At 45.6% G+C, this 144,179-nt stretch overlaps 1 protein-coding gene across 4 annotated transcripts; it reads right to left on the reverse strand.

Annotated features, from left to right (window-relative positions):
- Positions 1-12,683: 12,683 nt before the first annotated feature.
- RNF144A (ring finger protein 144A) lies at positions 12,684-74,522 on the reverse strand. 4 transcript variants are annotated; one of them, XM_044290047.1, is made up of 8 exons: positions 74,433-74,522; positions 51,789-51,934; positions 33,864-33,968; positions 32,699-32,759; positions 29,975-30,182; positions 24,317-24,464; positions 21,867-21,956; positions 12,684-14,383 (listed from the first exon to the last, which is right to left on the reverse strand). In XM_044290047.1, the coding sequence occupies exons 2-8, from the start codon at positions 51,921-51,923 to the stop codon at positions 14,252-14,254; spliced, it is 879 nt and encodes a 292-aa protein (XP_044145982.1). In that variant the 5' UTR covers positions 51,924-51,934; positions 74,433-74,522; the 3' UTR covers positions 12,684-14,251. The 4 variants fall into 4 exon arrangements, with proteins under 4 accessions (XP_044145982.1, XP_044145983.1, XP_044145985.1 ...); XM_044290048.1 differs by lacking the exon at positions 74,433-74,522 and adding an exon at positions 74,158-74,214 and having other exon boundaries at positions 51,789-51,935; XM_044290050.1 differs by lacking the exon at positions 74,433-74,522 and adding an exon at positions 56,261-56,353.
- Between the last annotated feature and the right edge of the window lie 69,657 nt (positions 74,523-144,179).

The following is a 144,179-nucleotide window of genomic DNA, read 5'->3' on the forward strand; positions in this document are numbered from 1 at the left end:
CTGCTGAGCATCCATCTTGATTTTGAAAAGGGGAGAAGAGAAGTCCGTGCCATGCACTTCTGGCAGCTGCTTATCCCTTGGAATAAGAAAGGATCAGCCATGTTGAAATCTAATACAGGGAGTGCAGAATTATTAGGCAAGTTGTATTTTTGAGGATTAATTTTATTATTGAACAACAACCATGTTCTCAATGAACCCCAAAAACTCATTAATATCAAAGCTGAATATTTTTGGAAGTAGTTTTTAGTTTGTTTTTAGTTTTAGCTATTTTAGGGGGATATCTGTGTGTGCAGGTGACTATTACTGTGCATAATTATTAGGCAACTTAACAAAAAACAAATATATACCCATTTCAATTATTTATTTTTACCAGTGAAACCAATATAACATCTCAACATTCACAAATATACATTTCTGACATTCAAAAACAAAACAAAAACAAATCAGTGACCAATATAGCCACCTTTCTTTGCAAGGACACTCAAAAGCCTGCCATCCATGGATTCTGTCAGTGTTTTGATCTGTTCACCATCAACATTGCGTGCAGCAGCAACCACAGCCTCCCAGACACTGTTCAGAGAGGTGTACTGTTTTCCCTCCTTGTAAATCTCACATTTGATGATGGACCACAGGTTCTCAATGGGGTTCAGATCAGGTGAACAAGGAGGCCATGTCATTAGATTTTCTTCTTTTATACCCTTTCTTGCCAGCCACGCTGTGGAGTACTTGGACGCGTGTGATGGAGCATTGTCCTGCATGAAAATCATGTTTTTCTTGAAGGATGCAGACTTCTTCCTGTACCACTACTTGAAGAAGGTGTCTTCCAGAAACTGGCAGTAAAACTGGGAGTTGAGCTTGACTCCATCCTCAACCCGAAAAGGCCTCACAAGCTCATCTTTGATGATACCAGCCCAAACCAGTACTCCACCTCCACCTTGCTGGCGTCTGAGTCGGACTGGAGCTCTCTGCCCTTTACCAATCCAGCCACGGGCCCATCCATCTGGCCCATCAAGACTCACTCTCATTTCATCAGTCCATAAAACTTTAGAAAAATCAGTCTTGAGATATTTCTTGGCCCAGTCTTGACGTTTCAGCTTGTGTGTCTTGTTCAGTGGTGGTCGTCTTTCAGCCTTTCTTACCTTGGCCATGTCTCTGAGTATTGCACACCTTGTGCTTTTGGGCACTCCAGTGATGTTGCAGCTCTGAAATATGGCCAAACTGGTGGCAAGTGGCATCTTGGCAGCTCCACGCTTGACTTTTCTCAGTTCATGGGCAGTTATTTTGCGCCTTGGTTTTTCCACACGCTTCTTGCAACCCTGTTGACTATTTTGAATGAAACGCTTGATTGTTCGATGATCACGCTTCAGAAGCTTTGCAATTTTAAGAGTGCTGCATCCCTCTGCAAGATATCTCACTATTTTTGCCTTTTCTGAGCCTGTCAAGTCCTTCTTTTGACCCATTTTGCCAAAGGAAAAAGTCTCCTAATAATTATGCACACCTGATATAGGGTGTTGATGTCATTAGACCACACCCCTTCTCATTACAGAGATGCACATCACCTAATATGCTTAATTGGTAGTAGGCTTTCGAGCCTATACAGCTTGGAGTAAGACAACATGCATAAAGAGGATGATGTAGTCAAAATACTATTTTGCCTAATAATTCTGCACTCACTGTATACTCAATTCTTCCTGTGATATTGGGTAATAGGTAGCCTGCATAGTTATTAGAGTTAGAAATATGACATTTCCACACCTGTGTATATCACAGTAATACGTAACTGAGCACCGAGCATGGTAACTTACTGGTGTGTCTAATGACAGAGCAGATTCAATACGTCTATCATTCAGGTACAAAGGTTATTACAAAGCATCTGACAACTTTTCTGACATCACATGGTAAGTCCATATAAAACCTGGGACTAGGGCGCAGAACACCACACATGCATCCATGTATAGTATACAACGTACCTTGCTTCTCATGTAGTCATATCCCAGCCTGACAGCTACATTCATCTGTTTGATCTCAAGTAGGAGGAGATGTTGGTTATCTTCTCCCCCTCAGTGATATCACTATTAGGCCTCATGCACATGGTCTGTTTTGCAGTCCACAAATCACAGGATTCACAAAACCCAGATCTCGGCTGTGAGCATCCTGCCTTTTTTTACCACCTAGAGAAAAGTCCTATTCTTGTCCACAAAACAGACTATTCTTTTGCAGGGCTACGGAACGGACTTACAGATGCGGACAGCACACCTATCTTTTCTGGCCCCATAGAGCTGAATGGGTCCACAATTGATCTGCAAAAATGCGGGTCAACCCAAACTAAGGCCGTGTGCATAAGGCCTAAGACCTCTTTATCGGCTAAGGTCTAAGACCTTCCAGAAGTCCCTTTTGCAGAGAATATAACTTTTCTTTAGACAGGGCATGCCCACAGCCGGGATCCACGATTTGTGGACCACAAAACAGTTATGGCCGTGTGCATGATACCTAATAGTGATATCACCGAGGTAGAAGGTAAAGGTGCAGCAGTTCTTACTGTTAATCGGAATGTTACTTGTGTCTAAAAGGTGGTGGTGCCAGCCGTATTAGCCTGAGAGTCTCAGGTAAACCAAATGGAGGGAAGAATACCGCGGCATCACTGTCTTCTTTGAAATGGTTGTATAGGTTTATTCACCAAGAAAGATGCAATGTTTCGACTTCCTACAGTCTTGTTGGCTTGACAAAGACTGTAGGAAGTGGAAACATTGCACCTTTCTTGGAGAATAAACCTATACAACCAATTCAAAGAAGACAGTGAGCGCCGCTGAATTCTTCTCTTCATTTGAGGTAGAAGGTAACCACCGTCTCCTCCTGCTTGAGATTCATAGAGATCAATGTAACTGGCAGCTGGGATATAGCTACATGAGAAGAACAGTAAGGTGTATACTGTACATGGATGGATATGCGGCCTAAGGCTTTCACGCTAGCGCGTTTGCTGGATCCAGCAGGTTTCAGCAAAAACGCTTCCGTTAGGGTACTTTCACACTAGGGTTTTTGTTTTCCGGTATTGAGTTCCATCACATGAGCTCAATACTGGGGAAAAAACTGATCAGTTCAGGATGCATCAGTTCAATCCTTTTACGTTTTTTTGACGGAGAAAATACCACAGCATGCTGCAGTTTTATCTCCGGCCAAAAATACTGAACACTTGCCGGAATCGGCATTAATTTACATTGAAGTGTATTAGTGTATCCGGCATTAAGTGTTCCGGCAAAATGGATCCTGCTTTTCGGTCTGCGCATGTGCAGACCTTTAAAAATGCAAAACAAAAATTCATACCGGATCCATTTTTCCGGATGACACCGGAGAGACAGATCCTGTTTTGCGATGCATTTGTCATACAGATCCGTCTGACAAATGCCATCAGTTTGCGTCCGGATTGCCGGGTGCGGCAGGCAGTTCCGGCGACGGAACTGCCTGCCGGAATCCTCTGCCACAAGTGTGAATGTACTCTTACTGATAGTACAACCGTCTGCATCTGTTATGAACGGATCCGGTTGTATTATCTTTAACGTAGCCAAGACGGATGAACTCCATTAAAAGTCAGTGGGGGATGGATCCGTTTTCTATTGTGTCAGAGTTAAACGGATCCGTCCCCAGTGACTTGCATTGTGGGTCATGACGGGTCAGTCTTGCTCCGAACCCCATGACGGAAAGAAAACCGCAGCTTGCTCCGGTATGGGAACGCAACCAAATAGAACGGAATGCTTTTTGGAGCATTCCATTCCGCTTAGTTCCGTTTTGTCCCCATGGACAATGAATGTCCCAACTTGAAATGCTACGCCAGTCACTAGCTGAGCAGGCATCTCCTGCTATTTCTGGTGTGTCGAGCCGGGACCAGGAAGGGGAGAATAGCAGGGATGCCGTAAGAAAGAGTGCTGGGGGATCAGTGAGGAATAATGCTTATTAGTTTAACCCATTCTGCTATATATATATATATATATATATATAACAGACAACACATAAACTACATTGCCCACCATTCATTGCTTTACAATTTTTTGAAAAGGCACAAGATCAGGTATGCAAAGGTCTGCCATTTTATTGGCTAAGGCAAATAAACATTTGGTCACCAATACCAGATCATGTTTCAGGCTCTTCAGGGAAGCATGTTCATGCACTTTCAGAAGGAAGATTCTCACACTGTGGTGTCCATCAGGGGTATCGAAGATAAAAGAAGGACTTTCTGGGTGGCCAGATGACAGAAAGAACAGCACAACTAATTGATATTCTAGAAACAGGAGACATTTGAAGCACAAGTGTCTGAACTTGCAGGAGGAAGACTGCACATAATGTTTCTGGAGAACAGTCAAACTTAAAATTTTTGGCTGGAGGTATGCTTTAACTCTTCTTGGCTAATCACAGTAGTTTGAGAAGACTCTTGGGAGACCTGGTCACTGGGCCAGATGAAACTACCGCTATGGCTTCTTACCTGCAAAAGCTGAACAACATCTGATGCAAAGTCTTGTGCCAGCGTATGCCAGCTCAGCTCCCATTCACATAAATTAACTGAGCTGCAGTACCCAACATGACCACTACACAGTGCATGGAGCTGTCTGCTTCTGGCTCCGTCAATTGTATTTTTTCTGGCGACTATCCGAAACAGCTGATTGGTGATGGCATTGGTTTTCTGATCCTCACCAATCTGATACTGATAACCTATCCAGAGGATTGGTCATCTTATCTGTGTCCTGGAAAGCCCCTTTAACTGGAGTATTTCTAATGAATAAAGTAATTTAATATACTACTATACTTTACTATGTAGAGTTCATGCACTGATATACTGTTCTATACCAGAGTCTACATCCAATAGTCTGCTGAGAATGCCTTAGGCCCCATTCACACGTCCCCGAAATTTCACTCCGCATTTTGCGGAATGGAATTGCGGGTACATTCATTTCTACTTCCAGGTCGGCATTTCTGTTCCTGAAAAAAGTAGAACATGTCCTATTCTTGTCCGCAATAGTGGTCAAGAATAGGCATATTCTATTAGTGCCGGCGATGGGCGGTCCGCAAAATGCAGAACGCACATTGCCGGTGTCCGTGGATCCGCAAAACAAACACAGACGTGTCAATGGACCCTTAGGCCTTCTGCACACGACTGTATGGCTTTTTCAGTGTTTTGCGGTCCGTTTTTCACAGATCCGTTGTTTCCCTTTCTGTTCCGTCTTTCCGTATGGCATATACAGTATACAGCAATTACATAGAAAATATTGGGCTGGGCATAACATTTTTAATAGATGGTTCTGCAAAAACTGAACGGATACGGAAGACATATGGATACATTTCCGTATATGTTCCGGTTTTTTTGCAGACCCATTGACTTGAATGGAGCCACGGAAAGTGATTTGCGGGCAATAATAGGACATGTTCTATCTTTCAACAAAACAGAAAAAACGGAATGCATATAGAGTACATTCCGTTTTTTTGGTGGAACTATTGAAATTAATGGTTTCGAATACGGACCGTATATGGAACGCAAAAAACAGCCCATAAACAGAAAAAAAAACGGTCGTGTGAAAGAGGCCTTAAGGTAGAACTTACATCCATGTGTCATGTTTCCTGATAGACCAGCAACAGCTTGAAGATCTTCAGCTACTGCATGGTATGGCTTCTTAAGCATTTCTTCTAACCTGCTGGAAGTTACAAAACTTGCCCAAAATCAGAAAAAGGGTCTGCTTTATATGCCAAAAACAGGGCCGCTCTTGTCATAAGCTGTGACCAGGACTGCAGTTCAGCCCAATTGAAGTGAATGGAGCTGAACTGCAATACTAAACAGAGCCAATGAACAAAAGTAGCGCTGCATTGTGAGAAAAACTTTTTACTATTTCCATCTACTTACCCGTCCACGCTCCTGCAGCAAGTCTGGCCTCTCTAATGTGGCACCACCAGCATCATTCCATTACTGTGGCATCCAGTTCAGCTGACAGTGGGGTTGATTGGCCTATTATGGATGCAGGGCCAATTAGGTTCAGCACTGGCACCACGTGCTTCCAGTTGGTGGGGTATTTAAACAAGTAACTGCTGACCATAGTTCTTCCTGTCTCACAAGCTTTGGTGTATGTTCTCTGGATCTCTGATCTGCTGCCTGTCTGTGACCTCGCCTTTATCTTCTGACTTTGCCTCTTAAGTTCTCTCCTTGTGCTGCCCCTATCTGTTACTTGACTCTGTGTTTGTCTCTTGTTTTGGTTCTGATGTGACTCTCTGGTTTTGATTTAGGCTTGTAATTGGTTCTGCCCTTTTGATTACAACTAGGTCTGATCCAGTCTGTCTGACTCCTCCTCCAGGTTAAGGACCATCGCCCAGTTGGGGGCTACCTTTTAGGGCAGATCGTCTATGTAGGTTGGGACAGTGGTGTGGGTGGAATTTAGAGCTGCACTGTTCTCTACGTGACAATGGGGTTTTTCTGGGAGTACAATATTGATGTCCTATCCTCTGGATAGGTCAGCAATATTAGATCAGCGGACGTCTGATTAGCTGTTTGAAGAGGCCACGGTGCTCTATTTAGTCCTACAACCTCTTTTTAGTCCAGTGCCATCACGTTCATCAGTCACATGGCCTGGGCATGGCTCAGTCCCATTCAAGGCTCCAATACCAAGCACAGCCAAGATACAATGAACAGTGCTGTGCTTGGTATGCTATAAAGAGACGGAATTGCTTATCTAAGCGCTGCAGCCCTTTCAAACAGCCGATCGGTGGAGGTGCTGGGAATCGGACCCCCACTGATGACTTATCCTGAGGATAGGCCACGAATTTTGTACTCCTGGAAAACCATTTAAGACACAAGTGGTTGTATTATGTATATCCCAAGAATAGTGTTGAGCGAACTTGTGTTTTAAAGTTTCCAAAGTTCTGGTTATCAAAAGATTCCGCTACCACGGACCATAACGGAATTCGGAATCCATGATGGGATTCTTCGATAACCCGCACCTGAACTTTGGATGCCGAACATAAAACACAAGTTCGCTCAATACTACCCAAGAACGTTCTACTTACTGATCCTGAAAGGTAGGATGCCTGCACATACCAACCTGCACAAGTGTCAAAATCACCATACACATAAAAACATGAAAAAGAAAACATACATATGGTGTACGGGTTTGTAAAAGTAATTCAAGAGAAGAAATAATAAGAAGTCACTTTAATGACACAGAAATGGTAAAGAAGTCCGGGCCTTACATCAGAAAGGAGGACAAAAGAGAATGCAGACTGACATGTCATCGCAGGACTGATATGACTGACTGCTGTAAATTACAATTCAACTCTCAAAATGGCTGCCCCACAATACTTGGGAGCTAGCGTTTTGTTTAGGTAAAATCAAAAGTAACTGTTCGGGCCAAGTTCACACTACAGTTATTCGGTCAGTTGTTTCTATCACTGATTGTCAGCCAAAACCAGGTGCGGGTCAAAAACCCAGAACAGGTGCAGATCTTTCCATTATACCCCATCTCTGTGTAGGTTTCACTACTGGTTTTGGCTCACAATAACTGATGGAAATAGCTGACCAAGTGTGAATGCAGCCTAACAGATAGTACTCCACAGACAGAGAACCAATCAGAATAGAAACGCACAAAAAATGTCTTTGGCAGCTGAACTTGTAAAAGGCCCAGCTGGACCTTCACTGCAAACTGCGGGCAATTCATTCAGAACTTCTAGCAGGAATAATAAAGGAATGACACAACCTAGAGTCATGAGAATAGATGCTCCAGATTTGTTATTACATGAGGAATGCAAGGAATTTCTAAAACAGAAATGTCGGGTGAGGCGACAGGTCCTGTTCTATATAGATATGACACGATACTATAAAATTAGTGGTAACATTGATCGTACCTACCCCCTCAAATGTACAGTGTCCAAATAACCATATCACAGTGTACCTAACTGTAAGCACCATACAATATAGTCTCCCGATAACAGCCAAGCATGGCCCAAATAATCCTTCAATACAGCTGCTTAGATAACAATGCCATACAATATTCATAGTGGTCAGGCCTCAGATGTCAGGCCACTTGGGGTGCAGGGATTGCTGATGTGTCCTGTGTAGGGATGAGCGAACTTCAGGCCAGCATAATGGACGGATCCGTTATGCTGGCCACAGACTTCTATTATTCCGTTATGAATTCCATCAGTGAATTGCGTTACGGTCCGTGGTAACGGAATCCATAACGCAATTCAGCTTATACCCGAACCCGAACTTCAAAAACTGAAGTTTGCTCATCCCTAGTTTAGTGCAACCACAAAGGTTGCATACCCCTAAGGCCAGCCATGTTTCTAAACTATTATGACTTAAAGGGAACCTGTCACTGGGATTTTGTGTATAGAGCTGAGGGTTGCTAGATGGCTGCTAGAACATCCGCAATATCCAGTCCCCATAGCTCTGTGTGCTTTTATTTTGTAAAAAAAAAAACGATTTGATACATATGCAAATTAACATAAACGAGTCATATCTTACTTGTGTGACCAGAGAAGAGTCATATTTTCAAGCTCTAACTCTGCATATGTATCAAATCGTTTTTTATACACAAAAAAAGCACACAGAGCTATGGGGACTGGTTATTGCGGATGTGCTAGCGGCCATCTAGCAACCCATGTCCTCAGCTCTATACACAAAATCCAGGTGACAGGTTCCCTTTAAGATTAGATATATTTAAAGGGGTTGTCCCATGATTAAAAACATGTTTACCAGGCATAATATAACACATGACAATCAAGATCAAGATAGAACCAGCCCTGTACCTCACATGGATCTAGAGCTTCTCCCAATTTATTCTGCTAGATTTATATCAAGCTGGTAGCTCATGGGTCTGTCCATTCCGCTGCAGCTGTCTTCCTCACCCAGCTCAGGGCCATGTCCTTTCTGCTGCAGCTGTCTCCCTCACCCAGCTCAGGGCCATGTCCTTTCTGCTGCAGCTGTCTCCCTCACCCAGCTCAGTGTCCGTGTCCTTTCTCAGGAGGCATGTCCTTTCTGCGTCAGCTCTCTCCATTTAGCTGTCACAGCTTATAACAGTCGATACAGCTGATAGCAGTTGAAATATGAAACTGAGCACGTGTGTCCACCTCAGCGATGTGACTGAGGTGGACAGAGAAAAAAGGAATAGAACAAACAGCAGATGGCGCTATACAGATACATTTTATTGAATAACTCAGTAGCTATACTAAATTAACCGGAAGATGTAAATAATTTTTCATGGGACAACCCCTTTAAGCCCTTTATACAGAATTCAAAGGGTTTACAAACATTTTCTCACAACTGTATACCACTTGTATTTGACAGCTGGTTCCTCGGGGGGGGGATGAGCCTGAGGGCTGTGACACTCTGACAGGCACACAGACTCCCATTTATGCTACCATCTCTATACATGTTAGAAAATACAAAAAAGTGCAACAAAGTACCCTTAAAGAGAAACTCAGAAACGCAAAGTCCCATAAAAGTTCTCTCCTTCCCACCCATCGTTCGACCAAATTAAGCTCATTAATAATCAAAGCTTCCTCTTCTTGGTTGTCAGGACTGGAGGCAATGAAGACATGTATTAGTAGGCTATTGTTTCTGTGGAGGCTTACAGTCCTTATTGGCCTGCAGTGATTGAGCTGATTAGAACACACAGTCCATCCCTATGTTAATGGGTTCTACCATCACTTTCTGATTGAGAGGGTCTCACTGACGATCACAAAGGGACCACAGTCCTCCACATCAGTAAGGCCTCTTGCACACAAACGCTTGTTTTTTCAGTTTGCGTTCCGTTTTTTGCGTTCCGTATACGGAACCTTTTATTTCAATTATTCCGTAAAAAAAAAAAATGGAAGGTACTAAGTATGCCTTCCGTTTCCATATTTCTGTTCCGTTCAAACATAGAACATGTCCTATTATTGTCCGCATAACGGACAAGGATAGTACTGTTCTATTAGGGGCCAGATGTTCCGTTCTGAAAAAAACGGAATGCACACGGATGTCATCCTTATTTATTGCGGATTCGTTTTTTGCGGACCGCAAAATACTGAAAAAGCCATACGGTCGTGTGCAGGAGGCCTAAGGGTCAAATTCCCACTGTACAGAACGTTGCAACATATCGGAGCGATGTGCCCGTGCACTAACAAATTGAGAAGACCCCCCTAACTGATAATTAAAAGGGGAGTCTCTATTTTCTTTTTTTACTTTTAATTTAGTTCTACTTGACTTCTTCTCTTTTTCTTTTGACTTATTTTCTAGAATACAAAATACACCAAAGATCCTAAAATAATATGGTATAATGTAGAAGAGACTTCCGGGCAAATCAGAGAACCAGCAGGAACTTCGTAAAAGGGAACCTGTCACATTGAGAATGCAGGGCAATCTGCAGGCAGCATGTTATAGAGCAGGAGGAGCTGAGCAGATTGATATATAGTTTTATGTGAAAAGATTCTGTATAAATTATAATTTATACAATTAACCCCTTAGTGACCACCCATACGTGTTTTTACAGCGGTCACCAAGGGGCTTAGGCTGGGCAGCGGGGACCCGGCTCTCGCATGAAAGCCGCGGTCATGCTCTAACAAACCCTACCAGCAGTTTTTTTCAATGAAAAAAAAATGGAAAAAAGAATCTCCCCCATATGTTTGGTATCACTCCGTCCGTGACGACCCACCCTACATAAATATTATGTCAATTATCTCCTTACTTTGAACACCGTAAAAAAAAAATATATATAATTTTAATTGCTAATTTATACTTAGTTGCCACTGAAAAAACTTAATAACAAGTGATCAAAAAGCATCATCAAAAAAATCAGGCCTTGTATGTATTTGTTATAGCTGTAATTGTACTGACCCAGAGAATAACATTATTATGCTATTTATACCGAAAAATCAACGCCATAAAATTTATAACATAAAGCTCAGTGGCAGTATTGCTGTTTTTCCTTTCTCCCTCCCAGAGAAAGTTAATAAAAGTTAATCAGAAAGTTATGTGTACCTCAAAATGGCACCAATAAAAACTACAACTTGTCCCGCAAAAAACAAGCCCTCATACAGCTACATAGACGGAAAAATAAAAAAGTTATAGCTCTTGGAACGCGACAATAAAAAAGGGAAGAAAAATGCTTGGTCAGTAAGGCCTAAAACAGGCCACATTTTAAAGCTTTTTAATATATTTGTTAACCAATAAAGTATCTACATTTTTCTTTGTATGGTGTACAGTATAGTTTTTTTCCTTTTCTTTGTTGTGCCATTCCTCTGTCATGCCTCCTGGAAATGTATGGAAAAAAATGACAATTGGGAGTTACTATTCCATTTAGGCCTCTTGCGCATGTTGCCGTTCCGTGCATTGGGGACCAAAAATGCACCACCACTGCACGGGGAACATCACTAAGGGGTTAAACCCCTGCTCTTTCTAATGCTTAAGAGTCCAGTGGGCTGTCCTATTAAGAGCCTTCCCAGTGTAAGCATCCAAAGAGATAGCCGTCAATTAGGACCGCCCACTGGACTCTTAGCGTGGGAGCGCAGGGATGTAAATGAATGAGATACAAGTAATTTTGAAAATGTTTCCACATTAGTATATATCAATCTGCTCAGCTCCTCCTGCTCTATAACATGCTGCCTAAAAACACTATTATAGGGCACCTGTCAGCAGATCTGTGCCTATGACACTGGCTGACCTGTTACATGTGCGCTTGGCAGCTGAAGGCATCTGTGTTGGTCCCGTGATCATATGTGCCCGCATTGATGAGAAATATGAAGTTTTAATATATGCAAATGAGCCTCTAGGAGCAACGGGGGCGTTACCATTACACCTAGAGGATCTACCTTTTGCCTTTTAACAGCACCAGTCAAGATGGCGTTTACACTGCATGACCCTGTCAATCAAAGTGCAGAGCGCGCAGCAGTTGCAGAAAGAACTGAGACTCCAGGTGTAAAGTCAACACCCCCGTTGCTCCTAGAGGCTCATTTGCATATAATAAAACATAATTTTTCTCAGCAATGCGGACACGTATGAACATGGGGCCAACACAGATGTCTTCAGCTGCCAAGCGCACATGTAACAGGTCTGCTGACATATGTCCTATAAATGACAATGCTATAGTAACCTAGTAATAATACAATTGCCAACCCCTAGAGGCATAAACCTGGACAACATGTGCAAAGTAGAAAATACCCACTAAGGAGGGAGTCTAACCTCTCCTTGGTGAGTATTTTTAATTGTTTTCTGAATACTACCGTGCTTTTAGGTATTAATCCACTACTAGTCTTTCTTTATGGGTTTTTAAAGAGGACCTTTTACCTGGAAAAACATTGTGAACTAAGTAGCATGACATATACAGCGGCGCCCGAGGATCTCACTTCACTTACTATTATCCCTGGGCGCCGCTCCGTTCACCCGCTGTGCCCTCCGGTATCTTTGCTCACTTGGTTATAGTGGGAGGAGCCTGCCCTTGTTCTCCTGGGCGTCTCCTTCTCCTAGGCTGTAGCGCTGGCCAATCACAGCGCAGAGCTCACAGCCTGGAAGAAAGAGACGCCCAGGAGAACAAGGGCAGGCTCCTCCCACTATAACCAAGTGAGCAAAGATACCGGAGGGCACAGCGGGTGAACGGAGCGGCGCCCAGGGATAATAGTAAGTAAAGTGAGATCCCCGGGCGCCGCTGTATATGTCATGATACTTAGTTCACAATGTTTTTTCAGGTGAAAGGTCCTCTTTAATGACCGGTATATTTATTGTCTTGGTTTGTTATAAACCATTTTTGGCAATGTGCATTTTTATTGGAGGGGATGTCCTTTTCATTGTATGGATTTTGCCACATTTTAAAGCTTTTTAATATATTTGTTAACCAATAAAGTATCTACATTTTTCTTTGTATGGTGTACAGTATAGTTTTTTTCCTTTTCTTTGTTGTGCCATTCCTCTGTCATGCCTCCTGGAAATGTATGGAAAAAAATGACAATTGGGAGTTACTATTCCATTTAGGCCTCTTGCGCATGTTGCCGTTCCGTGCATTGGGGACCAAAAATGCACCACCACTGCACGGGGAACATCGTGCACTACTTTTTTTGCGTTGTGGAGGTACGTACGGAAACACTCTGTAGTTCTTCTGTGGGGTTCCATGCCTCCAGCCTGCATAAGACCTTCTGGATTACAGACCCATTCAAGTGTATGGGTCCGCATTCATGGTGCGGGGTGCACACGGCCGGTGCCTGTATATTGCAATGGCCGTGTGCATGAGGCCTTAGCGGGTGTTCCTTCTCCGTCTGGTACTGTCTAATCAGTGCTGAGTGTGTATACGGACACATGCTGTTAACAAGGGGAATGGTAACACCCAGTTGTCAGTTTAGTCATACGTTTCCAGGAGGAGTAACAGAGGAATTATACAGAATTCTAATAAAAGAAGCTTCAAAATGGATAAATTGATATTTCACGAGTACTACAAATATTTACTAAAACAGGGGAGCTGAGGGGTCCTCTTTATGGAGCAGAGGCACCCATAGGTGATCCATATAGTTCTATAGGTGAATCCACAGTGCAGCTGCCTGGAATGTTCCAAAGGCAAATCATTATGGGTCACATTGTAAATATGAGGCGGACGGGTTGCAAACATCACTGTGGACGATGAGTATAAAACTGTGCTCTCATGTGAAAGGAGCCATAATTGAATGTTGTTCAAAACAGCAAAACAGCAAAATCAAAGGAAATTGTTTTAACGTTTTTACTTTTTTGTAATTTTTTTTTCTAGATTTTTTTTTTTTTTTAGCAATTCTCACTTTGGTAAATGCAGACTGCAACAACCATGAGGCTCGCTGCACGGTGTACCCTGTGATAGGAAACAAGGGGTTAATCTGCAGCCACGTATTCCCTTTAGAACAATGCACTTTAAGAAATATACAGCATTTTACAAGAATACAAATGAAGGTAAACAATATCAGGAATGACATAGAGGAGGACGCTAAGCCTAAAACAGTTTAGAAACAGATCGACAGGACCAGAACCGATGTCAGACCCAAGAACTGTTATGTGGATGAGGGATGTCATCTGTACATTGTGCCGGCTCGTCCTCCTGCCTCCTTCGGCCACCACGGTCCTGGGATGAAGTCAGGGGCGGTGAGGACACGAGGTCTTAGTAGAATGGCACAGTGTATGTCCTGGAGAGCTGGCTGAGCCCGGGAAGGCTACAACATGTCCCATGTGTGATGTAGCCTCCGGCGGTGTGCTGGGACCCCACAGAAATCAACACCACGCTCCTGAGCATTAGGTGGGCAGCGGGTCATCGTCTCCTTTACTGCATTTACATTTGCAGCACAAAACAAATGGTGTGGCCAGTAAGAGGAACGGAGAGGCTACCAACAGCAAGAGGCCGAAACCTGCAAATATCCCGACCACCTGTAAAGGAAAAATACACATCAATAGAACGCAGAATAGATGTACTGTAAAATCTATCTATCATCTATCTATTATCTATCTATCTATCTCATACCCATCTTTCTATCATCTATCTATTCTAGGAAGGCGCAAGGGTCCGTCGTTGACAGAAGATATGTCACCGATGTTCCTGGCCTCGGTGAAGTAAGAGCTGGTATTTTCAGGTGTCAGCGGCAGCTAATGCTGATTGACACTTTACTATTTTAGTATGGCTGTAATAGCTGATCCTGGACAACTCTTACTGGGAGTAGTCAAAGTGCTGGGCGGGTGACTACTCCCCACGTTCCAGGCCGGGTCTTCACTGGCCTATAAAAAACCCAGCTGGCAGAGTCAGCTAGGAGTAATTACCTCTCTCTAACAGAGGAGCTCTGGCAATCGCTGGTGTGGGAACTGAGCCCTGTGCTGGGCTGAAAAGCTGAGTCCTGTGTGTTGGGACAGCAGGCCACCTAAAGCCTGCATTTGGACTACTAGAGGCAGGACCGCCGACAAGGTGATGTTTTTTGTTATGCATGAACTTTCTACTCGGTGTGAACAAACACCAACCCTGCAAAGAGTGTTTTTGTTTGCCTTATGTGTGAAGAAACACGGACATTTGAATTAAGAACTTGTACTTTGCCTCTGTACTGCACCCACTTATCCCAACTACCAGAGTGAATCCCCCCCAATTGGCGGAAAATGCAGGCATTGCAGTGAGGCTGGCGTGAAGGCCAAAATATTTTAGTTTTTCCGGGCACAGTTGTATGTCTTATATCAACCCAGCGAGATTACAACTATCGTGAAAGCTCTCGTGGGGGCTAACTTGCAACAGCGAGAGGCCAATAAGCAACAGCAGGAAACAAACCAGCTGCTGTTACAATATGTGATGGCTTTACAAGCAGCAGGAGCATCCCAGAGTGTCCACGATGCACGGAAAGCGGTCCGTGCGGCGATCTCCAAGATGACCCCGCAGACGACATTGAAACCTATTTGGTGATCTTCGAGAAGGTAGCCATGAGAGAGAAGCTACCCCGGGAGCAATGGGCTGAGGTCGTCCCTCCGTTCCTGGCGTCTGGACCCCAGCAGGTGTATTTTGACTTACCAGATGATCAAGCGGCTGAATACTCGACGGTAAAGGGTGAGATCCTGGCGAGACTGGGGATGAATGTGTTGGTCCAGGCCCAGCGGGTGCATCAGTGGGAGTTTAGCACGGCTGAGCCCGCGAGGCCGCAGTATTATACCCTATTACACCTGTTGCAAAAATGGCTGCAACCTGACGTGCCGAGTCCCACTGCTATGTTGGACAGTCGGTTGGCTGATGTCTTCTGGAGGTCTTTGCCGTACCCCCTCCATCACTGGATCGGCCCGGTGTCTCCTGGTAATGCCCTTGAGATGGTGGACCTGGTGGAACGCTATGAGGCTACCAGGAATTTAAAAGGGGGTTCGTTTGGGAGGGGGCAGCCAAACCCCAGCAATCTCCATCCCAGACCCAGAGACTTGTGCCAACCAAGCCCACCCGGGCTGTACCCCCATAGACCCGGCTCCGATAGTATGCTGGCGGTGTCAGGAGACTGGGCACGTAAGGGCCGACTGTACCCATCGGGGCGAACCCATGGAGACTAACTATGGATATCGCAACTCGTTGTATGCCAGGAAGCTGTGTGCATCAGGTATCCCAGAGACTATAGACAATAACCACCTGTGCCAGGTAGAAGTGGGAGACACTCTGTCTCTATCCATGGGAGGCGGCAAGTGGACCCACGAGGTGGCCGTTGCCACCACTTTACCTTATGAACTAATAATAGGGAGAGACTTTCTGGGCTTCCCGGCCCTGTGGCTGGCTGTGAGAGTTGTTGATGCCCCTGAGTCAGGGGTAACTTCAGCAGAGTGGCCTGGCTCGGGCGGGAGGCCAGAACCCTGGAAACCCGAGGCCGAAGGGCCAGTGGTAGGGGTGACCGCCACTTTGGTGGAAGAGGGGGAGACAACCCCGCTGAGTGTGTTGGTAGGAGACGTTGAGGACTTGCCGCCGGGTCCTGAATTGGCAGACCTCAAAGTCTCCGGTGAAAACTTCGGAACCGCACAACACCCAACCTTATCCCGGGCCTGGGAGAATTTTGTAATAATTGATGGTGAACCACAAAAACCTGGGGCCGAATCGATGTTTCCCCGATTTGTCATTCACCAGGAAATGCTGTATCAAGTAAACCAACTACGGGGTGAGCATATTGAACAGCTGGTGGTGCCCAAGGTGTATCTCAAGCTCGTATTGGAGCTTGCCCACCAACATGTTCTTGGGGGTCACTTGGGGTGGCAGAAAAAGCAGGACCGGATACTACAGCGGTTTTACTGGCCCAGTGTGTTCAGAGAGGTAGAAGAGTTTTGTAAGTCTTTCCCAACCTGCCAGATAAATAGCCCCCAGCCACATTTCCAGAGTCCTCTGGTGCCCCTCCTACTTATCGAGGTCCCGTTCGAGCGAATCGCTATGGATCTCATAGGCCCAGTACAGAAGTCCGCTAGAGGGCACCAACACATCTTGGTCATCCTCGACTATGCCACTCGGTATCCGGAGGCGGTGCCACTGCGACATACATCAGCCAAACTCATAGCTAAGGAGTTAATGGAGATGTTTTCCCGAGTGAGACTACCTAAAGAGGTTCTGACTGACCAAGGGACCCCTTTTATGTCCAAGGTCATGAGGGAACTCTGTAAGTTACTCCACATAAAACAGCTACGGACGTCCGTGTATCATCCGCAAACAGATGGCCTGGTAGAGAGGTTTAATCAAACATTAAAAAACATGTTAAAAAGAGTGGTGTCTAAGGATGGGAGGGACTGGGACCTTCTTCTGCCCTATCTCATGTTCGCAGTGCGAGAGGTGCCCGTGGCCTCTACTGGGTTCTCACCCTTCAAACTGCTATATGGCAGAAACCCTTGCGGTCTGTTGGACATAGCCAAAGAAGCATGGGAACAACAACCCACACTGCACAAAAGTGTTATTGAGTACGTCACCCAGATGCCAGGACGGATCAAGACAGTGCTGCCTCTAGTCAGGGAGCATATGGAGGCAGCGCATCGAGCCCAGAGTAGGGTCTATAATCGGCAGGCTCGGGTCCGGAACTTTAACCAGGGTGATTGGGTTTTGGTTCTGGTACCAACCGTAGACAGTAAGTTCCTAGCTAGGTGGCAGAGGCCCTACAAGGTACTCGAGAAAGTGGGAGAGGTAAATCACAAGGTACACCAGCCAGGGCGGCGAAAGTTGGAGCAGGTGCATCATGTAAATTTGCTAAAATCATGGAAAGATAGGGAGTCCTCTACTGAAGATAGCCCACAGCCAGGTTTTGTAGGAGAAAAGGTTCAGGCTCCTCGGTCTGATGCAAGAGAAGCAGTTGCCACAGTAAACATTGCTGACAGCCTCTCCTCTAAACAGGCTCAGAAAGCCAGGGAGTTCATTAGTCGGAACACGGATGTGTTCTCGGACCTCCCTGGATGCACTTTCATAATCCGGCAAGCCATACCGGGTACCCGAGGCTCGGCGACAAGCCATCGTGGAGGAAGTGCTGCTAATGCTGCAACTAGACGTCAATGAGGAGTCCAAAAGTGAATGGGCCAGTCCGATAGTCTTAATACCCAAGCCGGACGGGACCTTACGGTTCTGTAACGATTTTCACAAGCTAAACAATATCTCCAAGTTCGATGCGTATCCCATGCCCCAGGTAGATGAGCTTATCGAGAGGTTAGGACAAGCCCGATATTTTTCTGTTTTGGACCTCACGAAGGGCTACTGACAGTTGCCCTTAAAGGAGGCTGCCAAAGAGAAAACTGCCTTTGTCACCCCTGAGGGGCTGTATCAGTATAAAGTGTTAACCTTTGGTCTGCATGGTGACCCCGCCACGTTCCAACAACTCATGGACATTGTACTTCGTCCACATCGTTGGTACGCGTTGGCTTACCTGGACAATATCGTCATCAACAGTACCGACTGAGAAAGTCATCTAACCAAAGTGCAGGCTGTAGTGGACTTCCTTAGGAAGGCTGGACTGACCGCTAACCCAAAGAAATGCGCGATAGGGTTAGAGGAGACTAAGTACCTGGGGTACGTAATTGGATATGGAGTTATCAAACCCCAAGTAAATAAAATAGAGGCGATTTGGAATTGGCCACGACCTGTCACCACGAGGCAAGTAAAGTCGTTCCTGGGAATGGTGGGCTATTATATGAGGTTCGTTCCCCACTTTGCCACTTTAGCGTCTCCGTTGACAGGGCTCTTGAAGGGACGGAAGTCCGTGATGGTCCGCTGTAATGACCAGGCGGAAGAGGCTTTTTTCGCGTTGAAGTCGGTCCTGTGCGGGTCACCTGTTTTGGTGACGCCCAACTTCAAGAGGGAGTTTGTGGTACAGACAGATTCCTCGGAGCCGCAAACTTACCCCAGCCGAGACTAGGTACAGTATAGTGAAGAGAGAGTGCCAGGCCATTAAATGGGCACTCAAGTTTCTCCGCTATTATCTGTTGGGGAGAAATTTCCGTCTGGTTACCGACCACTCCGCTCTCAAGTGGATGAGCCAGGCCAAAGAGAGGAATGTTTGGGTCACCAGATAGTTCTTGTCATTACAGAACTTCAAGTTCTCAGTGGAACACAGGCCGCTTGCAGGGAAACACGGATGCCCTGCTCCGGGTACACTGTCTGGCAAGTGTTCACCCCCTCAGGGTTGAACAAAGGGGGGAGGTATGTAGGAAGGCGCAAGGGTCCGACGTTGACGGAAGATATGTCACAGAGGTTCCTGGCCTCGGTGAAGTAAGAGCCGGTAATTTCAGGTGTCAGCGGCAGCTAGTGCTGATTGAAACTTTGCCATTTTAGTATGGCCGTATAGCTGATCTGGGACGGCTCTTACTGGGAGAAGTCAAAGTGCTGGGTGGGTGACTACTTCCCACGGACATTTGAATTACGAACTTGTACTTTGCCTCTGTACTGCACCCACTTATTCCAACTACCAGAGCGAATCCCCACACTATCTATTATCTATCTATCTCATATCTATCTATCTAATATATTTCTATCTATCTATCTATCTATCTATCCATATGCTGCTAGCTTGATATGGATGTTATTTACTATGCATATATGCAGATTCTATAATGATAGAGACACACAGTGGCTTTAGCCGACACTCAGATGCAATATAGCTGAAAACTGCACCAGTTTTGGGTTTTGCTGAAAATCAATGTGATTGTCGAATTGATTTGTAATGTCTACGTAGATTTGCAAGTAAGAGCTCATGCACACGAAAGTATTTTCTTTAGATGTCCGTTCCCGTTTTTTTGCAGACCGTATACGGACCTATTCATTTCAATGGGTTCGCAAAAAAAACGGAAGTTACTCTGTGTGCATTCTTTTTCCGTATGTCCGTATTTCGGACAAGGATAGGACTGTTCTATTTGGGGCCAGCTGTTTTGTTCCACAAAATATGGAATTCACACAGACGTCATCCATATTTTTGGCGGATCCGTTTTTTGCAGACCACAAAATACATACAGTTGTGTGCATGAGACCTAAAACCAATGTTTTTTCTGTAAAATCACATGTCGGCGCTGTGGCTGCTATTGTGTATCTATGCCCTCAATCTGGAGAAAACAAGATGAGATCATTTCAAATGACCTATTTAGCCAAACAATTATTCGGACTTCAGTTCTTCCCAATTATCGAATAGTGCTACAAAATGATTTGGAAGATAGAAAACATTTGACACTATAACTAAATTTTACATTTTTTCTTTTTGAATTTCAGTTGTTTTTGTGTTAGTTTTAAGTCTCTCTTTGCTTTGTGCGCCTGCACCAAGTTTCTGAACAGGTGCACCTTAATAATATATGTGGCGTGAGCGCAACGTGGTTTAGACCTTTAGGTGTAAAAGTAGACCAGGGGGTTGCCTGGCGTGGGTTGCAACTTTTTTGCGATTTAAATGAGCCATAATCCAGGTCTAATCTCACTTTCACCTTTTAAACACATGCTACTGTGAAAAGTAGCGAGGATCACGAAATGTCACAAAAAATGTCGCAGTTGTTAAGTCTTGCAACTTTTTTTTATTAGATTATCATTATGTAAACTAATGGAAACAAGTGCTGGATTAACAGAATTTCTGGATTATCAAATACCAGATCAAATTCTCTGGTAGAAAAATATATTAGCATGATAAGAAATATTGATGAGTTTAGAATTATATTTGTTTTATATATTCATTTATTATTAACTGTCATCTATCTCATCTTTAACTATCAGCAAGATTAGTGATCATAATTACTGCTGTTTCACCACCAGGGGGCAGTGGTTAGATAGAAAGTGACAGCTAAGCACTTAGCTAGGACATCTAGCAATGCTGTATAATAAAGTAAAAGCTCCTGTAGCAATCATGTGGTTTTCCTTTATTCAAGGTAATATATGCCACAATGGGGACAAGAAGATGAAAACTGCTGTATACAAGGTAAAGTACATCACTGCAGGATGTATCAGTATTGCAGGAGTATAAAATAAACAATTTTCAGGTCTCTTTCCACTGAGGATTATTTGTCTTGTTTTTGGGGAGTATAATGGGATTAAGAATGTAAGAACCTCCAGATTTCGGGAGGGCCTTGACTCTTCTACAAACAAGAAGACCCCTTTTTCTATATTTGGACAACCCAAATGAATGTTTAAAATAGGGATGGCCAACCTGCAGCCCTCCAGCTGCTGCAAAACTACAACTCCCAACATGCCCGGACAGCCTTCAGCTATCAGCCTACAGCGGGGCATGCTGGGAGTTGTAGCTTTACAACAGCTGGAGGGCCGCAGATTGTGCATCCCTGTTTTAAACCAAGCATCCTCCAGCTGTTGCAAAACTACAACTCCCAGCATGCCGGAACACCCTTTAGGTATCAGCCTACAGCAGGGCATTGTGGGAGTTGTAGTTTTACGACAGCTAGAGGGCCGCAGTTTGAGGATGCCTGTTTTAAACAAATTAAGCCTCACAGGAAATAATATACATCTTTATATTATGCAACCTCATATTTCCAAAGAAAGCAAGATATGTTGGGCACGTTGCTTTCTTCCATGCGGACAGCTGAAGATTTACTGTAACAGGGTCTTGCACCTCAAGACAGGACATCCTGCTCAGGAGGCTTCAATGAGCTCCTACAAGTTGCGCTGGATAGTAGGCAGTAGTTTTCTTAGGGTCTGTAGTGAAGGTGCCTGTCCAGGAGAGGGCAGTATGGCACAGTTATTCACACAGCCACTATCTAGGAGTAGAAAAAACACGAGGCATGTTCTACCACATGCCAACCGCCTCTGGGCACACGGCTCTGCCATGTGCATGGGGCCTGTTGCTTTGTATCTAGGCACAGTGCTGATCTCTGCAGACAAGAGCAATTCTGTTCATTTACCAGTGGGATGTAAAAACAGCCTGGGTCACCTATAAGACCTATTTCACCTATTTCAACCTACCTGTGTCCTGTGCCATATGACCGAGGCCCTGGAATGACCGAGCTTGTTCCGACAAGGCCCCTTATCGTAATGTATCAGCAGGAAATCGTCCTGGTAATTCAGAAATGTAAAGACAGAGCAGACAGCAAGGTAAATGTAATATATATATGTAGATAGATCTATACATATTATATAAATATATAAACATATACATAAAAACATATAAATAGAACACAGGGAAAACAAGTGTTTTGCGGTCTGCAAATTGCGGATCCCGCAAAACACGGACACCAGCCATGTGCGCTCCACATTTTGAGGACCGCACATGGCCGACAGTTTAAATAGAAATGACTTTTCTTGCCCATGTCTGCGGACAAGAATAGGACATGTTCTATATTTTTGCGGAACGGAAGTGCGGACACTGTGTGCTGTCTGCATCTTTTCCAGCCCCATTGAAAATGAATAGGTCCAGATCTGTTCCGTAACGTTGCGGAACGAATCCAGACCCGTTTTGCGGACTTGTGAATGGACCCTAACAGATGATTAGTGAGCTTGTGGGACCACCCCTGCAGATCTGATATTGATGACCTATCCTGAGGATAGCCGTCAATTTAAAAATCCTGGGCAACCCCTTTAAGTCAGTTTTCCTCAGACAGTGAGACTGGTGTGCACGGAACCAAGAGTCAAAGCTTCATAAAGATGGTGATTTTTAGTGTGGGTAATGGATTAAAGGGGTTATCCTGGAAAAAATACTGATGACCTATCCTCAGGCTAGGTCATCAATATTAGATCGGCGGAGATCCCACTCCCAGGACCCCCACAGATCAGCCCTGTGATTAGTAAGCTGCTCGGAGTCCGCAGCGCTCACCAGAGCTCAGTTGAGTGCGGACGCTCTCTAAAACAGCTAGTAGGTGGGGATGCCAGGACTCAGATCCCGCCAATGTGATAATGATGACCTATCCTGAGGATAGTTCATTATTATCATTTGCAGGATAACCCCTTTAAATGGGTTTTTCTAGATGTATTATCCTTTGGATAGGTCATCAGTATCTGATCGGTGGGGGTCCGACACCCGGAACCCTCGCCGATCAGCTGTTTGAAAAGGTAGCGGCGCTCGCAGTAGCGCCACGGCCTTCTCTCTGCTCACCAAGCACAGAGCCGTACATAGTATAGTGGCTATGCTTGGTATCGCAGTTCAGCCCCATTCACTTTTCTGGGGCAGAGCTGTACCGAGGCCACGTGACCAATGAATGTGATGTCACTGGCCTAGGGAAAGCTGTGAGAAGGCCGCGGGGCTACTGAAATCACTGCTGCCTTCTCGAGTTGTCTGTGAGTCGGTCTTCACGCTCCTGTAATTCGCCCACTGGCCCCTGGTATTGCCCATACGGCTCAGGTAGGTGAGTGTTAGGACCCGAGCTACTTGAGAAACCTTGGCGCGGTGCTCGGGCTCAGACCTGTCCTCCTGGTATGACATGTTTGCTAATCTCTCAATTTTAACATCAGTTTGAGGGCTTAGGAAGACCGCAGAGTGCACCTGTCCTTGTTGTTATTAGATTGTGATATTGGTTATCACATCCACATAACTGCTATCTTGTGTAGGATGTTTTTTGTGGTACTTGTGGTCCGCTCTGGACATCCTCCACTGTATGCATTTTTGCTGGGGATTGCCATTAGCAACGGGCCACAAGTGCAGGATTTTCTCCCCTGTATATATATATATATATATATATATGCACAACTGCATGTGGGTTTGAGCCCGTCCTGCCTGTTTAAAACCACGCTATTCTTGTTAGTTTGCCTTCTCGAACAGCTGATAGGGGGAGTCCCGGGTGTCGGACCTCACCGATCAGATACTGATGACCTATCCAGAGGACCCCTTTAAGATAAAAGTAGGTGGACTTTCACACAAATACATGAACAAACCATTACATAGACACATATACATACAGAGAGATACATACATACTATACAGAAACATAAAAACATAAGGTCCTCATACATATTAGGATACAGTCGGCAAGAACCACCGTTTGAACGACAGTAGATGTGTATGGGGGGCCTTCAGACTTTCTCTTGCAGTAATAAAAAAAACTGCACCCAAAGGTGCCCATGTCCTTTAAAGTACTTAATATTTAACATACGTGTTAGTATGTTATGCTTAGTTATGCTTTTGTAGTGAAAAGCGTAGTTGGCGACACGTTTAAATACAGTCACATAAAAGGTATAGAAAGGGGCACTCTGATGGCATACCCTATGTCTGTCCAGCAGGACTCTCTCAGCACATTGGACGTTTATGGAAACAGCATAAAAACCTATTTCAAGTGGAATTTCTCATTAGGAATACAGCGCTCTAAAAGCCGGGGTCACAGCATGTGTTCCCTTTAAATGAGTATTTAAAGCTAGGGGGGCAATAAAGTCAAGCAACAGATTTGTGCAGCAAGGTTTATTACTACTTTGTGAATGGTACTCACATCGAGTGACTCTAGGCAGTACCAGCAGAATGCGTGCTTGCAGTTTTTACACATCATTTGCGCGCAGCCTTCATCTCTTTCTATGTAGACTTTACATTTTGGGCACCGCTTGATTGGAACGTCGTCTTCTACTATCTTCAATGCAGAGCTGATAAGATAAAAAGTCTGTTTTGTGATCTCTATAGAGTATACAGTACTGTACAAAAGCCCCTTTAGATTGGCCGAACATCAGGCTGATTATCGCTTACAGGCGTTTGTAGGAACGCTCGCTATAGATGATCTGCTGGTGTAAAGGTACCGCAGATTACAAGCGAAACGTTCATTCATCGGGTAATTGGATCTTGCATGCAGTCTAAACATTATTCTGCTGCCGGCAAGCAATGATTCTGTATGGGGACGAGCGATGGCATTATTGTCGATTGTCGGGAAGAAACGCTTCCTTCCTGCCAATCCTCGGCTCTCTTGGGCAGTGTAAAGGGGCCTTCACAATGTATATGACAGCATCTTTGCATCCCACGAATATTAATCATGTTCTTGTGTCATGGGCCCAGCAGCTGGAGGAAACACTGAGAAAATGCCCAATAAAGTAATGAAGTTTATTCACCCATCGAGTTGAGGGACAGAAAGAAGACATTTGCTGCATACACATTAACCACTTCAGCCCCGCTAGGTGAAACCCCCTTCATGACCAGAGCACTTTTTACACTTCGGCACTACACTCCTTTCACCGTTTATCGCTCGGTCATGCAACTTACCACCCAAATGAATTTTACCTCCTTTTCTTCTCACTAATAGAGCTTTCATTTGGTGGTATTTCATTGCTGCTGACATTTTTACTTTTTTTGTTATTAATCAAAATGTAACGATTTTTTTGCAAAAAAATGACATTTTTCACTTTCAGCTGTAAAATTTTGCAAAAAAAACGACATCCATATATAAATTTTTCGCCAAATTTATTGTTCTACATGTCTTTGATAAAAAAAAAATGTTTGGGCAAAAAAAAAATGGTTTGGGTAAAAGTTATAGCATTTACAAACTATGGTACAAAAATGTGAATTTCCGCTTTTTGAAACAGCTCTGACTTTCTGAGCACCTGTCATGTTTCCTGAGGTTCTACAATGCCCGGACAGAAGAAAACCCCCACAAATGACCCCATTTCGGAAAGTAGACACCCTAAGGTATTCGCTGATGGGCATAGTGAGTTCATAGAACTTTTTATTTTTTGTCACAAGTTAGCGGAAAATGATGATGATTTTATTTTATTTTTCTTACAAAGTCTCATATTCCACTAACTTGCGACAAAAAATAAAAAATTCTAGGAACTCGCCATGCCCCTTACGGAATACCTTGGGGTGTCTTCTTTCCAAAATGGGGTCACTTGTGGCGTAGTTATACTGCCCTGGCAATTTAGGGGCCCAAATGTGTGAGAAGAACTTTGCAATCAAAATGTGTAAAAAATGACCGGTGAAATCCAAAAGGTGCACTTTGGAATATGTGCCCCTTTGCCCACCTTGGCAGCAAAAAAGTGTCACACATCTGGTATCGCCGTACTCAGGAGAAGTTGGGGAATGTGTTTTGGGGTGTCATTTTACATATACCCATGCTGGGTGAGAGAAATATCTTGGTCAAATGCCAACTTTGTATAAAAAAATGGGAAAAGTTGTCTTTTGCCAAGATATTTCTCTCATCCAGCATGGGTATATGTAAAATGACACCCCAAAACACATTCCCCAACTTCTCCTGAGTACGGCGATACCAGATGTGTCACACTTTTTTGCTGCCAAGGTGGGCAAAGGGGCACATATTCCAAAGTGCACCTTTCAGATTTTGCAGGCCATTTTTTACACATTTTGATTGCAAGGTACTTCTCACACATTTGGGCCCCTAAATTGCCAGGGCAGTATAACTACGCCACAAGTGACCCCATTTTGGAAAGAAGACACCCCAAGGTATTCCGTGAGGGGCATGGCGAGTTCCTAGAATTTTTTATTTTTTGTCACAAGTTAGCGGAAAATGATGATTTTTTTTTTTTCTCTTTTTTCCTTACAAAGTCTCATATTCCACTAACTTGCGACAAAAAATAAAAAATTCTAGGAACTCGCCATGCCCCTCACGGAATACCTTGGGGTGTCTTCTTTCCAAAATGGGGTCACTTGTGGCGTAGTTATACTGCCCTGGCAATTTAGGGGCCCAAATGTGTGAGAAGTACCTTGCAATCAAAATGTGTAAAAAATGGCCTGCAAAATCTGAAAGGTGCACTTTGGAATATGCGCCCCTTTGCCCACCTTGGCAGCAAAAAAGTGTGACACATCTGGTATCGCCGTACTCAGGAGAAGTTGGGGAATGTGTTTTAGGGGTGCCATTTTACATATAACCATGCTGGGTGAGAGAAATATCTTGGCAAAAGACAACTTTTCCTATTTTTTTATACAAAGTTGGCATTTGACCAAGATATTTTTCTCACCCAGCATGGGTATATGTAAAATGACACCCCAAAACACATTCCCCAACTTCTCCTGAGTACGGCGATACCAGATGTGTGACACTTTTTTGCAGCCTAGATGCGCAAAGGGGCCCAAATTCCTTTTAGGAGGGCATTTTTAGACATTTGGATCCCAGACTTCTTCTCACACTTTCGGGCCCCTAAAAAGCCAGGGCAGTATAAATACCCCACATGTGACCCCACTTTGGAAAGAAGACACCCCAAGGTATTCAATGAGGGGCCTGGCGAGTTCCTAGAATTTTTTTATTTTTTGCATAAGTTAGCGGAAATTGATTTTTTTGGTTTTTTTCTCACAAAGTCTCACTTTCCGCTAACTTAGGACAAAAATTTCAATCTTTCATGGACTCCATATGCCCCTCAGCGAATACCTTGGGGTGTTTTCTTTCCGAAATGGGGTCACATGTGGGGTATTTATACTGCCCTGGCTTTTTAGGGGCCCTAAAGCGTGAGAAGAAGTCTGGAATATAAATGTCTAAAAATGTTTACGCATTTGGATTCCGTGAGGGGTATAGTGAGTTCATGTGAGATTTTACTTTTTGACACAATTTAGTGGAATATGAGACTTAGTAAGAAAAAACAAAAACAAAAACAAACAAAAAATTTCCGCTAACTTGTGCCAAAAAAAATGTCTGAATGGAGCCTTACAGGGGGGGGGGGGGTGATCAATGACAGGGGGGGTGATCAATGACAGGGGGGTGATCAATGACAGGGGGGTGATCAATGACAGGGGGGTAATCACCCATATAGACTCCCGGATCACCCCCCTGTCACTGATCACCCCCCCTGTAAGGCTCCATTCAGACATCCGCATGATTTTTTACGGATCCATGGATACATGGATCGGATCCACAAAACACATGCGGACGTCTGAATGGAGCCTTACAGGGGGGTTATCAATGACAGGGGGTGATCAGGGTGATCACCCCCCTGTCACTGATCACCCCCCCTGTAAGGCTCCATTCAGACATCCGCATGATTTTTTACGGATCCATGGATACATGGATCGGATCCACAAAACACATGCAGACGTCTGAATGGAGCCTTACAGGGGGGTTATCAATGACAGGGGCTGATCAGGGTGATCACCCCCCTGTCACTGATCACCCCCCCTGTAAGGATCCATTCAGACATCCGCATGATTTTTTACGGATCCATGGATACATGGATTGGATCCACAAAACACATGCGGACGTCTGAATGGAGCCTTACAGGGGGGTTATCAATGACAGGGGGTGATCAATGACAGGGGGTGATCAATGACAGGGGGTGATCAGGGAGTGTATATGGGTGATCACCCGCCTGTCATTGATCACCCCCCTGTAAGGCTCCATTTAGACGTCCGTATGCGTTTTGCGGATCCGATCCATATCGTGATCCGTAAAAATCATACGGACGTCTGAACGGAGCCTGACAGGGGGGTGATCAATGACAGGGCGGTGATCAATGACAGGGGGGTGATCAGGGAGTTTATATGGGGTGATCATGGGTTATCAGGGGTTTATATGGGGTTAATAAGTGACGGGGGGGGGGGGGTGTAGTGTAGTGTAGTGTGGTGTTTGGTGCGACTGTACTGACCTACCTGAGTCCTCTGGTGGTCGATCCTAACAAAAGGGACCACCAGAGGACCAGGTAGGAGGTATATTAGACGCTGTTATGAAAACAGCGTCTAATATACCTGTTAGGGGTTAAAAAATTCGGATCTCCAGCCTGCCAGCGAGCGATCGCCGCTGGCAGGCTGGAGATCCACTCGCTGACCTTCCGTTCCTGTGAGCGCGCGCGCGCCTGTGTGTGCGCGTTCACAGGAAATCTTGCGTCTTGCGAGATGACGCTTATATGCGTGACTTTGCGCAGGGCTGCCACCTCCGGAACGCACATGTGCGTTAGGCGGTCCGGAGGTGGTTAAGAACGGTTATCAGTGACAGCAAGTTTTATTATTAATTTTTGTTAAAGGCTACGTACACCTTTTAGGGCATTTTTCATTATTGCATTGTACTCATTTTGAGCTACAAATCATTTTTTCATTTGGTCTTTATAAAAAATGTTGAGCCCCTTTCTCTGTACAGCCTTGAGATTCTTTAGTTTCCGTCAGGAAGCTCAGCTGAGAGCTCTTCATCTCTGACCTCCTAAACGCTCATTATAGCTCAATTCTTATCTTACTGATAGGAATGTGGCTTCAATAGGTATTTATGACCGTTTAGTAATTTAGAGATCAGGTTTATTAGATGAGGGAACAGGGTGAAAGTGAAAGTACGATTTACACAGCTTGAAAAAAAGTTAACCCTTTGTGACAGAACAGTTGAATATTTTTTATAAAGACCAATTGAAAAAATGATTTTCAGTCCAAAATGAGTAAAATGCAATCATAAAAAGAATTGTTCTCAAACGAGTACATAGCCTTTAAGGATTTATTGTTAGATAAAGTGATGATTTCCCAGAAATAGAGTTGTATCGTTAGCATAATGGGGAGCAAGGTGGCTCAGTGGTTAGTAGGTCCTAGGTTTGAATCCAACCAAGGACAACATCTGCATGGAGTTTGTATGTCTTCCCTGTGTTTGTGTTGGGTTCCTCCGGGTACTCTGGTTTGCTCCTACACTCCAAGCGGAAAATAGATAATAAATAATAATGCTGGAGAAAAAAAGGATAGATAGATAGATATGTGCCATTGCACAGCAACTTCTAATTGTTAATCAGCTTCTTCTATAAATGCTGCTCTGTCATCTCACTCCTTGCCTGAGCTTAGGTTCCTAGTTTACTAGTTTAACCAGTGAAGGTGTGCTAGTCTGCCCATGTACTAAACTTCTGCCTGTTTACCAACTCTGATACTCCGCTGCCTTAGTGTACCGTACTGACACTTTGCTGCCTGCCCTGATCTCTGCCTGTTTACGGACTACAAGCATTGCTTGAGCCCTTGGTGCTTCGCACCGGTGTCTGTTTCCTGTGGATCAGCTGCCAACTATACTGCAGTGAAGGCCAGATCCCTGTATAGGTGGGGTGAAAACCAGGGGACTATCCCAACGTCAAGCCAGTTATTTGGTACACTGGGTCCACACCCAATCCCCATTACATAGATAGATAGTATTGATAAGATTAGTTCATAGGCTGCAGTTAAGACTTTATCTTTGTTACCCTCCCAGACATTATGAGCTATGCTGTACCTTGATTCTCCCGGAAGAAAAGTGATTGGCATATTTTCTTGACAACCCTGTCCAGGGTGCCAGTCAGCCTTGCATGATGAGCAGAACTCCGTATCACAAGATGTGCACTGCACCAGCTGTGGATCCTGGGGCCCTTTCTCCTGTAACTTGCACACAGCTTGGCAGGACGATGAAGGACACCAAGTCCTACATGGATCTAAAAGGACTTCTAAACAAAAAGCATAACAAAATGTTAGACAGTACATGGACTGACAATATATAAACCTGCATAAACTATTCAGATATTTCATGATGCAAGGTTTCTTATGGGGGAGGCCTCCACAAAGGTTTTCTCTCTGAGCCCCAATGGGGGCAGGTACTGTCTGATATGAGGGATGACAATCTCTGGATAGGTCATCAGTATCTGATGCTGGGCGTCCAACACCGAGGACCCCTGCCGATCAGATGTTTGAGAAGACACTGGTGCTCCTGTGAGCGCCGCGGCCTTCAGGCAGCTTACCAAGTACAGCGCCGTACATTGTGTAGTGGCCATGCTTGGTATCGTGCTCAGCCCCATAGAAGTGAAGTGGTTATGGTGCAATCTGTGGGAAAAAGACCTCAAAATGAGGAGACCCGAGGAGGTCCAGTATGAGCCCACAGCAGTGTATGAGTGGTCACATTCTTATGTCCATTCCTTGGACGTCATTTATGGTAAGCAGAGGAGTTCTCACCTAAATGAATTAACCTCTGAAATAATGATGTTTAGATCAAGATTATGTTATCTCCTGGAAGGCTTGGTACTAAATCAATCACTTCTTTTCAACATGAAGATGAAAGGACACTGACAGGCAAGGACAATGTAAGACGCGGCTGGTAATTAAGGAGATAGGTTTAGATGCTTTTGATTTCCTAATCTTTGATCTGAGTCAAGCTGGAAAGACAATAATAGAAAAGCTTCTGTGATGGAGCATGGCTTCAATTATTCATGGCTTCCGCCTTTCAGTAACTATTGAGGAACTGGTTATGCTACAAGGGCAGGGATTCTTCAAATAAAAGGTAAAGAGGCACTATAGGTGCAAGCACGCCGCGTAGTACTCACCACTGCTTCCCCTTTCCTGCGAGGAACCCAGAAGCTTAAAGAGAGCCTGTCCCCTCTCCTGACATGTCTGTCTTAGTGACTACTTGCATTCTCCATGTAACAACAATTCAGGACCACTTATAGTTAGGACTCTGTGTTTTGCCATTCTTTTATTATCCCTCCTGGAAGAAATGAATGAATTGCTAGCAATAAAGGTCCAAATGGGTGTTACCAGAAGTTATGAATGAATTACTAGAACTTTGCAATGCAGGGTCAGCTAGGTGTTACCAGTGTGTGTGTGTGTGGGGAGGGGGGGGGGCATGCACAGTCTGACACTATCCAATCAGTGCTGCCAGACTGTGCAGGGACACACCCCCAACTGGTAACACCCAGATGGACCTTTTTTTGCAGACTGAGTACAACTCATTCATAACTTCTAGAAGGAATAATAGAGGAATAGCACAACATAGAGTCATAAGAATAGATGCTCCAGAACTGTTATTAGTGGTTACCAAAACAGACATGTCAGGAGAGGTGAAAGCTACTCTTCAAAGTAACATGGCAGAAGATTTCTGCCCACGAAACGACATCTAGCACTTGATAGGTTACTTAGAAACGCGCACAAAGACAGTAACTTTGTGGCCGCTGCTTTAGTATGCAGATTCATTAGTAAGTGCCCCTTAGGTGGTTCCAATCCCAGCAAGTGCCCTGTTTCTTGCCGTCTCTGCCCCGCTCTCCCCTTTGCCTTGATTGACAGCACCAGCCTTTTCCCAGCTTGGCAGAAATCTGTCCGTTTGTGCCTGCCATAAGCACAGTACATCTATGGGACTGCTGCCAGTATACCATGCATGTGGTATTTGCGGATACCAGGCTTGACTGGCAATCAAGGCAAACAGGAAAGAGCTCAGCAGAGTTTGCATAAGAGACCCTTGCACTTTCCAGGACTGCGACCACCAAAGGGGCACTTGCCAAATTATTTGCATACCAGAAGTTATTTTTATCTGAAATAAAAGTGATGAAAAGGTGCAGTATGTGTGCACGTTTCCACGTACCCTACCAAGTACTGGTAGACATAAATCTTCTGTCAGCAGTTCTCTTCTTTACTGCAAGACTCTTTCTTGTACAGCGCCTGCGCTGGATAATAAAGCGCGTGAAGTAGCATGCTAATTTAGGAGAAGCCAGGGCCAGGCATGACAATGTTTTCACCGCCTAGCCTTGTCAATCAAAGTGGAGAGGGTGCGGCAGTTGCAGAGAGAGCGGAGCCTCTAGGTGTAATAACAACGCCCCCGTTGCTCCTGGAGGATCATTTGTATAAATTAAAACATAATTTTTCTCAGCAATGCGGGCGCATATCCACATGGGACCAACACAGATGTCTTCAACTGCCAAGTGCACATGTAACAGGTCAGCCAGTGTCATAGGTACAGATCTGCTAACAGATGCCCTTTAATAATAATAATTTAATAGGGCTACAGTTAGTAAATATAGCAGAGAATTATCAGACAGAGAAAACATCTTCAACCAGTTGCTCTCCAGCTTTTGCAGCAGATCCTACTGGAGAGCTGAAGGTTTGAGAAAATTTGAATAAAGCATTGCCCAAGTGTCTGTTCAGCAGGCAAATATTGGGTCGCGTGATCCCGATTTAACTGTTCTGACTCCTGCTTTACCTCTTTCAAACTGCAATTTCTTGTATTTTTGCATTATTTCTGCTGCAACCATGCATTCAATCTGCGAAAAAGAATAAGAGATTTTATAAAGTAAATAAACTGCAATGTGCACCATGGAGACAGTGACTGGGAGCAATCTCTGTATACACCCTTGCACAGATAATGCTATCAATCACTGATAACACCTCCCCGTATACAACTATCAGTGACTGACAGCTATCTCTGTATACATATTTACACAGAGAATGCTATCACTGATAACACCTCCCCATGTACAGCTATCAGTGACTGACAACTATGTCTGTATACACACTTACACAGAGAATACTATCAATCACTGATAACGCCTCCCCGTGTACAGCTATCAGTGACTGACAGCTATGTCTGTGTACACACTTACACAGAGAATACTAGCAATCACTGATAACGCCTGTGTACAGCTATCAGATAATGACAGCTATCTCTGTATACATACTTACACAGAGAATACTATCAATCACTGATAACACCTCCCCCGTGTACAGCTATCAGTGAGTGACAGCTATCTCTGCATACACACTTACACAGAGAATGCTATCAATCATGGATAATACCTCCCTAGTGTACAGTTATCAGTGACTGACAGCTATCTCTGTATACATACTTACACAGAGAATACTATCAATCACTGATAACACCTCCACGTGTACAGTTATCAGTGACTGACAGCTATCTCTGTATACACACTTACACAGAAAATGCTATCAATCACTGATAACACCTCCACGTGTACAGTTATCAGTGACTGACAGCTATCTCTGTATACATACTTACACAGAGAATACTATCACTCACTGATAACACTTCCCCATGTACAGTTATCAGTGACTGACAGCTATCTCTGTATACACAGTTACACAGAAAATGCTATCAATCATGAATAACACCTCCCTAGTGTACAGTTATCAGTGACTGACAGCTATCTCTATATACACACTTACCCAGAGAATTCTATCACTCACTGATAACACTTCCCCATGTACAGGTATCAGTGACTGACAGCTATCTCTGTATACACACTTACACAGAGAATGCTATCAATCGCTGATAAAAGTTTATCTTTAGACTACAGTAAGTGATTCATTACATCCAGTACAAGGTGCAGACAGTTGTCCAGGCTACTTGCCTCATTCTCCTGTAAATGGCCTCTCTTTGGACAACCGGCGTCAGGACAGCTGATAGCAGTTTCTAAACCTTCCTTGATTAGAAGTTCAACGTATTGTTTCAAACACTGTTATATATAAAAAGAGAAAAGGAAAAATCTCATTTTAATGTTTACATGAAATATATACCCAGTACAAGGCCATGGATATATGGGCATAGCATATTAATCAGTTACGTCCTCCTACTGTGCTCTTACACATTACATGAACGTCAACCGGCCAACCATCTAAGGCTACTTTCACACTAGCGTTTTGGCTTTCAGTTTGTGAGATCTGTTCAGGGCTCTCAAAAGCGGTCCAAAACGGATCAGTTTTGCCCTAATGCATTCTGAATGGAAAAGGATCCGCTCAGAATGCATCAGTTTGCCTCCGTTCTGTCTCCATTCCGCTCTGGAGGCGGACACCAAAACGCTGCCTGCAGCATTTTGCTGTCCGCCTGATGAAGCGGAGCCAAACGGATCCGTCCTGGCACACAATGTAAGTCAATGGGGACGGATACGTTTTCTCTGACACAATCTGGCACAATAGAAAACGGATCCGTCCCCCATTGACTTTGCATGCGGTTGTATTATTGTAACAGAAGCGTTTTTGCAGATCCATGACGGATCAGCAAAAAACACTAGTGTGAAAGTAGCCTAATGTGTATGAGGGTCAGTGTCGGACTGGGGGCCCACCAGAGGAAATTATTCTCGAGGCCCAACCCTTATATCATCAATAAAGTTTAATAGGTTTTGAATCACGGAAATAGAAAAACCTAGTGGCAAGTAATTGGCTCCAAAGACAGCTTAAAATGGTTATTTTTTCTTGGATCTTTGAGGTCCATTATGGTCTCAGAGCCTGGGCGGTGGTGGTGTTGCATCTCATTATGTATGATCCTTGCCAAAGGGGTCTGGTAGTGGCTTATTCCCCGCTCTGGAGTGAGAGCACATGCACATTCGGCTGAGCCCTAGGGTTCCTGTGTATGGAGGGGGTCAGGAGGAACCTGAGCCACCTTACGCTGTGTTTTATACTTGGCACACACCTTATCTTATATATCATATATGAATTATTAAGAACTAATTCAATAACAGCCTTCGTCCAAAAATGTCTGAGCAATGCCACAATGTATGAATGCAAAAAAACGCTCTGTAATTGCTTTGCATGCCAAGAAAAACTTGGCCGAGGAACATGAGGCTGATTTTGGCATAGAGAAGTGGAAGATTCCTGCAGATTGGTACCACAGCTCATTTACACGCTGTATGTGCTCCTTGCACGTCTGTGTCATGCCTCGTCTCTTACATTCTAGGAGTTTTTATAGCATTTTCCATACGCTTAAGCAGGGTCAGCCAAGTAGACAGGGACATCTGGATAAATTACTATCCGGACCTTGAGCTGAGCTCCGCATTAAAGGGGTTCTCCGGGCTTTTAATATTGATTACCTATCCTGAGGATAGGTAATCAATATCAGATCGGCAGGGGTTCAACACCCGGCACCCTCAACGATCAGCTGTATGAAGTGCACGCATGCCGTCTCCCATCCTGCTCACTGCTGCTATGTCTATGGTGAGCAGGAAGAGAGACAGGATATGGCACGCGCGCGCCTTACCTTCATACAGGTGATTGGCGGGGGTGCTGGGTGTCGGACCCCCACCTATCTGATATTGATGACCTATCCTGAGTATAGGTCATCAATATTAAAAGCCCAGAGAACCTCTTTAACATGGTGCAGATACCTTGCTGGAATAGATACAGAATATGCAGAATACAGATGTCCACAGACACAAACCAAGGACCGCAGCAGTGTTGGATTGGCCCATCAAAGTACCAGAGGAGGCTCCGGTAGACCGGTGCTCTGATACCTTAGTGGGCCCTGTGGGGATTCGCTCTGGTAGTTAGGATTAGCGGGTGCAGCACAGAGGCAAAGTACAAGTTCTTGGTTCAAAACATCAGTGCTTATTCACATGTGAAAGCAAAACAAAAACACAAGTTGCTTGGTGATCGTTCACACACATGAAAAGTTCATATACAAAACAGTCATCTTTACTCCTGGTGTTACTTCACACCCTGTTAAAAGGTCTGCTTTGTCAAGTCCACAGGCAGGCGTTAGGCGGCTTGTTCGCCCTCACAGGGGTCTGAGCCTTCCAGCCTGGCTCAAGCCGCGGATCCCAACACAGCCTTCAGATCCCAGCACATAGACCCCCTGAGCTCCAGTGTCAGACGGAGGTAATCCTCTCCACCTGGCAGTGCTGGCTGGTTTTTATGCCTGGCAAAACCCAGCCTGGAACATCGGGAGTAGTCACCCACCCAGCACTTTGACTACTCCCAGTAAGAGCCTCCCGGATCAGCTATTACAGCCATACTAAGTATCATGGTGTCAAACAGCAACAGCTGCTGACACATAAAAACCGGCTCTTACTCCACCAAAGCCAGGAACCTCAGTAACACGTACCTATCATCCACAATGATTCCTTGTACCTTCTTACAGCCCCAAATGTCCAGGAGAAGAAAAAAAAAAGATCTGGAGATTCCTTTGGAGCCAATGATTTGTCACTACTGTTTATTTCCTTGAATCAAAACCTATTAGACTTTATGGATGATATGTGGATTGGGCCCTGAGAATAATTTCCTCTGGTGGGTCCAAGGAACCTTAGTCTGACACTTGGCTCCAGTGCTTAAAGAGCACCTGTCAGCAGATTTGTACCTATGACACTGGCTGACCTGTTACATGTGCACTTGGCAGCTGCAGGCATCTCTGTTGGCCCCATGTGTCCGCACTGCTGAGAAAAATTGTGTTTTAATATATGCAAATTAGCCTCTAGGAGCAACAGGGGCGTTGCCATTACACCTAGAGGCTCTGCTCTCTCTGCAACTGCCATGCCCTCTGCACTTTGATTGACAGGATCAGGCAGTGAAAACGCCATCATGGCTGGTGCTGTCAATCAGAGTGCAGATGGCGCAGCAGTTGCAGAGAGAGCAGAGCCTATAGGTGTAATGGTAACGCCCCCGTTGCCCCTAGAGGCTCATCTGCATATAATAAAACATCATTTTTCCCAGCAATGCGGCACATATGAACATGGGACCAACACAGATGCCTTCAGCTGCCAAGCGCACATGTAACAGGTCAGGCGGTGTCATAGGTACAAATCTGCTGACAGATGCCCTTTAAAGCAATGGATGCCTTGGTTTGCGTCCGACCACAGTGCAGCTTATATGTTCTCCTTATCCTCACAAGGATTTTGTTGGATTTCCCAGTTTTATCTCACGCTCCAAAAATATACAAATGGGTTAAGTGGCTTCCTAGGAAATAGTTCAAATTTATATGCCATTGCTTATATAGCAGCGCCGTAGACAGATTGTCATTCATTGTCAGCCCCTGTTCACAAATTTCCCTATCTGACACACTAGGGCTAATTTCATAGGAAGACATTGAACCTATAGGTATGTTTTAGGGGTGTATAGCGATGGCCTTTGAACCTACGACCCCAAGACACCACAGGTAACATTTAGAAATTAGTGCAGGGCAATCTCATACTGATACAATATTTGGAGGTCACTTGGTCCCTTTTTTTCCACAAATTTTTTTCCAGTGATGCCCCGAGCACTCACCAGGGTATGGGTAATATATACACTGCTCTCCACTATCAGAGAAATGTGGATTCCCTGAGGTGTGCATGGAGATCTGCTATAGCCAAGAAGAGGTGAGGATGCAAGCATGTGTAGTCACTGGCTTGTATATCCCCATATCGCCCACCCCTATTCACAGTGTCTGATCAGTTGGGGTTTGCAAACCCTGAAAGACATTTAAACACCAGGCCAGCAACAACACCCCCTCCCCCACAAATGCACACAGAGAATAAAAAAGCTTTGTGCTTCGGACAATTATCCCTGGGAATCGGCCTGTTTACCCTGGTTATCAGCCCGCCTAGCATGCCAAACAGCAAAACAGATCTTTGCCAGCAAGAAGTGTTGACATGGTGTCGAGGGTTGTCGGGGAGGTACAGATTACTTCTTAATATGCAGTCCGTGCCTTCTGCGGAGTCTGGTTCTCTCCGGAGTGATCCGGCTGAATAAGCAGGGACATTTTTTCAGTCACAGAATCCATAGAGGTATAAAATAATAATATTCTTTTACATACAAATTATATTTTAAAATATAATGATGCTGGAAATATACAAATATACTGTATATTCACTGCATATTCCCACCCATCAATATATTTTTTCAACACTTATTTTACTATTTTCATATGTTTATTCGGGACATGACCAAATGTTCGGGTCAAGATGGACCAAAACACTAGTGTCGGCCTCCATGTGTGTTTACTGGAAATACTAAAAAAATAAGTTATATTATTGGATGAGAATTTGAGTGCCATGGTTACTTTGTGTACATATTCTAATACTAACATGGGAAGGAAAGTGGTATGAAATATAAAGGATAGAAAAAAACTGAAATTTCACCTAGCATATTGGCACATGGGAGTCCGCTATTGTGAGACAAGAGTTCGCTGTCCAGAGCAGGCCTTAGAGTAGTGAGTCAACAGCTGCCTCCCTCATTATCTAAGGCCTATAAGACAAAAAGATAGGGTAGTCGTCGTCTGAGACACTGGTGGCATATTGCTAGTATATACCAACAATGTCTGATAGGTGCAGGTCCCACCTCTGTGTTCTCCTTCACTTCTGAGGGCTTGTTCTGGAGATAGGAGCAGGTCCCAGAGGTGGGAACTGCACCTATCTGACATTGGTGGCATATCCTAGCAATATGCTGCCAATGTCTCAACACAAGGAGTGTCAGGTCAGCAAAAAAGCAAGGATAGCCCAGTGGTGTATTTATGGAAAGGACCTGTAATGAAAAGCAGAACTTCAGGGGTAAGGAGAACATCCTGGTGGTTCTTTAAGTCCTCTATCTAGGAGGAACTGTTCAGAGTACAACCCCCTAATGTAAAAAACTGTGGATCCAAAACCAGCGCTCCAATTTAATTTGGGCTTCTAAACCCTTAATAATGTATTTTCCTTCTGAAACATATGTACATCTATGTGGATCCTTCTGCAATCCACACTTGGGACCATAGTAATCCCCGGAGAAATGTGCAACTGATTTTGCCTGAGGAAGCTGGGGTCTGACAGTGGTCACTGCAGGGGAACTGCATTATAACATGGGAAGCATACAGCACAAGGACAACTCGAGTCCTCCAGATGGGAGACGCTCTCTCAGACCCCCCTCTCCATATGCACTATAGGAGCATAAGACAATCCCTTTAAGGGTGGCTTCACTATGAAGTAGCTCTATTAGAAATGTGTGCAGCTGTCTTTCTCCGAAAAGAATAAAACATCAGGGATTTCCTGCAAGAGAGAGAAAAAGGAAAAACCACTGGCTCCTATACAAAAAGAGATTATTTTAGGCTATAATTGGCACAGTAAGCGAGCTGACATCTGGCCGTTGATGCCCATTGATTATGTGACGCTGCCAGTTCCTGTTTGCTAAGGAATCTTTTGATGCCATCAGAATGTCTGAAAAGACTGAAGAACGTTGCGATCTAGGTGCCACCTTGCCAGTCATATAACAATGCTCCATCTTATCATGTCTCACGTTATCACCACTGAATGGCTGCAGCTGCACCTGGGCCCTGGAGCCTGAGGGAGCCCGAAGGCCTCTCAGCTACACCAAAAGACTGCAATTCTAATGATGCCGTGCAATGTGATGGCTGGTGGGGTATTGCATGGCGCATTTTAAGAGAAAGCTGTTTTGGATCACCCCTTCCCATGTGCAGATCAAAGAATCGGGACGGGAAGCTTTATAAGTCAATTTTTCTCTGCAATTCTGTAGAGAAAATAAAACTTCAAGGGTATGCTCATGGCAAAAACATCTCTGATTTGTTGTACTGAAATGTAGCAAAATGATCCAGTGCAGATAATGCAGGGGCCCTCCCCCACCCCGGTCTATGTGGTGATGCTTGCAGTACAGCATGTGACCACTGCGGTTAAGTTCCAAACTCTTGGAATGCTGTAGCACATGCGCTGGATCGGCGTTACATTTGACAGGCGAGAAGTGTTTTTTTAATGATATTTTCTGCAGTTATTATTTTTCAAAGGTAGGATAACCCCAGGTGTCTAACCTGAGCCATCAATGAAACTGGTAGGTTCAACTGCCCTGTACTACCTTCTAATGGGGCACATGGAGAGCGGTTGTATATTTTATAAGCCATGCAACCTTCGTTTGATGAGCAGACTTATCACCTATGGATTTTTGAAAAATATTCCCCTTTACTGACAGACAGCAGAGATCTGTAAATAACTAAGGGTACTTTCACACTAGCGTTTTTCTTTTCCGGTATTGACTCCCGTCACACGGGATCAATACCGGAAAAAAACTTATCGGTTTTATCCTAATGCATTCTGAATGGAGAACATTCCGTTCAGGATGCATCAGTTCAGTCCTGCTTACGTTTTTTGGGCGGAGAAAATACCGCAGAATGCTACATTTCTCTCTCCGGACAAAAATCCTGAACACTTGCCGGAATGCCGGATTCGGCATTAATTTCCATTGAAATGTATTAGTGCCACATTAAAAAATTGCCGCATTGACGGATCCGTTCTTCTGATCCGCGCATGAGCAGACCTTTAAATCTGTGAAAACATTTTTTTAAATAACGGATCAGTTTTTCCGGCTGACACTGGAGAGACGGATCCGGTATTTCAATGCATTTGTCAGATCGATCCGCATCCAGATCTATCAGACAAATGCCATCCGCTTGCATCCGGATTGCCGGAACTGCCTGCCGGAATTCTCTGCCGCAAGTGTGAAAGTAGCGTAAGAAATTATAACATATCTTCGGCACCTTCAGGCACCTAGGTCCAGGTACAGCTCACAAGTCTGCACCCCCCCATAGCAATATTACTGCTGTTTCTTGACAGCTTGCGTTGTGGGAGGAATAGACTATTTCATGGAAGACTGTGAAAAAAATACTCTTGCAGATTCCCACAAGTCAACAGAACGGCTACAAAAGGAATCAGTCTATAAGAAGCCGTAATCATTCAGTCATCTATCTCTCCAAGACATGACTTCATATAGCAATAAAGCATTTAAAAGAAGGAAGGAAAACTGGAGATTTGGGGGCAAAGGCTACTCCACACTTGACTCTTAAGAAATACATCTGTCAATGCAATCTGAGCTATATATCACAATGCTATCCTCAACACACTTATCCTTCTTTTGTTTCCAGAGCTCATTGCGGTGAAATGTGTTTTCAGAAGGTCTCGTCGCTAGTTTTCATGACAACAATGTGATGTTATATCCCACAGCTCAGTACACTGCCTCCTTGTCAACAGGCCCAGCGGTGATTAGTCATATTACCACTATTATACCACGGACATGTTGGTTTCCTCACATTATGTGTTTTAGAAAGCTCACAGAGATCAAGTCTTCTCCAACATCCTAGTTTTGTACACTGTGCATACTTCCTCCTACAGATCCCCTCCAGGTGCACACACATAATGTCTGATATCGTTTTAGGGGTTTTCCACTTTGAGCAGTTTTAGACATGTCCAAGACACACAGGAGCTGGGGAACCTTGGATATCCTAGAGAAGTTGGCCAGAGACTCATTTCGCTGTAGATATGGACACAATGGTCTTGTGATGTTACCACAAGTACAATCTACAAGGGGTCTGTCATGAGGGTGTCACGACCTATCGCGGACCCTGTTCTGCCTGAGGTCAGAAGGTCGCAGCGGGTGGCTACTCACTGAGTACTCAAGAGACCGCTCCGTGACCTAGTGGTGGGAATGGATTCTGGTCCATGTTTTCCTGCTTAGGTTTGCGAACCTTTTTGTCCCATTTAGGAATCTGTAGCTTTTCCTTTCAGCTGTTCTCTGTCAGCCACTCCCAGCTACTATATATTCTCCCTTTCTGCTTCCTTTGTTGCGAGATATAGACCTTCTTTCCAGATCTTCTATTCTGACCTCTGGTCGAGTTGGAGTTGTTGTGGAGCTGTTGGAACTGGTGATGTCGGTTTTCCGGTTCTCTCCTGTTTGTTGTCTTTTGGGATTGTTTGTGGTGTTTGTTTTTTTGTCCTTTACCTGTTGTTACCCTAGGTGTCAGTGGTGAGGACTAGTGCTCCCACCATCCTATTCACTACCTAGGGCTTATTTCAGGGTAAGCCAGGGATGAGGCATGTGATCGGCGTACGGATTAGCAGTCTGTCTATGGACGTCAGGACAGCCAGGTGCCAGTGCTAGGTGAGTTAGGGGGTCACCACTCCTTCCCCTCCCTAGTGGTAGGGTACTCACCTTTTCTCCCCTCTGCGCCGCACGTCTGTTACCTGCCTAATCAGATTTATCTTCATACCATTGGCAGGTCAAGATAAATTTGGTGAGATTTTTTTCTGATGTCTGTCATGTCCCTAAAACTGGCCATACACATTAGAATAATGTTGGCCGAACCTGCTGTTCTAATTTATGTGTACGGGGCTCTTCCAACTCTACTTCAAAACTGACATAGGAGTGTTTACCCCCTTCCTTAGGCCTCATGCACACGACAGTTTTTTTTCACGGTCCGCAAAAACGGGGTCCGTGATCCGTGACCGTTTTTTCGTCCGTGGGTCTTCCTTGATTTTTGGAGGATCCACGGACATGAAAAAAAAGTCGTTTTGGCGTCCGCCTGGCCGTGCGGAGCCAAACGGATCCGTCCTGAATTACAATGCAAGTCAATGGGGACGGATCCGTTTGACGTTGACACAATATGGAGCAATTGCAAACGGATCCGTCCCCATTGACTTTCAATGTAAAGTCAGGAGTCCCTTTACTTTCACACTTGTGTTCATAATGCAGACGGTGGCTCCGTTCAGAGCGGATCCGTCTGCATTATATTGTTAAAACATTTCTGTGTGAAAATAGCCTCAGACGGATCCGTCCAGACTTTACATTGAAAGTCAATGGGGGACGGATCCGTTTGAAAATTGAGCCACAGTGTGTCATCTTCAAACGGATCCGTCCCCATTGACTTACATTATAAGTCTGGACGGATCCGCTTGCCTCCGCACGGCCAGGCGGACACCCGAACATAACTTGAAGCGTCCCCATCACCATGGGAACGCCTCTATGTTAGAATATACTGTCGGATATGAGCTACATCGTGAAACTCATTTCCGACAGTATATTCTAACACAGAGGCGTTCCCATGGTGATGGGGACGCTTCTAGTTAGAATATACTACAAACTGTGTACATGACTGCCCCCTGCTGCCTGGCAGCACCCGATCTCTTACAGGGGGCCGTGATCAGCACAATTAACTCCTCAGGTGCCGCACCTGAAGGGGTTAATTGTACTACCATATCCCCCTGTAAGAGATCAGGGCTGCCAGGCAGCAGGGGGCAGACCCCCCCCTCCCCAGTTTGAATATCGTTGGTGGCACAGTGTGCGCCCACCATCGGACCCCCCCCCTTCCTCCCTCTATTGTAATAAATCGTTGGTGGCACAGTGTGCACCCACCATCGCCCCCCCCCCTCTCTCTATAGTAGTAACAACCATTGGTGGCAGTGTGCGGCCTCCCATTCCCCCCCCCCCCCCCCATGACTTGGAAGCGCCATCGCAGATTCCAATGATGGCCACCATGCTAGAACCTGACAGACCCCATTATAAGTTAGCAGGGTTCGCCTGTGTCATATGGCGGGTCTGGCACTCTGGCATCGTCAGCCCTCTGTTCTTATCATGGCAATAACGTTATAACCACTGGGGCACATTTATCAAGCTCCCCCCCCCCCCATCATTGGTGGCAGCGGAGTTCCGATCGGAGTCCCAGTTTAATCGCTGGGGCTCCGATCGGTAACCATGGCAACCAGGAAGCTACTGCAGCCCTGGTTGCCATGGTTACTTAGCAATAGTACAACAGTAGAAGATTCATACTTACCTGCTTGCTGCTGCGATGTCTGTGACCGGCCGGGAGCTCCACCTACTGGTAAGTGAAAGGTCTGTGCGGCGCATTGCTAAAGGACTGTCACTTACCAGTAGGAGGAGCTCCCGGCCGGTCACAGACATCGCAGCAGCAAGCAGGTAAGTATGAATCTTCTACTGTTGTACTATTGCTAAGTAACCATGGCAACCAGGGCTGCAGTAGCTTCCTGGTTGCCATGGTTACCGATCGGAGCCCCAGCGATTAAACTGGGACTCCGATCGGAACTCCGCTGCCACCAATGATGGGGGGGGGGGGGGGGAGCTTGATAAATGTGCCCCAGTGGTTATAACGTTATTGCCATGATAAGAACAGAGGGCTGACGATGCCAGAGTGCCAGACCCGCCATATGACACAGGCGAACCCTGCTAACTTATAATGGGGTCTGTCAGGTTCTAGCATGGTGGCCATCATTGGAATCTGCGATGGCGCTTCCAAGTCATGGGGGGGGGGGGAATGGGAGGCCGCACACTGCCACCAATGGTTGTTACTACTATAGAGAGAGGGGGGGCCGATGGTGGGCGCACACTGTGCCACCAACGATTTATTACAATAGAGGGAGGGAGGGGGGGGTGCGATGGTGGGCGCACACTGTGCCACCAACGATATTCAAACTGGGGAGGGGGGGGGTCTGCCCCCTGGCAGCCCTGATCTCTTACAGGGGAATATGATAGTACAATTAACCCCTTTAGGTGCAGCACCTGAAGGGGTTAATTGTGCTATCATATCCCCCTGTAAGAGATCGGGTGGTGCCAGGCAGCAGGGGGCAGTCTTGTACAAAGTTTGCAGTGTATTCTAACTAGAAGCGTCCCCATTACCATGGGAACGCTTCTGTGTTAGAATATACTGTCGGAAATGAGTTTTCACGAAGTGAAAACTTAGATCAGAAAAAGCTTTTATGCAGACGGATCTTCGGATCCGTCTGTATGAAAGCAACCTACGGCCACGGATCACGGATACGGATGCCAATCTTGTGTGCATCCGTGTTCTTTCACGGACCCATTGACTTGAATGGGTCCGTGAACCGTTGTCCGTCAAAAAAATAGGACAGGTCATATTTTTTTGACGGACAGGATACACGGATCACGGCCTCGGCTGCAAAACGGTGCATTTTCCGATTTTTCCACGGACCCATTGAAAGTCAATGGGTCCGCGAAAAAAAAACGGAAAACGGCACAACGGCCACGGATGCACACAACGGTCGTGTGCATGAGGCCTTAGGGTACTTTCACACTTGCGGTAGAGTGATCCGGCAAGCAGTTCAGTCGTCGAATTGCCTGCTGAATCCGGCAATCTGGATGCAAATGGACAGCATTTGTAGACTGATCCGGATCCGTCTCGCAAATGCATTGCAAGAACGGATCCGTCTGTCCGTTTGTCATACGGACAAACGAATCAGTTTCTATATTTTTTTTCTCACATATTTAAAGACCGGAAGGACGGATCCGGTATTTTTAATGCCAGATCCGGCACTAATACAAATGTTTTTTTGGGCCGGATATAAAACCGCAACATGCTGAGGTCTTATCTCCGTCCTGAACCATCCAATTTTTCAATTTTACAAATGGTCGTATCTAAATGCAAATAACTATTTAATTTCTGAGCCAACCTACATGTATTTGAAATTATTTTTCCAGGACACATTAGACTTTTATTTTGTGCCATTAGATGATATATATAATGCTTATATAAATATATATATATATATATATATATATATATATATATAAGCATTATATATCTCATCAAATGGCACAAAATAAAAGTCTAATGTGTCCTGGGAAAAGAATTTCAAATACATGTAGGTTGGCTCAGAAATTAAATAGTTATTTGCATTTAGATACGACCATTTGTAAAATTGAAAAATTGGCCTGGTAAGGGTACTTTCACACTAGCGTTTTTCTTTTCTGGCATTGAGTTCCTTCATAGGGGCTCTATACTGGAAAAGAACTGATCAGTTTTATCCCCATGCATTCTGAATGGAGAGCAATCCGTTCAGGATGTCTTCAGTTCAGTCTTTATGACGGTTCAGGACGGAGATAAGACCTCAGCATGCTGCGGTTTTATATCCGGCCCAAAAAAACATTTGTATTAGTGCCGGATCTGGCATTAAAAATACTTCAGTGTCATCTACAATTTTCATAGTCATGAAAATAAAGAAAACTCTTTGAATAAGAAGGTGTGTCCAAACTTTTGGTCTGTACTGTATATATATATATATATATATATATATATATATACACACAGTCAAGTCCATAAATATTAAGACATCGACACAATTCTGCCATTTTTGGTTCTATACACCACCACAATGGATTTGAAATGAAACGAACAAGATGTGCTTTAACTGCAGCATGTCAACTTTAATTTGAGGGTATTTACATCCAAATCAGGTGAACGGTGTAGGATTTACAACAGTTTGCATATGTGCCTCCCACTTGTTAAGGGACCAAAAGTAATGGGACGATTGGCTTTTCAGCTGTTCCATGGCCAGGTGTGTGTTATTCCCTCATTATCCCAATTACAATGAGCAGATAAAAGGTCCAGAGTTAATTTCAAGTGTGCTATTTGTATTTGGAATCTGTTGCTGTCAACTCTCAAGATGAGAATGTTTGGAACATTCTTAAAAAGAAGGAACGCACCGGTGAGCTCAGCAACACCAAAAGACCCGAAAGACCACGGAAAACAAATGTGGTGGATGACCGAAGAATTCTTTCCCTGGTGAAGAAAACACCCTTCACAACAGTTGGCTAGATCAAGAACACTCTCCAGGAGGTAGGTGTATGTGTGTCAAAGTCAACAATCAAGAGAAGACTTCATCAGAGTGAATACAGAGGGTTCACCACAAGATGTAAACCATTGGTGAGCCTCAAAAACAGGAAGGCCAGATTAGAGTTTGCCAAACAACATCTAAAAAAGCCTTCACAGTTCTGGAACAACATCCTATGGACAGATGAGACCAAGATCAACTTGTACCAGAGTGATGGGAAGAGAGTAGTATGGAGAAGGAAAGGAACTTCTCATGATCCTAAGCATACCACCTCATCAGTGAAGCATGGTGGTGGTAGTGTCATGGCGTGGGCATGTATGGCTGCCAATAGAACTGGTTCTCTTGTATTTATTGATGATGTGACTGCTGACAAAAGCAGCAGGATGAATTCTGAAGTGTTTCGGGCAATATTATCTGCTCATATTCAGCCAAATGCTTCAGAACTCGTTGGACGGCGCTTCACAGTGCAGATGGACAATGACCCAAAGCATACTGCAAAAGCAACCAAAGAGTTTTTTAAGGGAAAGAAGTGGAATGTTATGCAATGGCCAAGTCAATCACCTGACCTGAATCCGATTGAGCATGCATTTAACTTGCTGAAGACAAAACTGAAGGGAAAATTCCCCAAGAACAAGCAGGAACTGAAGACAGTTGCAGTAAAGGCCTGGCAGAGCATCACCAGGGATGAAACCCAGCATCTGGTGATGTCTATGCGTTCCAGACTTCAGGCTGTAATTGACTGCAAAGGATTTGCAACCAAGTATTAAAAAGTGAAAGTTTGATTTATGATTATTATTCTGTCTCATTACTTTTGGTCCCTTAACAAGTGGGAGGCACATATGCAAACTGTTGTAATTCCTACACCGTTCACCTGATTTGGATGTATATAACCTCAAGTTAAAGCCGATAGTCTGCAGTTAAAGCACATCTTGTTTGTTTCATTTCAAATTTAGTGTGGCGGTGTATAGAGCCAAAAATGTTAGAATTGTGTTGATGTCCCAATATTTATGGACCTGACTGTATATATAGTATTTAAGGAATATTTAAGGAATTGCTATTTTGTGCAATTTACTTAAAGGCTGGCCCCACCGCAAGAACTGAAAAAAGTGGAGCGCATTATAGATTTTGAAGGTCTATTTTCTATTTCTGGTTTTATGCCACTATACAGCCAAAACAGATGTACAGAGCCAAAAGATTAGAAACACCTTCATAGTAACTTTTTTTTTTTTTATGTAGACCCCCTAAAGTATTTATCTTGGGAGAATTTGGACATTTTGTGCAGAAAAATGCAAAAAAATTTTGATTCATTGAACTATTTTTCACGTTCACCATGTGGCCTTGAAAAAACACGCCTTATTACACATTTACATACTTTTGCAATTTGCAATGAAACCCTATATGTAGTTTTTACATCTTGTTTGGGCTCACCACAAGAATTCACATGACTGGGTGGCATTTTGGAGGCCTATTTTTCTATTCCTGGTTTCATGGCACCATACTGCCAGAACAGACATTGTGCAGTACCAAAACATTAAAAACACCCACAAAGTGACTACTTTTTAAAATGTTGACCCCCTAAGGTTTTCATCTTGGGGAAATTTGGACATTTTAATCTTTTGGCTTTTTCCTATAGTGTGGAAGCTCGACCACCACTGCTGGATTTCAGATTGGTCGCAACCATGGAAACAAGCAGTGTATAATGTGATGGAAAAATTAATCCAGACAGCAAAGAAGGTAATATGGACAATGACAATACATTAGTAAGTGCCTTATATTAACTTCCTCTACATAATAAATGCCATTTGCTGAAGTGAGACATCCCCTTTAATCTGTATTGTTGTAAAAATATTTTCCAAATGTGGTGTTTAAGCATTCAGTTATGATTCGCCATCACATAATTGCTGATCAGCGCCAGTCATTAGGAAGAGACACGCTTGTCTCCAGTGTACTGACTATGGCTAATTATGATATTATACTTTACACTAGTATAGCCAGGCTCAAAATATGCAAATATGAAAGATGAAAGGGCAGGAATAACAAGGAAACTAGAACTAAATGGTGGAAAATGCTGTAGAAAACCAGAAGATGACAGATGAATATGAGATGTAAGCACAACACATTGTAAAATAATAAAAAACTAGACACAAATATATATACATATATATCTAGAACAATAAACTATGCTGTAAACTGTGAATACAGGACAAAGGTCCATCCATCACATCCCACACAGATGGATAACCTTTTTGCCGGGGCAGGAATCCTCCCTTGCCACTAAAGTAGTGTAATGTATAATATTTATTTATTTATTTATACCGTCCCCTAGAAGCAATGGCACCCAATCAGATTCCTCCTCTCATTTTTTAAAGGCCATTTGGAAAATAGGTTGCCAGGGGCAACTATTCCACTTTTCCTTTGCACCAGTTTTGGTAAAACTTCTTGTTTGTATTATTTTAGTAATAATGTGAACTAGGCCTAAAAATGGAATATAATATACATAGCTGCCAACAGCCTTGTTTTTTTTACAGGACTGTCTTCTGAACTGAACAACCAAACAGATCGAGTTAATCCAAATTTGCATTAAAGTTGTATCACCGGCATTTTGGGGACATTCTTGAGCAGAACATGGGTGGATGTCAGTTTTTCCCTAACTATAAAGCATGCTTACCATCCAAACTACTAAAGGGACACTTCCATCAGACAGGGATATTTTTTTTTTTTATAAAAAAAAATTATTTATTTATTTTTTAGAATTTTTGGCTGTTTTTCCTTTCCATTTCACAAGCACTATACCACAGAAACTTTAAAGGGAACCTGTCACCGGGATTTTGTGTATAGAGCTGAGGACATGGGTTGCTAGATGGCCGCTAGCACATCCGCAATATCCATTCCCCATAGCTCTGTGTGCTTTTATTGTGTAAAAAACCCGATTTGATACGTATGCAAATTAACCTGAGATGAGTCCTGTATGTGAGATGAGTTAGGGACAGGACTCATCTCAGGTTCATTTTCATATGTATCAAATCGGGTGTTTTACACAATAAAAGTACACAGAGCTATGGGGACTGGGTATTGCGGATGTGCTAGCGGCCATCTAGCAACCCATGTCCTCAGCTCTATACCCAAAATCCCGGTGACAGGTTCCCTTTAAGGAAAACTGCTATTTTTTTCTGCCAGTTAAAACCAGAAACATAACATATCATTTTTTTCTAATTTTTATTTTATTTTCTGATTACAGTTTTTTTATTCTATTATCTGAACATGACTATGGCGGCAGCCATCTTGTCTGATCATTTAAACAACTGTTATACAGCAGCCACATGGGCCATAGACACAATGGACAGGAGGGGACCTCATTGACTTCTATGGGAGAGTTTTCTAGGCATGCTCTGTGACCTGTGCAGAGGTCACTGTACAAGGACGGAGTAGATAAGCTTGCCTGTAATGATAAAAGTAAAATGATCTATACACACCAAAAAATGGTGTTCATTAATAGGCTTAGTGGCCATGGTGAGAACTGCAAGATTTATGGTTTTTGTTTAAATATAGATATTGACATAGAAAATTAAAAATAACATCATCAAAAATTCTTTTACCCTAAGTTCACACCTGAGCGTTTTACAGCGCGTTCAAACGCGCTGTAAAACGCTCAACACGTGAAAACCAATGCTTCCCTATGGCCCTGGTTCACACTTGAGCGCTGTAAAACGCCCGACGCATAAACAAGTTCTTGAGCTTTTTTTTGGGCGTTTGTCGCGCGTTTTGGCCATAGACTCATTGGACAACACTGCAGTCAATCACACAAACGCGCGTCAAACGCGCGTTTACTATTGCAAAAAACGCGCGACAAATACGCGCGTCTCAGAAACGCTCAGGTGTGAACCCAGGGTAAAACTATGTTTAAGGCCTTATGCACACGACCGTTCCGTTTTTTGCAGAACGGAGTGGGCAGCCCATTGTAGAAATGCCTATTCTTGTCCGCAAAACGGACAAGAATAGGACATGCTATATTTTTTTTGCAGGGCCACAGAACGGAGCAACGGATGCGGACAGCGCATGGAGTGCAGTCAGCATCTTTTGCGGCCCCATTGAAGTGAATGGGTCCGCACCAGAGCCGCAAAAAATGCGGCTCGGATGTGGACCACAACAACGGTCGTGTGCATGAGGCCTAACACAAATGGTTATTTTCTCATGACACTTCCATCTTTAAATACAAATATTGTCCTTCTTTAGCTGTCAGCACCGAGAGATAAAACTCCTATACAATGAGGGAAAAATGTTATCTACAAGGTGATCCTCGTGATAAAAGTGGGTGTAGAATTGGGATGACAGTATGACATCTGTATTGTTCTCTTGAAAAGCCTAGATAACCACGGCCACAGAAGGGGATTGCACTTATCAGTGTAATGTGTGATGATTTAATTGAGTCAATGATCACTAATGCCATCACTCATACATTCAGAATCATTGTTTGCCAGCAGCAGAGGCTGTTTAGACAGCACGATCTGCTGCCCACAAAAGATAATTTAGGTGACCGCACCAACATATTACATGATCAATGAGTGTTTTGCTTGTTCATCGGGTAATTGGCAAGCCCCTTTCAACGTGCCGATTATAGCTAATGAGCATCCATAGAAATGCTTGCTAGCGATAATGTGCCTGAATATTGGAAAGTGTAAAGAGGCCTCAACAGACCTCTCAAAGTGGCCACCTACAGTGGTGATCATACTTACCTGGTCTCAACCACCGGGTTCGGTCTCCAACGCTCCAGAGCCAGCTCAGCATCTCCCTGCTGCGGTAAAATCAACATTGGGGAGGGTTTACACATGGCCGTTGCAGCCACTAGCTGGACGCAGTGGTACGTTTCTGCCCTTGCAGCACCTGTCTGAAGGACCAATTTCATTAGGGTCCGTCTGGCTGTAAAGAGGCTAAAAATCTGACATGTCCTATTTTATGACGCCGCTATTCACTGGCCGTTAAAAAAAAAACAGCCATGGGAATAGCACCCTTGACCTCAATTGGTTGTAAAAATAAAGGAGGGACCCAAAATCGATCATCACACATCGTTTGAATGTCTGGTGAACGTCTGGATGTTGTTCTCCATGTCAGACTATTTACATAAGCTATTGTTAGAACGAGAGCAGTGACATTCCCCTTCATGTAAAGAAATAATGCAAGGAAATCTATGCATACCAGTGTACAGAAAATGCATTGGCATTGTGATATTGTGGTCATTTGTTCCACTGGATACTCTCCAAGGCAAAGTTTGCAGGAAACCAGTGGGTCTAAAGCCAAATCCCACGTAGGCCGGTATCTTGCTGTAGTCATGGCAGGTTAATCTGAAAGAAACGTAAGGAAAAAAAAAGTAAGCATTTAAAGGGATTACCCCATGAATGATGTAAAAAATGAAAATCAGCCATCATATAGTACACGACAGTCTCTTTCTAACAAAGCTAGAACCAGCCCTGTACCTCACATGGATCCAGAGATCTCCCCATCCATTGCTCTGCTAGATTCATATCAAGCTGACAGCTCAAGGGGGGTGTATTTTCTGCTGCAGCTCGGGGGGCGTGTCCATGCTCCCCCTATCACAGCTCAGGAGGCGTGTCCTTTCTGCTGCAGCTAAGGGGCGTGTCCATGCTCTCCCTATCACAGCTCAGGAGGCAGTTGAAGGATGAAACTGAGCATGTGCGGCCATCTCAGTGAGCAGGACAAAGAAATAAGAAAAAGGACAAACAGCAGGTGGCGCTATACAGATACATTTTATTGAATAACTCAGTGGCTATGCTAAATTTTTAATTACATGCAATTACAAAAGTATTCAGATCCAGGTGCTGGTTTGAAAACTGTAGAATATTTTTTGTGGGACAACTCCTTTAGTTCAAATAAGAAACCACAAATATATATGGGCAGTAAAGTATACACAATCTGTACTGCTGTTGTCCCAGCCTAAGCCTTAAATATTCAACAGCATTACAGCAGCTATGTGCTTATACCAGTATGCATAAGGTATACAGAGGGATGGCCTACTGAGGGTGAAAATGTGGGGTCGAAATAATGAAAAAGTTATAATATCATAGTTGTTACCAATATAATATAGGCCAAAAAATCAACAGGCGTCCTATCATCGCACCTGCATACAAGTAACTAGGTCTGTATGATGCATGAATTTCCATTGTCGGCAAAAATTTACTAAATTTAGCAAAAAGGTGCACGTGGCAAAGTTCTCTTTTTTACACCAACTCAACGCAGATGCACATTTAAACCAATTTTATTCCTGCCAAAAAATGATGCACATCTTTAATAAATTTGGCACAATTTAGGATTTTCGCCTAAACTGTTCAAAGTGCAAAAAATGTCTAAAACTTTTACATAATACTTTTGACACACAGGGGACTGAGGGATATTCCTATCTGGGGTAACTATGGCATAACAATAGGATAATCCATATATGTCAGGTAAGTCCCACCTCTGGGGCCTGCTTCTATTGTGTCTAAAGAAGGAGGCACGTGCTGAGCCACCCTCCAATCAATAAGACTTCTGAAAATAGGTGAGCGCACTCGCTCAGCTTTTTTCAGAAGTCCAACAGCAGTGAACAGAGAGATTTACCACGGTGGCATTTTCTGTATGATACATTTGTTAACACTCACTTTACATGGTAGACGCTTCTCTCTTCATTAAAGGTGTTTTCTGAAACTTTTATACTGAAAGCCCTATTCTCAGGATAGGTCATCAGTATCTGATTGGTTAGGGTCTGACATCCGGGACCCCCGTCGATATGCTGTTTGAGAAGGCACCAATGCTTGCAGTAGTGCCGTGGCCTTCTCACAGCTCACCAAGCACAGCGCCATGTATTGTACAGTGGCTGTACTTGGTATTACAACTCAGCGCCATAGACTTCCACAGCACCTGGGCCATATGACTGATGAATATGATGTCATTTGGTGTAGGGAAAGCTGTGAGAAGGCGACGGCACTTACAGGAGCACCAGGGCCTCCTCAAACAGCTGATCAGCAGACGTCTCAGTTGTCGGACCCCCTCACTGATCAGATACTGATTGATGACCTATCCAGACGATAGGTCATAAATTACAAAAGTCTCAGAAAACTCCTTTAAGCCTCTTCATTGGTGGCATACTGTGCACAAATATATTGTGCCAAAAATGTCCCCCATTAATACATCCTAAGGATAGGTCATGAATATCTAAAGCCTAGACAGCTCCTTTCATTTTTCTATACAACGGCTTTGTGGCTGCAATCGCCTCCTGTCCTCATATGGTGGGATACCTACAACCAGCAAGTCATCAGTGACCCCTTTTATGGAATAAGGTACCCCAAACGCAGTTAGCCCCGGCGGGGCATACATCCCGATGTTGGGTTCTTGAACAGGCCACTCTGGCTTGGGCCAAGGCATGTAGATATGGAACTAGGGCATCAAGTGGAATCTTTGCCCTGAGTGATGGAAGACGTAAGTAGGACTCCTAGGTAGGACTCTGTTCTTCATAGTGGACAACCTCTTAAAAAGTGGTCCTCTGTTCTTCTTCCAGATTCCCTGTCAAACAGCTGATCAGGCCGCTGTAAACTACAGTATGTTCAGATGACAAATAGTCATCCATGTAATAGAAGGTCAGGTTGAGTCTACGAGAACAGGAGCTGCTCGTGGCTTTCCATTCCGGCTAACAGAAGAGGGTCCTAAATGGGGAACCTGGGTTGTATGGGCTGCCTTCATTAGACACCAGGACTTTAATAAAACAGCATTGATCATGGGAGCACCAAGAGTAATTCAGAAGTTATATATTGTCTTGAGAACTTACAGAAATCAGGTACAGAGAGCACCAGGAGCTCAAGTGAGCAGAGCTTCCTATCTGTGATGGAAAATTATGTAACGTATAGCAACACTGGGCCGTGCGGTGACATTATTATTATTTTCCTAGGTAACGGAGGAATGGTTACTGACATCCATCTGTGTTTTCTAATTCCTACATTAAGTCCGGGCTGGCCGCCTAGCAAAGACTACCGGGAAAGAAGATACAAAGGCTTTTTGTAAGGGAAACAGTTGCTGCAGCAATAGTGGAGCGGTACAACAGGCTTTATTATCCCCATGTTACATAATGTATCCGTACACGTCCATCCAGAAATACCAGAGATCACATTGCATCTTATCTAAAGCAGAGGTTAGCTAGACATGGAAAGTATGTTTAAGGTATCATGCACATGACCATATATTTTTTCCGCATCCAATGCACATTCATTTCAATGGGGCTGCAAAACATACACCATGTGCTGTCCACATCCACATGTCCTTTCTGCCGGCCCGCAAAAAAGACAGAGCATGCCCCATACTTGTCCGTTTTGCGGACAAGTATAGAAAATGTCTACAAAAGTGGTGGTATTCGTGTTCTGCTGAGATAGCAATATGGCTAGAAGGGGTTAAAATCCAACCTGTTGAACTTTTGCTTCATCCAAATGTAGGTGTTCGGTGAAAGTCAGGCCCTCCACATACACATCATCATAAAAGTTCATTTTCTGCACTTCGGAAATACGCATTATACTAAGACAGGTATGTTTTGCATTGTGTTAGGCAGCACTATGTATAGCCCTGGACTGGGTTACATATAGTTAGATTTGCTGACACATTCCCTTTAAGGGTTATTCCAATTTCAAAAAGTGACGGCATATCGCTAGGATCCGACCTCAGGAACCTGCACTGATACAGCACAGCGGCGGCTTGGCCACCCACTGTGAATGTGTCCGGCTGCAGATCCACCGGGTGAGGCCAGGAGCGCTCCTGTGCAGGGACAACCAGTAACGGGCATACAGCACTAAATCAATTTCAGATTGATTATGAGATGAGAATATTAGATGAGAATAACCCTTATGAGATGAGAATAACCCTCTAACGTCAATCACTATCTATCTATTAGGACCTATGAACATCAGCATGTTCAGGTATTACATGGTCGCCCATTGATTTCAACGCTAGATTACCCCTGCATGGAAAATGTGTAGGTGCCATCAGCCCCTCCGTATGAGAACTACAAGTTACTGTATGACGTCCAGCAGCTGCATTAGGAAAGCAAGTTTCCCTCAAAGGACAACTTGTTATCGAGATCAACCCTGTCAAACCAGGTATACTACATGGTAGGGCTGATCCTGCTGATTAAAATGATACCATTCTTGTGAAAATCGGTTGCTGTGTTGTGGGGAAAAAAAGAACTATATTCTTCATTCAGATGAGAGCTTCAGGGCACCTAGGGGTGTGGCCAGCACTGGAATGCTGAGGTTCACTGAGGGGTGTGGCCAGCACTAGAACGCTGAGGTTCACTGAGGGGTGTGGCCAGCACTGGAAAGCTGAGGCTAGGCCCCGCCCCTCAGTATAGTGAAGCCCTCATCTGCATTCTCTAGAATGCCACAACCAATTTTCATAAGACAGGTATCATTTTAATCAACAGGATCAACTCTACCAGGCGTTATTAATAGGGTTGATTCTGCCGATAAGTCTCTTTAAGGACTAGTCCATGGAAGAGGGATAGAGATATGCAGGTGAGGGAAGTCGTTGATGTGATACATGCGCTCAGCTATCAAGATCACAGCCCTGCCGGTTCAATATAAATGGGCTCATTGTTAATATGGCAAAAAATTAAATATGTTTTACATGGAACTTACTGGAAACTTTCCATTGACGTGTATTACAGATGCATCATTGTGTGCAGCAGCAGAGTATCAGCGTCACTCACATACCCCACGACCCATCTCTTTAGGAGTCAGCGGTTCTAGCAGTGCTCCTCATTGACTCCATGGCTTTCTTTGTTTTGACACACACCCCCTTGTAATTCTGAAGAGGCTTAAGGCTTGTCTTTCATAAGGATCTGTCCTTGAAATTCTATAAAAACATACACGAGTACAATAGCCATGACTTGTGTAGATGTTTACAACATCTACATAGACGAATGAGGCATATACCACATACAAGCCAGCTCGTTCCTACATACAGCAGTGCCTAGTAACGCACAGTCCGTATCTTTCTGGTGCGTTACTGAGGAGTACAGGACTGCTGCAGCAAATTGCTGGCTGCAGCGATGACCTACTCCCCTTGCATCACGTTAGCGTGGTCAACAGGGTGTTGATATCAACGCACCAGGGTGATAAAGAGCAGACCTGGTAGCAATAGAGACCAAACCCAGCAGGGGGACCAGGTAAGTATGATCACCACTGCGGGTCGGCCACTCCATGAGTTCTGATATAATACTGGGTAATTCCTATAAAGGGGTTTTCCAAGATATTTTAACTGGACCTTTGGATAGGTCATCAGTATCTGAGAGCTGGGGGTCTGAGACTTGGAACCCTGGCCGATTAGGTGTTTGAGTAGGGCCATGGCCTTCCCGCAGCTTTGCCTAGGACTCAGTGATGGCTAACCTCCGGCACTCCAGCTGTGGTGAAACTACAACTCCCAGCATGCTCCATTCATTTCTAAGGAGTTCTGAGAACAGCCAAGCAAGTGTGCATCTTGGGAGTCATAGTTTTACCACAGCTGGAGTGCCGGAGGTTAGCCATCACAGGCCTAGGTCATGTAACATCACATTCAGCCTTCATATAGACGCAGCTTGGCCCCACAGCAATGAATGGGGCTGAGCTGTGATACCAAGCACAGCCACTATACAATGAACGGCACTGTGATGGGAGAAGGCCGCGGAGCTACTGCCAGCACCAGTGCCTTCTCATACAGCTAATCAGCAAGGGTCCCATCTGTCGGACCTCTACTCATCAGGTGCTGACGACCTATCCAGAGGATAGGTCATCCTTTAAAATATCTCACAAAACCCCTTTAAGGAAACCAGGAGTGCCATCTGCTTGCAGGGCTCCAGATGGCGACCAAAACGGTCGCCAATGCGCCTTAAAGTTTGCAGATGGCGACAAGACTTTTTAGTCTTGTCGCCATTTGCGACTGTACCGCCGCGATCCTGTGCAGCCTATGTTCTCGTAGCACAGTCAGTGGAGAAGGAAGGAGTCCCTCCCTCTCCACTGTGACGCGGCCGCCACTACCACCAATGGGCAGATAGCAGGGAGGAGGAGGGGAGGAGCTGTCGCCACTGCCCCACCAATGAATGTAAAACATAAGTATAGGCAGCGGTATCACAGACCCGGCACCCGGCCTCAATAACAGGGCATGCGATCTGCGGTAATTAACCCCTCAGGTGCCACAGATCGCATGCCCTGTTATTGAGGCCGGGTGCCGGGTCTGTTATACTGCTGCCGACAGGAGTTAAAGAGGACCTTTCATAGGTACAAAGAATATGAACTTATTAGTAGCAGGCTGCATAGAGCGGCGCCCAGGGATCTAAGTGCACTTACTATTAGTCCTGGGCGCCGCTCCGTTCACCCGCTGTGGCCCCCGGTAATTTCAACATTCAGAGCAAGGAGGAGGAGACGCCAGTGTCTGTCCTTCCCCCTGACAGCAGCGCTGACCAATCACAGCGCAGAGAGAGGGAGTTGTTCTTTTCTTCCTCTCTCTGCGCTGTGATTGGTCAGCGCTGCTGTCAGGGGGAAGGACAGACACTGGCGTCTCCTCCTCCTTGCTCTGAATGTTGAAATTACCGGGGGCCACAGCGGGTGAACGGAGCGGCGCCCAGGACTAATAGTAAGTGCACTTAGATCCCTGGGCGCCGCTCTATGCAGCCTGCTACTAATAAGTTAATATTCTTTGGACCCACGAAAGGTCCTCTTTAATTACATTCATTGGTGAAGCAGTGCGCCCCCCCAAAGCCTCATCCCCCTCCATTATCACTGGCCACAAGTGTCTCCCCCCCATTGTTATATGGTGGCCACAGGGTCCCATCCCCTCCATTGGTGGCAGATTACACTGCTGGGGCTCAGATCGTTACCATGGCAGCCAGGACACTACTGGAGCCCTGGCTGCCATGTTCAGCTCCCTGTTGCTGTGTGCACAGAGCACAGGGCAGCAGGGAGATGTGTGAGATCCTATTCACCCTGATAGATCTCTATCAGGGTGAATAGCACAAGGGATGAAAAGATCCAGGTTCTAGTCCTAAGGGAAGAAATGGTTATTAAATAAAAAGTTAAACAAAAAATACCAAAATACTAAAAGTTTAAATGGCCCCCTTCCCAGTTTTACATATAAAATTTACAAACAATAAAGAATTAACATATTACATATCGCCACGTCCCAAAAAGTGTGAGCTATTAAAATATAAAAAAATATTTCCGCTCAGTGAAGGCCGTAACAGAAAAAAAACCAACTCTAAACCACGCAATTCGCCATTTTTAAGTCACCTTGTCCCCCAGAAGATGTCACTGGATGTGAGAGCTATGTGGTGCTGTTTTCTCCTATATGTAGTGCTGGCTCACTACTGTGACCTGCGTCTCATCTTCTCAAAGTCCTTTTTTTTTAATTATATGCATTTTAAATTTGGCGACTAAAAAATGTAATTTGGCTCCTAACTTTTTTAGTTTAGGAGCCAATGGCTCCTGGTAATTTTTTTTTGTCTGGAGCACTGGCTTGGCCATTTTTTTCGCAACTCCGTCTCCTCTGGCTGGTGCTTACTGCGGTTATTCCCATCTCGGCCATGAAACGTAGAGACTGGACAACTTTAATTATTTATCTTACCTTAAGATAGGTCATCAATATATTATCATGGTGAGCCGACACTGCCACCGATCAGCTCTTTTAAAGCGAACCTTTCACCTCATTTTCACTTTATAAACTAGCAACAGTACCTTATAGATTATCTTCAGTGTGTTCTTATACATGTTAGAGCCGCTTTCCTGCGCTCTTTATTCTTGAAAAAATCGTCTTATAAAGTTCACATTTCCTGCTCCAACAGTCACGCAACAAGTCAAGGGGGTATCCCTTCCCTCACCTCTGGCCGTACCTCCCCTGCCCTAACCCCGCCTCTATGCTCTGTAATTGACAGCCGACTCAGTCGCCGGGACCGCGCTTGTGAATCCTGCGCATGTGCCGTCCTCCTCATTCGCTGCGCAATCCCGTCTTTCTTGCGGACACAAGCGCGATCCTGTAACAGAATCGCGCATGCGCCGTACGCGATGCCTGCCTGTCGGCGAATGAGGAGGACGGCGCAGGATTCACAAGCACGGTCCCGGCGACTGAGCCGGCTGTCAATTACAGAGCATAGAGGCGGGGTTAGGGCAGGGGAGGTACGGCCAGAGGTGAGGGAAGGGATACCCCCTTGACTTGTTGCGTGACTGTTGGAGCAGGAAATGTGAACTTTATAAGACGATTTTTTCAAGAATAAACAGCGCAGGAAAGCGGCTCTAACATGTATAAGAACACACTGAAGATAATCTATAAGGTACTGTTGCTAGTTTATAAAGTGAAAATGAGGTGAAAGGTTCGCTTTAAGAGGCCTTCTCACAGCTTACCAAGCACAGCGACGTTTATTGTATAGTGGCTGTGCTTGGTATTGCAGCCCAGGCCCATTCACTTGAATGGGACTATGCTGCTCGTAGGCCATATGACTTAGGAACATGACGTCACTGGTCTAGGTAGAGGCCACAGCACTCACTGATCAATGGAGTTGCAAAGAGTCTGATGTCTACTGATCTGATACTGGTGACCTATCATGAGGATAGGCCATCTATATTAAATTCCTAGAAAACCCCTTTAACATTTACAAATTGGAGGCACTGAAACACTGCTGTGGATATTATTTAAAGTCTAAGTCCAGCTTTGGGGGCATTTTTTTATTATTGCATTGTATTCATTTTGAGCTAAACATTTTTAAATTGGTCTTTACTAACAATATGGAATCCTTTTTTCTGTACAGAGCTGAGATGCACTAGTAGCAGCCTGAGGACTTTCTCTCTTTTCCGTCAGTTAGGGAGCAGACGAACTCCTTATCTCTGCTCTCTGACACTATAAACACTCATTACGGCTCTGTTCTTATCTTACTGATAAGAATGTGGCTTAAATAAGTGTTTATGAGCTCTTAGAGACAAGGGTTATTAGATGATCGGCACTAAGTGAAAGTACATGTCACACAGCTAGGAATAACAGTTAAACCTTTGTGACAGAACTGCTCAATATTTTTAATAAAGGCCAAAAATGCAATCATAAACAAAAAAGTGTAAATATAGCCGCTAAAGATAAAAGACCATTATAATTCATTAAAGAGGATATCTCACCTAAACAACCCCTGTTCATATTCCATGCAGAAGCACCCTCCATGTGCTAGAACTGACCCAGCACCTCCACGCATCACATCGACAGCCATTCATTTGAATGGCCAGCATGTAATTCTGCAACTGGACACTAGGGTGACTACAATGACTTCTTTTGAAAAAGATGTTGTTTTAAAAGGGATGTCCAATTTAGAAAACCTGTTTTCATACAACATATTAGCTAATTATGACTTAGCAGAGGTGGAAGGTGTCCTCTGTGCAGGATCCTGATCTCTTGTTCAAAGAAGAAAGCATTTACAAAGGGCGTCCCTTGCTCTAGACGGGACGGGTCGTCCCTAACACAGACAATTCATTAATGCATATGGCTACTGCGCAATGCATCATTTCTCCTGTGGTGGCGCTGCAAGGAAAATGAACACTTACTGCCAGATTCCCTCACAGCTAACAACTGATCGCTGGGGGTCCCAACATGGGAACACTTAGTGATTAGCTTATTGTCAAGACAACAGATAGAGACTGTTAAAAGCAGAGAACCTCTTTAAGAAAAATTATTATAATAATAATAATGTGACAGGTTCCCTTTAAAGATTCACCGTTGTGAAATGAATTCTGGTCTTCCCAAAAGTAAAATTAACCCCTATAGAAATAATTTCTTTATATTCTATGCAGCATGAAGAGGAAAACTCATGAAAATGCAATATATACGGCATGAAAGCCGCTATACCTCACGAGATGTAAAGACAAAGGTTTCTATGGCTACAATTTACTGTCACCTGTGTGTCAGGGGAAATGTATTCTTGCGGTTAAAGAAAAGTAACTCATATACGATATGTAAAAGGGTGTATATATATATATATATATATATATATATATATATATATATATATATATATATATATATATATCTATATATATATATCCTGCATGACGTCTTTGTGCTATTCATTTCAGTCATTTTCAATTATCCAAGGACCACCAACCACATCCCTCCAACCTTTGCTATACAGAGCTGTCCTCCCTGTTAGGCCGGGTTCACATCTGTGTTAGTAGATCCATTTTAAACGGATCCGCTAAAAATGGATTAGTCTAAACGGAAGCCAATTTGTTGCATTTTTATATGGCTCCTGTAGGGGATTAGCTCTTTTCCAGGGGTTGCAAACACACGCTTCTTCACAGACACCAGGATTTAGGGGCCAAACTGTGCTTTATTGTGGCACACGGCATAAAGCAAAACACACAAAGCCAAAATAAAATACCTTGCCCGTCTGGGCCCTATCTAAACACATAGGTTTCCCTGACTCACCTAAAGCGTAGCACAGTTCACACCCGTGATGAGATGCGGCTTTCCCAGCCCAACCTTCAGCAGCCTCCAGGCTGCTCCCACACCAGTGTCTCCTGGGGGATAGTGGTCTCTCAGCCCTCCCGGCTCAGACCACACAGAGCCACTCCAGCCTTCTGTGTGCAAGTCCCCACCCCCTCTCACTCTGAGGATTCCTTTATCCCCAGGTGATTACTGCACCTGGTGATTCTAGGGGAAGACACAGCAAATCTTGCCATATATCTCCCCTAACAACCATGAGGCATGTCACTGCCTCACACTCCGTAGACGGAAAACTTAATTTTTCTTATTTTAAACGGATCCGTCCTAATGGCAGAACAAAGTGTTATTTACACATCCGTTTTGATCTTGTTTTAACGCATCCGTTTTTGTTCTATCTATTGCGCATGCGTGAAAAGAGAAATGGATCCGTTAAACGGAATAAATGACAGATGCCATTGGAGGTATCCGTCATGCCATTGACTTTAATGTTAAACAAAACAGAACCGTCACTTTCCGTTTTATTCCATCTTTTTATGGCGGAGAAAAAAAAAGGTGCAAGCAGCATTTTTTTGTCCTGCAAAAAAGACGTTGTTGAACGGAAAGCATGTAAACGGGGGCATCCTGACATACGTTTTGTCCTATTCTTTTGAATAGGCATAATACTGGAAACGCTTTTTTCTGTTTTTCGATCCCCGAGACGGAATAGAGGAAGGGAAATTCAAACGCAGATGTGAACTCGCCCTTACCACTCTCTTCTCTGCAGGTATGTCAGTCTTCACTGTAGGTCTGGAATTTTATTCATGAAGCAGAAGGATCAGGATGAATAAGGACTGCTCAGATAAGAGAATATGTGAACCAGTGCGGCAGTACATAGTACATAGGAGGGCAGATCTAATTGGCATCTATACAGTACAATTAATATTAAAGAGGAGAATAAAATCTGATAATCTCCAGTAAGTAAGGCTGCATCTGTGGCCCCAATCCAGGGGACCGCCATGGAACAGTCCATTAAAAATGTATTTCTCTGATCTCAGGCCAGTGGAGGGGACATTGTTATCTACTTAAACCGTATCAAATATTACTGAGCTTTCAGAGTGAATTAATTATACAATTTACCATATACTTCAATTGATATAGATATATATATAGCATATACATAAATACAGTTCTCTGCTGTAAAGTTACCGGACAAGAAATGATAAAATGTCGCCAAACAGAAAAAAAATGGAAAATCTCATCATTTATTCATTGTGTTATATTCCAGGAATCAGGCTGGACGTGTTCATCTGGTTTCCCTGGTTCTCTGAAGGGTCAGAACAGACCTGGTCAGATAAGAAGCTCAAGCCAACGCAACTTGCCGATCGACAAAAGTGTGAGCAAGCTGGGTGACATCCAATATGGCAGCCATTACAGGTTCCCTGAAGACTGTCACCCTGAACAGTGCTTCATGGGGTTGTCCATGAGATGAGGTAAAATTGTGACGTTAGGATGAGGCCTCCTTCACATGTCTGTGACCGTGATGACATCTGTGACAAGATGGTCATTGGTTCATCTGTGAAGGATCAATGTTTGAAAATTAACTTCCAGAGAGTCTACGACCAATGATCCGTGGAAACCATGGACCAAACACGGATGCCATGTTGTGTCTGTGGTGTTCACTGACCCACAGACCATAATGTCATAGTTGCTAACTGTACCGAATTTGCCGGGACTGTTCCTGATTTTCAGACACAGTCCCAGCAAATTTGTGATGTTCCGGGTTGAAAATGGGTGGGGCTAACACAGAACCCACCTATAAGTGAGTGTACCCGGGCGGGTTTGGGGGGTTCCAAATGAAATGTTGTAATGTGCTTGAGCGATCTGTAATCACAGACAAAAAAAGGGCATGTTCACAACCATTCTTTGGGTCCACATCCGAGCCGCCGTTTTGGCGGCTCGGATGCGTACCCATTCACTTCAATGGGGCCACAAAAGATGCGGACAGCACTCCGTAAAATTGCAGGAGGCACATGGGGGCTTCCGTTTTTTGCGGACCCATGGTTTGCGGACCGCAAAAAACGGAACGGTCGTGTGCATGAGGCCTTACACTTAGGCTACGCTGCGGATTTGTAGCTTATTTTGCCCTACACATTGGAAAAATTTACGACATTTCCTCAAAACAATAAGAATTTAAAACCTGGTACAATATTTTTGGTGGCACCTAGCAGAGTGGATTCTGCAGGTAGCCACACACATATCTGCTTCAATGAATGGGGCTAATCCATGTGCATATCAGTGGCACAACAAACTGCACATTCATAGTTGGCCTTAATTTAAAGCTGTAAAAAAATCCATCACGTGAACATGCCCTTATTATGGAACCAACATAAATCTGTGGCAATTCTACCACGTCTTAACATGAAGTACTGAGATGGGTGCATGACCTCAGTATATCTTAGAGGGGAGAACAGTCATATGAAAATTGACGATTGGGTCACCTGAAAGGAATGGCAAGAATTTACTGGTGATCCAACCAAGTGGAGCTGCAACACAAAGAAAATTAAGACATCCCGACAATCAATGTCAATATGTCCTAGGCCTGGACTTCCCTACTTGAACAGCCACTAAGTATGAAAACTTCCTACTCTTTGGGGACTCAGCCCACTGGAATGGGTACCGTATAACATTTCATTTCAAAACCACAACTCTACCTTCTCAAGAAGTCTGATCTCAACGGACAGACAATGAGAATGTAGCCTGCAATAAGGAAAGGATCAGGGATACATTGTGATCATCCTGCAATATGCACGCAACCAAATGTCCCAGTGTAGGGTATAATCTAGTTGTAAGAGGAATTGACCATTGTTCTAATGCACTCTGAAATTCTGTGATCCATAACTTGCTCTATGACACCAAGAAAATGACTAGTCATCTGTTTAGCCTCTATCTCCCTGACATCTGTCATCATCTCCTGCAAGCTAGAGGAGATCTCCTAGCAAAAGAGCTCCCACTATTCTAGACTACCCCATAGTCTATATAGTGGCCTATATGGTGTTTATATTTTGAGATCTCCAGGTCTCAGCCGAGTACGGCCACACAGTTAGGTTTCCTGTTGCAGTTTTGGAAGAAAAAATAAGGAGTGGATCATAAAAGGAGAGAAAGTATAAAGTACAGATACAACTTCTCCTCAATTTTGAATTTATTCCTGGTTTTGGCTTTCAAAACTGCACCAGAAAACCTGAACGTGTGGCTGTACCTTAAAGGTGGATTTAGACAGGCTGACTGAGTGGCCGATTGTCGAGAAGGGCAGTTCCTTCCCGACAGTCGGTTGCTTGTTCAATGAAGGAGACCAGACATTTACATGCAGGGATCTCCTTCACAGTATGAGGATGGGCAACAGCTATAGCGATCCCTCGGCCGCATACAGAATCATGGTTTCATGGTTCAGCAGATCGCTGTTTAGACCACACAATCTGCTGCCAAAAAAACATGATTGGTGGTGCCTGCACAAGTGTCAGGATCACCCGATGAATGAGCGTTTTGCTCGTTCATAGAGTGATCGGCGGCACATTTAGACGGCCAGATGATCTGGAATGACCTTTCGCAGGAACAGTGGTTCCCGATAATCTGGACGATTATTAGTGCGTCTGAATGCATCTTTACTCTCCACGGTGCCATGTAGAGAGCTGCTAATGAGCACAGTAGATTTACAACTGGGGACCACCTACATGAGTAGATTATTGTGCCATTCAAGTGAATGGGGCTGAGATGGTCTAGGCCACCTGACCGATGGTCACAATGTCACATGGCCTAAGGTAAGCAATGAGAAGGCCACAGTGCTCAAAGGAGAACCGGGGCCTTCTCAAACAGCTGATCGGAGGGAGTTCTGGGTGTTCGACTCCCAACAATCAGAGGCTGATGACCTACCCAGAGGATAGGTCATTGGTTACAAAAATTCTGATAACCCCATTAATGTGAGGTACTTGATGCGGTCACTTACTATTAACAGAAGGCACATGTAGGTGCAAGCTGATAAAACTATGTGCCTTACATTAAAAGCAAGCATTTAATGCAAAGTACAGTATTTGTTATTGAGTATCATGATACTTTACTTGGTATCAAAATCAAGGTCCAAATTCTCTTGAATCTCAGGCTCCACATATTTTGGTCTCACACTGGCTGTAGTACAATTGGGTAGCTGCTTCACACCAACATGGAAAGTATGCATTTATAACAAGCTATCCACAACTTTCTATGTCAAAGGAAAACACTGGGATCAGGTAACCACGGAGTCCTACACTAATAGTCCATGACTATAGATGCAGCACATATGCAGTCCCACCAGAGTTTTAGCTCAATCAGCAACCAATTATCAGTTGAAGGTGAATGAGACCTCATTTTCTTTTATAGTGGATCACTTCAGTAATGCTGTTTTATGTAAGGCTAGTTTCACACTAGCGCTTTTATATCTGGCAGGCTGTCCCGGCATTGGCGGAAGTTACTGTGTTTCCATTTGGACCTATTGAAGGCTATGTACACCTTCGGAGGCAATTTTTGTTTATGATTGCATTTACTCATTTTGGGCAAAAAATCTTATTTTTTCAATTGGTCTTTATTAAAAATATTGAGTTGTTCTGTCACAAAGGGTCAACTGTTTTTTCAGCTGTGTGACTGGTACTTTCACTTTCAGTTTTTGCCAGTCATCTAATAAACCTCATCTCTATACTTCTAAGAGCTCATAAACACTTATTTAAGCCACTGATGCAGGGGGAGAGAAAGAAACTGCCAAACAAACATCCAGCGGACCTTATATATGCAGTGTGCGTGGTGCTCAGCTCAGGGAAACACAAGATGAAACTTGATTGCAGGTACAAGAGATGACAGGCGGCACTCACCACTGCAGTTAAAATGCTTCTTTATTCATCCAACACACATGGACACAGAGTAAGGGCTGGGGCGGACACCAGACTTCGGCACTCCGTGATGCAGTGGTGTGTGCCGCCTGTCATTTCTTGTACCTGCAAACTTATTTAAGCCACATTCTCATCATTAGGCCTCATGCACACGACAGTTTTTTTTCACGGTCCGCAAAAACGGGGTCCGTGGGTCCGTGATCCATGACCGTTTTTTCGTCCGTGGGTCTTCCTTGATTTTTGGAGGATCCACGTTTTGGCGTCCGCCTGGCCGTGCGGAGCCAAACGGAATCGTCCTGAATTATAATGCAAGTCAATGGGGACGGATCCGTTTGACGTTGACACAATATGGTGCAATTGCAAACGGATCCGTCCCCATTGACTTTCAATGTAAAGTCAGGAGTCCCTTTACTTTCACACTTGTGTTCATAATGCAGACGGTGGCTCCGTTCAGAGCGGATCCGTCTGCATTATATTGTTAAAACATTTCTAAGTGTGAAAATAGCCTCAGACGGATCCGTCCAGACTTTACATTGAAAGTCAATGGGGGACGGATCCGTTTGAAAATTAAGCCACAGTGTCTCATCTTCAAACGGATCCGTCCCCATTGACTTACATTATAAGTCTGGACGGATCCGCTTGCCTCCGCACGGCCAGGCGGACACCCGAACATAACTTGAAGCGTCCCCATCACCATGGGAACGCCTCTACGTTAGAATATACTGTCGGATATGAGCTACATCGTGAAACTCATTCCGACAGTATATTCTAACACAGAGGCGTTCCCATGGTGATGGGGACGCTTCAGGTTAGAATATACTGAAAAACTGTGTACATGACTGCCCCCTGCTGCCTGGCAGCACCCGATCTCTTACAGGGGGCCGTGATCAGCACAATTAACTCCTCAGGTGCCGCACCTGAAGGGGTTAATTGTACTATCATATCCCCCTGTAAGAGATCAGGGCTGCCAGGCAGCAGGGGGCAGACCCCCCCCCCCCCCTCCCCAGTTTGAATATCATTGGTGGCACAGTGTGCGCCCACCATCGGGCCCCCCCCCCTTCCTCCCTCTATTGTTATAAATCGTTGGTGGCACAGTGTGCGCCCCACATCGCCCCCCCCCCCCTCCCTCCCTCTATTGTAATAAATCGATGGTGGCACAGTGTGCGCCCACCATCGCCCCCCCCCCCTCCCTCCCTCTATTGTAATAAATCGTTGGTGGCACAGTGTGCGCCCACCATGGCCCCCCCCTTCCTCCCTCTATAGTTAAAAATCGTTGGTGGCACAGTGTGCGCCCACCATCGGCCCCCCCTCTCTCTATAGTAGTAACAACCATTGGTGGCAGTGTGCGGCCTCCCATTCCCCCCCCCCCCCCATCATTGGTGGCAGCGGAGTTCCGATCGGAGTCCCAGTTTAATCGCTGGGGCTCCGATCGGTAACCATGGCAACCAGGAAGCTACTGCATCCCTGGTTGCCATGGTTACTTAGCAATAGTACAATTGTAGAAGATTCATACTTACCTGCTTGCTGCTGCGATGTCTGTGACCGGCCGGGAGCTCCTACCTACTGGTAAGTGAAAGGTCTGTGCGGCGCATTGCTAAAGAACTGTCACTTACCAGTAGGAGGAGCTCCCGGCCGGTCACAGACATCGCAGCAGCAAGCAGGTAAGTATGAATCTTCTACTGTTGTACTATTGCTAAGTAACCATGGCAACCAGGGCTGCAGTAGCTTCCTGGTTGCCATGGTTACCGATCGGAGCCCCAGCGATTAAACTGGGACTCCGATCGGAACTCCGCTGCCACCAATGATGGGGGGGGGGAATGGGAGGCCGCACACTGCCACCAATGGTTGTTACTACTATAGAGAGAGGGGGGGCCGATGGTGGGCGCACACTGTGCCACCAACGATTTTTAACTATAGAGGGAGGAAGGGGGGGGGGGCGATGGTAGGCGCACACTGTGCCACCAACGACTTATTACAATAGAGGGAGGGAAGGGGGGGGCGATGGTGGGCGCACACTGTGCCACCAACGATATTCAAACTGGGGAGGGGGGGGGGGGGTATGCCCCCTGCTGCCTGGCAGCCCTGATCTCTTACAGGGGAATATGATAGTACAATTAACCCCTTTAGGTGCCACACCTGAAGGGGTTAATTGTGCTATCATATCCCCCCTGTAAGAGATCGGGTGGTGCCAGGCAGCAGGGGGCAGTCTTGTACAAAGTTTGCAGTGTATTCTAACTAGAAGCGTCCCCATCACCATGGGAACGCTTCTGTGTTAGAATATACTGTCGGAAATGAGTGAAAACTTAGATCAGAAAAAGCTTTTATGCAGACGGATCTTCGGATCCGTCTGTATGAAAGCAACCTACGGCCACGGATCACGGACACGGATGCCAATCTTGTGTGCATCCGTGTTCTTTCACGGACCCATTGACTTGAATGGGTCCGTGAACCGTTGTCCCTCAAAAAAATAGGACAGGTCATATTTTTTTGACGGACAGGATACACGGATCACGGCCGCAAAACGGTGCATTTTCCGATTTTTCCACGGACCCATTGAAAGTCAATGGGTCCGCGAAAAAAAACGGAAAACGGCACAACGGCCACGGATGCACACAACGGTCGTGTGCATGAGGCCTCAAGATAAGAACTGATCTATAATGAGTGTTTATAATGTCAGAGAGCAGAGATAAGGAGCCTGTCTGCTCCTGCTCTGACGGAAAAGACAGAAAATCCACAGGCTGCTACAACAGCATCTCAGCTCTGTACAGAAATTCCATATTTTTAATAAAGACCAATTGCCTGACAATAAAAGAAGGGGTCCAAGAGAAGATACGAGCGGCACTTCTGCTTACAGCGGTGCGGTGCGCGTGTCCAGGGAAGAAGATCCACAGATAATGGTATAGTAAGGACCGGCACTCGCTTTTGGTAGTGATATCAAATAAATTTAATGGTCACATACAAATGGTTAATGTGACGCGTTTCGGCTATTAGAAGCCTTTGCCGAAACGCGTCACATTAACCATTTGTATGTGACCATTAAATTTATTTGATATCACTACCAAAAGCGAGTGCCGGTCCTTACTATACCAATAAAAGAAGGGCTGATGTGACAGCAGCCTGTAATCACCACCGGAGAGGCAGGGGGAGTGCCCTCTCATATACTATGTGTGTCCGTGTAATCCTTGTTCAGGAAGACAGCGCTCCAGATGGCGACCAAAATGGTCGCCAATGCGCCATAAAATTTGTAGATTGCAACAAGACTTTTTAGCCTTGTCACCATTTGCGACAGGGCTGCCGCGCTGTAGCTGAATATTGAAGGTGGGGCATGGGAGCCAGAAATTCCTTGCCCCAGCGCAGGCGTTCATTCAGCAGCACAGGGGGGAAGGAAGCAGTCTCTCCCTCCCCCTGTGCCGCTGCTGACACCAGTGAAAAAACAGAGGGGAAGAGGAGGGGAGGGGCTGTGGCCACTGCGCCACCAATGATGTTCACTCACCCATTAATTCAAATAAAGGAGGCGGTAGCTGCAGAATCACATAGCCGACACCCAACCTCTATGACAGGGCGCTTCTATCCACGATTGGTGCCTAATAGAGCTTTATCAGGTTGCATAGGACAAGGGATGAAAAAATCCCAGGTTCTAGCCCCTAAGGGGGCTAATAGTTATTAAGTAAAAAAAAAAAAAAAAAGTTTACAAAATATTAAGTATAAATCGCCCCCTTTCCCAATTTTACTTATAAAATAATAATAATAATAATAATGAGAGCAGTGAGACTATGGAACTCTCTGCCCGAGGAGGTGGTGATGGTGAGTACAATAAAGGAATTCAAGAGGGGCCTGGATGTATTTCTGGAGTGTAATAATATTACAGGCTATAGCTACTAGAGAGGGGTCGTTGATCCAGGGAGTTATTCTGATTGCCTGATTGGAGTCGGGAAGGAATTTTTTATTCCCCTAAAATGGGGAAAATTGGCTTCTACTTCAGAGTTTTTTTTTTTGCCCTCCTCTGGATCAACTTGCAGGATAAGGCTACTTTCACACTAGCGTTCGATCGGATCCGTTCTGAACGGATCCGATCATAATAATGCAGACGGAGGCTCCGTTCAGAACGGATCCGTCTGCATTATTTTGGCATATAAAAGCTAAGTGTGAAAATAGCCTGGGACGGATCCGTCCAGACTTTCAATGTAAAGTCAATGGGGGACGGATCCGCTTGAAGATTGAGCCATATTGTGGCATCTTCAAACGGATCCGTCCCCATTGACTTACATTGTAAGTCTGGACGGATCCGCACGCCTCCGCACGGCCAGGCGGACACCCGAACGCTGCAAGCAGCGTTCAGCTGTCCGCCTGTCCGTGCGGAGGCGAGCGGAGCGGAGGCTGAACGCCGCCAGACTGATGCAGTCTGAGCGGATCCGCATCCATTCAGACTGCATCAGGGCTGGACGGAAGCGTTCGGGTCCGCTCGTGAGCCCCTTCAAACGGAGCTCACGAGCGGACAGCCGAACGCTAGTGTGAAAGTAGCCTAACAGGCCGAACTGGATGGACAAATGTCTTTTTTCGGCCTTATGTACTATGTTACTATGCGGTGAACGTCGTAAAAGAAAAAAAAAATTAACCATGTCACCTTGTCCCCCCAAAAAATAGAATAGGACTGTTCTATTATGGGCCAGACGTTCCATAAAATGTGGAATGGTGTTTCTTTTTTTTTTTTTTTTTTGTGTGGTATCGAATGGTATTGAGTATCGCAATACTTTTTTATGGTATCAAAACCGAATCAAAATTTTGGTATTGTGACACCCCTATTATGTAGTGCTGGCTCATTACTGTGACCTGCGTCTCATCTTCTCCAAGCCTTTTTTTTTTAATTATAATTATATATTTTTTCAATTTGGAGACTAAAAATGTAATTTGGCTTCTAAATTTTTCAGTTTAGGAGCCAATGGCTCCTGTTTATTTTTTTTTGTCTGGAGCACTGGAAGATAAGTGTTGCCAGAGTTGTCTAGGGCCACTATCACCTTTTCTGACAGCAGTAGTAATGTGTATACAGGAAACATACAACAGTAATGTAAGGTATATGTTCCTTCCCGACAATCGGCCTTTAGTATGGGCAGCACGGTGGCTCAGTGGTTAGCACTGGTGCCATGGCTTAAGCCAAGGACAACATCTGCATGGAGTTTGTATGTTCTCCCCGTGTTTGCATGGATTTCCTCCTGGTTCTCTGGTTTCCTCCCATACTCCAAAGACATACTGATAGGGAACTTAGATTGTGAGACCCATTGGGGACAGTGTGATAATGATAATGTCTGTAAACCGCTACGGAAGTATATAAAATAAATAAATTAATAAATAATAGCTGAGGAACCATAGGTTGCGTCCCTCTGATTTACAACATGTCCACTGCATTATCAACCAGATGCAATCTCTACAGCCGGCCTTGTCAAGTCAATGGTGTCAGATAACTGCATTGTTTTACAGTGATGCAATGCAAACAACAAAAGCCCCACGAACCACATGTAGTTGTCAGATAACCCCGAGGAGGGGTGAGGGCACCATGTGCAGGAATGTGTTAATGCACACACAGAGCTAGTGCTAGAACAACGTACACTGGGCCGCTCTGTGTAAGGCCTGGCATGTCTACCCCCTCCCTCTGGTAACACAAAACCACTAATTGTGTGGAGACAATAAAGCTGGAGCTATGCTCTCTGCTATCCAACAGATGAAAACATAGAAAACCTACAGTCACACACCGCGAGCGTACGGGCTGCAATAGAACATCTACGTGCTAAAGGCAGTGCAACATCTGCAGGAGTTCTGGAGATGTTAGCAAGAGCTTCCTCAAGGTACTTAGTTTGCCGGACCTACAAAGTCATGCTGATAGAGGGATGTCCTACTGCTACGATCCCACCAGCTACTATTAGTGGAGTAACTACACTGGAAATGACCACATTAGAAGGTTTTTCCTATTAAAGACTTTTCTGCAGTCCAATGAAGGTCTGAAAATGTGGGGTCGGTACCAATTCCTGGCACAGAAGTGGTTGCATGTGTGAAGTTACTTTCCAGTAGAGACAATAGGTCCTCCAGATCAAAGACCCACATGGGATGCAGCTTTTAGCTTTCACCAGAAGAAAGGACATCCTAAGCAGGCCTTCCTATGATGTTTAGGTGGCTTCCTATGACTCCATAATGTTTATATAGAAGCAATGCACATCTGAGAGAAGGACAATAGATTGTGAGCTCTGTGGGTGCAGGAAGAGAACATTAAGGCTATATGCAATAACAGCACTTCAATAATACAGGCACAGTGTAATGTATACTACATATTACATCCGATGGAACCAGTTAGTAGGCTCCAGCAGCCACTATGACGTTGCACTCCCATGTCAATAAGAACACACAAGGACCATAAAAAAACACTACAATTAGAAATGGCGAACAATTCAACACATTGGGGATCAGTCCAGGCCGGTTTCTAATTTACAAATATATTAATTAGATTAACGATGGAAATGATCTGATAATGCCTGACTTTAGCAAGCCCACCACCAGTACGTCCCACCACCAGTATGTTCCACCACCACAATGTTCCACCACCCGTACATCCCACCGCCAGTGCCTCCCACCACCAGTACATCCCACCACCAAGCCCACCAGTACATCCCACCACCAGTACATCCCAACACCAAGCCCACCACCAGTACATCCCACCACCAGTACATCCCACCACCAGTACATCCCACCACCAGTACATCCCACCACCGAGCCTACCACCAGTACATCCAGCCCATCAGATGGTCACATACACAATCACACCATCAAAAAAGTACTCAAAATCTTCCAACATCAGAAATGTTTTCTTTCCCTGTAAAGGGTTGTATCTAAAGAGCGGTGACTTGGATGTGCTGAGGATATCAGGGGCCACGGACAGTTTTCTATTACATGGGAGAGCAGCATCCAAATCACACGCTATACTTATTACTCAGAATGTCTGCTTATCTAATATCTATCATATATCTATCTCATATCTATCTATTATGTCTATCTTCTATCTATGTGTATATATTCAGATTTCTCTCATATCTATGTATCTATTATGTCCATTTTTTTCTATCTTCTATCTAGTATCTCTCTCTGACATGGCACCCATCTCCCACTGTCCCTCCTCTGCTCTGTGGCCCCTTGCACACCCATCTTACCCCACTCTGTGGCAGCCCTGGGCAGCAGTCCTCCTGTAGACAGCAGCAGGCAGCAGCTCTCTCCTCCCTCTTCCTCCTTATCTGTGAGCAGCCTCAGGAGGAGGGGAGAGAGTACAGTGCCTGGCAGTCTCCAAACCAGGGGAGGGGGCTGCATGATGTGTGCGACACCCCTGTGCCCCCTGCACTGCCTATGTATACACAGCACCAGGGGACTACTGCAAGGAGAACCCAGCGCAGCCTACAGACACTGACCGCTGACCACGAGGTGTACTTACCGGCAGGCATAGAGATGGAGCTGCGGCCCCGGGCCACCAAGCCTTGGGAGCCTGATGCTGTCTCTGTAAGCTGCCGCGCATGCGCAGTCAGTCCCGGATCCTGGGATAATGCGCCTGATGCTGAGAGCAGGGGGTGGTCCTCAGGAGCCCTGGGAGACGTGTTGTCCCTGGCACCCTGATGTAAACTCAGTAGACGGGATCACAGCATTGAACTTGAATGGTTGTTTAACCCTTCTTGTAGCAGTGTTTGCAATGTTCTGGGGCTTTTATTTGGATTGCGGTGCAGCTTTGGATGATAGGACTGTATTGTGAATCTATTACATAGCAACCTAAATAGCCCTTCCCTGATAATTGCCTGCAGTCCCAAAATGTCTGGTGAAAAAAATCCTCCAGGACGGCGGTCAGGACTGGCCAGTCTCCAGGTCCATCGGAAGCTGCCCAACAGGAGCGGCCTAGGGATCGGATCCAAAATCACTTGGCTGCTCCTTGCCAGGAGAAGAGGACTTGAAAGTGATTTTTTTTTTTTTTTTTTTAATACATTTTGGGACTATGTCATTATGAGGACAAGGGACTATGGTGTGATTGTGATGCTATCTGGACAGTGATGCTCATTTAGCTGAGGAAAGCCGTGACCAGCAAGGGTGAAATACATGGAGGACCCAAGTCTGCGAGAGGCGAGATTTGATAGCAGCTTTCCTCTATGGCTCATTAAAGGAGTTCTATCACCTCAGCAAAAAGCATTTATTATGTAGATAAAGTTATCACAAGGCACTTACTAATATATTATTATTATCCATATTGCTTCCTTTGCTGGCTGGGTTCATTTCTCCATCACATTATACACTGCTTGTTTCCATGGTTACGACCACCCTGCAATCCAGCAGTGGTGGTCGTGCTTACACACTAAGGTCCCTTTCACACGAGCGTGATTCCCGCGCGAGTGCAATGCGTGAGGTGAACGCATTGCCCCCGCACTGAATCCGGACCCATTCACTCCAATGGGGCTGTGCACATTAGCGGTGATTTTTACGCATCACTTGTGTGTTGGGTGAAAATCGCATCAAGCTCTATAGTGTGCATTTTTCACGCAACGCAGGCCACATAGAGGTGAATGGGGCTGCGTGAAAATCGCAAGCATCCACATGCAATTTTCACACATGGTTGCTAGGTGACGATCGGGATGGGGACCCGATTATTTTCCCTTATAACATGGTTATAAGGGAAAATAATAGCATTCCTAATACAGAATGCATAGTAAAATAGGGATGGAGGGGTTAAAAAATAATAATTAAACTCACCTCATCCACTTGTTCGCGCAGCCCGGCTCGTCTTCTTTCTTCTTCTTTGAGGACCTGGGAGGAAAAGGACCTTTGGTGACGTCACTGCGCACATCACATGGTCTGTCACATGGTGCATCACATGGTGGACCATGTGATGTGCGCAGTGACGTCACCAAAGGTCCTTTTCCTCCCAGGTCCTCAAAGAAGAAGAAAGAAGACAAGCCGGGCTGCGCGAACAAGTGGATGAGGTGAGTTAAAAAAAAAAAAAAATTAACCCCTCCATCCCTAATTTAACCATGTTATAAGGGAAAATAATAAAATCTACACAACACCTAACCCAAACCCAAACTTATGTGAAGTCCTGGTTCGGGTCTGGGTACCAAACATGCCTTTTTTTCTCACATGCGTGCAAAACGAATTAAGACGCTTTGCACTTCCCCGGAATATCGTGCATTTTCCCGCAACGCACCCGCATCTTGTCCGGCACTCACACGTGACGCCCAGGCCTAAGGGCTCATGCACACGGCTGTTGCTCGGCCATGCCCATATTGCGTCCCGCAAAAACACTGGCCGTGTGCTCACCAAATCACAGATGCGGACCCATTCACTTGAATGGGTCCGCAATCCGGAAGGTGCGGTGCCGAACGGAGGCACGGAAGCATTACGGAGTGCTTCCGTGGGGTTCCTTTCCGTGCCTCCTCGTGTCATCTGTGATCCATGAAAACTACGTACCAAACACGGCTGGCATCCATGTTGAGCTTTTTTTTTTCTACATGGAAATAAAGAAACATCATGCCTAGAGTTGAGCGAACACCTGGATGTTCGGGTTCGAGAAGTTCGGCCGAACATCCCGGAAATGTTCGGGTTCGGGATCCGAACCCGATCCGAACTTCGTCCCGAACCCGAACCCCATTGAAGTCAATGGGGACCCGAACTTTTCGGCACTAAAAAGGCTGTAAAACAGCCCAGGAAAGAGCTAGAGGGCTGCAAAAGGCAGCAACATGTAGGTAAATCCCCTGCAAACAAATGTGGATAGGGAAATTAATTAAAATAAAAATTAAATAAATAAAAATTAACCAAAATCAATTGGAGAGAGGTTCCATAGCAGAGAATCTGGCTTCCCGTCACCCACCACTGGAACAGTCCATTCTCAGATATTTAGGCCCCGGCACCCAGGCAGAGGAGAGAGGTCCCGTAACAGACAATCTGGCTTCATGTCAGCAGAGAATCAGTCTTCATATCATAGCAGAGAATCAGGCTTCACGTCAGCCACCACTGCAACAGTCCATTGTCATAAATTCAGGCCCAGCACCCAGGCAGAGGAGAGAGGTCCCGTAACAGACAATCTGGCTTCATGTCAGCAGAGAATCAGTCTGCATGTCATAGCAGAGAATGAGGCTTCACGTCACCCACCACTGCAACAGTCCATTTTCATAAATTTAGGCCCAGCACCCAGGCAGAGGAGAGAGGTCCCGTAACAGAGGATCTGGCTTCATGTCACCAGAGAATCAGTCTGCATGTCATAGCAGAGAATCAGGCTTCACGTCACCCACCACTGCAACAGTCCATTTTCATAAATTTAGGCCCAGCACCCAGGCAGAGGAGAGAGGTCCCGTAACAGAGGATCTGGCTTCATGTCACCAGAGAATCAGTCTGCATGTCATAGCAGAGAATCAGGCTTCACGTCAGCCACCACTGCAACAATCCATTGGCATATATTTAGGCCTAGCACACAGGCAGAGGAGAGAGGTCCCGTAACAGACAATCTGGCTTCATGTCAGCAGAGAATCAGTCTTCATATCATAGCAGAGAATCAGGCTTCACGTCAGCCACCAATGCAACAGTCCATTGTCAGATATTTAGGCCCAGCACCCAGGCAGAGGAGAGAGGTCCCGTAACAGAGGATCTGGCTTCATGTCAGCAGAGAATCAGTCTTCATGTCATAGCAGAGAATCAGGCTTCACGTCACCCACCACTGTAAGAGTCCATTTTCATAAATTTAGGCCCAGCACCCAGGCAGAGGAGAGAGGTCCCGTAACAGACGATCTGGCTTCATGTCAGCAGAGAATCAGTCTGCATGTCATAGCAGAGAATGAGGCTTCACGTCACCCACCACTGCAACAGTCCATTTTCATAAATTTAGGCCCAGCACCCAGGCAGAGGAGAGAGGTCCCGCAACAGAGGATCTGGCTTCATGTCAGCAGAGAATCAGTCTGCATGTCATAGCAGAGAATCAGGCTTCACGTCAGCCACCACTGCAACAGTCCATTGTCATAAATTCAGGCCCAGCACCCAGGCAGAGGAGAGAGGTCCCGTAACAGACAATCTGGCTTCATGTCACCAGAGAATCAGTCTGCATGTCATAGCAGAGAATGAGGCTTCACGTCAGCCACCACTGCAACAATCCATTGGCATATATTTAGGCCTAGCACACAGGCAGAGGAGAGGTTCATTCAACTTTGGGTAGCCTTGCAATATAATGGTAAAATGAAAATAAAAATAGGATTGAATGAGGAAGTGCCCTGGAGTCCAATAATATATGGTTATGGGGAGGTAGTTAATGTCTAATCTGGACAAGGGACGGACAGGTCCTGTGGGATCCATGCCTGGTTCATTTTTATGAACGTCAGCTTGTCCACATTGGCTGTAGACAGGCGGCTGCGTTTGTCTGTAATGACGCCCCCTGCCGTGCTGAATACACGTTCAGACAAAACGCTGGCTGCCGGGCAGGCCAGCACCTCCAAGGCATAAAAGGCTAGCTCTGGCCACGTGGACAATTTAGAGACCCAGAAGTTGAATGGGGCCGAACCATCAGTCAGTACGTGGAGGGGTGTGCACACGTACTGTTCCACCATGTTAGTGAAATGTTGCCTCCTGCTAACACGTTGCGTATCAGGTGGTGGTGCAGTTAGCTGTGGCGTGTTGACAAAAGTTTTCCACATCTCTGCCATGCTAACCCTGCCCTCAGAGGAGCTGGCCGTGACACAGCTGCCTTGGCGACCTCTTGCTCCTCCTCTGCCTTGGCCTTGGGCTTCCACTTGTTCCCCTGTGACATTTGGGAATGCTCTCAGTAGCGCGTCTACCAACGTGCGCTTGTACTCGCGCATCTTCCTATCACGCTCCAGTGCAGGAAGTAAGGTGGGCACATTGTCTTTGTAGCGTGGATCCAGCAGGGTGGCAACCCAGTAGTCCGCACAGGTTAAAATGTGGGCAACTCTGCTGTCGTTGCGCAGGCACTGCAGCATGTAGTCGCTCATGTGTGCCAGGCTGCCCAGGGGTAAGGACAAGCTGTCCTCTGTGGGAGGCGTATCGTCATCGTCCTGCCTTTCCCCCCAGCCACGCACCAGTGATGGACCCGAGCTGCGTTGGGTGCCACCCCGCTGTGACCATGCTTCATCCTCATCCTCCTCCACCTCCTCCTCATCCTCGTCCTCCTCGTCCTCCAGTAGTGGGCCCTGGCTGGCCACATTTGTACCTGGCCTCTGCTGTTGCCAAAAACCTCCCTCTGAGTCACTTCGAAGAGACTGGCCTGAAAGTGCTAAAAATGACCCCTCTTCCTCCTCCTCCTCCTCCTCCTCCTGGGCCACCTCCTGTTCCATCATCGCCCTAAGTGTTTTCTCAAGGAGACATAGAAGTGGTATTGTAACGCTGATAACGGTGTCATCGCCACTGGCCATGTTGGTGGAGTACTCGAAACAGCGCAACAGGGCACACAGGTCTCGCATGGAGGCCCAGTCATTGGTGGTGAAGTGGTGCTGTTCTGTAGTGCGACTGACCCGTGCGTGCTGCAGCTGAAACTCCACTATGGCCTGCTGCTGCTCGCACAGTCTGTCCAGCATGTGCAAGGTGGAGTTCCACCTGGTGGGCACGTCGCATATGAGGCGGTGAGCGGGAAGGCCGAAGTTACGCTGTAGCGCAGACAGGCGAGCAGCGGCAGGATGTGAACGCCGGAAGCGCGAACAGACGGCCCGCACTTTATGCAGCAGCTCTGACATGTCGGGGTAGTTGTGAATGAACTTCTGCACCACCAAATTCAGCACATGCGCCAAGCAAGGGATGTGCGTCAAATTGGCTAGTCCCAGAGCTGCAACGAGATTTCGCCCATTATCACACACCACCAGGCCGGGCTTGAGGCTCACCGGCAGCAACCACTCGTCGGTCTGTTGTTCAATACCCCGCCACAACTCCTGTGCGGTGTGGGGCCTGTCCCCCAAACATATGAGTTTCAGAATGGCCTGCTGACGTTTACCCCGGGCTGTGCTGAAGTTGGTGGTGAAGGTGTGTGGCTGACTGGATGAGCAGGTGGAAGAAGAGGAGGAGGAAGCCGAGAAGGAGGAGGTGGCAACAGGAGGCAAAGAATGTTGCCCTGCGATCCTTGGCGGCGGAAGGACGTGCGCCAAACAGCTCTCCGCCTGGGGCCCAGCTGCCACTACATTTACCCAGTGTGCAGTTAGGGAGATATAGCGTCCCTGGCCGTGCTTACTGGTCCACGTATCTGTGGTTAGGTGGACCTTGCTACAGATGGCGTTGCGCAGTGCACACTTGATTTTATCGGATACTTGGTTGTGCAGGGAAGGCACGGCTCTCTTGGAGAAGTAGTGCCGGCTGGGAACAACATACTGTGGGACAGCAAGCGACATGAGCTGTTTGAAGCTGTCTGTGTCCACCAGCCTAAATGACAGCATTTCATAGGCCAGTAGTTTAGAAATGCTGGCATTCAGGGCCAGGGATCGAGGGTGGCTAGGTGGGAATTTACGCTTTCTATCAAATGTTTGTGAGATGGAGAGCTGAACGCTGGCGTGTGACATGGTTGAGACGCTTGGTGACGGAGGTGGTGGTGGTGGTGTTGGTGGTACATCCCCTGTTTGCTGGGCGGCAGGTGCCAACGTTCCTCCAGAGGCGGAGGAAGGGGCCGAGGCGGCAGCAGCAGAATAGGCCGAGGCGGCAGCAGCAGAAGAGGTAGCAGGGGGAGCCTGAGTGACTTCCTTGGTTTTAAGGTGTTTACTCCACTGCAGTTCATGCTTTGCATGCAGGTGCCTGGTCATGCAGGTTGTGCTCAGGTTCAGAACGTTAATGCCTCGCTTCAGGCTCTGATGGCACAGCGTGCAAACCACTCGGGTCTTGTCGTCAGCACATTGTTTGAAGAAGTGCCATGCCAGGGAACTCCTTGAAGCTGCCTTTGGGGTGCTCGGTCCCAGATGGCGGCGGTCAGTAGCAGGCGGAGTCTCTTGGCGGCGGGTGTTCTGCTTTTGCCCACTGCTCCCTCTTTTGCTACGCTGTTGGCTCGGTCTCACCACTGCCTCTTCCTCCGAACTGTGAAAGTCAGTGGCACGACCTTCATTCCATGTGGGGTCTAGGACCTCATCGTCCCCTGCATCGTCTTCCACCCAGTCTTGATCCCTGACCTCCTGTTCAGTCTGCACACTGCAGAAAGACGCAGCAGTTGGCACCTGTGTTTCGTCATCATCAGAGACATGCTGAGGTGGTATTCCCATGTCCTCATCATCAGGAAACATAAGTGGTTGTGCGTCAGTGCATTCTATGTCTTTCACCGCTGGGGAAGGGCTAGGTGGATGCCCTTGGGAAACCCTGCCAGCGGAGTCTTCAAACAGCATAAGAGACTGCTGCATAACTTGAGGCTGAGACAGTTTCCCTGGTATGCATGGGGGTGATGTGACAGACTGATGGGGTTGGTTTTCAGGCGCCATCTGTGCGCTTTCTGCAGAAGACTGGGTGGGAGATAATGTGAACGTGCTGGATCCACTGTCGGCCACCCAATTGACTAATGCCTGTACCTGCTCAGGCCTTACCATCCTTAGAACGGCATTGGGCCCCACCATATATCGCTGTAAATTCTGGCGGCTACTGGGACCTGAGGTAGTTGGTACACTAGGACGTGTGGATGTGGCAGAACGGCCACGTCCTCTCCCAGCACCAGAGGGTCCACTAACACCACCACGACCATGTCCACGTCCGCGTCCCTTACTAGATGTTTTTCTCATTGTTATGGTTCACCACAACAACAAATATATTATTTGGCCCAATGTATTGTATTCAAATTCAGCGGGATATAAATTTGAGGCCTAGTATTTAGGCGCTGGGTGACCGGTATGGATTTAGTGACAGAATTAGACTTGGAAATGCACAGAAGCGTGTGTGTGAAGTTATTCTGAATGACCCTATGTGCACCTTGAATATTATATACCCTTTTTGGGATAGATTTCAAATAGCTCTGATATAGCAGGAACCACTAAATTATGAAATTGCTAAATTGGGAATTGTATTTCAACCCAGAACAAAAAATGTGCTTTGACGGACACTAAATATCTTGCCCAGCAACAACAGTACAGCGGTAACGAGAGATTTAGCAGGATATAAATTTGAGGCCTAGTATTTAGGCGCTGGGTGACAGGTATGGGTTTAGTGACAGAATTAGACTTGGAAATACACAGTAGCGGGTGTGTGTGAAGTTATTCTGAATGACCCAATGTGCACCTTGAATATTATATACCCTTTTAGGGATAGATTTCAAATAGCTCTGATATAGCAGAAACCACTAAATTATGAAATTGCTAAATTGGGAATTGTACTTCAACCCAGAACAAAAAATGTGCTTTGACGGACACTAAATAACTTTCCCAGCTACAACAGGACAGCGGTAACGAGAGATTTAGCGGGATATAAATTTGAGGCCTAGTATTTAGGCGCTGGGTGACAGGTATGGGTTTAGTGACAGAATTAGACTTGGAAATACACAGTAGCGGGTGTGTGTGAAGTTATTCTGAATGACCCTATGTGCACCTTCAATATTATATACCCTTTTAGGGATAGATTTCAAATAGCTCTGATATAGCAGAAACCACTAAATTATGAAATTGCTAAATTGGGAATTGTATTTCAACCCAGAACAAAAAATGTGCTTTGACGGACACTAAATAACTTTCCCAGCTACAACAGGACAGCGGTAACGAGAGATTTAGCAGGATATAAATTTGAGGCCTAGTATTTAGGCGCTGGGTGACAGGTATGGGTTTAGTGACAGAATTAGACTTGAAAATACACAGTAGCGGGTGTGTGTGAAGTTATTCTGAATGACCCAATGTGCACCTTGAATATTATAGACCCTTTTAGGGATAGATTTCAAATAGCTCTGATATAGCAGAAACCACTAAATTATGAAATTGCTAAATTGGGAATTGTACTTCAACCCAGAACAAAAAATGTGCTTTGACGGACACTAAATAACTTGCCCAGCTACAACAGGACAGCGGTAACGAGAGATTTAGCAGGATATAAATTTGAGGCCTAGTATTTAGGCGCTGGGTGACAGGTATGGGTTTAGTGACAGAATTAGACTTGAAAATACACAGTAGCGGGTGTGTGTGAAGTTATTCTGAATGACCCAATGTGCACCTTGAATATTATATACCCTTTTAGGGATAGATTTCAAATAGCTCTGATATAGCAGAAACCACTAAATTATGAAATTGCTAAATTGGGAATTGTACTTCAACCCAGAACAAAAAATGTGCTTTGACGGACACTAAATAACTTTCCCAGCTACAACAGGACAGCGGTAACGAGAGATTTAGCGGGATATAAATTTGAGGCCTAGTATTTAGGCGCTGGGTGACCGGTATGGATTTAGTGACAGAATTAGACTGGGATATGGCCAAAAAATAACCACACTATTGCTGGTTAAATGCACTTGGTGACGGGCGCAGCTTGCCCCTGATGTAGTATATGGCCAAAAAATGAACAGACTATTGCTGGTTAAATGCACTTGGTGTCACAGCTTGACCAACCACACTACTGAGGGTTAAATGCACTTGGTGACGGGCGCAGCTTGCCCCTGATGTAGTATATGGCCAAAAAATAAACAGACTATTGCTGGTTAAATGCACTTGGTGTGACAGCTTCACCCTGATGTAGGCTTTAGACAGAAAACAACCACACCATTGAGGGTTAAATGCACTTGGTGACAGGCGCAGCTTGCCCCTGATTTTGTATATGGCCAAAAAATGAACAGACTATTGCTGGTTAAATGCACTTGGTGTGACAGCTTCACCCTGATGTAGGCTTTAGCCAAAAAACAACCACACCATTGAGGGTTAAATGCACTTGGTGACAGGCGCAGCTTGCCCCTGATTTTGTATATGGCCAAAAAATGAACAGACTATTGCTGGTTAAATGCACTTGGTGTGACAGCTTCACCCTGATGTAGGCTTTAGCCAAAAAACAACCACACCATTGAGGGTTAAATGCACTTGGTGACAGGCGCAGCTTGCCCCTGATTTTGTATATGGCCAAAAAATGAACAGACTATTGCTGGTTAAATGCACTTGGTGTGACAGCTTCACCCTGATGTAGGCTTTAGCCAAAAAACAACCACACCATTGAGGGTTAAATGCACTTGGTGACAGGCGCAGCTTGCCCCTGATTTTGTATATGGCCAAAAAATGAACAGACTATTGCTGGTTAAATGCACTTGGTGTGACAGCTTCACCCTGATGTAGGCTTTAGCCAAAAAACAACCACACCATTGAGGGTTAAATGCACTTGGTCGCAGATTGTGCTGGCGCACCACAAGACACAAAATGGCCGCCGATCACCCCAGAAAAATGTGACTGACAAACGGTCTGGGCAGCCTAAAAACAGTGAGCAATTGAGGATCAGCAGCTCAATGATCCACAGCTGCAGATCGATCAGTTAATCAAGTCCTTTGGAGGAGTTAATCTGCCTAATCTCGCCCTACTGTCGCAGCCGCAACCTCTCCCTACGCTAATCAGAGCAGAGTGACGGGCGGCGCTATGTGACTCCAGCTTAAATAGAGGCTGGGTCACATGGTGCTCTGGCCAATCACAGCCATGCCAATAGTAGGCATGGCTGTGATGGCCTCTTGGGGCAAGTAGTATGACGCTTGTTGATTGGCTGCTTTGCAGCCTTTCAAAAAGCGCCAAGAAAGCGTCACAAAAGCGCGAAGAAAGCGACGAACACCGAACCCGAACCCGGACTTTTACGAAAATGTCCGGGTTCGGGTCCGTGTCACGGACACCCCAAAATTCGGTACGAACCCGAACTATACAGTTCGAGTTCGCTCATCCCTAATCATGCCCTATTATGGGGCGGAATCCTCACTGAATTCCCATTGAAGTCAGTGGGAAGCATCAAAAAACTAACATGTCCACGTGTTTTTTTTTTTGCTTTTTCTGCACGTTTTTGGGGACCCCAAAAACCACAAGCTAAAAATGTTTTTCATTGAAGTAAACACAAACTAGTCAAAAAAAAAAAAACATGTCAAAAATGGCACGAAAAGCGCATGAAAAAAATGCACAGATTCTGGGCCAAATTTTGCAGGCAGATTTTCAAAATCCGTTGTGTGAACAAACAGAAAAGGCCAGATACGACTTCTCTTTTTTGAATTCACTCCGTTTTGGCCTCCAAAACTGCATCAGGAAACCTGACTGTGTGGTCGGACCCTTAGCCCCTTCCCTACGGCACTGGGCAGGACTTTAAAGATGGCACCTGCTCACAACCACGGCAGGCGCCATAGCCACCGGGTGCTTGCTGTTTCATACAGCAGACACCTGAGGCTAATATCCACGACCTGCGGTAATGCCGGTTGCAGACTTTTAACTCTTCAGATGCCGTGGTCAAACGGCATCTGGTCTCACTAAAACCCAGAAGCACACGCTTGCGGGTGTGCCCCAGCTCCCTCTGGCGAGGATCGGAGGAGCCAGATGTGGTGGGCAGCAGCCTCAGTCCTTCTGTATGACAGGAGGCTGCTGCACATTAGTTCCTATGGAGCCCCTGTCTGTGGTAGGGTTCCATAGGAACATAGTATGATCCCCATAGACTCCAATGCTAATGCATTGGATGCTATGAAAGAATTCATCTAATGATTGCTTGTTATAGTTCACTATAGAATCTATAAAAAAAAAGTGTACAAAAAAATATAAAAATTCAAATCACCCCCCTTTCTCCAAAATGAAAATTAAAAAAGATTTAAAAAACTGTACATATGTGGTATCGCCACAATTGTACTGACCTGGAGAATGAAAGTGGTCAGTTTTACCATATAGGGAAAGCTATATATTTTTTTCCAGCTCTCTACTATATCGTATGCAATATTAAATATTGGAATCAGAAAGTGCAACAAGCCGTCATACAGCTATGGGAAGAGAAAAATAAAAAAAGTTATGGCCCCAGAAAGGCAAGGAATGAAAAACATAAACGCAAAAACTAGAAAACCTCCAGAGCGTAAAGGATTAATGCTGTCCATGTACAGATGTAGCTGAGAATCACCCATATTTACCAACGTTAAGGTTGGTAAAATCGAGGCATCCAAAACCCTGCCCTGCTAAATCTCCACATGAAAGCAGATAATTAGCAAGTGACAGTCACGACACCCTCTCTTTATCTGAAATGTCACAAATCTAAAAGCAACATTGAAGACCAGATGCATGTACAAACACTGCAAGTCAGTAGGTTTAGCTCCAAGACAGTGGCATACATAGAGAAGTAAGGGCCCCATAGCAAAGATCAAACCGGGCCCCCCACACAGGACAGAGGGGTTTCCGCCTAAACCTCTTTCAGTGATCTTTGGGCCATTTTTTTCCCACTGTTTCATTTGCTAAAAGTTGTTCCTTTAGAGGGTAAAGTCCTGACCAAGTTTTCACCTCCAGTAGAAGAGGAGATGATCCCAAGACTGGGCCCCCTCTTGCCCTGGGCCCCATAACTGTCGCCTGGTCTGCCGCTATGGTAGTTACGCCCCTGCGCCAAGATCATATACGTATAAAAATAAAAACATTTTCTCATCTTCGGCTTAGTGAATGGAGCTTCGGTGGAGCCGCATAGTAAACATAAAGTGCAATCAACAATGGATGTCACGGCCTCTGCCCGAGTCTCTCAGCAACCAATGTCGTGATGATCAGGAGAGATACAAATATTCTGTGCCAGGCTCATCTGTTAACTATTGGATGTCTAAAGGCTCATTGACATGCGCTGAGGAGCTGCAGATTGTCGGGAAGGAAGCGTTCCTCCCGGAGAGTCGGCTGCTCGCTCAGTGGAGATGAAGTGTTACATTTACATGCAGCGATCACCTCCACAGTATAAGGCCTCATGCACACGATTTTTTCACTGTCCGCAAAACGGGGTCCGTTGGTCCGTGATCCGTGACCGTTTTTTCGTCCGTGGGTCTTCCTTGATTTTTGGAGGATCCACGGACATGAAAAAAATGTCGTTTTGGTGTCCGCCTGGCCGTGCGGAGCCAAACGGATCCGTCCTGAATTACAATGCAAGTCAATGGGGACGGATCCGTTTGACGTTGACACAATATGGTGCAATTGCAAAGGGATCCGTCCCCCATTGACTTTCAATGTAAAGTCAGGAGTCCCTTTTATACCATCGGATCAGAGTTTTCTCCAATCCGATGGTATATTTTAACTTGAAGCGTCCCCATCACCATGGGAACGCCTCTATGTTAGAATATACCATCGGATTTGAGTTACATCGTGAAAACTCATATCCGACAGTATATTCTAACAGAGAGGCGTTCCCATGGTGATGGGGACGCTTTTAGTTAGAGTATACTACAAACTGTGTACATGACTGCCCCCTGCTGCCTGGCAGCACCCGATCTCTTACAGGGGGCCGTGATCAGCACAATTAACCCCTCAGGTGCCGCACCTGAAGGGGTTAATTGTGCGTATCATAGCCCCCTGTAAGAGATCAGGGCTGCCAGGCAGCAGGGGGCAGACCCCCTCCCTCCCCAGTTTAAATATCATTGGTGGCCAGTGCGGCCTCCCTCCCTCTATTGTATTAATAACATTGGTGGCACAGTGTGCGGCCTCCCCCCGGCCCCCCCCCCTCCCTCCCTCTATTGTATTAATAACATTGGTGGAGGGCGCACTGCGCATGCGTAGCCACCCTACATTCATTTTCTATGGGGCTGCTGAAAATAGCCGAGAGCTGGCTCTTAGAAGTGAATGGCAGCGGTGGCCGGTCATGTGCGGTGTGATCCCATTCACTTCTATGGGGAGAGTGCTTGATGGTGGCAGGACCGGAGTCCTTGAGCCACCACTTTGCGGGGCTCCGTTCTCGATATAGGTGTGGGTCCCAGCAGTGGGACCCGCACCTATAAGACAATGGGAGCATATTCTAGTGATATGCCCCCATTGTCTGAGATGAGACAACCCCTTTAAGTCCTTTCGTTGAGAACCCTGCTGGCTCTGCCTGAATTGTTCCATCCTAAGTTGGGCACAGAGTGACAGCATAGTTCTCAGGCACTGCCCACTGCATGGAACGACATGCGGGAAGTGATCGGAGCTGATTGGAGTACTGTACATTGAAGAGGCCAGCACTTTACCGGGTATATATCTTCTATGTACATGGTGTGCCATGGCAGGCACCATGTGGTGGCATGGGGCACTGTATATGTGGGACACTGGAATGCAACGTGTATGGCTCGCAAATGGATGGCACTATATGAGGCCTGTAGTTGGCGCTACATAAAGGGATCCCCGTGGTTGATACTTTATGGTAGCATGTGGATGGCACCGTATATTGGGGGCTGTAACCAACAGTGAATATGAGTTGTATATGGATGGCACTACATGGAGCTCGTGGTTAGCCCTACATATAGGGAGCCCTATAGCTGTTACTTTATAGCGGCATGTGTACGGCACTGTATATGGGGGTTATAGCCAGCAATGTGTATGGGGGGCTTATAGCTAGCCCTGTGTATGAATTATATATGGATGGTACTACAGTGTTTGTGATTGGCCTTCCATATAGGGACCCCTATGGCCATTACTTTATAGCAGCATGTCGCCAGCACTGTATATGGGGGTTATAGACAGAACTGTGTATAAGTTGTATACGGGGACACTATATAAAGCTTATGGCTGGCCTTGCATATAGTGAGCCTTATGGCTATTTTATAGTAGCATATGGATGGCACTGTATATAGGGGTTATAGCCATCACTCTGTATAAGTTGTATACAGGGGTACTATATAAAGCTTATGGTTGGCCTTGCATATAGGGAGCCTTATGGCCATTACTTTATAGTAACATATGGCCGGCACTGTATATGGGGGTTATAGCCAGCACTGTGTATAAATTGTATACTGCCTCACCCACAAATGTACACAAGGGAAAGCCCCCCAATACCTCTGCGATAAAATAAAGCACTACACCCCCTCCGGTCAGCTAACCAGAACCTCCTTCATATCCCCAAGACCCGCTACAAATCAAAAGGCGAACGAAGGTTCGCAGTCCAAGGACCCCGGCTATGGAACACTTTACCCGCGATGATCCGCTCAGAAGAAAACCATCTGGCCTTCAGGAAGAAGCTCAAGACCTACCTCTTCTGAAGCACAAGTGGACAATGGCTGCAAAAGCGCCTTGAGGCGATTTAGTTCGCAATTGTAGCGCTATACAAGTTAATCATTCATTCAGGGGCGCTATATAAAGCTTATGGTTGGCCTTGCACATAGGGAGCCTTATGGCCATTACTTTATAGTAGCATATGGATGGCACTGTATATAGGGGTTATAGCCAGCACTGTGTATAAGTTGTATACAGGTGTCCTATATAAAGCTTATGGTTGGCCTTGCATATAGGGAGCCTTACAGGGAGTGCAGAATTATTAGGCAAATGAGTATTTTGACCACATCATCCTCTTTATGCATGTTGTCTTACTCCAAGCTGTATAGGCTCGAAAGCCTACTACCAATTAAGCATATTAGGTGATGTGCATCTCTGTAATGAGAAGGGGTGTGGTCTAATGACATCAACACCCTATATCAGGTGTGCATAATTATTAGGCAACTTCCTTTCCTTTGGCAAAATGGGTCAAAAGAAGGACTTGACAGGCTCAGAAAAGTCAAAAATAGTGAGATATCTTGCAGAGGGATGCAGCACTCTTAAAATTGCAAAGCTTCTGAAGCGTGATCATCAAACAATCAAGCGTTTCATTCAAAATAGTCAACAGGGTCACAAGCAGCGTGTGGAAAAACCAAGGCGCAAAATAACTGCCCATGAACTGAGAAAAGTCAAGCGTGCAGCTGCCAAGATGCCACTTGCCACCAGTTTGGCCATATTTCAGAGCTGCAACATCACTGGAGTGCCCAAAAGCACAAGGTGTGCAATACTCAGAGACATGGCCAAGGTAAGAAAGGCTGAAAGACGACCACCACTGAACAAGACACACAAGCTGAAACGTCAAGACTGGGCCAAGAAATATCTCAAGACTGATTTTTCTAAGGTTTTATGGACTGATGAAATGAGAGTGAGTCTTGATGGGCCAGATGGATGGGCCCGTGGCTGGATTGGTAAAGGGCAGAGAGCTCCAGTCCGACTCAGACGCCAGCAAGGTGGAGGTGGAGTACTGGTTTGGGCTGGTATCATCAAAGATGAGCTTGTGGGGCCTTTTCGGGTTGAGGATGGAGTCAAGCTCAACTCCCAGTCCTACTGCCAGTTTCTGGAAGACACCTTCTTCAAGCAGTGGTACAGGAAGAAGTCTGCATCCTTCAAGAAAAACATGATTTTCATGCAGGACAATGCTCCATCACACGCGTCCAAGTACTCCACAGCGTGGCTGGCAAGAAAGGGTATAAAAGAAGAAAAACTAATGACATGGCCTCCCTGTTCACCTGATCTGAACCCCATTGAGAACCTGTGGTCCATCATCAAATGTGAGATTTACAAGGAGGGAAAACAGTACACCTCTCTGAACAGTGTCTGGGAGGCTGTGGTTGCTGCTGCACGCAATGTTGATGGTGAACAGATCAAAACACTGACAGAATCCATGGATGGCAGGCTTTTGAGTGTCCTTGCAAAGAAAGGTGGCTATATTGGTCACTGATTTGTTTTTGTTTTGTTTTTGAATGTCAGAAATGTATATTTGTGAATGTTGAGATGTTATATTGGTTTCACTGGTAAAAATAAATAATTGAAATGGGTATATATTTTTTTTTTGTTAAGTTGCCTAATAATTATGCACAGTAATAGTCACCTGCACACACAGATATCCCCCTAAAATAGCTAAAACTAAAAACAAACTAAAAACTACTTCCAAAAATATTCAGCTTTGATATTAATGAGTTTTTTGGGTTCATTGAGAACATGGTTGTTGTTCAATAATAAAATTAATCCTCAAAAATACAACTTGCCTAATAATTCTGCACTCCCTGTATGGCCATTACTTTATAGTAGCATGTGGCCGGCACTGTATATGGGGGTTATAGCCAGCACTGTGTATAAGTTGTATATGGGAGACACTATATAAAGCTTATGGTTGGCCTTGCACATAGGGAGCCTTATGGCCATTACTTTATAGTAGCATGTGGCCGGCACTGTATATGGGGGTTATAGCCGACACTGTGTATAAGTTGTATACAGGGGTCCTATATAAAGCTTATGGTTGGCCTTGCATATAGGGAGCCTTATGGCCATTACTTTATAGTAGCATGTGGCCGGCACTGTATACGGGGGTTATAGCCAGCACTGTGTATAAGTTGTATATGGAAGACACTATATAAAGCTTATGGTTGGCCTTGCACATAGGGAGCCTTATGGCCATTACTTTATAGTAGCATGTGGCCGGCACTGTATATGGGGGTTATAGCCGACACTGTGTATAAGTTGTATACAGGGGTCCTATATAAAGCTTATGGTTGGCCTTGCACATAGGGAGCCTTATGGCCATTACTTTATAGTAGCATGTGGCCGGCACTGTTTACAGGCACTGATGAAGGAGGAGAAAATGCACCAGGAATAAAAGGACAGACAGGCTGGAATCCCACTATGCAGCAATGTATACACCCCTCACTATTGCAATGAATACCTCACTTTTCTAATGTATAGGGACACCACATAATGTAAACTTATTGCACAGACCGACCCAGAACTGTTAAGTGAAGGTCCTCGCTTTGTATCGAGGCCCATGTGGAAGACAGCGGTGTGACACACGTGAGTCTGAGGACAATCAATATCACACAATACAAATGCTTCTCAGATACAATTCACTGTCTAGAGGAGGCTGCAGAAGACACTGCTGTGACTCTGGAAACTCACTCCTCGTTTTTGGTTTTCAACCACAGACTTTTATATGATATGACCTAGATAGGCCATAAAACTGTGACCACTGAAGCCAGAGAGCTGGGACCTCACCAGTCCCTAAAACACGTATCCAATCACTGTATTTACTAGTATATTAAAGGGCTGTCTCTATTGGTGCGTATTTATGTACGGATTTGGTGCAGATTTTACTCTCCCTATAGAAGTGAATGGAGAAAATCCGGACAGGAAAAATAAAACAAATTGACATGCTGCGGATTTTAAAATCCGCACCGTAGGTCAAAAGCCGCACAGAAAAAAATCTTCATCGTGTGCATGAGAATTTCAAATTCTCATAGAATACAATGTGAATGACCTACTGTGCGGATTTTCCGCACGCATATCCGCGCTGTGAATCAGTACGCAATCCCAATCGTGTGCATTTACCCTAAGTAAACCTGGTCGGCTGCTTATGTGTCTCCTGTTCAGCTGTAGTGACCATTTCACGCCAATTTCTCAGCCAGGAAAGGAACTACACAGAGTTTCACTTAGGACATTAGCATCTTGTGGTCCTCAAACAGCAGATCCTGAGAAAAAACTAACGTGGTCCATGTGCCATCTGCTTTTTTTATGGACCCATTGATTCAAATTTTGAGGTAAGTATAGGGCTTGTTATGTCTTTTGCGCCACTGACATAAGGCGTTATCCATGTGCTTTCACCATCTGTGTGTCCGTTCAGCAAAAAACAGAACATGTCCTATACTTTTCTGCAAAATGTGGACCCTTTGAAGTCAATGGCTCCACAAAAAAAAAAAAAAAAAAAAAAGAGGACGGCACATGGACCGCTTCCGTATTTTTTGGATCCATGGTTTGCGGACCACAAAATGCTTGCAGTCATGTGCATTTTGTAATATTCAATTTCTCCTGTGGAGGCACTATAGGGAAATTAGACACTTGCTGCCTTTGATTTCTTTGGTTTGCAGCAGCAGGATACCCATGCCCTGCCTTACCAGTGCTGGACCTATCTAATTACAAGGAATCCTCAAAAGGAGCCATTCACTTTTAATTCAACCTCCTAGTTCTGTTTTTTTATTTTATTTTAAAGGGATTGTCCCATGAAAAATATTCTACAGTTTTCAAACCAGGACCTGGATCTTAATATTTTTGTAATTGCATGTAATTAAATATTTTGTTTAGCCTCTGAGTTATTTAATAAAGTCTTTCTCTACAGAGCCACCTGCAGTTTGTTTTTTTCTTATTTCTTTGTCCAGCTCCCTTAGAAGGCCGCACATGCTCAGTTTCATCCTTCAACTAAGCTGTAATAGGTAGAGCTGAGACAACCCCCCTTAGCTGCAGCAGAAAAGACACGCCTCCAGAGCTGTGATAGGGAGAGCTGAGACACGTCCTCTTAGCTGCAGCAGAAAAGACACACCTCCTGAGCTGTAATAGGGAGAGCATGGACACGCCCCCTTAGCTGCAGCAGAAAATAACCTTGCCTTGAGCTGCCAGCTTGAAATAAATCCAGCAGAACCATTAGCAACAATGAATGGAGAGATCTCTGGATCCATGTGAGGTACAGGGCTGGTTCTAGCTTTGTTAGAAAAGGATTGCCGTGTACTATATGATGTCTGATTTTCATTTTTTTACATTGATCATGGGATAACCCCTTTAAGAGATTGCATTCTGAGCAACTCCTTAATATAAATCTATAATTCATGTTCCTATTGTTGGGTGCACAATACTCGCAGTGCAGATGAATGCCATCCACGCATATCATAGAATGCAGGAGAAATAATGCTCAAATTTGGTCTTTACCAAATGGTCGCCCAGTGTTTGGAACATACATTTGACAGTGGACCTATCAAAGACTGTATGGGCTGTATAAAGGTCTCCAGAACAATGGCATCAAATAAGGAAACGTAGACAACAACAATCCAGTCCAACGATATGTTCCCATATTGTCCAGAAGAGAGAGGAGCATTTTGACAGGTGACCAGAAGATGCTGCGGTGCCTGGAACAATGAGCTGAGCACAGCTGGAGGTTATAAATACATGGTTAGCACTTATGAGCAGTGACTCAGAGAAGCTCATCTACTGGATATTACCTTAGAAACGGGTCTCTTCCTATTGACGTCAGTACTGGCTGTAGAACGAGTACACATATGGGTGCTGTGATTGTCATAAGAAATAGAATACCGCTCTCATTTCTAAGATCACCATGTGAATTATGTGGGAAAACAGTCACATTCAACAATCGGATATTAATGGCATCTACTTTTGTATGTTTCTGAGAAATGGACAACTTGGATCAATATGTCCCGAGAGCTTAGAGAAATAAATACATAAATCTAGACATAAATACATGTGCAACGGGCGCCTCCCCCTAGGGCCCTCTATAACACGACCCAGGTGTAGGAATGCTGAGTGGTATAGTAAGGCCTAAAATGTCTCTTTATGTATGTCAAGGTGCACCTACCTGGATACCGCTGGACCCCAGGCTTTGGCTCCGAAGTAATAAAAAAAGGGAATAATTTGACGGATTAAAGAAGAACTTGACTCCAGACCTTGAGATGAAGTTCAATGGCAGTTTTACTCGAATAAACGTTTCTCCAAACAGTCTACAGGCTTTGTCTTGGTTCCAGCAGGCTTTAGCATGAAATTGGCAGGCAAACTCCACTCTCCTATATCTGTTTCTCTCTGACTCTGCTGTACTGACAGGCTGCCTGTATAACTCAGCTTCTTCTGTATGCTGCACTTCACTTTGTAGTCTGACTCTAGGTTATGCCAGGGAACTTTCCTCCTGAGGCTTCAAGCTTTGGCCTCCATGGCCAGCGAAGCTTAAGGTGCTCTGGCTGGCGTGGGCACGTCCAGCAGAGACGTGCCCCTGCACACCCTTTCCCTAGCAGGGGGTAAGCTAGATTGACTAGAACTAATGCCCCACCCATCCTGCAGGAAGTAGGACTCGCCCACCTCTCTCCAGAGGGGGGTTAGAATAGAATGGAAGGTTCCATTCTATCTAACTGTAGCCCTGCCATATTTGCTGCCACCTGCTGGTGAACCAGGTATATTTCATGTTATAAACAGTTGCAAACATTATAGGAATGCACATTGTGGAGGACCTGGAATAAATGCACAAGATGACATGAGGTAAGACCATAAAAGACAGTAGCAAGGTGCAGAAGTGATAACACACATGCATTCAGTTACACATGCATTCAGTGTTTCTAGTGGACATGCATGCCCTGCTGTCTCCTAGAAGCTGGGCTCATGTGTAACCACTAATCCATTCAAATTAGGGTTGCCACCTTTCCCAACAAAAAATACCCGCCAAGTTAAGCCACACCTAAAGGGGGTGTGATTGTGGGTGTGGCTTAACACAGGGTGTTAGACATAGAAGCCGGGCTCACGTGTAACCACTAATCCATTCAAATTAGGGTTGCCACCTTTCCCAACAAAAAATACCCGCCAAGTTAAGCCACACCCAAAAGGGTGTGTGGTTGTGGGTGTGGCTTAACACAGGGTGTTACGTTACATAGTTAATACGGTTGAAAAAAGTCCATCAAGTTCAACCAAGGGATAGGTGGGGACGCGAATCCCAGAAGGAAGTGAAACTTAGATTTCTACATGTTTTCATAAGCATTAATGTTTACTTTTAAGAATTAATCTAAACCCTTTTTTAAACTGTCCACTGTTCCTGCTGTGACCATGTCCTGAGGAAGTCTATTCCACTGATTCACAGTTCTTACAGTAAAGAAGCTTTGACGCTTCCGGAGACTGAACTTTTTCCTCTCCAATCGGAGGCAAAAATCTTTTGAGCGCATTTCACTTGTAACAGTTTTTCACTGTATTTTTTGTATGGCCCATTTATATATTTGTATAGGTTAATCATGTTCCCCCTTAGACGTCTTTTCTCAAGACTAAATAAATTCTATTCTTTTACTCTTTCTACATAACTAAGACTCTCCATGCCCCTTATCATTTTAGTCGCTCTCCTCTGTATGTTTTCCAGCTGTAGTGCGTCCTTTCTATGGACTGGTGCCCAGAACAAAACTGCATATTCCAGATGAGGCCGCACCAATGCTTTGTAAAATGGTAGTATTTAGTGTTGATCGAGCACCAAAGTGCTCGGGTGTTCGGGTGCTCGGGTCGAACACCTTGGGATGCTTGGGCGAGCACAATGGAAGTCAATGGGAGAACCTAAGCATTAAACCAGGCACCCCCTGCTCTGAAGAGGAGAGGGTGTCTGGTTCATAAGAAAAGGGCAGAAATTGATGGAAACACCACCGAAACGGTTCGGAACAGCATGAGGAGGACGCTTGGATGCATCTTGGACTCCCAGGTCGCTGCTGGGAACGATGTTGTCTGAGTAGTACGCCACTTTTACAGACTGACAATAATAAGTACAAAACCGAAGATAAAATCAATTTTAGACAGAGGAAAAATTATTAGGAAACATTCTTTCCTGTATATTTACTTGTATATGAAGTGCAAGTGCTGCCAAAAATTCCAAGGAAGAGGCACTCCGATACAACCTATATATCACATAATGGAGGGCCTCATTCACATTGTGGTACAATTGTTCAGGTAGTGGGACTCCTACACTCATAATGCCTATGCACTAAGTGAAAGGGCTGCCAAAAATTACAAGGAATCGGCACTACAATACACCCTTTATTACACATAAAGGAGGGCATAGTACACCCTTTAAAAATGATGATTGATGGCTTGCTGGTGACTCTCAAAAATATTAGGAGCAAGGGCCTGCTGGTGACCCTCTAAAACTTTACGGGCGAGGGCCTGCTGCCGAGCTGACCATCTAAAACATTAGGGGCGAGTGCCTGCTGCTGAGCTGACCATTGGCGAGTGCCTGCTGCTTAGCTAACCATTCAAAAAATTATGAGCGATGGCCTGCTGGTGAGCTGACCCTCAAAAACATTATATGCGACTGCCTGCAGGTTAGCTGACCCTCTAAAAAATTGTAGGTTGGGCCTGCTGGTGAGCTGACCCTCTAAAACATTACATGCGATGGCCTGCAGGTGAGCTAACCCTCTAAAAGATTGTAAGTGAGGGTCTGCTGGAGAGCTGACCCTCTAAAACATTATACAGTCATGTGAAAAAATTAGGACACCCTTTGAAAGCATGTGGTTTTTTGTAACATTTTTAATAAAAGGTTATTTCATCTCCGTTTCAACAATACAGAGAGATTAAAGTAATCCAACTAAACAAAGAAAACTGAAGAAAAGTCTTTTCAAGATCTTCTGTAAATGTCATTCTACAAAAATGCCTATTCTAACTGAGGAAAAAGATAGGACACCCTTGCCCCTAATAGCGAGTGTTACCTCCTTTGGCTGAAATAACTGCAGTGAGACGGTTCTTGTAGCCATCTACCAGTCTTCGACATCGGTCTGAGGAAATTTTACCCCACTCCTCAATGCAGAACTTTTTCAGCTGTGAGATGTTTGAGGGGTTTCTTGCACGTACAGCCCTTTTCAAGTCACCCCACAGCATCTCAATGGGATTCAAATCTGGACTTTGACTTGGCCATTCCAGGACTCTCCATTTCTTCTTTTTCAGCCAATCTTTGGTTGATTTACTAGTATGTTTTGGGTCATTGTCATGTTGCATGGTCCAGTTCCGCTTCAGCTTTAATTTTCTAACTGATGGTCTCACATGTTCTTCAAGCACCTTCTGATACACAGTAGAATTCATCGTGGATTCTATGATGGTGAGCTGACCAGGTCCTGCTGCAGCAAAGCAGCCCCAAACCATGACACTTCCACCTCCATGCTTCACAGTTGGTATGAGGTTCTTTTCTTGGAATGCTGTGTTTGGTTTACGCCAAACATGTCCTCTGCTGTTGTGTCCAAATAATTCCATTTTGGACTCATCTGTCCAAAGAACATTATTCCAGAAGTCCTGGTCTTTGTCAACTTTATCTCTGGCAAATGTCAGTCTGGCCTCGATGTTTCTCTTGGAAAGCAAAGGTTTCCTCCTTGCACACCTCCCATGCAAGTTAAACTTGTACAGTTTCTTTCTGATTGTAGAGGCATGTACTTCTACATCAACAGTAGCCAGAGCCTGCTGTAGTTCTCGAGATGACACTTTAGGGTTTTTGGAGACCTCTTTTAGCATCTTGCGGTCTGCTCTTGGGGTGAACTTGCTGGGGCGACCAGTCCTGGGCATGTTGGCAGTTGTTTTGAAAGCCCTCCACTTGTAGACTATCTTCCGGACAGTGGAATGGCTGATTTCAAAATCTTTTGAGATCTTTTTAAATCCCTTCCCAGACTCATAGGCTGCTACAATCTTTTTTCTGAAGTCCTCTGACAGCTCTTTTGCTCTCACCATGGTGCTCACTCTCACTTCAACAGTCAGGAGCACACCAAACTAAATGTCTGAGGTTTAAATAGGGCAAGCCTCATTCAACATGCAGAGTAACGATCTACTAATTATGTGCACCTGGTGTGATATACCTGTGTGAGATCTGAGCCAATTTAAGAGGGAATACATGTGAGGGTGTCCTATCTTTTTCCTCAGTTAGAATAGGCATTTTTGTAGAATGACATTTACAGAAGATCTTGAAAAGACTTTTCTTCAGTTTTCTTTGTTTAGTTGGATTACTTTAATCTCTCTGTATTGTTGAAACAGAGATGAAATAACCTTTTATTAAAAATGTTACAAAAAACCACATGCTTTCAAAGGGTGTCCTAATTTTTTCACATGACTGTATATGAGGGCCTGCAGGTGAGCTAACCCTCTAAAAGATTGTAGGTGAGGGCCTGCTGGTGAGCTAACCCTCTAACACATTATATGTGAGGGCCTGCAGGTGAGCTGACCCTCTAAAAGATTGTAGGTGAGGGCCTGCAGGTGGGCTGACCCTCTAAAACATTACATGCGAGGACCTGCAGGTGAGCTGACCCTCTAAAACATTATATGCGAGGGCCTGCAGATGAGCTGACCCTCTAAAAATTGTAGGTGAGGGCCCGCTAATGAGCTGACCCTCTAAAACATTACATGCGAGGACCTACAGGTGAGTTGACCCTCTAAAAGATTGTAAGTGAGGGCCTGCTGGTGAGCTGACCCTGTAAAACATTATGGTTGAGGGCCTGCTGGTGAGCTGACCCTCTAAAACATTATATGCGAGGGCCTGCAGTTGAGCTGGCCCTCTAAAAGATTGTAGGTGAGGGCCTGATGGTGAGCTGACCCTCTACAACATTAGGAGCGAGGGCAGACTAATAAGCATGTTGATATGATGGAAGAGGAGGACGAGGAGGACGAGAAAAGGAAGATTGAACCATATACCCTTTTTTGTGGTGGAAAAGGTGCATGGGAATACAGTGTATTCAGTACATTATAAAAAAACACATTTAAAGTGCCTTTATGTTCAGCCGCTTTCCTCTGGCAGGGCCGTAGATATTTTTTTTTTCCTGGGCGGGTTCAGCTTTCTCAAATTATAAGACTTTATCTAGCAGACACACCAGGGTTTGAAAAAAATATACCAGCCATATCATTCCTAAACCAATCCTTTACCTTGAGCAATACCAATTTAGTTGTTTGACACCATATGGAAAAAACATGTTTTAAAAAGACTCCTAATTGGTACCTACCCACTCCAGTCTGGAGTGACAGTCTATGACACACATGACACATCACATGCTAGCTTACTCTTGTAATTTCCATAAGAAATTGCATTTCTTTGTTGTTGAGGAGACTAGAGTGTGAGAGACTAGAAAAAATACATCAAACCATGCAGCCTGCACAATAAGTGATGTGGACCAGCATGGTGGTGGCCAGTTCCATTAATTCATAAGAGTCTGGGGGCTGGACGAAATATATGTGGGGGGTGGGGGTGGGCTTTGAATCTTACTTTTACTTACACTAGTGCTCCAGAGTCTCTGTCTGTCTCTCTCTCTCTCTCTCTCTCTCTCTCTCTCAAACTACTTATTTTTCTTTCTTCTCTCTCTCTTCTAATCTTCTGAGATCTCCAGGCTGTGTGCTCTGTCAGCTGCCGCCCAGGAGTATCAGGCACGCGCAGGCAGGAAGCTGGCCGGGGTCCAGGCGTACGACAGGCGGAGGCGGAGCCTGAAGGCAGCATGCAGTAGTCAGGGGCAATCCAGGCATTGTTCATTTTTATAAGAGTCAACCTGTCAGCATTTTCAGTTGACAAGCGGATGCGCTTATCAGTTATTATGCCCCCAGCAGCACTAAAAACCCACTCTGACAAAACGCTGGCGGCAGGGCAGGCCAGCACCTCCAAGGCATAGAACGACAGTTCGTGCCACGTGTCCAGCTTGGACACCCAGTAGTTGTAAGGCACAGAGGATTTATTGAAGATGCTGACACGGTCTGCTACATACTCCTTCACCATTTTCCCAAATGTTTCCCTCCTTGTGACACTAGGTCGCGCATCAAGGTGAGGGTGCTGGCAGGGTGTCATGAAACTGTCCCAGGCTTTGGAGAGTGTTTCCCTGCCTCTGTTGGAACTGCTGTCTGTTCCCCTCGTCTCCCCTCCTCGGTTGCCCAAGGAACTACGTACTCTGCTGCCAACGTTGTCAGCTGGAAATTTTTGGAGCAATTTATCCACAAGGACCTTCTGGTATTGCACCATTTTGCTCATCCTCTCCACCTTAGGAATGAGAGATGAGAAGTTCTCTTTGTAGCGGGGGACAAGAAGGGTGAACAACCAGCAATCGGTGTTGGCCAAAATGCGTAAAACACGTGGGTCACGGGAAAGGCAGCCTAATATAAAGTCAGCCATGTGTGCCAGAGTGCCAACAGGCAAGACTTTGCTGTCGTCATCAGGATGATGACTCTCAATTTCCTCATCCTCTTCCTCCTCTTCTGCCCATCCACGCTGAACAGATGGAATTAAACTTCGATGGCTACTACCCTCTGTAGCGGAGGCAACCGTCTCCTGCTCCTCCTCCTCATCATCATCCAACTTGCGCTGAGAAGACGAATTGATGGTGGTCTGGCTACCACCCTGTGTTCTGTCTTCCCCCATTTCCACCTCATCCACATGCAAATCGTCAGCCCTAATTGTAAGCAGTGAGCGTTTGAGTAGACACAGAAGTTGGATGGTGACGCTGATAATAGCATTATAGCTGCTCACAATCTGTGTTGATTCCACAAAGCTTCTTAAAACCTCACAGAGGTCAGACATCCATGCCCACTCCTCGTTTGTGAAGAGCAGAAGCTGACTGGAAAGGCTACGACCATATTGCAGCTGGTATTCCACTACTGCCCTCTGCTGCTCACAAAGCCTGGCCAACATGTGGAATGTCGAGTTCCAGTGAGTGCTCACATCGCACAACAGTCGGTGAGCTGGCAATTGTAAGCGCTGCTGCAGCGTTGACAGACCAGCGGAAGCTCCCGATGACTTGCATAAATGGCCACACACGCGGCGCACCTTCACCAGTAGCTCAGGCAAATTGGGGTAGGTTATGAGAAACCGCTCAACCACTAAGTTTAAGACGTGGGCTAGGCATGGGATGTGTGTGGGCTTGCTGAGCTCCAAAGCCGCTACCAAGTTACGGCCATTATCAAACACAACCATGCCTGGTTCTAGGTTGAGTGGCGAGAGCCACAGCTCAGTCTGGTCTCTTATCCCCTGCCATAGCTCTGCGGCGGTGTGCTGTTTGTCTCCTAAGTAGATCAGCTTAAGCACAGCCTGTTGGCGCTTCCCCACTGCAGTGCTACACTGCTTCCCGCTACCGACTGATGCCTAACTGGTGCTGCAAGAGGATAATTCTGGAAGTAGAGGAGGTGGAGGAGGAGAAGTAGGGGTTGGAGCCACTAACGTAGGTGGTGGCGGAAACCCTGATGGAAGTAGGTAGCACCTGTGCCATCCCAGGGTACGACTCGCTCCCAGCCTCCACAACGTACACCCAGTGTGTCATCAGGGAAATGTAGTGTCCCTGGCCAAAAGCACTTGTCCATGTGTCAGTGGTAAAGTGGACCTTCCCAGTAACTACGTTGGTCAGGGCATGGGTGATGTTACGGGACACATGCTGGTGTAAGGCGGGCAAGGCACACCGAAAAATGAAAAAATAGTGGTGGCTGAGGACTGCGTAACGAGGGGCGGCTGCCGACATCAGGCTGCGGAAGGCCTCAGTGTCCACAAGCCTAAATGGCAATATTTCCAGGGCCAGTAATTTGGAAAGTTGCGCATTTAGTGCTATAGCCTGTGGGTGGGTGGCTGGGTATTTGCACTTGCGTTCAAATGCCTGGGATAAGGACATTTGTACGCTGTGCTTGCGAAGCTGCAGGGCGGGAGGCATCCGGGCCTGTGCCTTCAAAAGGGGATTGGCCAGCACGTAACACAGGTGAAGAGGAGGCATTGGTGTGACCTGCAGACACTGATTGTGGACCCATGCGTTTGGCCCACCTATTAAGGTGCTTTGATGCCATGTGGCGGATCATGCTGGTGGTGGTGAGGTTGCTAGTGTTTACGCCCCTGCTCATTTTTGTACGGCACAGGTTGCAAATTACAATTCGTTTGTCAACCACACTTTCCTCAAAAAAGCGCCAGACTGCGGAACATCTACCCCTTGGCAATGGAGATTTCCGCAATGGTGTGCTCCGGGGAACAGTTGCGGGCCTGGTTGGTGTGGCCAGCCTTCTCCCTTTTGCCACCCCACTGCCTCTGACAGCCTGTTGCGGTGCTGCGGATCCCTCCCCCTCTGTACTGCTGTCCTCGCTCGGCTTGCCACCTTCCCAGGTTGGGTGTCACCATCAGTGTGGGAATAAAACTCCACACTAAACACAGGAGGGAAGGGGAACAGTAACTGGGCATGGAAACTAGGGAAGGAACAGGTGACCTCCTAAACAACCCTAATCCGGGCCCTAACTACCTATCAATATGAATAGACCTTGACGCTGGTGTCACGGCTGGCGGTGGGGGAAACCCCCAGCCGTGCGGTGCCAGGAGATGGTGGGGTTACCCCTTGGCCGGGACCACAGAGTTAGGGAGCAGGTCACCTCCTATAGCGTCCCTAACGCTGACCCTGTCTCCTGTCTGTATGAGCCGACCTCGGTGGTAGGAGGGCTCATACGCCGGAACCTAAGAGTCCCTACAAGCCCTCAAGTCGGCCCTGAACTAGGGGACAGAGTAAGACGACCTGCTCCTCCTAGACACGGAGGAGCAGGAGTCTCAACGGCCAAGCAACACAGGGGGAACATTAACAGACATATGGAAATGACAGGTAAGTGAGACTAGTCCTGCACTTACCTGCCACAGACACACAAACCTGGAACCCATGAACAAGTGCTGATGTCCACAGCAACATAAAGGACACAGCACACACCAGACATACCAGGGAAACCAGGAAACCATAAGCTGCACTAACAAGATAACCCCACACACACCTAGATAACACCAAGAAACATAGAAATTCCCAACACAGGTTTTATGACCAGAAGGTTGGTCCTCACCAGGCAGATGGAGGAGACAGGAGGCTGCTCCAGCCAGCATGGCTGAGAGCAACCTACTGAAGCCTGCAGGAGTCTCAGGCTATATAGGCCGAAAGGCCACACCCACCAGTCAACCACACCCAGTGACAACACACACACTGGGAAGGGAGTTAACCCTTCCTACACCACAGAAGGGAAAACACCAACTGAAAGGGGAATAGCACACACACTCCCTCACCTGTCACCGCTGGCAACGGCATGCGTGGCCACCGTGTCCTGCAGAACAACCAGCAGGCAGAGACCCTGCCACCACATGCACAACACCAGACGTTGCCGCGGACAACCGCAGGTGAAGGGAGGTGTCCAAGTGCATACAACCTCGTGCACAACAAACAGACAAGGAAGTGCACACAAACACAGACGAAGGACGTGCACACCAAAACACGTTGCCAAGGGCAACCGCACGCATGCCTGTTATTCGCGGCAACCGCACCTGAGGCAAACCACTAAGTGCCCCCAGCTGCGGTTGCGACAACACCAGACCGCGGATAACTGCATGCGGCTCCCAAGGAGTCACGACCATGACCAGGGGTCGTGACAGCTGGGTTCAGACCTGAGCGTACTGAACATACGCTCTGTATGCGTGATTGTACCAGCGTTTGCAATCGCGCATACAGAGACAAGCGAACGCCCATTGTCGCGCGTTCCCGAAAGTCTATGTACGGGAACGCGCGACAAGACGCCCCAAAGAAGCTCATGTACTTCTTGGGGCGTCGGGCGTTTTACAGCGCGATCGTACGCGCTGTAAAACGCCCAGGTGAGAACCATGCCGATAGGGAAGCATTGGTTTCTCCTTGTTGAGCGTTTTACAGTGCGTAGGAACGTAAAACGCTCAGGTGTGAACCCAGCCTTAAGGTAGGAATATTCATGTGCTGTATACCTAGGCCCTTATATCCCTATAAGGCCCTGAAATGAGGTTAGGACCAGACACAACCCATTCCTCCCCAGATAGACGAATGGAAGTCTCTGTCGCAGGCCCAGATAGAAACAACAGGGTATATAACAAACCCAAAACAATAAGAAAAGACAAGACTTATCTGAAAGTAGAAAACTGGCAACTCCAGAAGCACCACAGAGTACAACCAACCAGCTAGTTAGAAGGCAGGAAGAAACTCTATAAACCACACCTCCAAGAGTGAGAAGCGGCAACTTATGGGAGAGGTAAATTACCAACAAGCAACACCTGAAGCAAGGGGTGTGGCATTCACCAAAACACAGACACAATAAGATGCACAGTAATGCCGGCAAGGGACCAATCAGAGTGGCCCCTTGCCGGCAATCGATCCGATTGGTTAGTCTGTGCAGACTAACCAATCGGATTGCGGCAATGAGAAAAATGCCGGTTTCAGGCTCTGATCTGCGCTCTGCAGTGTCCTTGTGCCCCCCCCGATCTGTGCCCCCCCTATCTGTGCCCCCTGAATTGTTAGCCTTCAAGCCCCCCCTTGTCCCCACCTGCCCCTTATGAAGTTCCCCCAGCTCCCATCCACATTCATGCAGCATGCCCAGTGCCCTGATGCGGTCTGCCTCCTGCCCCCATTTGCGCTGCCCCTCAATGCTAGCCGTACCCCCCCAACCCCCCCTCCCCCCTTTTCAAGGCTGCCCCCAATGCAGTGCGGTCCTCCTGCTGTGTGTGATGGCGGCTCCATTCCTGAGCCGCAGCCATCAGCAGAGAATGTCTATGCTGACACTCTGCTGTAACCCTATAGATGCCGCTGCAGCGGCATCCATGGGGTTAATAGAGGGAGGGGGCTCCCTCTCTCCACCATTTGGGCTGCCATGGCAACCGGACCCTTTGCAAAAGCGTCCAGTGTTGCCACCTACAGGGCATCTGATTGTATTATACTTTGCAATGCAAGTGCATTGCAAAGTATAGTACAGCCATCAGCCCCACTGGATCTCCAAGATCCAAGAGGGACTTGATAAAAAAAAAGGGAAAATAATAAAGTTAAAATAAATAAATAAAAATGTAAAAAAAAAATAAAAATTGCCTTTTCTTATAAAAAATGAAAAAAATACACATATTAGGTATCACCACATCCGTAACGACCGTCTCTATCATTGACCCCGTCCGATAAACACCAAAAAATAAATAAAATAAAAACTGTGTAAAAAAAGCCATTTTTGTCACCTTACATCACAAAAAGTGCAACACCAAGCAATCAAAAAGGTGTATATCAAACAAATTGGTACCAATAAAACCGTCACCTCATCCCGCAAAAAATGAGACCATACATAAGAAAATCGCTCATAAAAAAACTATAGTTCTTAGAACATTGCGACACTAAAACATTATTTTTTTTTCAAATATGCTATTATTGTGCTAAAGTGAAATAAAAAATAAAAAAAAGAGTACATATTAGGTATCTCCGCATCCATAATAACCTGCTCGATAAAAATATCACATAACCTAACCCCTCAGGTGAACACTGTAAATAAAAAAATAAAAAAAGTGCCAAAAAGCAATTTTTGTCACCTTACATTACAAAAAGTGCAGTAAGCACTGTAAGCACTGTAAGCCAAAAAAACAGCAAGCGATCAAAAAGGCTTATGCCCCCCCAAATAGTACCAATCAAACCATCACCTCATCCCGCAACAAATGATACCCTATTTAAGACAATCGCCAAAAAAATAAAAAAGCTATGGCTCTCTATGGAGACACTAAAACATCATTTTTTTTGGTTTCAGAAATGCTATTATTGTGTAAAACTTAAATAAAAAAAGTATACATATTAGGTATTGCCACGTCCGTAACGATCTGCTCTATAAAACTGTCACATGAACTAACCCCTCAGATAAACGCTGTAAAAATAAATAAATAAAAACTGTTCCAAAACAGTCAATTTTTTGGTCACCTTGCCCCATAAAGTGTAATAATGAATGATCAAAAAATCCTATGTACCCAAAAATGGTACCAATAAAAACCTCAACTCTTTCTGCAAAAAACGAGCCCCTGCACAAGTCGATCGGCAGAAAAATAAAAAACATATGGCGTTCAGAAAATGGACACACAAAAACATAATTTCTTTTTCAAAATTGCTTTATTATGTAAAACTGAAACAAACAAACAAAGAAAGTAGACATATTTGATATTATTGCGTCTGTAACAACCTGCTCTATAAAAATAGCACATGATCTACCCTGTCAGATGAATCTTGTAAAAAAAAAAAAACTGTGCCAAAACAGCCATTTTTCAGTTACCTTGCCTCACAAAAAACTTAATATAGAGCAATTAAAAATCATATGTACCCCAAAATAGTACCAATAAAACTGGCACCTTATCCCCTAGTTTCCAAATTAGGGTCACTTTTGGGGAGTTTCTACTGTAAAGGTACATCAGGGGGGCTTTAAATGGGACATGGCATCTAAAACCAGTTTAGCAAAATCTGCCTTCCAAAAACCATACAGCGTTCCTTTCCTTCTGCGCCCTGCCGTGCGCCCTTACATCAGTTTACGACCACATGTGGCGTGTTTCTGTAAACTGCAGAATCAGGGTAATAAATATTGAGTTTTGTTTGGCTGTTAACCCTCAATGTGTTAAAGAAAAAAATGTAATAAAATGGAAAATCTGCCCAAAAAGTGAAATTTAGAAATTTCATCTCCATTTTCCTTCAATTCTTGTGGAACACCTAAAGGGTTAACAAAGTTTGTAAAATCGGGTTTGAGTAACTTGAGGGGTGTAGTTTCTACAATGGGGTCATTTATGGGGGTTTTTCACTATGTAAGCCCCACAAAGTGACTTCAGACCTGAACTGGTCCTTAAAAAGTGGGTTTGGAAATTTTCTTTAAAATTTTAAGAATTGCTTCTAAACTTCTAAGCCTTCTAACGTCCTAAAAAAATAAAATGACATTTCCAAAATGATGCCAACATAAAGTAGACATATGGGAAATGTTAAGTAATAAATATTCTATTAGGTATGACTTTCTGTTTTAGAAGCAGAGAAATGTAAATTTTGAAAATTGCGAATTTTTCATTTTTTTTTATACATTTGGGATTTTTTCATAAATAAAGGTGAAATATATTGACTTAAATTTATGACTATCATGAAGTACAATGTGTCACGAGAAAACATTCTCAGAATGGCTTGGATAAATACAAGTGTTCCAAAGCTATTACCACATAAAGTGATGCATATTTGTAAATTTTTGTAAATTTTGTCCTGGACACTGGGGCATCAATGACCCTTGGTCATGCAAGGGTTAATCTCATTCACTGTATTTGCAGCTACCACTTCTGCAGGAAGGCTGCTACTTCCTGCATTACTTTACTCTCTCAGTAAAGTAATACTTCCTGATATTACTTTTAAACCTTTGCCCCTCTAATTTAAAACTATGTCCTCTTGTAGCAGTTTTTCTTCTTTTAAATATTCTCTCCTCTTTTACCTTGTTGATTCCCTTTATGTATTTAAAAGTTTCTATCATATCCCCTCTGTCTCGTCTTTCTTCCAAGCTATACAAGCATTACTTACTTATATAAGTAAGTAATACTTCTCGCCTTCTTCATATTAAATGTTATATATGCTTGAAAGTCTGTCACACGTACAGTAGGATTTGTAAGTGTATGCACCATCCCAAATACCTTGTTTAAAAAAATTAAACAAGGTATTTGGGATGTGGAAACGTCACACAGGAGATATACTGCAGATAATGTCACTGCAGATAATGTCACTGATGTCAGCAGCGGCTAATATAAAATTACAGGGAATGTCAGGTATTTTGGATGTGGAAACGTTACACAGGAGAGGTACCACCGGTAATGTCACTGTCGGCAGCGGACATCGTCTGCGGAAAAAGTACACTGGATGTCACTGATATTTTTTGGATGCGCAAACGTTACACAGGAGATGTAGCGCAGCTAATGTCGCTGTCTGCAGAGGCCTAACTATTGCTGATGTCAGCAGCGGCTAATATAAAATTACAGGGAATGTCACAGGTATTTTGGATGTGAAAACGTTACACAGGAGATGTACCCCAGGTGATGTCACTGTCCGCAGTGGTCACTGTCTACGGAAAAAGTACACTGGATGTCACTGATATTTTTGGGATGTGCACACTTTACACAGGAGATGTGGCGCAGATAATGTCACTGTCCGCAGCGGCCTAATTATTGCACACTATTTAGCGCAGGATGTGCTAAAAATAGATATTGCTGCCACACACAACAATAATCCTTAAAAGGACTTTTGGGTCTCTGAGATGTTTTTCTAATAAAAAAAATAATAATAATTTTAATCCCTACACTATCTTTCCCTTCTTCAGCACAGCTCTCTCTGACTAACACTGCTATATAGCACCTGATGATGCGTTCCGGGCAGCCAATCACTGTAATACCAGTAACCAACATGGCTACGGCATTACAGTGAAGGGCAGTACTTACCTGCACGTTTATTGGCTGCGGGGAGGAGACTCGAGCATAGCGCTCGAGCACATGAGGTATTCGGCCGAATACCACCATGTGCTGAGAACTGGTGTTCGGCTGAGCATGCTCGATCAACACTAGTAGTATTACATCCCTGCCCCGCGAGTCCAAGCCTCGTTTAATGCATGACAATATCTTGGTGGCCTTAAAAGCAACTGATTGACATTGTATGCTGTAATTTAATCTACCATCCACAAGGACACCCAAATCCTTCTCTATAAGTGACTCTCCCAGTGCTACATCACCTAGGACATATGAAGCACAGAGATTATTACTACCAAGATGCAGAACTTTACATTTGCCCACATTGAACCTCATTTGCCAAGTTGATGCTCAATCACTCAGAGTTTTCAAGTCAGCTATATGGACATCTTCCATAGACTGTATAATACTACAGTGTCATCTGCAAAAATAGAAATGGTGCTATTAATCCCGTCCTCTTCGATATCAATAAATAAATTAAATAATAGAGGGCCCAGCACTGAACCTTGGGGTACATCACTTATTGACCACATCTCTCTGGACACGGTCCTTCAGCCAGTTTTCATTCCAATTACAAACCAAGCCTATAGGTCTAAAATAACTTGTGAAGGACCTAGATCCTTTTTTTAATATGGGCACTACATTTGCCTTGCGCCAATCACTTGGCACTGTACCAGTACCTAGAGAATCTTTAAAAATTATAAACAGGGGCACAGCTGTGACTGAGCTGAGCTCTTTGAGCACTCTTGGGTGAAATCCATCTGGACCCGGAGCCTTGTTCACATTACCCTTATTTAAAGTATAACTGTTGTATTTATTTATTTTTTTGGAGTATTGGATTGTGGTGATTAATATCTCCTTGGTGGCCCTATTTCAACTTTTCACTGTGTATTCAATTACCCCTTAATTCCACAGTTTTGTTCCCTGTACTGCCTACTTTTACCTATGCTTAAAATCAGGTTGCTAGGCATGTTCCATCTATCTGTTGAAGGACGGAGGACGCAGAAGCACGCAGCATGCAAGGTCAGATTACTGACACCCAGGGACTGTAAGTAAATGATTAGAGCCAGGTCCTCCCCAGCAGCTGATAACAGTGCCTGGGCTGTGTGCACTTCTCCCTGTCCCTGCGCTTGGCAGACGCTCCCTCACTCAGCAGAGCTGGAGAATGCAGAGTGGAAGCAGCGCAGACCAGGGAAGGGAGATCTGCCGTCTGCTCAGTGTATAAATGACAGCAACATGTGGTAAGAGGACCCCTTTGTGCTGCAGGAGATTAACCCTTTAGGGGGAGGGCTCTGGTTACTGACACTTTTGGGGGGCTATTGTTACTGGCTACTGAGGGCAGGCGGGATTAGCCTCAGGGTGAGGGCAGTGGTGGCCATCTTAACTGAATAGTGAAATAGCAGTTTTATGCAGACTGGTTGCTAAGGGCTGAATCTTATTAAATATGGGGTAAGTCAGTCTAATAGTAACTGATTCTGGAATATCATGTTATTAGTAACTACATATATGAAAATTGAAATTAGGGTCTAAGTGTGACAGTTATCCTTTAACTTATCTTGGACCATATCTACAGTTAGCCAATTGAGTATATTACTGGATGTACTAACAGCCCCAGCACTACAGATATCAGCTTCTTTCTCTTCTTTTGCATATACAGAGCTAAAAAAAAAACATTTAGTAACTCTGCCTTTTCCTTATCTTCAGTGACCACCCCTCACATACAGGCACACGTCACCTCCTTTTCTATTGACCCTGTCTTTCCTAAATAGTGTAAAACCCTTACTATTTACAGCCCAGTCCAACCATGTCTCAGCCACACCAACTACATCTATGTGTTCTTCTAGTACCATAGCCTCCAGCTCCCCCATTTTGCTAGCTAGACTTCTGACATTTGTGAAAATAAATTTTAAATTACTATTACCTGTAAAGTGAATATCTGCGATTTTTGGGTTACCTTGGTTGATATTTGTATGTAACAGGTTCTTGTTACCAGCAGTTCTATTTTTCATCGGTGTACAGTTCTGCCTAGTCTTCTCGCTACTTTCCTGACTAACCCCAGCCCCCACTAAATCCCCACTGTCCCCTCCTATATCCCACTCTCTATCTATACTATCTACCCCCTTATTAGTGTAACATCCCAGAGTTATGTTACAAAACTCTTTTACCCCGCTACAACCTGTTAAGTGTATCTGCATTGTCATCCTGTGTAATTTAACGTCACATCCTCACTAATGTGCATTGAAACCCTTGTTAAATGTATTTGCTGTAATTTTCATGTTCACCAGCAGGTGGCAGCAATGTGTTTACCAAGGATTTAGCTACAGTTTAGCATATCTAGACTGGAATAGTACATTCCAGTTTAGCTCCCCCTCTGGGGAGGGAAGGAAGTTAGTGTTAGTGTGCCAGCCACCCCGGCTAGGGGAAGGCTGTGCTTGTAGGAGCTCCCAGTTCTAGGGATCCAAGCTAGTCTCTTGTCTCGGCTGAGACAAAAGATCACCATTCCCAGTCTGAGCCTTCAGCCTCAGCTGGTAGAAAGCAAGCAGCCTCCTCCAGAACTCCAGGAAGAACCATACCCTGAGAGCCAACTGTGAGTACCATCCAGAGACCAGGAGAAGCCAAATTCCTCCTCAGCTAGTCAGTCCCCAATACAGCAGAAGATAGAGCAGAAGATAGCAATTCCTGCCACACTACAGAGCCACAAGCAGGCGACTTATCCTGCACAGAGCTCCAGGCACATGATAGAAGCAGAAGACAGATTCCTGCCATACATTGCCAATACCTGCTGGGACTTCAGACTATTGCTGTATCTCTTGTGGATTACTGCTGCATCAAGTAAAGACCAGTTTGAACTTTATTCCAAGTCTGGATCTCAATTATTGCTACTAAATCCCTCAATTACTCCTACTAGCAACACTCATTTTATTGCAAGTGAGCCAGGATCCAGGAGTCCAGCCATACCCAGGTAGGAGACACCGTGGACCACCATTACTACTACCACACAGAGACATTACCCCACTCTGGCATTCCTAACCTGGTACGTGAGTTGCCAAACCTTAAAGGGCCCTGCGACTGTACCCTGCGCACGCTGCAATTGGCATCACAAACAAAAACTATAGACTTCTATACCCATATCCGGACCCACTGCATAATTTGGCGTCTGTGTAACCGTACCACGGTCCGGCTCATTGCATTAGTATGACCCCCCAGATCCTAGTTTAAAAGCTCCTCCAGCCATCTAACTATTTTTTCCCCAAGGCAGTTGCACCCTCCCCATTGAGGTGCAGCCCGTCCCTACTGTAGAGCCTGTAACAGACAGAGAAGTCGGCCCAGTTCTCCATGAACCCAAATCCTTCCTTCCTGCACCAGCTTATGAGTCACTTATTTAACTCCCTAAGCTCCCGTTGTCGCTCTAGTGACGCTCGTGACACTGGTAGTATTTCTGAAAACACTACCTTTAAGGTCCTGGACTTGAGCTTCTCTCCTAGTTTCCTAAAATCATTTTTAAGGTCTTTTTATTTCCCCCCTGACTTTTCCCCCAGCAATCTGTCAATCCGATCCGCAATATGCTGAACCCGAGCCCCCTGTCAGACAACACACTGTTCGGCATTCACAGTCTCGGCTACAGATGACCCTGTCTGTCCTCCTAATAATAGAGTTGCTGTCATACTGTGTCTCCCAATAATATAAATGCCCCCCAGTAAAATTAATGCCACCATTAGTGCCCCCCCAGTAATAGTAATGGCCCCATTAGTGCCCACCAGAATAATGCCCCTATTAGTGGGCCCCAGTAAGAATAATGCCCCTTTTTTGTGCCCCTAGGAAGAATAATGCCCCAATTAGTGCCCCCAGTAAGAAAAATGCCCCCATTAGTGCACTCCAGTAAGAATAATGCCCTCATTAGTGCCTCCCAGGAAAAATAATGCCCCCACTAGTGCCCCGTAAGAATAATGCCCCCCATTAGTGCTCCCAGTAAGAATAATGCCCCCCATTAGTGCCCCCAGAAAGAATGCCCCCATTAGTTCCCCCCGTATGACTAATGCCCCCATTAGTGCCCTCAGGAAGAATAATGCCCCCAGGAAGAATAATGCTCCCATTTGTGCCCGCAGGAAGAATAATGTCCCCTTTAGTGCCCCCCAGGAAGAATAATGTCCCATTAGTGATCCCCAGGAAGAATAATGCCCCCCATTAGTGCCCCCTTCTCTGCAAAAAAAATAATAATTAAAGCACTCACCTCCTCCATTTGATCACGCCCCTGTGAACACTCCCTGCTGACTGGAAGCTCAGGACAGGACCTGCGCTCCAACGTGATGGCGTCTCACAGGTCCTGTCCTCCAGTCAGCAGCGCCGAGCAAATGGAGGAGGTGAGTGTTTTATTTTATTTTATTAACACAAGGGGGAAGGGGGGTTAGGTGAAGGTTGAACTGAGAGCTGCGCAATGGAAGCGCTCATTAGTAGCCCTTTTTGTAGGAAAATACCTAGAAAAAAATTACCGGCGCCGGCAGGGCCACTAAAATACCGGCCTTGCCGGCCAATCCCTAATTCAAATCAGTGTGTCCTTTCAAGTGTTCAGTGGGGTGTTAGCGGTCAGACCTTCACCGATCTTGCATTTATCACCTACCCTGTGAGCAGGTGATATATGTTGTTGTTGGATAACCCCTTTAAGCCATGGTAGCCTTTATTATAGCACAGAGCCAAAGTGTTACAGCATGTAATGGTCATCTTAAACGTGACCATTGCACTTCAGGTGACTATCACAGGGTGCACTGCAGTACTTTGGCTCTGTGCTATAATGAAGGTTACCCTGGCTTAAAGATGCCGAGGAGGTGCACTGATGCTCGGTCCTAAGAATCAGTAATGTGCATTGTCCTCCTGGGTGAGAATGATGACATACATGTGCGGTCCACATTGTCCCTATATAAATAAATGAGGACAATGTGGACAGCACATTTATGTCACCATTGAGGGGTTTCAGACCTCCGCTGATCAGATAGTGATGGTTTATCCTGAGCATAGCCATTAAGGCTAGGGCTACATGACGACATGTGTCGTGGGACAATTTTTATAATGATAGTCTATGGTGTCGCCCTGCGACATGCTGCAACGCGACAGTCGCAGTAAAATCCATCTTGGATGGATTTTTTACTACTGTCGTGTCGCAGCATGTCGCAGTGCGACACCATAGACTATCATTATAAAAATTGTCGCGCTATATTGGTGCGACAAAATGTCGCTCAAAACATGTCGTCGTGTAGCCCTAGCCTAATAGCAAAACCTTGAACAACCTATCCTGCAGCTCCAGAAATGAAAAAGATTGCTGCGATTTAGGTGTATGGGAGCATTCACACGACTGTACTACCGTATTCTTGGCCCACATCCGACTCCCATTTCTTGCAGATAACACGTGGACCCGTTCTTCACTGAGCACCACCACCAGCAGGATAACGCCATCTTGGACTTGTTGCTCTGCTGAAAATTGTGAACTGAGGGGTGTGGTGCCGATCATCAGCTATCACAGAAAAACATAGGATCAGTCTATTGATGATGGGACAGCTCCTCCTCTGCACAGAGCATGCTCACAACACTCTCTCTTATATGTTAATTACACATTTTATGGCTTAGCTTTCTAATGTCCAGGTGACTATTGTACTGCAAAAAATAAGTAAGTAATCGGTAGTAGACGTGAGACGTAAGGGCTCAGGCACACGATTGTTATTGCCAATGCCCATATTGTGGCCCTCTAACAGCGGGTACGCAATATACGGGCACCGGCCATTTGTGCACCGCATCACGATATGCAGACCCATTCACTTGAATGGGTCCGCAGTCTGGAAGGTGCCTCCCGGAATGGAGGCACGGAACCCCATGGTAGCACTACCATGGTTTTCTGTCCGTGCCGCCGCACCGCAAAAAAAATAGAACATGTTGTACGGATCACGGATTCATTCAAGTTGAATGGGTCTGCATCCATCTGCGGCAGCCGCACGGACGGTGACTGTGCATTGGGATCCATGTTCTGCGGTCCCCAATGCACGGAATGGGCAGCACACATTCGTGTGCATGAGGCCTAATACTATTGAAACCTAGTAAAAGTTTGTCTAAACAAAGTAGGACGTGATGTTTAGTCTTTCTTCACCTCTATTTCTGTGCAATGGTTTTTTGGGAAATGACAGATTATGGCCGTATGAAAGAGACCGCAGAGCTGGACGTTTTACAGAAATAACTGGTTTCCTATAAGCGGTAGTTGGTAGCTTTCCTCTCCCGCTTTAATTACCGGTAAAAGAAAGTGCAGTTTCCCTGTGATTTTAGAGACTGGAAACTGAAAATAGAATATTGTAGAAGTGGCCGTGCTGCGGTGGCGAGCGTTCAGCAGTCAGCCATATATCACGAGGGTAGAGGAATTCTGAGAACGTTACAGCTCGTGACTCATACAGAGCTCTATATAAGGCAAACCAAAATATTCCCTTCAGATTGTTTTTTCCAAGAATTCCACATCTGCTAGAAATAAGTTTTGTCAGTGGCTGATAACAACGGCCCCTGTTCCGGAACTTCAGCCAAGACCCTGTTCAGAATCGGCTTTTTTCAAATCATATTTCTTATCCACCCAAAGTGCACCTCTCATTAGAAATGGTTCCTCATAAAGAGTTAAAGGGGTTTTCCAGTTTTAGGTAAAATAAATCCATGGGACACGTCTGGTATTGTAGCTCAGATAACTATTCAGTTGAATGGATTGAAATGCAATACCAGGTGCTGCCTATGAACAGGAGTGGCGCTGTTTCTGGAAGAAAAAAAATCTCATACACCCGCCCCTTCAGCACCCCACAATTTTCCATTTTTGCGCTTTTATTTTTTACTCCTGGCCTTCCTAGGGCCCTCATTTTTTTTATTTTTTTATTTCATATAGCCAAATGGGGCTTGTTGTTTTGCAGAATGGCACCATTTACCATTGCATACAGTGCATAGTGTGAAGCTGGAAAAAAAATCCAAATGGGGTGGATAAAAAAAAAAAGAAGAGTAATTTCGGCACAGTTTTATGGCTTTTGTTTTTATGGTGTTCCCTATGCAGTAAAACTGACCTGTGCCGTTCATTCTCTGGGTCAGGACGATTACATTGATACCACATTGATATTGTTTTTCTTTTGTTTTAATACTGAAAAAAAAACTACTTTGAAATGTTTTATTTCTTTGCATCGCCATATTCTGACCCCCCATAACATTTTTATAGTTCTGTCTATGGAACTTTGTGAGGGCTTATTTTTTTGCAGGGTGAGATTGATACCATGTTGGAATGTGTATGGTGTTTTGATAACTTCTTATACATTTTTTCAAGGGAGGTAAAGAAAGAAAAAATGGCGAACCAGCCATTTTGATTTATTTTTTCAATTATGCCGTTCCCCAAACCAGATAAATATTTTTATATTTTAATAGCATGGGTGTTTTCTCAATTCACATGATGTTTATTTTTTGTGTGCTTTCAGATGCAGTGGTCACATTTGACCATGGGATCTCAGAGGTTAAATGTCTGTAATCGGCATTATCGCCAGTCACAGACATTAGCTCCTTGTCTCTGCTGTTTAAAACAAGAAGAACCTGGCAGCGCCAACTGCACTCGCAAGCGGACGCCATTTTTAAAGACTGAACTTCTACCAAACATGAATGGTGCAGGTCCAGAAAGAGTTAATTAAAGAATAACAGTAATTTCTTCTGAATCCACATGAAATAATTTGGGAGCCTTTTTTCCCCAGAACTCTGTGTTGTGCTGCTCCTTTAATATTCCTATAAATAAATTGACAAGCGGCCGTTACTATTCACTTTGTCGAATGGATTTGTCTCTACACATTTATTTTATTTTTTATTTTACACTTTAATATTAATGTCAGATACTGCGATCAGCGATGAACGCGGTATTGATGTAATCACCGCTCCCAGTCATTGCACCCACTACTTACAAAGAAATGCGCTTTGCGACAAAGTAATTAATCACGTAGTGATCTATTTTGTAAAATTTGGTGAAGCCACTGAATACAATTTTCAAATACTTCGCTCATCTCTAGTCACAATGCAGAGTTTTACCTCCTTAAGGACACGGCCATATTTCACCTTAAGGACCAGGCCATTTTTGGCAAATCTGACCAGTGTCACTTTATATGGTGATAACTTTAAAACGCTTTGACTTATCCAGGCCATTCTGAGAGTGTTTTTTCGTCACATATTGTACTTCATGACACTGGTAAAATGGAGTTAAAAAAAAATCTTTTTTATTTATTAAAAAAATAAAAAAAATAAAAAAAAATTGGAAAAATTTGCAAATTTACAATTTCAATTTCTCTACTTCTATAATACATAGTAATACCTACAAAAATAGTTAATACTTTACATTCCCAATATGTCTACTTATGTTTGGATCATTTTGAGAATGACATTTTATTTTTGGGGGATGTTACAAGGCTTAGAAGTTTAGAAGCAAATCTTGAAATTTTTCAGAAATTTTCAAAAACCCACTTTTCAAGGACCAGTTCACTTTGCGGGGCTTACATAATAGAAACAACCCAAAAATGACCCCATTCTAGAAACTACACCCTCAAGGTATTCAAAACTGATTTTACAAACTTTGTTAACCCTTTAGGTGTTTCACAAGAATTAATGGAAAATAGAGATGCAATTTCAAAATTTCACTTTTTTGGCAGATTTTCCATGTTAATATATTTTTTCCAGTTACAAAGCAAGGGTTTACAGCCAAACAAAACTCAATATTTATGGCTCTCATTTTGTAGGGTGTCCCATTTGAAGCCCCCCTGATGCACCCCTAGAGTAGAAACTCCCAAAAAATTATCCCATTTTAGAAACTACGGGATAGGGTGGCAGTTTTTTGGTACTAGTTTAGGGTACATATGATTTTTGGTTGCTTTATATTACACTTTTTGTGAGGCAAGGTAACAAGAAGTAGCTGTTTTGGCACCGTTTTTTATTTTTGGTTATTTACAACATTCATCTGACAGGTTAGATCATGTGGTATTTTTATAGACCAGGTTGTCACGGACGCGGTGATACCTAATATGTATACTTTTTTTTATTTATGTAAGTTTTACACAATGATTTCATTTTTGAAACCCAAAAAATCATGTTTTAGTGTTTCCATAGTCTGAGAGCCATAGTTTTTAAAATTTTTGGGCGATTATCTTGGGTAGGGTTTTATTTTTGCGGGATGAGATGACGGTTTGATTGGCACTATTTTGGGGTGTGTGTGACTTTTTGATCACTTGCTATTACACTTTTTGTGATGTAAGGTGACAAAAAATTGCTTTTTTTTACACTTTTTTATTACGGTATTCTTCTGACGGGTTAGGTCATGTGATATTTTCATAGAGAAAGTTATTACGGACGCGGCGATACTTAATATGTATAATTTTTATTTATTTATGTAAGTTTTACACAATAATATCATTTAAAAAAAAAATAAAAAATCATGTTTTAGTGTCTCCACATTCTGAGAGCCATAGTTTTTTTCAGTTTTTGGGCGATTATCTTAGTAGTGTCTCATTTTTTGTGGGATGAGATGATGGTTTGATTGGCACTATTTTGGGGTGCATATGACTTTTTGATCGCTTTCTATTACACTTTTTGTGATGTAAGGTGACAAAAAATTGTTTATTTAGCACAGTTTTTATTTTTTATTTTTTACTGTGTTCACCTGAGGGGTTAGGTCATGTGATATTTTCATAGAGCCGGTCGATACGGACGCGGCGATACCTAATATGTATACGTTTTATTTATTAATGTAAGTTTTACACAATAATATAATTTTCGAAAATAAATAAATAAATCATGTTTTAGCTTCTATATATTATGAGAGCCATAGTTTTTTCAGTTTTTGAGCGATTATCTTAGGTAGGGTCTCATTTTTGTGGGATTAGATGAAGGTTTTATTGGGGACTGTTTTGGGGTGCATATGACTTTTTGATCGCTTGCTATTACACTTTTTGTGATGTAAGGTGACAAAAATGGTTTATTTAGCACAGTTTTTATATTTTATTTTTTACGGTATTCATTTGAGGGGTTAGGTCATGTGATATTTTTATAGAGCCAGCCGATACGGACGCGGCGATACCTAATATGTCTACTTTTATTTCCCCCCTATTTTTTACCAATTTTTTTTAACTTTATTTGGGGAAAATGATGTTTTTGTTTATTTTTACTAGAAACTTTTAACTTTTGGGGGGGAGAACTTTATTTTTTCAACTTTTTTTTCACTTTATTTTTTCAACTTCAACTTTTTTCACTAGTCTGTGAGATTCAGGGGGCTGGATCTCACAGGCTTGTCACAGGAAGGCAGCGCCGATGCCTCAGGAAGGCATCGCTCTGCCTTCCATGCCATCGGGTCCCCCCTACAGCCGTACGGGGACCCGATGGCACCGCTGCCCGCGGCCGCACCATGTAAAAGCCGCAAACCGGTTTGCGGCGATCGCCAAACAGGGAGGGAGGTCACGGGACCCCCCCCCGCGCATTTACCCAAGGTGCCTGCTCAATAATTTAAGCAGGCGCCAGGTTCTGATCACTGCCTGCTGAGTGGCGGTGATAGGAAATACACAGGACGTACCAGTACGACCTGTGTCCTTAAGTACCGGGACATCAGGGCATACCGGTATGCCCTGTGTCCGGAAGAGGTTAAGAAGTGATACTCCATAGCTGTTATTTAATGGGCGATGCAAGTATTTACTGAAAAGGATGTGTCAGGGGCTCTGACGGATCTTTAATAGTTGTAGAATGAAAAGTTCTGTCATGGCTGCAATTTTTAAATTGTTACGTAGCTGCATGATTTTGCCAGAAATCTGCAAAACCTTACGGCATTTGCCACTTAGTTGCAAGGTTTAGCTGGTGTTTAACCTCAGACCTTAAAGTGGTGGTGCCACTAATATAATTATCCGGTTCAACAGATATCGCTGTTATTTCACTTTCCCCAAATACCACCATTTATCCAAACTGCCTTAGGCCTCTTTCACACGGCCGTTGTGGTTCCGTTCCGTGCATTGAGGACCGCAATTTGAGGTCCCCAACCCACGGGCAACGTCCATGCAGCTGCCAGGACGGATCCAGACCCATTCAGCTTGAATGGGTCCGTGATCCGTCCGTTCCGCAAAAAGATAGAACAAGTTCAGTGCTTCCGTTCCACACTGCGCAGCATCTCCGGATTTGCGAACTGGGTCCACATCCGTGATGCGGAATGCACACACCCGATGCCCCTTGTATTGCAGAATCGCCATATGTGGCCTGCAATACGGCCACGGGAGCACAACGGCCATGTGAAAGAGGCCTTATTTGACATTTAGAAATTCTGACATGTTGTCACGGACGTTCCCCCGAGAGGTGGCAGGAGATAGGTGAGACTGGCAACACGTGGTTTGATCTGACATGTTTTCCGTTTGGATCAAATGACCTCTGTGTTGTTTCTGGTGCTTGCCACACCTTCTTTCCCCAGTTGTGGCTATTAGGGTAATTTAACCTTCTCTTTTTATAGTTGCTTCTCCCACAATGCTGTGCGGTTTATAGCGTCTGTTTGGACCTTTGTAAAGATTGTGGTTGGATCTCTTCTGAGTTCCTGGTGCTTCCATTGCTCCTTTGAAGTTAAGTCTTTCCTTTCCCTTTTGCATTTTGTTTGGATTCTGTGTGTTGCATTTCCCTATTGTTTGTATTAGGCCTGTAGGAGACTCCTGTTCGTCCTTCCTTTTGGAGGAACAGGTAGTCTTTTCCCTGTCATTAGTACCAGGGTCCTATAAGGCTTGATAGGACTCTAGGTATTCCTGTGTATGAACTGACCTACCTTTGGGGTCTGTTCATACTGGTAATCAGTCAGGATTTTGGTTAGGGTTTTCACTAGAAAGTGTCCATTTTTCCCTCCCACACCGAAGCGTGACACATGTCACTTTATGTGGCAATAGCTTTGGAATGCTTTTATGTATCCAGGCCATTTTGAGAGCCACATTGTACATCATGTTAATGGTAACTATGAGTCAATATGTTTTACCTTTGTTTATAAAAAAAAAGTCCAAAATTTGCCAAAAATTTTAATTTCTCTGCTTTTAAGACAGATAGTGATACCTCATAATAGTTATTAACATTTACTGGATGTCTACTTTATGTTGGCATCATTTTGGTGAGGTTATTTTATTTTTTAGGATGTTAGAAGGCATAGAAGTTTAGAAGCAATTTTTGAAGTCAGTTCTGAAGTCACTTTTAGGAGCTGACATAATAGAAACTGCCCATAAATTACCCCATTTTTGGAAAGTACACCCCTCAAAATATTCAAAACTTATTTTAGAAATGTCGTTAACCTTTTAGGTATTTGACAACAATTAAAGCAAAATTGAGGTGAAATTTCAAAATTTCACTTTTGTTTTGCAGATTTTCTATTTTAATCAATTTTTTTTCCTATAACACATTAAGGCCCCTTTCACACGGGCGAGTTTTCCGTGCGGGTGCGATGCGTGCGGTGAACGCATTGCACCCGCACTGAATCCTGACCCATTCATTTCTATGGGGCTGTGCACACGAGCGGTGATTTTCACGCATCACTTGTGCGTTGCGTGAAAATCGCAGCATGCTCCTCTTTGTGCGTTTTTCACGTAACGCAGGCCCTATAGAAATGAATGGGGTTGCGTGAAAATCGCATGCATCCGCAAGCAAGTGCGGATGCGGTGTGATTTTCACGCATGGGTTCTAGGTGACAGTCTATTCACTGTATTATTTTCCCTTATAACATGGTTATAAGGGAAAATAATAGCATTCTGAATACAGAATGCTTTGTATAATAGTGCTGGAGGGGTTAAAAATAATAAAAAAGTTAACTCACCTTCTCCTCTTGTTAGCGCAGATGCCGGTCTGTTCTTTATCTGTGGGCTAAAGGACCTTTGATGACGTCAGATCACATGCTCCATCACCATGGTGATGGACCATGTGATTGGAGCATGTGATCTGACGTCACCTCAGGTCATTCAGTCCACAGCTAAAGAACAGAGTGGAATCTGCGCGAACAAGAGGAGAAGGTGAGTTAACTTTTTTATTATTTTTAACCCTTCCAGCACTATTATACAAAGCATTCTGTAGTCAGAATGCTATTATTTTCCCTTATAACCATGTTATAAGGGAAAATAATACAATCTTCAGAACATCAATCCCAAGCCCGAACTTCTGTGAAGAAGTTCGGGTCTGGGTACCAAACATGCGCGATTTTTCTCACGCAAGTGCAAAACGCATGACAATGTTTTGCACTCGCGCGGAAAAATCGCGCATTTTCCCGCAACGCACCCGCCTCTTATCCGGGCAAAAAACATGACGCCCGTGTGAAAGAGGCCTAAGGGTTAAACAAACAAACCTAAATATTTATTACCCTGATTGTGCAGTTTCCATAAATACCCCACATATAGTCATAAACTGCTGAATGGGCATTCGGAATGGGGGCAGATTTTGCTGGAATTGTCTTTGGGTGCCATGTTGCATTTGAAGAGAACCTGAGGTACTCCTACAGTGAGAACCCTCAAAAAGTGACCACATTTTGGAAACTACACTACCCAAGGAAATTTTAAAGGGGTGTAGTGAGCACTTTGACCAGACAGGCGTTTCATAGAATTTATAACAGTTAGCTGTGAAAATGAAAAATTACATAAAAAAAAAAAAAAAAAATTGTGCTTTAGACCTAAACTTTATTTTTCACAAAAGATAACAGGAGAATATCCCTCCACAATTTGCTACCCACTTTCTCCTGAATACAGTAATATCCCTATTATGTTTGTAAACTGCTGTTTGGGTATATATCAGGGCTCAGAAGGGAAGGAGCAACATCTGGATTTTCTAACATGGAATTAGCTTAAATGGTTTTTAAGAGCCATAACTTTTTTATTTTATGTTACCGTGTGAGGGGTTATTTTTTCATGGGAAAACGTGTAGTTTTTATTGGCACCATTCTGGGGTACATTTGGGTTTCTTTCGCTTTTTATCTAATTTTGTTGGGAGGTGAGGTGGGCAAAAATTTTAATTCTGTTAACCACTTGCCATCTGGGCCATTTGCCCCCTTCCTGACCAGGCCTAATTGTCATGGAACCATGAACCAGACGTACAACAAGAGATAAGTGGGAATAAGAAGGCTTTATTGAAAATCAAGCTGTAAGCAAAAGTCCAAACGGATGGCTAAACCGAAGCAGGGTCTTGCGTGGCCAGAGGTCAGGAACCAGAAGGGTAGTCAGACGAAGCCAGGATCAGGAACCAGCGGGGTAGTCAGACGAGGCCAGGATCAGGAACCAGAAGCAGCAGCAGTCTTAGAAGCATGTGAACACAGGAGGACCAAGCAAGGAACTGAAGCCACAGACCTCCTATATATATGAGCTAGGCATCCAGCTCCTCCCAGTGGGAAGGAGAAGCCGCAGGGTGGGAGGCTACAAGAAACCCAGAAACCAAGATGGCCGCCAGCACATGTCAAACGAAGGAGAACAGCAAGAAGGTAAGACCATGACAGTACCTCCCCCTCAAGGGCCCCTCCTCCGCGGAGTAAGGAACGGTTTCTGAGGGAAGCGTGCGTGGAAGGCTCGGAGCAAAGCAGGAGCATGGACATCTGCGGAGGGAACCCAGGAACGCTCCTCTGGACCATAACCACGCCAATGGACCAAAAACTGCAACCGACCGCGGACCAGGCGTGAGTCCAGGATATTGCTCACCTCATATTCCTCACGATTGCCCACTTGGACCGGACGGGGCCGAGGAACCGAGGAAGTGAAACGATTACACACCAATGGCTTCAACAGGGAGACATGAAACACGTTGGAGATCCGCATGCCAGGAGGAAGCGCAAGGGCATAGGCTACCGGGTTTACCCTGCGAAGCACTCGGAAGGGACCAACAAAGCGAGGCGCCAGCTTGGGAGTGGGCACTCGAAGGTTGAGGTTGCGGGTGGACAACCAAACACGGTCTCCGACCTAGTAGGAAGGAGCGGGCGCTCGTCTGCGATCAGCCTGGAGTCTCTGGCGCTGCGCAGAGACCTCAAGGGACCTCTGGATCTGTACCCAAGAAGCACGTAGGACGGAAAGGTGATCCTCCACAGCCGGAATATCCTGGGGAGAGAATACCTCCGGTAACACGGCAGGTTGGAACCCATAATTGGCCATGAAGGGAGACGTCCCAGAGGAAGAGTTCACCGCCGTGTTCCTGGCAAACTCAGCCCAAGGCAGGAGGTCAACCCAATTGTCTTGGTGATCGGAGACATAGCAACGAAGGAATTGCTCCAAGGCCTGATTGGATCGTTCTGCGGCCCCATTGGACTGAGGGTGGTAGGCCGAGGAGAAAGAGAGATGAATCCCCAACTGGGAGCAAAAGGCGCGCCAGAACCTGGACACAAACTGACTCCCCCGATCCGACACAATCTCCTTGGGCAAACCGTGCAACCGGAAGACCTCCCTGGCAAAAATCGTGGCCAACTCTTGTGCAGAGGGTAACTTCTTGAGAGGAACACAGTGGCACATTTTGGAAAACCGATCCACAATCATGAGAATGACCGTATGGCCTCGGGATGCAGGGAGGTCCACAATGAAATCCATCCCCAGGTGTGACCATGGGCGCTCCCCGGTGGCTATGGGTTGCAAAAGGCCCAACGGAAGGTGCCGAGGGGACTTACTCTGGGCACAAACGGAGCATGCCGCTACATATGCGGCGATGTCGGAACGTAGAGAAGGCCACCAGAACAGACGTGAAACAGCCCAGGACAGCTGATTCTTTCCAGGATGCCCCGCGGCCTTGGAGTTATGGTAGGTTCGCAACAACCGAGTGCGCAACTCCTCAGGCACAAAACATCTGCCGTTGGGTCTCCCAGAGGGAGCACCAGATTGAGCCGCCAAAATCTGCTCACCCAGGGGAGAGGTCAGACTGGTGCGAATGGCGGCCAGGATCTGATTCGGAGGTATGACCGAAGTCGGAATCGACTCCTCCCTGGACAGCTCGGAGTACTGCCGTGATAAGGCATCCGCTCTGATGTTCTTGGAACCGGGTAGGTAGGAGACCACGTAATTAAAACGTGACAAGAACAGAGCCCATCTGGCCTGACGTGGTGTCAATCTCTTGGCCTCAGAAAGGTAGGTCAGATTCTTGTGGTCCGTCAGGATGAGAACCGGAACCACCGAACCCTCGAGCAAGTGCCTCCATTCTTTAAGGGCCTGCACGATGGCCAATAACTCCCTGTCACCAATCTGATAGTTGCACTCCGCGGAAGACAGTTTCCGGGAGTAAAACCCACAAGGAAGCAGAGGACCCTCTGGTGTTCTACGCTGAGACAGAAGGGCGCCTACTCCCGTCTCAGACGCGTCCACCTCGAGGACAAAGGGCAACCCCGGGTTGGGATGCGACAGAATCGGAGCCGACACAAAGGCGGACTTTAGAGCCTCAAAAGCTCGGATGGCCTCGAGCGGCCAGACCTGGAAATTACTGCCCTTCCTGGTCAGATCCGTGAGAGGCTTGGCTAGCATAGAAAAGTCCCTGATGAACTTCCGATAATAATTGGCGAAGCCCAAAAAGCGCTGCAGGGCACGGAGACCACTGGGCTGGGGCCACTGTAAGACAGCCGAAACCTTCTCAGGATCCATGGAGAACCCCTCAGCGGAAATGATGTAACCTAAGAAGGTTACCTGGGATCGGTGAAATTCGCATTTCTCAAGCTTACCGAACAGCCTGTTCTCTCGTAACCGTTGCAACACTCGTCTGACATCCATAATGTGGGCCTCCATGGATTCAGAATATACCAAGATGTCATCCAAATAGACCACCACACACTGCTGCAACAGGTCACGGAAAACATCGTTGATGAATTCCTGGAAGACTGCGGGCGCATTGCACAACCCAAAGGGCATAACCAAGGATTCATAATGACCGGTCCTGGTGTTAAACGCGGTCTTCCACTCATCGCCCGCCTTGATCCTTACCAGGTTATATGCCGCCCTCAGGTCGAGTTTGGTAAAGACCGTGGCCCCTTTGAGGCGATCGAACAGCTCGGAAATCAAGGGTATCGGGTAAGCGTTCTTGATCGTGATGCGATTGAGACCCCTGTAATCGATGCAAGGCCTCAACTCACCGCCCTTCTTTTTCACAAAGAAAAATCCAGCCCCTGCCGGGGACGAGGATTTGCGAATGTGTCCGCGTGAAAGCGCCTCCCTCACGTACTCCTCCATGGCCTCATTCTCCGCTACCGACAGTGGATAGACTTTGCCACGAGGAGAAACGGCACCAGATTGTAACTCTATGGCACAATCGTATGGGCGGTGCGGAGGTAGGGCAACCGCGCGCACCTTATCGAATACATCCCGGTACTCTTCGTATTCAGGAGGCAACAGAGAGTCCGAGGAAGTACACAGCAACTTGACAGGCCCATGGATGCAACTAGCCCCACACTGCGGTGACCACGAGAGGATCTCGGCCGATCTCCAATCGAAAGTCGGATTATGCTTCTGGAGCCAGGGGTACCCCAAGACCACCGAGTAGTGTGGAGACGAAATCACCTGGAGACAGACCGACTCTCTGTGAACGGCACCAATGGCTATCCCCACTGGAAGGTTCTCATGAGTCACGTGTGGCGGCAGAAGGGGCCTCAAGAGCCAGTGGGGAACCTCGAGGCTGCAGAGGAATGGAATTGGCGGCAGCGAACACACTATCAATGAACAAACCACCAGCACCAGAGTCCACCAACGCCTGGGTCGTCACCGAGCCCCCGACCCAGGAGAGGACAACAGTGATCAGTGGTTTGTCAACACGGGAAACCGGGGACGAGGAGACTCCACCCAAGATCTGCCCCCGACAGGATCTCAGGTGCGAGCGTTTCCCGGACGGTTCGGACATGCCAACCGAAAATGCCCACCGAGACCACAGTACATGCATCGGCCCTCGCGTCTCCGGAGTACCCTCTCCCCCTCGGACAGGCGAGCAAACCCCAGCTGCATGGGTTCACCCCCAGACAAGTCATCCCCAGGAGGCGTGGGAGGAGAGGGAGGCACGGGTGGGACAGCAAACGTAGGCGCCAATCTGTTAGAAGGCCTCCGCAGGCTCTCCTTAAAGGAAGGTCTCTCCCTGAGTCTGGTGTCAATCAAAATCAGGAAAGAAATAAGAGACTCGAGCTCCACTGGTAGGTCCTTAGCTGCAACCTCATCCTTCAAGGCATCCGAGAGACCATGAGAGAAAGCAGCGACCAGAGCCTCATTATTCCAGCCCACCTCTGCTGCCAGGGTACGAAACTCAATGGCGTATTCAGCTACGGATCGTGAACCCTGTCTGATGGACATAAGGAGCTTCGCAGCAGAGGCAGCACGAGCCGGCACATCGAATACCTTCCGCAGAGAAGCAACAAAACCGGAAAACTCGGCAACCACCGGATTGTTGTTCTCCCATAAAGGGCTGGCCCAGGCCAAGGCCTTGTCCGAGAGCAGCGAGATCAAGAAGCCCACCTTTGATCTCTCAGTAGGAAAGGCATGTGGCAGCAACTCGAAATAAATGCCCACCTGGTTAAGGAAACCTCGGCACTGAGTTGGCTCTCCCCCAAAGCGCTGTGGAAGGGGGGCAGAACCGGTCATACCCCGAGACACCGCAGGCGCAGCAACAGGTGTCGGGGTAGACTCTGGCGCAACAACCAGAGCGGCAGTAGGAGCGGGCCCAGGAGCGACAACCGACCCATCGGCAACGGAAGCAAAATGAGCCGTGCGTTCAAGCAGGGTTTGCAACGCCACAGCGAACCGACCCAACAGGTGATCCTGCTGATCAAGTCTGGCAATCAGCGTAGGTAGCGAGGATGGCCCTGTACCGTCAGAATTCATGGCTTGGTCCTAATGTCATGGAACCATGAACCAGACGTACAACAAGAGATAAGTGGGAATAAGAAGGCTTTATTGAAAATCAAGCTGTAAGCAAAAGTCCAAACGGATGGCTAAACCGAAGCAGGGTCTTGCGTAGCCAGAGGTCAGGAACCAGAAGGGTAGTCAGACGAAGCCAGGATCAGGAACCAGCGGGGTAGTCAGACGAGGCCAGGATCAGGAACCAGAAGCAGCAGCAGTCTTAGAAGCATGTGAACACAGGAGGACCAAGCAAGGAACTGAAGCCACAGACCTCCTATATATATATGAGCTAGGCATCCAGCTCCTCCCAGTGGGAAGGAGAAGCCGCAGGGTGGGAGGCTACAAGAAACCCAGAAACCAAGATGGCCGCCAGCACATGTCAAACGAAGGAGAACAGCAAGAAGGTAAGACCATGACACTAATTTTGCAAAACTGACATATCTCACTTTATGTGGTAATAACTTTGGAACGCCTTTATTTATCCAAGTCATTCAGAGATTGTTTTCTCGTGACACATTGTACTTTATGATAGTCATAAATTTTAGTCAAAATATTTCACCTTTATTTATGAAAATATCCCAAATTTACCCCAAAATTTGAAACATTTGCAATTTTCTAAATTTCAATGTCTCTGCTTTTAAAACAAAAAGTGATACCTCATAAAATATTTATTACTTAACATTCCCCATATGTCTATTTTATGTTGGCATCATTTTGGAAATGTCATTTTATTTTTTTAGGACGTTAGAAGGCTTAGAAGTTTAGAAGCAATTCTTCAAATTTTTAAGAAAATTGCCAAAACCCACTTTTTAAGGACCAGTTCAGGTCTGAAGTCACTTTGTGGGGCCTACATAGTAGATACCCCCCATAAATGACCCCATTGTAGAAACTACACCCCTCAAGGTATTTAAAACCGATTTTACAAACTTTGTTAACCCTTTAGGCGTTCCACAAGGAAAATGGAGATCAAATTTTTAAATTTCACTTTTTTGGCAGATTTTCCATTTTAATCAAATTTTTTCTTTAACACATCGATGGTTAACAGCCAAAGAAAACTCAATATTTATTACCCAGATTCTGTGGTTTACAGAAACACCCCACATGTGGTCATAAACTGCTGTATGAGCACACGGCAGGGCGCAGAAGAAAAAGAACTCCACATGGTTTTTAGATGCCATGTCCCATTTGAAGCCCCCTGATGCACCCTTACAGTAGAAACTCCCAAGAAGTGACCCCATTTTGGAAACTAGGGGATAAGGTGCCAGTTTTATTAGTACTATTTTTGGGTACATATGATTATTTGATCATTCATTATAACACTTTATGGGGCAAGGTGACCCAAAAATTGGTTGTTTTAGCACAGTTTCTATTTATTTATTTTTACAGCGTTCACCTGAGGGGTTCAGTCAAGTGAGATTTTTATAGAGCAGATTGTTACGGACGTGGCGATACCTAATATGTATACTTTTTCAGATTTATTAAAGTTTTACACAATAATAGCATTTTTGAAACCCAAAAAATGATGTTTTAGTGTCTCCATGTTCTAAGAGCTATAGTTTTTTTTATTTTTTGAGAGATTTTCTTATGTAGGGGCTCATTTTTTGCGGGATGAGGTGAAGGTTTTATTGGTACCATTTTGTGGGACATACGCGGTTTTGATCACTTGGTGTTGCACCTTTTGTGATGTAAGGTGACAAAAATAGCTTGTTTTGACACAGTTTTTTTTTTTTTTTTTTTTAACGGTGTTCAGCCGAGGGGTTAGGTCATGTGATATTTTTATAGAGTTGTTTTTTACGGACGCGGCAATACCAAATATGTCAATTTTATTTTTTCTATTTTTAACATTTTTTTTTGTTCCTTACTTTTTTTTTTTACATATGAAACTTTTTTATTTTATTTTTTCAACCCTTTATTTATTTATTTTTTATTTTACACTTTTCGTCCCCCATAAGGTCATACAAGACCTCTGGGGGACATTTACTTCACTTTTTCTTTTTTTTTTTCACTGTTGATTTCTCCTGTAACTGGGACTGACATAGTAGCCCCAGTTACAATGGAAATACACCCCCCATAGAGGCTGTACAGAGCAATACTGCGCTGTACAGCCTCAGAGCAGGGCTGATCGAGGTCTCTGAAAGACCTCACACAGCTCCTGCACTCTCCGGTCCCGGCGGTCACATGAACGCTGTGTATGCAGTGATCCAGAAGGCAGGGACACCTGGGAACTGTCCCTGCCTTCTCTCTGGGTTGCCCTGCTGTCACTGACAGCGGGCAACCCGATCAGCAGCTGCACGATTAGCGTGCAGCTGCGATCTCTGAAAGGACATTTTAAAACATCCATTAGGAGATAGAGATCCACCTCCCGGACGTTTATAGTCTATGGGCGGACGGGAGGTGGTTAATGTTGTTTATTTTTTATGAGGTTTACCATGTAGTATATATGATAAAATAACTTTATTCTACAGATTGATGCCATGATGGCAATGCCAAATTAATATAATATTTTATTCATGTCAATCTGTTATATTTTGCATCACCATATACTAACATCCATAACATTTTTATTTTTCTGCCAACGTGGATACCTGGGGGCTTGTCATTTGCAGAACAGACTGTACTTTTTATTGGTACCATTTTGGGGTACATAAAACTTTTTGATCGCTTAATATTATGTTTTTGGGAGGCAAGAAGACAGCTGTTTTGGCATAATTTTATATATTTTTTTACAGCGTTCACTTGATGGGATAGATGATGTGATATTTTTATAGAGCCGGTCGTTACTGAAGCAGCGAGACCAAATATGTCTATTTTATTTAAGTTTTACGCAATAAGATCATGTTTTTGTGTTGCCAGTTTCTTAGAGCCATATTTTTACAAAATTTTCTGGCTATGGTCTTGTGTGAGGGCTCGCTTTTTGCGGGATGAGGTGATGTTTTCATTGGTACCATTTTGGGGTACATACGACTTTTTAATCGCTTGATATTTAGTTTTTTAGGACCTGAGGTCACTAAAAAATTGCTGTTTTGGCATCATTATTTTATTTATTTTTTGTTCCCCTGATGGGATAGATCATGTAATATTATTATGGAGCTGTGTTACGGATGCAGCAACGCCAAATATGTCTATTTTTAAATTTTCTGCAATTTTTTCTTTTTTATTTTACACTTTTTGTCCCCGTAATGTCATAGAAGACCTCTAGAGGACACTTAGTATCACATATTTTTTTTTTCCTACTAAAGATTACTCCTGTAACAAGCCTCATTCACACGTCCGTGTTGAAATCCGTGAGCAGGTGGTCAGTGATGCATCTGTGAAGCTGTCCGTAAAGCATCTGTGTCACCTGAACACGGACAAAATAGAACATACATCCGTGATAAAAACACTGACCCACGGACCGTGCTAAAACACTGATGTCTGAATACACACATTAAAATGAATGGGGACGTGTGCTGTCCGTAAAGAACACGCACAGTAAATGTCCGTGAAACACTGACGTGTCAATGAGGCTTTACAAGGGGAATACAGTCCCCAGAGAGGCTGTACAGCAGTATACTGTGCTTTCCAGCCTCAGCAGCCTCGCTGCAGGGCTAATCGCGGCCTCAGGAAGACCCAACCGCTCCTGCAGTCTCCTGGCTCAGGCAGTGACATGATTGATTGGGCCAGAACAGGAAGCGGCATAGCGCTTCCTTAGCTGTATACCCAGCACTCGTTCAGCACTGTGTATACAATGATCTAGAAGGCAGGGATACTGAGGAGCAGTCCCTGCCTTCTATATGAGGTGCCCTGCTGTCACTGACAGTGGGCCCCCAGGACAGCAGCTGCATGAGATAAGTCCTGATCCACAGGCAGTTTATAGTCTATGGGCGGTCGGGAAGTGGTTAAAGGCTATGTACACCTTCGAGCAATTTTTTTTATGGTTACATTTTACTCATTTTGGGCTAAAAATCATTTTTTCAATTGGTCTTTATTAAAAATATTGAGCCATTCTGTCACAAAGGGTTAACTGTGTGAATCTTTTTACTTTCACTTTGTGCCAGTCGTCTAATAAATCTTATCTCTAAATTACTAAAAGGTCATAAACACTTATTTAAGCCACATTCTTATCAGTAAAATAACAGAGCTATAATGAGTGTTTATAAGGTCAGAGATCAGAGATAAGGAGCCCATCAAGTGAGTTGCCTGACAGAACAGAGTGAAAATTCTGATCCTGTTACTAGATAAACTCAAGGCTGCACAAAGACAGGTGTTCAAATTTTTTTATAAAGACTAATTGAAAAATAGTTTTTTAGCTCAAAATGAGTACAATGCAATGATAAAAAGAAATTGCCCCCAATTGCCTCACCTGGCCTCATTAGTGGTGCACCCCTGGTTGGCCCCATATTCATTAATGAGAAAAATTGTGTTTTTATACATGCAAATGAGCCACTAGGAGCAACAGGGGCATTGCCGTTAATTTGCTTGATTTTAGGAGAAGTCAGGGCCAGGCGTGATCACTAGATTTGAGCGAATTTCCCAAAAATTTGATTTGGTCAGTTTGCCGAATTTTCCAAAATGATTTGATTCGATACAAATTAATTTGTGGTGAATCTTGTTAAAAAACAGCTATTTCCTGGATGGAGAGTGCCTGTATAGTGGTGTAGAACACTGTGCCTGGCAGCAACATGCATAGCGAGTCTGTTGTGGTAGTGAAACAATACTGTGAGTCAGTATGACATGCAGATGACAGGCGTCGCTCTTAGAATCACTGCACACTTCACTTCTTTGGGCAGTTACGGGACCAAATAACTAAAGTGTGAACTCAGGCTTACAGGTCGATGTTAGCGTCAGGTATAAAGTACAGCGCAGATGCCCAAGATCCTACTATAGTGTGAAAGAGCGCACTTATTTTACACCGTCGTCAGCTGATTCCACATAGATGTCTATCAAACCCGTTCTATTTAACGCCTATACAAGTAGAGCCCCCCTGACAGAGTGGAGAGGATGTCAGCAGTAAGTTTGTGTTGACGTCACTGATTATTTTGCCCTTCCTCTGATCCGTCAGAACAATAACCCTCCAAAAAACTGATCTTGTCTGTTGAGCACCTGCCTTCACTCGGTCAGCATTTGGTCAATAATCCATCAGTATTCCTAATGCAAAAAAAACAAAACAGAAGTGGATACAAAACTGAGATGACACGTGAATGGAATATTTGCATGTCTTCTGTGTTTTGTACCCACTTCTGCTTTTAGATGCCAAATCATAAGCCAATTCTGAAAGGACCATGCAGGCCTTACAGCTGCTACCTAGACAGGAACCATTGTGTGTCTCATTTTTCCTTCCTTCTGACAGATCAGAAGAAGTGTCAAATAAATGATTATATCAACCATGCCAAAAAGGCAAAATAGTGGCCAAATCATGGAGTGGGGAGGGTGGGAACAGCATGAGAAGTCAACAGAGTGGCCCAATGACATAGTGTGGAGGTGACAGCAGCATCAGGAGAACACAGAGTGTCAAGGTGACATAGTGTGGAGGTGGCAGCAGCATCAGGAGACCACAGAGTGGCAAGGTGACATAGTGTGGAGATGGCAGCAGCATCAGGAAACCACACAGTGGCACAATGACAGAGTGTGGAGGTGGCAGCTACATCAGGAGACCACAGAGTGGCAAGGTGACATAGTGTGGAGGTGGCAGCAGCAGCATCATCAGGAGGCTACAGAGTGGCAAGGTGACATAATCTTGAGGTATCAGCAGCATCAGGAGACCACAGAGTGGCAAGGTGATATAGTGTGGAGGTAGCAGCAGCATCAGGAGATCACAGAGTGGCACAGACAGAGTGTGGAGGTGGCAGAAGCAGCATCAGGAGGCCACAGAGTGGCAAGGTGACATAGTAATGAGGTAGCAGCAGCATCAGAAGTCCACAGAGTGGCACAATGACAATTTGGAGGTGGCAGCTGCATCAGGAGACCACAGACTGGCAAGGTGACATAGTGTGGAGGTGGCAGCAGCATCAGGAGACCACAGAGTGGAAAGGTAACATAGTGTGGAGATGGCAGCAGCATCAGGAAACCACAGAGTGGCACAATGACAAAGTGTGGAGGTGGCAGCTGCATCAAGAGACCACAGAGTGGCAAGGTGACATAGTGTGGAGGTGGCAGCAGCAGCATTAGGAGGCCACAGAGTGGCAAGGTGACATAGTGTGGAGGTAGCAGCAGCATCAGGAGATCACAGAGTGGCACAATGACAGAGTGTGGAGGTGGCAGCTGCATCAGGAGACCACAGAGTGGCAAGGTGACATAGTGTGGAGGTGGCAGTAGCATCATGAGACCACAGAGTGTCAAGGTGACATAGTGTGGAGGTGGCAGCAGCATCAGGAAACCACAGAGTGGCACTATGACAGAGTGTGGAGGTGGCAGCAGCAGCATGAGGAGGGCACAGAGTGACAAGGTGACATAATGTTGAGGTAACAGCAGCATCAGGAGACCACAGTGTGGAAAGGTTACATACTGTGGAGGTAGCAGTAGCATCAGGAGACCACAGAGTTACCCGGTGACAGAGTGTGGAGGTGGGTGGCACTAACAGTACCAGCTGATGATCATGGGTATAAGACATCAGATGTGTGGCATCAGGCGGGTGGCAGCATCAGAATAGTAGCTGGGGCAGGTAACCAGAAGAAACCGGTCTCTTTTATCAAGGTTTGGCTGAGGCAGTATGGATGATCTAATCTGATGCATCAGGCATTGGTGGGTGGAAATCCTGGCTGATCCACGTCTGATTTATCTTGACAAAGGTCAGTCTCTCCACATTTTGGCCCAGCATGCATCAGGCCATTTGCGCAAGTGACTCGGTGGGACTCCCTGCCTCCATCTCTACTGGATACTGCCGGGGTGTGTCTGGGTCATCTGCCTTGTCTTCCTCATCTCCCTCTTGCTTCTCCGGCTGCTCCTGTTCCTCCTCTCCTGTCACTTGTGTAGAAAAACCACCCATTTCGCTACACATTGCTTGTGCTCCAATGTCCTCCTCCTCCTCCAGTTCAGCCCCCACAGGGCTCATGTGGCAGTGAGATGTAGGCGCCACTTCTCCAGTCCTCTGACCAGCTAGATTTACCAGTATCTTTTCAAGGATATGAATCAGTGGAATGACGTTGTTCATCCCGTAGTCCTGGCGACTGGTAAATAAAGTGGCCTCCTTAAAGGGCACAAGCAAATGGCAGGTGTCACGCATGAGCTGCGACTGGCTAACATCGAAGTTACACATGGGAGGACCTCTGTTCGCCTGTATCATCAAGAAATAGTTTATGGCCTTTCTCTGTTCGTAATAGCAATAGCTCTTAGGTGCACTCTGCGGTCTTACTAAACCCTCATACTGATGTTAAATTTGAGATTACTGTGGAGGACATGTCTGACCCCGAGCACCACGCCAAGGTTTCTCAAGTAGCTCGGAACCTAACGCTAAACCTTTCTCTGTTCGTACAGTCGGTCCAACATATGGAGGGTGGAATTCCAACAGGTGGAAACATTGCATATCAGCCTATGTTGGGGGACGCCGTTCTGCTGCTGTAGCACAAGGAGTGTGCATGGCGGTGTATGAGTGGCTGAAGTGCATGCAGTTTCCTGGCCACTTTTAGGATGTCTTGCAGATGGGTGGAAGACTTTAGGAAACGCTTGACAACCATATTAAACATGTGCGCCATGCAGGGCGCATGGCTCAGTCCTCCTTGACACTGTGCCAACACCATGTTCTTCCAGTTGTCTGTCAGTCAGGCCGGACTGGAGCGCAGCGATGGGGGAGGACGCGCATGAGGAGGCCTGGCGTGTGAAGGACAGGTGAGGAAGGGGTTAGTTGGTGGTGGGGGCGGGATAGGAGCAGAGGCGCGAGTTGCCAGGGCGGCGGGGGGGCGTGGCCTGAGCGGAGCTGGAGGAAGGAGGCGGAAGTCGGGACAGTGCGGCCAGGGGAGCGAAACGAGCAGGACGTGCGTGGAGATGGCGGCGCAAGGAATGTCGGTGGAGGAGCTGTTAGAGAGGCTGCGGCGGGAGGCGGATGTGAGGGGGCCTGGCTGGCTGCAGGAACAGGTGGGCGCCTGCGTTGTGTTGCCTGATCCGGCGGCTACCCCCGTTACTAGGGCTGCCCGGCCGCGGCGGAGTATACCGCCGGCGCGCCTAAGCCCTGACATCACCCCCCGGGCCCGGCGCCGGATAGGGAGCCCCCCTGTGGACCCTCGGCGGCGGAGAGCGGCCGCTCAGCCTTCCGCGAGCCGCTCTCGCCGTGGGAGGAATCCCGTTTCTCGGCGGGGCCCTGTGAGGAGCGGGACGCCCCTTCCCCCGCTCCCTGCGGCTGGGGCCATGGATGCAGGACCAGGTACGGTGGGCCGGCCCAGTCCCCCCCCCGTGCGGGCGGTCCACTCGGCGGTCGGACAGTATCCAGGTTCCTCGGGCTGCTCTGGTGGAGAGGAGTGCCTGGGCAGGCCCAGAGAAGATTCTAGCGGTGTGGAGGAGGATTCCTTTTCGTTGGCGGGTGCTGCGGTATCGTCCAGGCGTCCGGCTAACGTGGTGCAGAGGGTCCAGGATGAGCAGCCGTCGACATCCAGGAGCTTTGACGGCGAAGTGTCGTTACGGCGGGAGTCAGGATCAACGGCAGCGGGAGTCACAGCGCCCGCGGTGCCTGGTGAGATTGGTTGGGGATCTGTTTTGGCGCAGGGTTTCCCGGGTGGTGGGGGTGGGAACATGGGGGAGTTTGGTAAGGGTTTGGGTCAGTTTTTGGGGGGACTGGCAGGTTGGTTGTCGGGTATGGGTGCGGGTGCTGGGTCTCCTTTGCCGGGGTGGGGAGTGGGGACGGGGTTGGGTGCAGGGTCGCCGGTGGTCGCGGCGGGGTCGGTGTCGGTGGAGACGCAAGCGGGGGGGGGAAGAGGAGGTGCAGAGGTTGGATGATAGGGCCCGGGGTGAGGTTTATGTGTGCTTTGAGGGGCCGCTGGGGGCGCATTTGAAGCAGGAGGTGAGGGAAAAGATTTGGAAGGGGGAGTATGTGGAGATATTCTCGCTGCTCCCGTTGGAACGGTTCAATTTGGATAAGGGCAAGAAGGATGAGGGGAAGAAGGAGGACGAGGATAAGCGTCGACATCGACTGATCCCGCGTACGTTTGCTAATTGGCTACAGGCATTTGCCATATTGGCGAGTGTCATTGGGGAACGGGCGCCTGAATGCTGTTCGGCGCTGTTTTGCTACCAAGACGCGATTGGGGAGGCTTATCGGGTGTATGGGGGTGTGGGCTAGCTCCGTTATGACGAGCAGTTCAGGCAGCGTAAGGCGGTGAGGCCTGATATCAGGTGGGATCATAAGGATATTGGGTTGTGGTTGAGGGTGACGGCGCCTCCTAGGGCTGGGCAGTCCTTTCGTGGGGAGTCCGGGGGGTCATCCCCTGGTGCGTTGGCGGCGGCGTCGGCAAAAGGGCTGTGCTTCCTTTTTAACGAAGGAAATTGCAGATTTGGCGCCAAGTGCAAATTTAAACATGAGTGCACAGGGTGTGGGGGAGCGCATGGAGCTAACCGTTGCTTCAAAGGGGGAAGGAACAGGGGGGGTGACGGGGCTGGAAAAGGGACGGACGCCGGTGCGGGTGGAAGAGATGCAGGGGTTCCTCGATAGGTACCCGGATCGGGTGGCGGCCGGATTGTTAGGGGATGGTTTTAGGTTTGGTTTTCGGATTCCATCAGTGGCTACGGCGGGGCCTACGGTTCTGAGGAATCTTAGGTCCGCGCTTGTTCATGCGGATGTTGTGGCGGAAAAGTTAAAAAAGGAGGTGGAGTTGGGGCGGATGGCGGGCCCATTCAAGGTGCCGCCGGTGCAGGGTTTGCGTGTTTCCCCGTTGGGTGTGGTGCCGAAGAAGGAGCCGAACAAGTTTCGGCTCATTCATCATTTATCTTACCCAAAGGGGGCGTCGGTCAATGATGGTATCGACCCTGAACTTTGTTCGGTGGTGTATACCTCATTTGATGCGGCTGTGAAGTGGGTGAGGCGGTTGGGGCAGGGGACGTTGATGGCTAAGGTTGATGTGGAGGCGGCCTTTCGGTTGCTTCCGGTTCACGTGGAGAGCATGGGGTTGTTGGGGTGTTTTTGGGAGGGGGAATACTTTGTGGATAGGTGTTTGCCAATGGGGTGCTCTCTGTCGTGTGCATACTTTGAGACCTTTAGTTCTTTCTTGGAATGGGTAGTGGTGGACGTTTCTGGTTGTTCCTCTATTATCCATTATTTGGATGATTTTTTGTGTTTGGGGCCTGCGAATTCGCGGGTGTGTTCGTTGTTGCTGCACACGGTGCAGTCTGTTTTTGCACGTTTTGGGGTGCCGTTGGCGCAGGAAAAGACGTTGGGGCCGGTGACGGAGTTGTGTTTTTTGGGGATTGTTATAGATACGGAGCGGATGGAGTGTAGGCTTCCGCAGGATAAGTTGGTGGATTTGCGGTTGGAGATTGGCAGGGCCTTGGTCAAGGAGAAGCTTAGGTTGAGGGAGTTGCAGTCCTTGCTGGGCAAGTTGAATTTTGCTTGTCAAATTATGCCAATGGGGAGGATTTTTTGTAGGCGGTTGGCTGCGGCTACGGCGGGGGTGGCGGGTCCGTATCATTTTATCAGGTTACGCAAGGAGTTGAAAGGGGACTTGAAGGTGTGGGCGGAGTTTTTGGGTCATTATAATGGTAGGTCTTTGATGATGGCGGAGTTGTGTGATAGTGTGGAGTTCGAGTTGTATACCGATGCGTCGGGGGGAGTGGATTTTGGGGCCTATTGCCAGGGTCAGTGGTGTGCGGGAGTATGGCCGGATTCGTGGGTGAGTCGGGGCTGGGTGAGGAACATGGCGTTGTTGGAGCTGTTTCCCATTGTAATGGCGGTTGTGTTGTGGGGGGAGAGATTTGAGAACAGGAAGGTGCGTTTTCATTGTGACAATTTGGGGGTGGTTCAGGCTATCAACAGTTTGTCCGCATCTTCTCCGCCGGTGGTTAGGCTGTTACAGTTTTTGGTTCTGCGTTGTTTGTCGATTAACATGTGGTTGGTGGCGGAGCATGTGGCTGGAGTGTCTAACTCAGTGGCGGATTCTCTTTCTCGTCTACAGTGGGAGCGGTTTCGGCTTCTTGCGCCAGAAGCGGAGCTGGTGGGTCTGGAGTGTCCGTCGTGGCTGTGGGGGATCCTCGAGGAGCGGTGATGGGTATGCTGAGGGATTCGTTGAGCCCGGGTACTTGGAGGGAGTATGGTAAGGCGTGGGCGACCTGGGAAACTTGGAACGGGGCCTGGGGTGTTGGGGTGGGTGATGAGGATGTGCGGTTGCTGATGTTGTTGGGGCAGTTGAAGGGCGAGGGGTGGTTGGTGTCGAAGGTTAATCATTTTATTGCGGGGGTTGCGTTTGGTTTTAAGTTGCGGGGGTTGCCTGATTGGACTAAGGGGTTTTTGGTGCGGCAAGTGTTAAAAGGGTGGCGCAGGGGTTCGGGCAAGGTGGCGGATTGTCGGAGGCCGGTGTCCTTTGAGCTGCTGCTGCAAATGGGAGATAAGTTGGGGGGGGGTGTGTAGTTCCGGTTGGGAGTTAGTGCTGTTCAGGGCGGCATTTGCTTTGGCGTTTTTCGGTGCTTTTCGCTTGGTGGAGTTGGTGTGTGACAGTGTGAGCAGGGCGGGGGGACTCAGGAGTGAGGATGTCGAGTTGGCAGGGGACAGGTTATACGTCCGGATTCGTAGGTCTAAGACTGATCAGGAGAGTAGGGGTCGGCGGTTTACGTTGTTCGCGGTGCCAGGCTGTAGTATGTGTCCGGTGCGGTGTGCAGGTTCTTATGGGGCGGGGTTACCGCGCGATGAGTTTCCTTTTCTTAGGCATGAGGATGGTTCCTTTTTGTCTAGGTTTCAGTTTTTGGCGGTCTTTAGGAAATGTTTGAAGCTCTTGGGTGTGCCGGTGAAGGATTACTCGGGGCATTCATTCAGGATTGGCGCGGCGACTGAGGCGGCGAGGTGGGGCGCCAGTGAGGAGGAGATTAAGAGGATTGGGCGGTGGGAGTCGGTGCGTTTTAAGTCATATATTAGGCCTGCATTATTGTAGTAGTATGTGGGGTGGTAGGCGGGTTTGTTAATGTTTCCTTTTCTTTTTGTGTTCGCAGGTTTGGCGGCGACAGCTTTGGTGTGGATTCTGGGGCACTCCTATGTGTTTTGGGCGTGTCAGGAGTGTGCTACGGTCCGGTGGTTAGGTGTGAGAGGTATGTTGTGGGGTGGAGTTTTGCGGGAAGTGCATCGCTTTGTGCGATTGGATCGGCCTCCGGACGTGTTAGTCTTACATGTGGGGGGGAACGATTTGGGCAGGCGTCCTTTTAGGGAGTTGATTCGGGACGTCAAGTTTGATTTGCTCCGGATCTGGGCGTTGTTTCCGGGTGTAGTAACGGTTTGGTCGGACATTGTTCCGCGGAAGGCGTGGAGGGGTGCGAGGTCAGTGGAGAGCCTTAATAAGGCGCGGATTAAGGTGAACAGAGCGGTGGGCCGGTTTATGGCAAGGAATGGCGGTGTGGTGGTGCGGCATGAGGTGTTGGAGAAAGGGGAGGGTGCGTTTTGGAGGGCAGATGGGGTGCACCTGAATGCGGTGGGTACGGATTTGTGGGCTCTGGGGCTCCAGAGTGGTGTGGAGATTGCTTTGCGTATGTGGAGGGACGCGCAGGGTTGAGGTGGTCAAGCTGCGCGTTCGTGGAGGCGGGGGAGGTCCTTGAAGTGGAGGAATATGGTGGTACCTGAGGATGGGAGGGCCCCGCGGGAGGGGCTGGACTCTCATTGAGGAGCTGGTAGGAACTAGTTACGCGTCCATCAGTTGCTGCCTCCGAGCTGGGTTCAACGGCTGGGGGCAAGATGGAGACGCAGGTGTTCCAGCGTGTATGGAGTTATTGGGGCTTCTAGGACCTCCCTCGTCATTGGTTAATTTATTGTTATTTATTGTTATATATTTTGTATTTATTTAATAAACGGCTGCTGTGGCCGATAAAATCCAAGCAGTGGTGTGGTGTGTTTATTTCCTGGTGAGGGGTTGGGGGTAAGATGTTGGTTGAGTTAAGGGGACTGAACATATAGCCAGTGCCCTCTTCAAGTCACTATGGTTCCGATTTTGAGTTGTCGCGGAGAAAGCCAGGATTCGATTTCTTGATGAAGGACACGGAGCAGTTCCTCCTCTGTGCGACTCCGTTCACCCAGGCAAACTAGGTGCAGAACAGCGTGACTCTGCGGTGCCCTGCACATGTGGTATGCTGGTGGGGCACTGTGCATTGTCTCTGCAGTGGAGGCTGAGGACAAGCTGGAGGATGAGGAGGCAGAGGTGAACATTGTCGCAGGACCAACATAGTGAGAACATGGAGGCGGAAGTGGCATCACCTGGCCAAGTTGCTGTGCTAGTTTGGCTGGGCTGGAACCACATTTACCTAGTGGGCCATAAAGGACATATGTTGTCCTTGTCCGTAATCACAGCTCCACACATCGACGCTGCTGTGCACTTTGGCAGACACAGACAGGCTCAAGGACTTGCCCACTATCTGTTCTACATATGTGTGAAGGGCTAGTACTGCCTTTTTGGCAAAGAAATGACTGTTTGGGACGATCCACCTCGGCTCGGCACAAGCCATCAGTTCTCTGAAAGGTCCACCATATGGAAAGGGAGGGACTGCAGTACCAGCAACTTGGCCAGGAGCAAGTTCAGCTTCTGCGCCGTTGGATAAGTGCACGCATACTGTTGTCTCTTCGCAATCGCTTTGGTGATCGATTGCTGACAGAATGACTGACTATCAGAAGGAGGAGCAGGAGCATCAGGACTAGCAGATGATCGGAAGGACAGACAGCTTCCTTCGGCTGAGGTGGTGGAGCCTTGACTGCCTGAAATCAGGTGCGTACTACTGGGTGATGCACGCATAAGCCCCTTCATCACCCGGCTCCCAATTGCGATCGACTACATCATCATCGAGTACTGTCTCCACGTCACTGATGTCCTCCTCAACAGTCTCTGAACCAGGAGCCCGATGGCTCGCAACACAAGCTCCCATGCCACTCTCCTCATCACTTCTTGCCTGCCTGCCAGAGGAAGCAGCGGATGTCTCCTCCGGATCTTGGCTGGGCAGTAGCTGCTGACTGTCCTCTAGTAGCTCATCCTCACTGTATAGTGAAGCTGAGCCCACAGCATATAGTACTTCTCTGGCTGAGGGATCAGAAAAGGACAGAGGCAGGTTGAGGACAGGTAAGAGCACAGGGCTTGCTCCCAGGCCATGCCAACTAAGGGTTGTGTCTGACGACTCTTGGCTGGGGTGTCTGATGTCACTTGCGACGAAGTCAAAGATCGAGTCAACCATTCAAGAACCGCTGTGTTGCTGGTCAAGACACGACCACTAGCTGACACTGGGAGCTCAGGCCTCTCGAAGTGACCTCTGCTGCCACACCCCCTGACTGTGCTGCAACCTGTGCCTGCGCCACAAACATTTAGGCCTGTGTCCCTTCCCTGTGCAGGGCCTGTCGCTTCTCTGTCTGACAAACTGTTAGATCAAATAAGTAAATAAAAAGGAAATTAATTCAAGCCAAAAAGGGCTTTCATTTTCTCACTTCACCACACAAAGGCTAATAAGCCCTTTTCTTTTCCCCCCACTAATACACGCCAAAAAAAGGCTTTAGAACATATAACTGCGGCCGTGAACAGCAAATAATACTTTTGTTTTGCTACTAATACACGTCTAAAAGAGCTGAAATTTTCTCACTTCACCACACAACGGCTAATAGGCCCCTTTTTTCTCACACTAATTCACACCAAAAAAAAGGATTTAGAACATGTACCGGTAACTGCGGCCGTGAACGGCAAATAAAGTTTATATTTGCCACTTATGCACACCAAAAAGGGCTGCAATTTTCTCACTTCACCACACAACTGTAAACTCCCCTATTGAACCCTGTTCTGCTTCAATACTGTGGAATAATTCCTCCCTATCATTTCCCTACACTTCAAATGCTCTTTCCCTGAACTTCTATTAAGCAAAATATCAGTTTTAAAGTCTTTCCTAGCACTGTCCCTAGCTCCTACTGACGTCTCTCCCTGCACTAAGTACACTGGAAAATGGTTGAATTCAAAATGGCTGAGACTATTTATAGGGCTGTGACATCACAGGGCTAGCTGGCTGCTGATTGGCTGCATGCATAACATTGTGGGTGATCCCTCCTTCCCAGATTTCACTGCTCCATGTCCTAACGTGCAGCAGCCATTTTAGAAAAAAATGCAATTCGTTACCACAAAGCATGATGAAATTCAGATTTGGTGTGAATCGAATAATTCCTGAAATTCGGATCGAATTCCACTTCGTCAGCTTCGATTTGCTAATCGTTAGTGATCTAGTGATAGGTACAAATCTGCTGACAGATGCCCGCTAAATCTGTCAGGTTTTATTCATGTTGGGTAACAAGCCTATGTTTGCAGCAGTCTTTGACAGTCATGATTCTGAGTGGTTACAGTCCCTCAATGAGCTGGTTGGTGTAGAAAAACTGGTATCATGTCTGTCTATATACAGGACATGGAGAAACAGAGGAGACATTTTCATCACTCTCTGTAGCACTACCTCAGAAGCAGCAGTAGTGGAGGACATTACACATCAAAACTGAGTAATTGAGATGTAAATCCAGCAATTAAGTTAGACAGTAATTTTTTTACAAACAAGCTGCAGTCTCTGTGTCAGTCTATCTGCCTCTTCCTGTCTCTAGCAGTTCTCCCCTCCCCTCTCCATAGACTTTTATGTAATCTGATCCCTCAGTGAGCAGGCAGCCCATCTTTACAGAAGATGGGTATCAGCAGTGAGTTGAGAGTTAGTGAAGAGGAAGGAGGAGCAGGATAGGAGTCTGATAAGAGGAGATAAGAAGAATCACCTTTCTCTAATTAGATATATTAGAAAGGTTCTTATATTCACTTGTACTATTCATTTAAAAATATTAAACAACGGTTTAATTTAATTGCCAACAGACATGCAGTGGATTTAAAAATTCTACACACCCCTGTCAGGTTTCTGTGATGTAAAAAAATGAGACAAAGATAAATCATTTCAGAACTTTTTCCACCTTTAATGTGACCTATAAACTGTACAACTCAATTGAAAAACAAACTGAAATCTTTTATAACTGGGGATGTAGCTGTGTTCAGAATTAAGCAATCACATTCAAAATCATGTTAAATAGGAGTCAGCACACACCTGCCATCATTTAAAGTGCCTCTGATTAACCCCAAATAAAGTTCAGCTGCTCTAGTTGGTCTTTCCTGAAATTTTCTTAGTCGCATCCCACAGCAAAAGCCATAGTCCACAGAGAGCTTCCAAAGCATCAGAGGGATCTTATTTTTAAAAGGTATCAGTCAGGAGAAGGGTACAAAAGAATTTCCAAGGCATTAGATATACCATGGAACACAGTGAAGACAGTCATCATCAAGTGGAGAAAATATGGCACAACAGTGACATTACCAAGAACTGGACGTCCCTCCAAAATTGATGAAAAGACAAGAAAAAAAACTGGTCTGGGAGTCTACCAAGAGGCCTACAGCAACATTAAAGGAGCTTCAGGAATATCTAGCAAGAACTGGCTGTGTGGTACATGTGACAACAATCTCCTGTATTCTTCATATGTCTGGGCTATAGGGTAGAGTGGCAAGATGAAAGCCTTTTCTTACGAAGAATAACATCCAAGCCAGGCTACATTTTGAAAA

This window comes from Bufo gargarizans, chromosome 4 (assembly GCF_014858855.1).
Source record: "Bufo gargarizans isolate SCDJY-AF-19 chromosome 4, ASM1485885v1, whole genome shotgun sequence".
In the NCBI taxonomy this organism is placed as follows: Eukaryota; Metazoa; Chordata; class Amphibia; order Anura; family Bufonidae; genus Bufo; species Bufo gargarizans.

Coding starts and splice junctions, on each gene's coding strand:
- RNF144A (XM_044290047.1), bottom strand. CDS start 51,923: ATGACTACAGCAAGATACCGGCCTACGTGGGATTTGGCTTTAGACCCA. Junction 30,183..32,698: donor GAAATTGCAGTTTGAAAGAG/GTAAAGCAGGAG, acceptor CTTTTTGTTTAG/AAGTCCTTTTAGATCCATGT. Junction 24,465..29,974: donor TTTCTTCCGGGAGAATCAAG/GTACAGCATAGC, acceptor TTATCTTATCAG/CTCTGCATTGAAGATAGTAG.